This window comes from Cannabis sativa, chromosome 8 (assembly GCF_029168945.1).
Source record: "Cannabis sativa cultivar Pink pepper isolate KNU-18-1 chromosome 8, ASM2916894v1, whole genome shotgun sequence".
Classification (NCBI taxonomy): Eukaryota; Viridiplantae; Streptophyta; class Magnoliopsida; order Rosales; family Cannabaceae; genus Cannabis; species Cannabis sativa.
The window spans coordinates 47,332,081-47,449,734 of record NC_083608.1 but is presented as its reverse complement, the minus strand read 5'-3'; the positions used below and the strand labels follow the sequence as shown (position 1 = coordinate 47,449,734).

At 31.7% G+C, this 117,654-nt stretch overlaps 11 protein-coding genes, 1 long non-coding RNA gene, 1 other non-coding gene and 1 pseudogene across 16 annotated transcripts; 7 read left to right on the top strand and 7 right to left on the bottom strand.

Annotated features, from left to right (window-relative positions):
• Nucleotides 1-4,702: 4,702 nt before the first annotated feature.
• LOC115717602 (uncharacterized) lies at nucleotides 4,703-5,536 on the bottom strand. The gene has a single exon (XM_030646586.2). The coding sequence runs from the start codon at nucleotides 5,534-5,536 to the stop codon at nucleotides 4,703-4,705; it is 834 nt and encodes a 277-aa protein (XP_030502446.2).
• A 9,278-nt stretch (nucleotides 5,537-14,814) lies between these two features.
• Nucleotides 14,815-16,113, top strand: LOC115700335 (ankyrin repeat-containing protein NPR4-like; annotated as a pseudogene).
• A 10,577-nt stretch (nucleotides 16,114-26,690) lies between these two features.
• Nucleotides 26,691-29,050, top strand: LOC115699139 (GDSL esterase/lipase At2g04570). Its single transcript, XM_030626385.2, has 3 exons — nucleotides 26,691-27,253; nucleotides 27,365-27,857; nucleotides 28,707-29,050. Exons 1-3 carry the CDS (start codon nucleotides 26,855-26,857, stop codon nucleotides 28,898-28,900), a joined length of 1,086 nt encoding a protein of 361 aa, XP_030482245.2. The 5' UTR covers nucleotides 26,691-26,854; the 3' UTR covers nucleotides 28,901-29,050.
• Nucleotides 28,934-31,400, bottom strand: LOC115699138 (4-hydroxyphenylpyruvate dioxygenase). The gene is made up of 2 exons (XM_030626384.2): nucleotides 29,691-31,400; nucleotides 28,934-29,420 (listed from the first exon to the last, which is right to left on the bottom strand). The coding sequence occupies exons 1-2, from the start codon at nucleotides 30,833-30,835 to the stop codon at nucleotides 29,249-29,251; spliced, it is 1,317 nt and encodes a 438-aa protein (XP_030482244.2). The 5' UTR covers nucleotides 30,836-31,400; the 3' UTR covers nucleotides 28,934-29,248.
• A 4,029-nt stretch (nucleotides 31,401-35,429) lies between these two features.
• On the top strand, nucleotides 35,430-40,273 carry LOC115699441 (uncharacterized). Its single transcript, XM_030626855.2, has 10 exons — nucleotides 35,430-35,579; nucleotides 35,663-35,767; nucleotides 36,296-36,357; nucleotides 36,446-36,529; nucleotides 36,642-36,673; nucleotides 36,802-36,883; nucleotides 38,041-38,269; nucleotides 38,698-38,925; nucleotides 39,184-39,476; nucleotides 39,753-40,273. Exons 1-10 carry the CDS (start codon nucleotides 35,556-35,558, stop codon nucleotides 40,114-40,116), a joined length of 1,503 nt encoding a protein of 500 aa, XP_030482715.2. The 5' UTR covers nucleotides 35,430-35,555; the 3' UTR covers nucleotides 40,117-40,273.
• A 4,173-nt stretch (nucleotides 40,274-44,446) lies between these two features.
• On the bottom strand, nucleotides 44,447-49,839 carry LOC115698787 (putative NAC domain-containing protein 94). Of its 2 annotated transcripts, none has more exons than XM_030625962.2 (3): nucleotides 49,325-49,839; nucleotides 47,913-48,301; nucleotides 44,447-45,366 (listed from the first exon to the last, which is right to left on the bottom strand). In XM_030625962.2, exons 1-3 carry the CDS (start codon nucleotides 49,533-49,535, stop codon nucleotides 44,776-44,778), a joined length of 1,191 nt encoding a protein of 396 aa, XP_030481822.2. In that variant the 5' UTR covers nucleotides 49,536-49,839; the 3' UTR covers nucleotides 44,447-44,775. The 2 variants fall into 2 exon arrangements, with proteins under 2 accessions (XP_030481822.2, XP_030481821.2); XM_030625961.2 differs by having other exon boundaries at nucleotides 47,913-48,304; nucleotides 49,325-49,834.
• An 18,044-nt stretch (nucleotides 49,840-67,883) lies between these two features.
• Nucleotides 67,884-68,847, bottom strand: LOC133030343 (uncharacterized). The gene is made up of 2 exons (XR_009684192.1): nucleotides 68,412-68,847; nucleotides 67,884-68,158 (listed from the first exon to the last, which is right to left on the bottom strand). It is a non-coding gene; the product is annotated as an uncharacterized LOC133030343 (long non-coding RNA).
• On the bottom strand, nucleotides 68,255-68,351 carry LOC115701726 (small nucleolar RNA R32/R81/Z41). The gene has a single exon (XR_004008713.2). It is a non-coding gene; the product is annotated as a small nucleolar RNA R32/R81/Z41 (small nucleolar RNA).
• Nucleotides 68,848-69,068: 221 nt separating the features above from the next.
• LOC133030655 (uncharacterized) lies at nucleotides 69,069-73,929 on the bottom strand. The gene is made up of 2 exons (XM_061103465.1): nucleotides 72,000-73,929; nucleotides 69,069-71,176 (listed from the first exon to the last, which is right to left on the bottom strand). Exons 1-2 carry the CDS (start codon nucleotides 73,927-73,929, stop codon nucleotides 69,069-69,071), a joined length of 4,038 nt encoding a protein of 1,345 aa, XP_060959448.1.
• A 2,504-nt stretch (nucleotides 73,930-76,433) lies between these two features.
• LOC115701252 (protein JASON) lies at nucleotides 76,434-79,667 on the bottom strand. 3 transcript variants are annotated; one of them, XM_030629002.2, is made up of 8 exons: nucleotides 79,200-79,667; nucleotides 78,962-79,010; nucleotides 78,791-78,870; nucleotides 78,067-78,314; nucleotides 77,626-77,888; nucleotides 77,090-77,403; nucleotides 76,910-76,992; nucleotides 76,434-76,732 (listed from the first exon to the last, which is right to left on the bottom strand). In XM_030629002.2, exons 1-8 carry the CDS (start codon nucleotides 79,395-79,397, stop codon nucleotides 76,621-76,623), a joined length of 1,347 nt encoding a protein of 448 aa, XP_030484862.2. In that variant the 5' UTR covers nucleotides 79,398-79,667; the 3' UTR covers nucleotides 76,434-76,620. The 3 variants fall into 3 exon arrangements, with proteins under 3 accessions (XP_030484862.2, XP_030484860.2, XP_030484861.2); XM_030629000.2 differs by having other exon boundaries at nucleotides 77,090-77,888; nucleotides 79,200-79,661; XM_030629001.2 differs by having other exon boundaries at nucleotides 76,434-76,729; nucleotides 77,090-77,888; nucleotides 79,200-79,661.
• A 12,553-nt stretch (nucleotides 79,668-92,220) lies between these two features.
• LOC115700738 (phytoene synthase 2, chloroplastic) lies at nucleotides 92,221-94,778 on the top strand. The gene is made up of 5 exons (XM_030628371.2): nucleotides 92,221-92,812; nucleotides 93,135-93,185; nucleotides 93,587-93,759; nucleotides 93,844-94,079; nucleotides 94,241-94,778. Exons 1-5 carry the CDS (start codon nucleotides 92,461-92,463, stop codon nucleotides 94,593-94,595), a joined length of 1,167 nt encoding a protein of 388 aa, XP_030484231.1. The 5' UTR covers nucleotides 92,221-92,460; the 3' UTR covers nucleotides 94,596-94,778.
• A 1,050-nt stretch (nucleotides 94,779-95,828) lies between these two features.
• Nucleotides 95,829-98,546, top strand: LOC115700495 (proteasome subunit beta type-3-A). Its single transcript, XM_030628038.2, has 7 exons — nucleotides 95,829-96,013; nucleotides 96,133-96,314; nucleotides 96,431-96,538; nucleotides 96,632-96,721; nucleotides 97,234-97,318; nucleotides 97,692-97,786; nucleotides 98,171-98,546. Exons 1-7 carry the CDS (start codon nucleotides 96,008-96,010, stop codon nucleotides 98,217-98,219), a joined length of 615 nt encoding a protein of 204 aa, XP_030483898.1. The 5' UTR covers nucleotides 95,829-96,007; the 3' UTR covers nucleotides 98,220-98,546.
• A 1,680-nt stretch (nucleotides 98,547-100,226) lies between these two features.
• Nucleotides 100,227-101,737, top strand: LOC115699681 (uncharacterized). Its single transcript, XM_030627203.2, has 3 exons — nucleotides 100,227-100,702; nucleotides 100,815-100,915; nucleotides 101,036-101,737. The coding sequence occupies exons 1-3, from the start codon at nucleotides 100,605-100,607 to the stop codon at nucleotides 101,569-101,571; spliced, it is 735 nt and encodes a 244-aa protein (XP_030483063.2). The 5' UTR covers nucleotides 100,227-100,604; the 3' UTR covers nucleotides 101,572-101,737.
• A 4,734-nt stretch (nucleotides 101,738-106,471) lies between these two features.
• On the top strand, nucleotides 106,472-108,733 carry LOC115699680 (phytoene synthase 2, chloroplastic). The gene is made up of 5 exons (XM_030627202.2): nucleotides 106,472-107,165; nucleotides 107,314-107,364; nucleotides 107,566-107,738; nucleotides 107,840-108,075; nucleotides 108,173-108,733. Exons 1-5 carry the CDS (start codon nucleotides 106,781-106,783, stop codon nucleotides 108,540-108,542), a joined length of 1,215 nt encoding a protein of 404 aa, XP_030483062.2. The 5' UTR covers nucleotides 106,472-106,780; the 3' UTR covers nucleotides 108,543-108,733.
• The last annotated feature ends 8,921 nt before the right edge of the window (nucleotides 108,734-117,654 follow it).

The following is a 117,654-nucleotide window of genomic DNA, read 5'->3' as shown; positions in this document are numbered from 1 at the left end:
GTGGTACGACCCGTAGGAAGTGGATCATCTGCGACCAAGGGCAATATATTTGGTTTAAAAAACAAGTGAATATTAAATTTGTTATAAATTTTATAATTAGAGTCCATATGGATAAAATAAATTTTATATTTATTTAAAATTTATAATAATATAATAAAAATATTAAATTTTGATTAAAGGTTATAAGAATTATATTAAATATATAAATAAAAATATAAGAAATTAATTATATTAATGAATAGTAAAAAAATTAAATAAAAACAATAATATTTATTATAGTATAAAATTTAATCATTGTTATATATATTTTGAACAAAATTTGTCACAACTTTTAACATGTTTCGAATCTAAATCACATTATATATCATGTTAACACTACAAGAAATATCAAACACTATTAATACATCTTAATATGGGCTCTCACATATATTAATTTAATAAATAATATAAAAAAAATCACTAATTAATTATAATATTCTACATCAATGTAGTATTTGACACCTTAAATTATTAAATAGCAATGCTGGTATAGTTATAATTAAGACAAATTTTCAATTAACTTCACACAACAATAAGATCTTTTGCGTTATAATTAAGTGTTTAATTATTTGGTTAAGCAAAAAAAAAATGTTTAATTATTTAAAAAAATATATGGAGACCAACTATTCACAAAAAAAGGAGACATATTTAGTATTATATATTTTAATAAGAATTCTAGGTACTAATGGGTACTCCACCGTTGAACGGCCTAGCTAGCACTTGTTAGTATTGATTTATATATTTATACTGGTGTTGAGATTGTTTTAAGCACGTAACTCTCGTCTAGATTAATTATACATTTTACTTTCATTAATTACGTTTAAATAACACTACAAGAAAAATGAGCATTACTGAGGACAAATTTCGTTGGTAAAAACCCCTGTTTTCGTCAGTATTGCGCATTAATGAGGACATTTCGTTGGTAAAAAATCGTTGGAAATACTTCGTTGGGAAAAACGATTATTAACAACGACTTTTTAAGTCGTTGGGAATAAAAATTAATCCCAACGACAATGTCCTTGGGAATAATATTTGTTTTGTTTTTTTTTTTTTAATTCTGAGTACATCAACAACGACATTGTCGTTATTGATAATAATATCAATAACGACAATGTCGTTATTGAAGATCTTCTACGAAGAAAAAATAAAAAATTATATTAAATTATTTGTAATTAATTATTTATATTTATTATTATATTAAAATTATTAATTTTAATTTTAATTATTTTTTAATTATTTAATTAATTAATATATAAAATTATTGAATTAATTAAGATATAAAATCAACAAAAAGAAAATATTTAAAGTCACTAATATTACAATAAGAGTAAGTCATAAACATTATAGTACTGCCGACCTAAATATAAATTAGTGTTCATAAAATATTAACAAACATATTAGACCGATAGTTCGTAAAATTAAAATAGATATTCTAAAAGAAGTTTGTAGTGGCATCGTCCTCATCACTAGCATCTCGAGGAACATCCGACCCAGGAACATCCGGCATCTGTGGGTAGTATGGCGGCATTTGCGAGCTGGTCATCATGTGAGATGTCTGCTGCCCATGTAGTGTCGGCATCATTTGAGATGTCTGCTGCCCTTGTTGTGTCGGCATCATCTGAGAAGTCTGTTGTCCTAGATGTGTCGGCATCATTTGAGATGTCTGCTCCCATGGTTGTGTCGGCATCGTCTGCGATGTGTTCTGGTATTGCTGCCCTTGTGTCGACATCTGAACATTTTGCGGCATCTGTGACATCCGAGGCTCTGACACATGAGACGTCTGAGGCGACTGAGTCATCATATTCAACAATATTTGCGAATTGTTTGGCGACTGAAACACAAACTGCAAGTATGACTGGTACATTTGACTGTGAAATTGCTCAGGACTTAACATTCCAGGCGAAGGAACAAGAGGTTGTTGTAGCGAGAACGTTGTAGCGATTCTTTGAAACGAAGTAGGAGTCTGATGCGGCTGCTGAAAACCCATTGGGTTAAAACCCATTTGAGAGCGAGACGGTTGAGGACGTATGGGTTGGGTTGGAGCTGCATCATTCATCTCAACATCCATTGGTTCCACACGTTCACGTGACATTTGTTGAGTCAACGTCTGTATTTGTTTCTGTAACTCAACAACTGTTTCCCGTAAGTCCGGTTGATCAGCAGTTGCAGGTTGTGAGCGTCGTCCTGATGATTGGCCTTTCAACTTGCGACCCACTCCTCGTTGATGGCCACGCCTCTCTCCAAGTGTTTTCCGAAGAATCTCAAGTTCTGAAACTTGTGAAGATTCAGGGGCACTATTCCGAGTTGTCAACATTATGAACAACTCTCCAATTACGACCTCTAACTAGATCATCCACAAAGAAAACTTGCTTAGCTTGACTGGCAAGAATGTACGGATCATCTTTGTACCATACACCACTAACATTTATGCTAGTGATATTATTTTCGATAATGATTTTTTTCTTTCTCGGATCTGTGTTGAACCACTTACACCGAAATAATACAACTGAATATGCTCCACTAAAGGACAAATGCAATATTTCTTGAAGTTCCCCAAAATAGTCAAAACCTTCTGTCCCTGCAACGGACACCCCACTATTTTGAGTATTACGGTCTTTATCTCGACTGTTTACAACAAATCGAACTCCATTCACTATACATGCCGGATATGAATAGACAACGAGATCAGAGCCAGCTGCTAAAGCTAGCAATTCGTCACTGTGTTCTAAAGACCCGAGCTTATACAAATCAAAAATCTGAAAAAAACACGCATAACAATTAAGATTTGAGAGAGTTGATAATTTAGATTAAGTAAATAGTACGAAAAGGAATACTTGCACACCTTCTTATGAAACCACGAAGGAAATTCTTTTTTGTGTAAAAGATTATGGTTGGCATTCGGGTCCCTCTGTGCGATTATTTCAAGGTGCTCTCTATTAAAAGAAAAAAAATTATTACAAATTTAGCTAGATAGAATAATATAAATTATTCATTAAGCATTATGTAATAATTTTGATTAACTTACGTCATATAAGGGTCGATCTCGCTAGAATTCTGCAATATGTACCACTCAGCTCTTTTGCGAGTCTTCTCATCGAGAGTTGTTATTGTTTGCTTACCGAGTGGACGACATTGAGATTTATACACTGTTAAATAGCGAGATACACTAGGAGCATCTTCATTGCGCTCAGGACAGTTGAATTTTGTATGCACACCTTTGAAGTACATGGAACAAAATGTCAAAGCCTCATCTATAACGTATCCTTCAGCAATAGATCCTTCCGGCCTTGCTTTGTTCCTAACATAATTTTTCAACTTTTTCATATACCTCTCAAAAGGGTACATCCACCTCATAAAAACTGGCCCGCCCAATATGGCTTCCTCGGGTAAATGGATCACCAAATGTATCATGATATCAAAAAACGCTGGAGGATAAATTCTCTCCATTTTGCACAAAATGTGAATAAGGTCTCCCTGGGCCTTCTCCATGTCTTTTACGTTCAATGTCCTTGAACATAAAATTCTGAAAAAATTGCACAATTCTATAATGGTGCTTGATACTTCCTTCGACAAAAACTTGCCAATACAAACTGGAAGTAACCTTTGCATTATGACATGACAATCATGGGATTTCAATCCAACAATATTGTCATTAGTTACTTTCTTCTTCAAGTTCGAACAAAATCCATCTGGCAATTTAACCTCCTTCAAAAATTTGCAAAACAATTGCTTATCATTAGCAGTTAACACATAAGGGGCATGTGGTTTTAGCAATCTTTTACGAGCATCTTCGAAAATCCATAAGGATTGACGAATTCTCATATTTTTCAAATCTTGTCTTGCATTAGTGGTGTCTTTAGACTTGTCATTATCCAAGAGAGTGCCAAGGATACTATCACAAACATTCTTCTCAACATGCATAACATCGATGTTGTGTTTCAACTCATTTGCACTCCAATACTCAAGTTCATAAAAAATACTTTTTTTCCTCCAGTTATTTTCAGTGTCGCCTCTTTTTCGTTTCCCCGGAGCACGTTCAGATAGAGCATTCACTTGTTCTAATATTTCAGAACAAGTAAATCGTCTTGGCGGAGGTCTCTTCTCAACATTTCCATCAAATTCACGGTCTTTTCTCATACGATGATTGGATGGCAAGAAACGTCTATGACCAACATAAGATGTCTTACCAATCACTCGAATAGAAGTAGTATCCTCGTTGCAAGTAGGACAGGCTTTATATCCCTGTCCACTCCATCCGGACAAGCTACTACGGGCAGGAAAATCATTAATTGTCCAAAGAAGAGCTGCGCGCATGTTGAACATTGAGTTGGTTGTAGCATCTCTTGTTTCAACACCCTGAGTCCACAATGCGTTCAGCTCGTCCACCAATGGCCTTAAAAAGACATCCATGTTACCAGGTGACTTCGGTCTGGGAATAAGGAGACTCAACAGGAAATTGTTATCCTTCATATACATCCAAGGTGGTAAATTGTAATTCACCAACACTACATGCCACATACTATACGAGAGGCTCATGTTGCGAAAAGGATTAAATCCATCAGCAGCTAAGCCTAGGCGAACATTCTGAGGATCTCTTGCAAAATCAGGATGTCTGGAGTCAAAGTCTTTCCACGCGGCAGAATCAACAGGATGACGCATAACACTATTTTCTCTCACACGACTCGGCACGATGCCATACCATCTCTTTGGATGTATGTCTTGAACTGTATAATCTTTTCAATCGAGGAGTCAGCGGAAAGTAGCGCATCACTTTATGCGCTACTTTTTTTCCGCTTGTCTCCTCATTAATCCATCTACTGGTCCCGCACACCGGGCAAAAATCTTTCGAGGCATGCTCATTGTGAAACAAACAACAATTGTTCACGCACACGTGGATTGATTCGTACCCTAATCCTAATTTTCCTAATTTCTTCTTCGCCTCATAGTGTGTTGCAGGAATTTTATTCTCCTTCGGAAATGCAAACTTCAACAACTTCAACAATTCATCAAAGATATAATTTGGTATTTTTCCCAAATTTTTCAAGTGCATCAACTTTGCTATAAAGTTGAGGGAGGATATCCAATCGCAACCAGGATACAACTGTGCCTCAATCTCCTCAAACATGTCATCATAATACTGACCCCTCTGCATTTCATCATCACCAGCTCTTTCGTCGTCATCTATAGGAGGGAAGAAATCTTCAATTACACCAGCCATCTCATCCGCATCGACATTGATGTTAGCCTCGACAGGTTCATCTGGCTCTCCATGGTAAATCCACCTCTCATAGCTGCTCTCGAAACCCTTTGTAAAGATGTGTGCCTCCACAGTATTCAAAGGATGCAATCTAGTATTCTTGCATTTAACACAAGGACAGAAAATTCTTCCGTCACAATCCTTGTGTTTAGACGCAAGTTCCATAAAGACTTGGAGACCTTCCCAGTAAGCTGGATCCTTACGATTTCTCATGGTCACCCAAGTCTTATCGATTGCCATCTACCAAAAAATTTAAGTTGACTACATTATAATCAAATTGACTACTATCACACGAATTTGGTAATTTTGATTGTGTAGTTGAACTAAGGATAATCTTATGTCATTTTATGAAATTTTTTTTAACTTTTATTTTAATCTATACTTACATTAAATATTATAGTATTTATCAAATTATTTGTTAATTTTTTTTATTACAAGGATTTATTAATTATAAAATTTATCACTTATTCAATTATTAATTATTTATATTCAACTAATTAAAGTTATTTAAGATAACTTGGTACTAGTTTTATAAAAAATTATTAACTTATTATAAATTATTAAAATAACAAAATTTTTATTATCTCAACAATTTACCGAAATTCTTTTATTTAAAAATATTTTTAACTAATAAAATATTATATTTTTTTATTAATATAAATATTTATTAAATTTTTTTATTGTAAGAATTTATTCAATATTAAATTCATTACTTTTTCAATTATTAATTATCTATTCTCAACTAATAAAAGTTATTTATTGATTCAAAAAAAAATAAAAGTTATTTATTAAATATTTAATTATTTATTATTATTTTTTAAACAAAATACAAATTTCATTTCTAAACTTTTACTTATTAATGAAATTTTTATTGTGTTAGGTGTTAGTTGTAAAGGAAAAGATAGGAAAGACGTTGAAGGGTATGTGGAAGTTGCCTACTGGAACTGCTGACGAGGTATACAATATTTTTTTACTTTAATTATAAAAAAAAAGCTGATTTTTTTTAATTAATTATACTCTACACATTATTATTACTTGATCAAAAGGCTAATATATGTAAATATATATATTATTGCTTACTTGTATATATATATATATAGCTTTTAATTTTTTTGAACTTTAGAAAAATTCTCATTATATATAATAATCTTATTTTGTTTATTAATTTATATACTTTATGGTTGTGTAAATTCAGATTGACACGGAGTTTGTGGAAATACTTTCTTTCAAGTATGGATGGGGTTTTGCCTTAATTTTATTTTATAACTACTTTTATCTATGTATATTATATATATAGTGCAGTTCTTATATTATATATTTCTAGTCTATAACAAGAAATATGAATTCATTTACGACAGGCAAAGCCATAAGGCATTGTTTGGGAAGTCAGAAATTTTCTTTGTGTGCATACTACGACCCAAATCACAAAAATAGTGATTTTCATGGATTTTCACAATCACAAATCAAACACAACAGCCCACCCACTCTTTTTCTCTATTTTCACCCTTCATTTCTATACGATTCAAACAATGAATCTGAACTTTTTCTAAAAATCTATATTAAAAAGAAATAAAAATCAGATTATATTTTACAGATATATTAAAAAGAAATAAAATTACAATAACTTAAAACAATACATACATTGTCAAAAACACATAAATATATCTCAAATACATATATATTTAAACATATATCTAAAATAAATACAAACACTTAAACAAAAAAATTTATTTAAACATATAAATACTTTCCCAACAACAAATTTATATCAGATTATAAAAACATATAAAACAATATATGCATAATCAAAATGAGGGTATACCTCAAAAATTGCCGCTGTGGTATGCTGATGAAGCTTCAGGCGGAGGAGAGACCGGTGTGGGCTGAGCTGACGCGCGACGCTTCAGGGCGGTGGGACGTAACTTCAGGCGGTGCTGGAAAAATAGCAACAACTCAGATTCATTGTTTGAATCATATAGAAATGAAAAAAAAAAATATAAAACCACTTATATAAAAACTAAAACGAAAAAAAAAAAAAAACAAAAGATGAACAGAGCAGTTAAAAGGTACACAAAATCAAAATATAAAACCACTTATATAAAAATCAAGCTACCCAAAAATTTTAGGAAAAAACAACTACAGACCATCCATATTAAAATGACAACATTTATGTGTTTGTTTTTGAAAAGTATTGAAATAACACCATCTGCTATAAAATAACATATATATTTATATAACTCCTAAAACACATATAGTACTATTAACTAGTAAAGGAAAATGAAGAAAAAGAATAAATGAAATACTATAATTGGTTCCTCTATACAGTCTATTCAACCCACAGAAATTAAATACATTTTCAGTTTTTTAATTTTTTTTTTCAAGATATCTTACTCTTTTATCTGTAATTTGCTGAAATAAAAAAATATTTTTTTTTCCATTAAATATAAAACATCAAACATAATACCAAAAATTGAGATGACAAAACCATCTGAAATGAATCTTAAAGAAGAAAAATAGAGAAAATTAAAAATCCCACAACACACACACCAAAAAAAAATCACAGAAAAAAAAATAAAAAAAATCATAAATCAAACTGTTAATTCATAGTGAAAATTTACCTGGCTTTTAGGTAGATAGAGAAACACAGACCAACAACTCTTTTATCTTCCCTTCAAACTTTCTCCTTAGACTTTCATTCACAGTTTATATAGCTACATCAGCTATATAACCCCAATGAACACAACAGTTATATAACCATAGAAACACAAATATTTTAACAATAATCAACACAATATTTTAAAACTAAGATTAAGGCCGGCGTTACCAAGAGAGAGGGCTGAGAGATGGTTGCTGCAGCTGCTGTGAGACCAACGCCGGCGAGATATGAGAGGAAATGGACTGATATTTGGGGAGAGAGGCGAAATGAGGCGGTGATGAAATGAGGGTTTCTGCTTAATTTTTTTTTTATACAGAAATGTCCCCAACGACATGCCCCAACGACTATGTCGTTGGTGGCAGACTGACACTGCAACGTGTCAGTCTGCCCCCAACGACATAGTCGTTGGGGCATGTCGTTGGGGACAATTTTGGGGGGAAAATTGCCGCCCAAATTAACGGCTCCTTTTCAAAAACCTCCCCCACATTCCCAACGACAATGTCGTTATTGAATATTTTTTCAATAACGACATTGTCGTTATTGAAAATATTTTAATTATTTTTTTTTTAAAAAAAAAAAAAATTGAAAAGCTTTCCCAACGACATTCAAATGTCGTTATTGATACCTTAATTTTTAATGAGGACTTTTAGGCGTTGGTAATAGTGGCGTTGGTATTGACCATAATTCTTGTAGTGTAAAGACATTACGATACAGGTTCATCTTAAAAATAACGTGTATCATTTGTCATATTCTTCTTGCAGATTAGACGCCAATTTAGTGCCAAAGTTTTGCCCGCGCCATATCTTGCTGGCAAAACATCACCAAGGACCCCTAAGTCAATAACAAATTGTTGACGATAAACTTATGACGGCAACTAAATTTTCCAATATAAATATTTTTGCCATCGCATCATCTTAACTCGCGGGGAAAAAATTATTATGCCGACGAATGATTACCGGTATCATTTACCAACGCAAAATGTTGCCGACAAAATTATGCCGGCGAGATACGTTTACTTTTGTTGACGGCAAAACTTACCGACAAAAGTGTTTTTTCTTGTAGTGTCAGTTGAATCTGTCCTTGAGGCCCAACTTGTCCAGGTTGATAACCCTACCTCCCAGGACCAAGCTGCTGAGAGTCGGAATCCATTTACACCTCTGGTACAGAATACTAAAAGATAGTAAGTTTTATATTCAAGTTATTGAAGTGCGATCTTCTATCCCGGAGCTCCCAAAATCAACCTGGGACAGGGCTAGGGCTCCCTACTCTAAGGTTAACTGCTATATGACTTGGGTCTGCTCAACTCTGTGACATCATCTTTCTTATTACGTGTCAAACATTAATGTTTATGTTACTAAGGAAAATTTTTGGATTAACACATACCAAGACAAACTAATTTTTTTTTCATGTTCCACTTTCCTTGTTTGGTTTTGTTACTTTAGGTCTTGAAGATATTTTATTTTTAAAAATTCCTCTTCGGAGATGTTAAATTTAATTATGTTTTTGTGATCTCAAATTTAAAAAATTAAACCACTTTATTATTTCATTCATGTAGCCACTAAACAAGTAATTTGCTCCGTTCAAAAGCAAAATGTTTGGCAAAAAACTTTAATAGCATGTATCCTTTAGTAAACTCTTATATTTACATTTCTTGTTTCTATTTATAAAGTCTCATAAAATCAAATCACAGTTAGCAAAATAGCATTGTCAAAGAAGTTAGGTCAAAAAGATTGATTAATGATCGTTAATGGAAAAGGTCATGAGAATAATCAAAAAAAAAAAAAAAACAAACAAACAAACAAAAAACCAAACTATTATCCCCATATTTCGAGCTTCAATATATGAGATTAGTTTTGACATGTGTATTAACATATAACAACATGATTTGGCTCACATATTAAATGACTTGATATTTAACATATACGCATCCAAACGAAAAGTAATTATATTTTCCGACGGAAAAAATAGTGCCTCAAGAAAATTAATTAAGAACAGATAGAATTATATATAACCTGGGCATGCTATTGACGAGGTGGGAAAATCGAACTTGAAGCAAGATTAAATATCCTCAAATTCAATAGAGCATAAGAGATACAATATTTTAAAAGAACTTATAATAAGATTGAACAAAAATTATCCAAAATCTCATTGCAAGGTTGGAGGAAATTTGTCTTGCAAGTTGAGCCATCTTTCATCTTACAAGTCAAACCATCATTCGTTAAAAACCACAAATAGAGTTATAACTCGAGGAGAAGAAGATATTATTTGAAGTCGCGACTCGAATAAAGCATGTGTTGGATAAGATCAAACATAATTGTAATTTATTTGTAGTTTAAATAGAAAACGGTTAAATGTTTATTTTCCCATCTATATTAAGAGATAAATAAACGTGAAAATTATCGACGTTTTATGAACTATTAGTTGCGGGTATATGGAAGTTTTCTGACTTGTTTGGGTTATGAGTCTCGCTTCCGTTAGTTGGATGATCAAACTATAGGAAGTTTCCTCGTAGCGAGATGGACATCTCGCATTCTTGTTCTTCGAGTCGATTCTACTTTTACACTTAGTTTGCTTATTGTAAGCTAAGGTATGTGTTACTCTTCTCCGGTGTCTCGCTATTCTCCTTTAGCTATTTAGGGTTTCTCATTAATACACTAAGTACTAGTTTGTACATTGACTCCTCGCCTAAAACCTTACAGTCAGCGGGTTACAAATGTACTCTGATACTTACGTAATTAATGAGTTATTCCAAAAAAGATATGACACCGATTCACATTTCTTTTATCTTGATACGTGTCCTCCAGTCGAATTTCGAGGTATAACAGGTTTCTACGTAGAATTTCATAAAAATACTTAAAAAAAGAAGTTTTGAAGTGTAAAAATAAAAAAGCTTATATTTTAAAATAGTTTAAATAGTTATAGACAATTAGGTAGATATTTATGGAAATTTTTATAATAAATTATTTGTCATGGCATGTAATTTTTTTAATTAAAATAATCATTAATAAATATATTTTTTAATTATTAATTTTTATAAACTAATATTTAATATATTTTTTAATTAATTATTGATCATTAATATTTATAAATTAAATTAAAAAAATAAAAAAAATGAGATAATTAAGGAGAGAAGAAATAGTGCTATTTGAAGCTATTTTAAAATATCATGTCATCGCCTTATAATTCTCCCTTATATATTTATATAGATTAATAATTTAATCCATATTTCTTTTGTCGTATACTATGGTGCTGTTTGGTAACACTTTTGTTTTTTTAATTTTTTAATCACAAAATGAAAGTAAAATTTTTATGTTTAAAAAATTTATTTTTGAAAAAAAAATGTGTTCTGTAACCACTTTTATTTTTTAATTTTAAAAACAGAAAATAAAAGTGTATTCTGTAAAGTTCATTTTTATTTTTATTTTTTTATTTTATTTAAGTCGGGTCTAGGTCTGGGGTCGGATTTGGGTTCAAGTCAGAAGTCGAGTTCAGCGCCAGGGCCGTGGGAAGGGGATTTGGGTAAAAAACTGTTTAAAAAAATATTGAAAGTGAATTTTTTTTTTGTTTTTAAAATTTTGATTTCTAATTATAAAATTGAAAAGTAAAAACAGTTTTATAGAACATGTTTTTGAAAAATATTTTCACTTTTTCACTTTGAAAGTAGAAAGCTGATTAAAAAAGTATTACCAAACGGCACCTATGTTAATATATTTATGATTAAACCATACAAATCCATTTATATATGATTACCAAAATTTTATAACCTTATGGTTCGGTAGCAATTATAAGAGATTATTATAATATGTGTTTCATTACCATTTTGTGAAGCTTATACAAAGTCAACTTAACACTATCATATATCATATTATCATTAAAAAAGACAACCAAAAAAGAAATTAAAAAACAAAATATGGTTAAATGAAGAGTACTACTATATATATATAAGGTTGCCAAATTGTCCTGTGAGGTGCAAATTAAGAACATATCAAGTGTTATATAGTACTAATATAGTAATTAGTAATATAAATCATAATAAATGGGAAAGAAGTTAGGATATATGAGGTTAAATAATATTATTAGTAAAAGATCAAAAATATGTAGAGGAGAAATTCGAAAGGGATATGTTCCAATATTGGTGGGAAGAGAAGACGACGTCGTTGAGAAGATGTGGTTACCAACCAACCTCATTTCTCATCCTTCGATTGTGGCTCTTCTTGACAGTTCTGCCCATGAATTTGGCTATACTCATCACCAAGGCTTGCTCAAAATCACACACCATCCTCATCCATTCAAGACCATTCTCAACACTATATCTCCCCAATAACAACTCCTATATATGTTTTCAACTATATATATGGTAATAATTTTGGCTATATATATATATAGATATATGCAGTTGTCTAGTAATGGTGTCCTGAGGCGAGACTACTGTTTTTATGTTTGTGGTCAACGCCAACCCAAGACACATCAAATTAAGATATCCATGTTATTATTAATTACTTTCATAAATCAATATATAATTTGTATTATATATTATGGTGTACTAGATAACTATACATACAGATTTGATCAGTTCGATTGAATAATTTGTTAGACTTTGATTAAATATGGCTATTACTATTGTTTCTGGTCTCAATTAATTTAAGACCAAATATCATGCACATATGGTTTTTGTCTCAATTGTTTGGAATAAGTTTTATATTCTCTGTTTTAAAACTTCAGTTAATAAATTATTTTGAACAATTTATTATATATAGAATCATAGATATATAATATACAACCAATTGATGCATATACAATTATACATACCCCTTCCTCTAATTTGGAAAGGGGTTGGAAAATTTGGTATCTCTATACATTCATTCAAACAATACAACATCTTCTTAGTGAAACTCTAAAACTTGAGGTGGTGAAAGAGCTCAGGCAATATGTTAGTAAAGGGGGCATTTCCATCAAGAATCGTTCGGGCTTTGATCCTTTGCATATTGCCGCCAGTCAAGGTCATAAAGGTATAATATTTTCTACTCTATTTTTCAGTGATTAATTAAGCATCCACACTTTATTAGATGTAAACTTAATACTTTGAATAGAAAAGATATAAAACTTAATACTTAATTACATCAATTATTATAAATAAAACATATGGTACCTCATAGCTCTATGCGTAAATTTACACTCTAACGAGTGGTGTCAAAATTAGGAATGTCAATGGGGCGGGTCGGATCTGATCCGGCTATGATCCGACTTGATCCATATCATATAAGGATCTGTCCCGCCCCGCCCCGCTAGATCAGGTACTCGGATCGGATGATCTGATCCGACCCGCCTTATACGGATCGGATCTGATCCGACCCAATTTTTTTTTTTTTAAAAAAATATATTTTATATTTAAATTTATCATTTTTTTTCTTAAATTTATTTTTTAACTAATAATGCATCATTTTTTTTCTATATATTTTTATTTATTTGTCAAAATTAATAAAAAAAAAAATCTGAAATTTTTATCACATAAAAATGTAATTTTACTATAGAAAAGTTTAAAAATTTACCAAATTTTTTTAAATTTCACTAATATTATCATCAATAATAATGTAATATGATGATTACATGAAATAAATTTTCTCTAAAAAAAATACATGAAATAATTAACTATAAACTTTTTATATATTGTTCTAGTCTTCAATTTACTAAGTACGGCTCCTGAAAAAAAAAATGTCATAGATTATATGTTGACATTCTTCTATTTTATTTTTAATTGAATATACAATATCTGTACATTTTTACTATTGCTATTACATTTTATGTTAATGTAAGTTTTTTTTTTACTAAACAAAATTTTTTTCTTAGGAAACCATTTCACTAAATTATGTAACATGTGTAAATTTTACGTATTTCGATCATTTATTTATTCAGTGTAAATAGTATGTACAGGACCACGAACATACATATAAGTTAAAGAAAAGAAAAAAAAGAACATAAATTGAAAAAATTTAAGCTTATTACTGGTATGATACCTGTTTACAATCTTAATATTATTTACGATAAATAAAATAAATAATAAAAAAACTTTACAATATAAGAAAATTGTTGTTACTAAGAGTTAGTCAATGTTATTTCAAAATCATTAGTATGAAAGTCCAAATAAACAATTGATAACAATTTCTATTTGGGAAAAGAAAGAAAAGAAAAAATAGAAGTACGAATAAAAAGAAGGGCCAACTCTGCCATCATCATTAAATTAGATGTACAATAATGGATTCAAATTTCCTTTTTTAAAAAAATATATTAAAAAGTAAAAATGTTTGTTTTTTTAAAAAAATATATTTAAAACGGATCGGGTCAGATCCGATCCGTAAAAAAATTAAGCGGGGCGGAGCGGAGCTGATCCAAGATCCAATAAGTATCCAAATGCTTCGAATCAGTAATGATCTGTCGGATCGGATCACTGACCCGATCTAAACAAATGGATCTTTTTGCCATGACTAGTCAAAATTAAATGAGTTTATTAATAATGTGTTCTTTCTCTTTTGGCAGAAATTGTTGAGGTAGGTTATGACTTTCCATTAAAATAGTTTTTGATATAAGTATGTGTAATTAATTGATGTTCTTATATATGGCTTAATATTTTTAATTTTAAATTATTAGTCTATGTGGGACAATATTCTCTAATATCCCCTTAAGATGGTGGCTAATTTTACTCACCAATCTTAAATCACCTTATCACAAGTTATGCTATTTGCTAGCTTATTTTTGTTCGGATTTTAAGCGTCTTTGCACCATCTGAATCTCGTGCGGTTGGCTAATCATATGGATAGGTGTGGATTGAAAATCCGTTAGCTGGCTCTGATACCATGTTAGGATTTCATCTCAAAACTAATTGGTGATGAGAGTGTATGCCATGTTGTTATATATTGTTGAGTACTTTTACTTTTTACATTTAATCTATGTAAAATAATATATTCCAATATATCACATTTCTAAATAGTTTCTAAGAATATAAATATTAATTCTGATATTTACATCACCTAATTAATTAATAATGATTATATATAATGGGTTTGCAGATAGTGAGTGAGTTGTTATCCCTGCCAGATACAAACGTAAACGCCTTAACAAGAGAGCACAAAACTGCCTTCGACATAGCCGAAGGCCTTACACTATGCGAAGAAACATCACTAGTAAAGGAAACTCTAGCTCGATATGGCGGCGTAAAAGCCAACGAGCTCAACCAACCGCGAGACGAGCTAAGAAAAACAGTGACACAGATCAAAAAGGACGTACACATCCAGCTAGAACAAACCCGAAAAACCAACAAAAACGCGCCAAAGAGCTTCGCAAACTGCACAGGGCAGGAATCAACAACGCCACTCAGTCACAGTTGTGGTTGTCCTCTTTGCAACAGCGGCTTTTGCCGCTATCTTCACCGTTCCTAGAGGCGACGACGACTCTGGAATGGCGGTGATGGTGAACACCACGTCGTTTAAGATATTCTTCATATTCAATGCAATTGCATTGTTCACGTCATTGGCTGTTGTGTTAGTACAAATCACGGTGGTTAGAGGGGAGACCAAGGCCGAGAGAAGAGTGATTGAAGTGATAAACAAGTTGATGTGGTTGGCCTGCCTTTATTTCTTCGGCGTATATAGTGGTTGGTCGATGCAATAGGTGCGCTGCGATTCTTGGGGGTACTGTGACGATGGTGGGTGTGCTTGGCACCATGACTTATTATGTTGTTAAGTCTAAGCGTTTTCGTAAAGTGAGGAAGAAGGAGAAAAGGGTTGGAGGATCACACCATTGTCATCATCATCACTCGGATTCTGAGACTGAAGTTAATTCTATCTATGCTATTTGATTTATAATTTTTAGTTATAATTGATAACTCACAAGTGATTATTTTTGTTAATTATTTGTGATGATTATTATTCGTATATACATAGAGTTATTATTATATAATAGGTAATTTCATTACTTTCTCTCTTTCTCAAGTTGCTTTTCCTCCTACTTTTGTCCGATTAATAAGATTATTCGAACTCAAAAAAATGAGAAAGTGATGAAATAATATGTGAGTGAAAATGAAATAAGAGCAGCAAAAATGTATGGGCTGGCTTGTCACTACTCAAGTCTCGGTGTGGAAGTGTAACATTTATAAGAGTAATTTGTGGTGATAATAGTTAAGTTGGTTACATTATTGGTTACAATGTATTCCCAATTTTTAGATTGAGTGACGTGATATTAATTTGGGTGACACATGGGGAGGATTTCCTAATCTAAACGAGTAATTCCTTTCATGGTGTACCTTCTAGAGTGATTGATTTCAATTGGTTTGATGAAGTTGGAATATCCGGACAAGATATGTTACACCATACGACTAACATTCATTTTGCAATCAGCAGCTCGCATGAACCGATCAGAGTAAATGAGACTAGAATATCTTTAAGGATATTTTTTCTAAATATTCAAGCATGTAAATCTCGATCATACCCCTAAATTTTGTGAATAGATTTACACGGAGAAAAGAGAAAACCTAACTAGTTTCCGTTTTCATTTCTCTTGATTTATGAACGTAATTAAGTTTCCTAATTTATTTCTATTTATTTTGTCCAATCATTTTGTCTTAAAAATACTATTTTGTATACTAAATTCTTTATAATGCACTTTTTTTATTAAACTGTTTCTGTTTTATTTAGTTGTTTTACTTAAAATAAATTAATAAAATTCTTATGTTAAGTATTAAAATTAATGTTTAGAATGTATTTGTTAATTCTACTACAATAAAATGTGCAATATCAATTTCCATTTATATCACTTCTTATATTTAAATAAAATTATAAAAGCTAATTTATACAAATTAAAATAATCTTTTGGTATATTGGTAAGGACTTATAATACATCTTTTTTTATTACAGGTTCAAATTTCAATAGACTTTGTCTCGATCGCATTATCTCGCGAGTTCTCATCAAGTAAGGTAACCTCTATAGGAGCTACATATTAACACGTCATCCTTTTCATTGGAAACTGAATTCACGTGAATTTTATACGAGACTGTAATCGTATTTTTAAGTAAAAAATCCGTACTATAACAATGACTTATTTGCATCAACTATAAGTTTTTAAAAACTTATACTACAATTTTTCCAAATAAGAATGATATTATTTCCTGAGAGCTTGTCTGATACTATCACTACCAACATTTTCTTATTTTATTATAAATGAAATGATATTTTTTGGGGGGAGATGTTAAATGATACTATGATAGCTGTATATTGTTAAGGAGAATATAAAACAAACTTAAATAAAAAATATTATTTGTTTAGCATTTCTTCTGCTCTAGATGAAATTTGTCTAACTAACAATGTCAAATACAAAATTTATAAAACAATTTTACTTAATAATTTATTCTATCCAAAACTATGATGGTCACACAATGTAAATTTATGATTTTACGATCATAATAACTATTTATGATCACACAATGTAATTTATAGTCGTTTTGCAATCATAATAATTCATAAATACTATTTTAACTAGAACACTTTTCTTTCCTAATTCCGTGGCTGATCACTCATCATCACCACCCTCATTTATTAATTAAGACCATTCCCAGCAATGCTATATCTCCCCTAATACACATATATTTTATCAAACCTCTCCTAGAAATTAAATATTTTATCAACCTTTTCCTAACAATAAAGCATTGTACTGGTATAATATCATATAATATAATATTAGGTATGTGAAGTTGATACATTAAATAGCAATAGCAATAGCAATAGCAATGCTAATTAGTTTGTTTCTTTCTAGTTGTAAGAATTGGCCTAACTACTTCCCATATGTACAATTAATTATTACAACTACTTACGTCAAATTCCCAATTATATTTATATATGTGTCGAAGTCAGACTTGGACTCATAATTAAATACATTACTAAATAAACCATTGATTAGTCCTTGTACATATACTATTAACCATACATGCATGCTTTGATGATTAGGCCTTATTAGTCCAACAATTTCTGTTAGATCGATTTCTAATTAAACACGTTATTGGTACTAACACCACAAATTAATCTTAAGAGAAAGAAAAAACAAAGTACTCAACATATAAATAGAAAACACAGTACAGAATAATTAGAAAAAATGCAAAATTTTATTAATTACATCGTGACAACATTACTGTAATTAAAATTAGATAATAAAAAGAAAAGGTGCAGGCGTGGTTGTAGCACTTTTTAGTAAATACAATTAATTAAAAATAATAAAGGTGTGAGCTAGCAATGTAAATGTATAGTGTAATTAATTTCCTATACATCCTATCTATGTATGAATAACTAACTTCTTCGTTTCTCATATGATAGGGTATATATGGATTTCCTACATCATATATATACTATTCTTAATGCATCTAATTTTCATTACTATTTTGAAGAAGAAGAAGAAAACAGCAGCTTTGCCTAAATTCAAAATTTAACTACTATAAAAAGGTTTTTAGAGACGGTTTTTTCGGCCTTTTAGAGATGGTTTTGGAGAAATTTACAATCGTTGTCGTTCCAAAAATCGCTAAGTTATTATGAAACAGTTAACTGACATCATAAGAACCTGTCTAAGCCCGGATCAGCTCTTATATGGCAGCGATTATTATGAAATAATAGATGTCATATAAAGGCTACACTTGGCACGGAGACCCGCCTGATTGAGTAATGCAAGTGTGTCTTCTCGAAAGGCTAGGTTGATATTGGACTTGGTCCAATTTTTATCGCTTAGGGCCCACTGATGGACTTTAAGTAATTGTCTTATGTTCACGTATTTCTTACTAGAAACACGGATAACAGAAAAACTCAAAATATATATTTATCTATATATATTTGGTGGTTTAAGTTTAGATCTTTTCACTGGAGCACTTAGGATTATTGGGGATAATGTCTCCCTTGAGTAAGTAATTGGTGTTCAAATTTTCAGTTTTTGGACAAGAAGAAATTTAAGAGATTGTTCAAATGAAAAAGGAAAAGAAAAATTGGAAAAAAAAAAGTTTTATTTTTAAATTTTATAAAAATTTTAATTTTATTTTTAAAATCATTTATGTCACGTGTATATTTGTGTATACTTCAGCAATTTATTTTAGCATTTAATTTTTTTTAAAAAAAATAAGCGGAGAAGTAAAGAGCAAAACAGAATAGCAATTTAGAGAGTTTTTCCTAAAAATATTAATTTGTAGAGTTAAGTGTAATAAAATGTATAATTAAAGTAGGTTTGCTGTTAATATTTTTTTTTAAAATTAAGTCAACTAGTAGCTTAAATTTTGTAAATTTCTTTTCATTATTTTATTTTATTTATATATTTATTTTGAAAGACATGAAAATAAGACATTCAATTAAACAAGATATTATGTTGTATTTGAAAGATGGAAGATCTATTAATATGCTCACAATAGTAGGGTAGTTGCCAGATAGACATATTATCCATATCGAATAGACAATAAATTTTGTTTTGTAATTTTTTTAAAAAAATCAATTAATAAAAATAGTAAAACTTATAATCTCAAATTATCACACATGTTATTGTTCAAAAATAAAAAAAAAAATATATCACTCATGTTACACAGTTACAATCCACCATTTTTATAACATTTGAAGCTGTAAACACTCCATGGTATGGGAGAGATTATATTATTCAATACAAATAAATGCCACTAACTTGTCCAATTCATCATCTAAGAACATTTATTGTACCATTAAATTCCAATACAGCCGACTAATAACTAATATTTCGGTTGAAGATATTTCTTCTTTTCTTTTCCCTATTATTGGTTCTCTCCTTACATATAAATTTATGCGTGCACATTTTAGTCAATTCAATACACCAAGCACTAACGGTGTCTACCATTAAAATGTGGTCTATACAAATGTTTTTATTAAATTATATAAAATTAAATATGTACTAATAATAATATGACATGTCAAAAAATATTATTAGTGTTTTTTAACATTTCTCATATTTTATATTTATAATAAAAATAGAAATTGAAACGCTGTTAAAAATGTCCAACACTAGATAAAATAATACGTAAGAATTTTGATTGGAGTGCTATTAAAGTGGTGTGTTACTATCGTTTTACAACACTTTCGATAAATAATTAATATTAATGTAATTAATATGTGTCAAATTTAAATCATGTTATACTTTATCTTAAATTTAGGTAACAATAAATATATATACATATATTTAGTATTTTGCTACATTAATGAATTAACGTGTTTTACAATTTTTTAACTTTTTTATTTAATAATTTTTATATATTTTCAATAAAATTAAGTATTTTTGTCTAAGATAAATTGCAACAAATGCATTAAGGTCATATATAATACTGATTCCTTTGTTTTTAACTAAATTTAGTATAAATCTTACACAGAGGAGTGGTCAATAAGTTTTAATGTTACTTATTAAATAAAAAATTATGAAATTCAATATTGAATTGAATTAATAACATGTCATTATCAATTCCATTAATAATAATATTATTAGAGTATCATAAAGCACAGTAAAAAATGATTCATATAAGAGAATTACTAAAAGTATAATATTATAAAAAGTCTTGTCTTTTGACATGGTTTGAGTGTTTGTCATGGTACGTGTATTTTGTCATGGTATAAGAGTTTTTGTCAGTATTCTGTTTTGGTGAAATTTGAATCAAGTGTTATCATTTTCGATTGGTGGATTTTTTGGTTACAAGGATGAACAACTTAGAAGAACAATATGCAGCCATTAATATGGAAGATGATGAAGAAGAGGGACTGCTATTTGAAGGGGGAAATGAAGAACTGGTTGAGATAGATGATAGATGGTGTTTGGTTGGGCGTTTCCTTACGTACCGATCAATAGACTTTCAAGCAATGCAGAACAAAATGGCACAATTGTGGCAGCCAGGAAGGGGAATGTATGTTAAAGAACTGGACAACAATCTATATCTCTTCCAATTTTATCATGAGGTGGACATTGAAAGAGTGATGGAAGGCAGCCCATGGACTTTTGATCGTATCCCGCTGATTTTTGAGAGACTGAAACAAGGAGAAAATCCTAGAATGGTAGTTCTGAACAAACTCGAAATCTGGGTGCAACTACATCAGTTGTCTACGGGTTTCATGACTGATCGTGTGATTAAGGGACTTGGTAACTACCTTGGTACATTTGTAAAGGCTGATCCGAATAACTTTATAGGAGTCTGGAGAGACTATCTTCGTATCAGAGTAAAAATTAACATCGATTGTCCATTAAAACGAAAGAAGAAGGTGGAAAAGCAGGGTGGTCAGTTCTGTTATGCCCATTTCAAATATGAAGATCTCCCTACCTTTTGTTTCATTTGTGGGATTCTCGGACATACAGAGAGATTTTGCGAGAAACTCTTTGACACCCCAATTGATCAAATTGAGAAGCCCTTTAGCTTGGAGATGAAGGCAGCACCACGGAGAAGGAATTATACAGCAGGAGCAAAATGGCTGCGATCCGGAGTTATGAACAGAGGCGGTGGCAGTACCTCCTCCGGCAACCCATCAACGGTAATTCCCAACAATCATGGTGCAGCGACAGCTCAAGATTGCACACAATCAGCAACCGGTCATCATGGTGAATTAAACACCAAGAATCAAGGAGGTGAATTGAGTCAATCAAGAACTGTGAATACGGAAATAACGATTAGAGGGGATCTCCAATTAATGCAGAATTTGAATAATAAAGAGAGAGCTGGTCCCAGAGGAGTAGTTGATATACAAGGAAATCGTGACAAGGCAAAGCAAGTCAACACTGAGGAGGCACTTATTGTATTAGAAAATAAAAAAAGGAGAATGGGCCTTGACAACATACATGGGCCGCTGGAAGCAAGTAGCAATAATAGTTTTAATGTGGATTTCAATAATACCACTGGAATAACAGAGGTGGTAGATATGGAAATAGGTGCTGAGGTTTTTGGGCTCACAAAAAACTGTTTTGGGGCGGGTTCTGGTTCACAGGCCCGCCGAGAATTATGAATGTCCTAAGTTGGAATTGCCGTGGGCTTGGGAACCAACGGGCTATTCAGTTCCTTAAAGAGATTGTCACTCAAAAGAAACCCAATTTTATCTTCTTATGTGAAACAAAAGGTGATAAAATTAAAATGGAAAGGATTGGCCGAATGCTAGATTTTGAAGGAAAGTTTTTTGTTGAGGCCCAAGGGAATTCAGGGGGCCTTGCTTTACTGTGGAAACATCAAGAGGAAGGGAGTATCCTGGGTTATTCTAATAACCATATCGACTTAATGGTGCACTCAGCAGAGAAAGGCGACTGGAGGTTGACTGGGGTTTATGGGGAACCAGTTCGAAACCGAAGACACCTCACTTGGGACCTGCTTCGATTTTTGGCTAGAGACTCAAACCTACCATGGTGTGTCATCGGCGATTTAAACAATGTAATTCGACAAGAAGACAAGAAGGGAGGCAGAAGGTATCCTCAACAATTAATTTCTGGCTTCCAACAAACCTTGAATGACTGTCATCTTCATGATTTAGACCTCACGGGACACCCTTTTACCTGGGAAAAAGGCAGGGGCACGACTACTTGGGTGGAAGTTCGACTTGACAGAGCTCTAGTGAACAATCGTTTTCTCCAGGTTTTTCCTCTTGTTGTACTCTTTAATTTGGAGATCTCCTCATCTGACCATTGTCCCATTCTGTTAGAACCTGAAATTAAACACGAATTCACTCCTAATCGCAAGTTCAAGTTCGAAAATGCCTGGCTCAAGGAACCGGTTTGTTTTGAGATTATTAAAGATTGTTGGAATCAAAATACTAATAGCAATCTTTCAGGAAAACTCTCTCTATGTGCTGAAAAATTGAGTATTTGGGGTAAGGAGATCACTGGAAACTTTAAACTAAGAATTCGCAGATGTAAAGCGGAGTTAGCAAGTTTGAAGTCAAAGAGAGATGCTATTTCAGTCCAGAAGTACAGTGAAGCTAAAAAAGCACTCTTTAAAGTGCTTGATCAAAGAGAAACTTTCTGGAAACAAAGGTCGAAGCAGCTCTGGTTAAAAGAAGGAGATCAAAATAGTAGCTATTTCCATAAAACTGCGACCACTCGGAAGAAGCAGAACCAGATTATCAGACTCAAAAACAACCAGGGTAATTGGGTTGAATGGGACAACCAACTACCGACTGTAATAGCTAATTATTTCAACAATCTGTTCCAAGCTTCAGGGGACTCTTGTCAAGAAGTTATTGACTGTGTGGATGCGATTATTCCTGAGATGGCCCACTTTGAATTTCGACAACCTGTTACTGAAGAAGAAGTCAAAAAAGCAGTCTTTCAAATGCATCCAGATAAAAGCCCGGGTCCCGACGGTATGACGCCAGCCTTTTATCAAAAGTGTTGGTCTTTTTTAGGCAAAGATGTAGTGAAGACTGTTCAAAAGTTCTTTACTACAGGTGAATTCGAAGCAGGTTGTGGGGATGCTAACATTGTATTAATTCCCAAGACTAGAAAGCCTGAGGATATGACTCAACTGCGACCAATTGCTTTATGTAATGTTTTATACAAAATCATAACAAAAGTAGTGGTCAATCGTATGAAGCCTTTTATGAACAAAATTGTTGCTGAAAACCAAAGTGCTTTTATCCCTGGAAGGCTTATATCTGATAACGTTTTGATTTCTTTTGAGGTGTTACACTATCTAAAAAGAAAGAGAAAAGGCAAAGAAGGTTTCATGGCACTCAAGCTTGACATGAGCAAGGCTTACGACAGAATAGAATGGACTTTTCTTGAGTCTATACTTCGAAAATTGGGCTTTGAGGATTGGTGGACTCGACTACTGCTGAAATGTGTTTCCTCTGCTTGTTATACGATAGTCCACGGGAGTCATGAGGTGGGACCAATTGTGCCTTCCCGGGGCATAAGACAGGGAGACCCGTTGTCCCCTTATTTGTTCATACTGTGTGCTGAGGGGCTATCCGCTTTACTTCGGAAGTATGAAAACAGAGGTCTTTTACATGGTTGCAAAGTGGCTAACGGAGCGCCGAGGATTTCTCACATGCTATTTGCTGATGATAGCTATCTTTACTGTAAAGCTACACGGACTGAGGCAACAAGAATTCAGGAATTGCTGAGCAAGTTTGAATTGGCTTCAGGACAAAAGGTGAATTACTCCAAATCCTCAATCTTTTTCAGCACAAATACAACTTCGATGATTCGGGAGGATATAAGTAATTTGCTTGGTATGACTATAGCGGGAGCCAATAGTTTGTACCTGGGTTTGCCTAGCACCATGTCTCGTAATAAGTCCGCTGTTCTGGGCTATCTAAAAGAAAGAGTTCGAAAACGGATTCAAGGGTGGGAAACTAAATTCTTATCAAGGGCAGGAAAAGAGATACTAATCAAAACAGTTGCTCAATCACTTCCAAGTTATGCAATGAGCGTTTTTTTACTACCACTTGACATCACAAGAGATATGGAGAAGATCATGACTAAGTTTTGGTGGCAATCATCGGACAAATCGAGTAAAGGTATTCATTGGCTATCTTGGGATAGATTATGTAAGCACAAGAAGAAGGGAGGTATGGGCTTTCGGCATTTGCGAGATTTTAACTTGGCACTTCTTGGAAAACAAGGCTGGAGACTAATAGCTCAACCCGACTCACTGGTTGCAAAAGTCTTTAAGGCAAGATACTTCCCAAACAATTCCTATCTCAATTCGGCACTAGGTAATAATCCTAGTTTTGTATGGCGTAGTGTTTGGGAAGCAAAGCAACTAGTTAACAAAGGTGTTCGATGGTGCGTAGGGAATGGCAAAGATATTAGTGTTCTTGAAGAACCATGGTTGCCTAGTACTGAGAATCCTTTTGTCACTTCGTATCACCCAAATCTGGTTCATGCCACCGTGCATAACTTGATGAACATAGATGGAACAGGCTGGGATTTAGAGATATTGAGAGACTTCTTTGATGATAGGGAAGTAAATCTGATCAAAAGCATTCCTTTGCAACCTACAGTAGCTACGGATACACTAATATGGGCTGCTGAAACTTCAGGTAATTACTCGGTAAAAAGTGCCTATAATCTACTCCAACAACAAAATGGTAGCTGGGATAACAATGAAGATGATGTCTCCAAGTTCTGGTCTTCACTGTGGAAACTCAAAATTCCCCCAAAGATCAAAAATGTCATGTGGAGGGCTGCAAAAAATTGTCTTCCCACTCTCTGTCAACTTCAAACAAAGAAAGTAAATGTGTCTTCTCTCTGTCCTATTTGCAACCTTGACGAAGAGACAATTCTTCATGCTCTAGTGACCTGCTCCAAGATTAAAATGGTATGGGACCGGGTAGGAATTGGTACACACAACTGGTCGAATACCAGTACTTTTTTGGACTGGTGCGTTCATGTTTTTTCTGGTGCGGATACAAACAAAAGGGGTCTGATTTCAGGCTTTTGTTGGGCTATATGGCAAGCCCGAAATGATTATGTTTGGCAAAAGAAGGTGATGGGGGTTGAAGGAATTGTTGTGTTAGCTAAAGGTTATCTTGATCAATGGACAAATGCTCAAAATTCTCGTGTTGAGACATCATGGTCTGGACTTCAGACGGGTGATGGGGTTGAGCAATGGTCCGCTCCTGATGAAAATAGTATCAAGATCAATGTTGATGCGGCTCTTTTTGAAGGTGGAAACAGTTATGGAATAGGATTGGTTGCACGTGATCACCATGGTTTCTTACTAGAAGGCCGAACTGATTTTTTTATGGGGGCTACTACACCAGAAATTGCAGAGGCAATTGGAGTCCGGGAAGCCTTGAGTTGGATAAAACAGAAAAATTGGCAAAAGGCGATTGTTGAAACTGATTGTTTGACGGTGGTTCAAGCCATCCGAAGTTCAATCAACATGATATCTTTATTTGGCCAAATCATTACTGAATGTAAACAACTCTATCAAGAGTTAAGAAATGTGTCTGTTATTTTTATTAAGCGATCAGCTAATGTGGTAGCTCATAACTTTGCAAGAGCTTCTATATTATTTCCTGGTTGTCGTTTCGGTATGGAGTCTGTTCCTACCGACTTGTTACCTTGTTTGGTAACTGATTTCGTTGGTTAATAAAATTATTTTCCATTCAAAAAAAAAAAAAAGTATAATATTATTACTGTAATTTAATATTAAATCTCATTTATTTTTATTTAAATAAATATTACATTGTATAATCTAAAACTCGAACTCAGGACCTTCAACACATACGCACCCTCTTAAAGTCACTTGAGCTAACCTCTTTTTTATTAATAACAGAAACTTTTATTGAAAAGCAAACGGCCTAAAAACCAAAGTTCATAGTGGCAACAAAAAGTGCCACTTCCCTTAGAAAAAACAGTTTAAAGCAGTTATTAGTTGCAGCCCAAGCTGCTAAGTTATGGGCACCAGAATTCAAACAACGAGGAATCCAACACAATCGATACTTCGGAAGCTCACGGAGCAGAATGAGGGTAGCATCAAACACTCCCCGAGCCCTCCACTCCGGCAACTTACCATCGATAAGGCTTTTCACCGTCACTTGAGCTAGCCTCAAATAGTTGAACCTCACTTATTTTAATTTAATAAAAATTATAAAAAAAAAAAAAAAAAAAACTACTAACCAATTATAAAAGCATGTACCTTAATACCCAATAACTAGCAATGTTGTTCACATAAATATTAATCACACTACTCTACTATATAGGAGTAGCCATCAATAAAACAAAACAAAAAAAAAAGCATCCCAACTAAAATTCATAAATTTCCCCAATAAGGTCCCTTCACTTTATTCTCATAAATCTTTCTGAACTTCACATTATAAATTTATATCTTTTTAATTCTATTTTCATGTGCCAATAATATTTTCTGTGGGCTAGAAGAAATAATAACAACATGGCATACTGTCACAGCCATAAAAATATAATTCCATATTGGCTTTTGTTACTACTACTATTAGTAGTAACAAGTGTATCCAAACCAATAACTACTCATCAAAAAATCCCAGCAGTAATAGTGTTTGGAGACTCATCAGTGGACTCAGGTAACAACAACTTCATTCCAACAATAGCCAGAAGCAATTTCAAGCCTTATGGCCGCGATTTCCTCGGCGGTTTCCCCACTGGAAGATTCTGCAACGGACGCCTTCCATCGGATTTTATATCCGAGGGGGTAGGCCTCAAGCCAATTGTACCTGCATACTTGGATCCAGCTTATAACATATCAGATTTTGCTTATGGAGTTTGCTTTGCTTCAGCTGGTACAGGCTATGACAATGCCACTTCTGATGTGTTAGTAAGTCTCTAAAAGAAATTATTTTGTGAAAAGTTATGATTAATCAATATAAACCCCACAAATAACTCATACATGAGCGATGTGGGACAGTTAATTAATTGAATTTTGCAGGGTGTAATTCCTCTATGGAAAGAGGTGGAATACTACAAGGAGTACCAGAAGAAACTAAGAGGGTATATTGGTGATGAGAAAGCAGAGGTGATAATAAGTGAGGCTCTGTATTTGGTGAGCATTGGTACAAATGATTTCCTTGAGAATTATTATGCATTGCCCAAAAGACAGAAAGAGTTCAGTAAAGTGAGTGAGTATGAGGATTTTCTTATAGGTCTGGCTTGGAATTTTGTTAAGGAATTGTATTTTCTTGGGGCTAGGAAAATATCACTTGCTGGGGTTCCTCCAATGGGGTGTTTGCCACTACAGAGAGCCACAAATATTTTGGAAGACCATGCTTGTGCAGAGGACAAGAACAGTGTGGCTAGGGAGTTTAATATGAAACTCATTACTTTGGTTGCAAATTTGAACAAGTTTTTTCCTGGACTTCAAATCGTCTACTCAGATGCTTATACAGTCTTTTTAGACATCATAACAAGTCCTTCCAAATATGGTATGTCTTTTTTTATTAACTGCAATTTGCAAATGAATAATTATGCTTTTTCATAGTTCTTTCCTATTTCTCATAAGTTTTATATAAGCATATTGTTCAATTAGATCAGTGCAAGATCTAAAATATATGTGTTAATTTTGGTAAATATATAATAATTAATAAATTTAAAATATCTTTTAAAGTTAATAGTGATATTGTAATTAAAAATATTACTATAGATAACAATATAATCATATCCAATGAAAATGTAAATTGGTATTGAATTGCTAAAATATAGGTCAGCAAAAATTTTGCTCTATGTTAATTTGACACTCAACAATATAGTTTGATACAAAAATGCTTTATATTTATTTTTATAATTTTTTCTTTTTAATTTTATAATTATATTTAATTGTAGAATTAAATAATTAAGTAATAAGACTTTTTATAGTAGCAAAATCCCTAACAAAATATTATTATTTTAAATTTTTAATAAAACATTAAGAACATTAATTAAATATTAAAATTTGTAAGAAATATATCATCAAGATTTTTATTGCCAAATACAGTACAATATTTTACTGGAAGATAGTTTTATCGTGTCCAAATTGATCTTTTAACAAATCTAGAACTCATTTAGTAAATTTAGTAAAACTTTTATCTTTCTTAGCAAAAATTCCTCTGTGACATATTGTACTATCTATGCAGTTTAAAATGAATTCTCAAATTTCTACTGAATTTGATAATTCCTACACTGCAAGTGCAATCCTCTTTTGCCCTGTGTAACTAAATTTAATTAGATATATTTAAGAACATCAAAATTCTTCACAACTTTCTTATATTGTAAGGCATTTTGATTTTGATGAGCAGGGTTTGAGGAGGCAGAAGTTGGATGCTGTGGCACAGGAACATTTGAGATGAGTTTTCTATGCAACAAACACAATCCATTCACATGCCCTGATGCAAATAAATATGTATTTTGGGATGCCTTCCACCCTTCACAAAAAACAGCTCAAATCATCTCACATACTTTACTTAAAACTAGTCTAGCCAAGTTTGTTTGAGATCTGCTGCTACTGCAAAAATTCATTGGTGCCTTTGAAATCAAAATCATTACCATAAGGCATATATTCATGTTCACTTGTTACTAAGTAGATATTTTCACATTATATAGCAATAAAAGATTATACTCCAAAGGAGACTAAAATCTAAAACATTGAGTATCAAAAAAAAGACAAACATATATTTGTTAAGATTAGAATGTACTTGCATCTGCATTACTATAAGTTCAGTTCGTGGGGCATAAGACACAATTTATGATTTTTGTGTTTCATGGGCCAAGAAAGAATGCATCGGACTGGCTTCAGAAACAAACTTTACAGTATGCCTATTATGAGAATGAATTGAATGATTTAGGCCGCGATTTTGGCTTCGAGTGTCTTCTCATACTCCTCAATGGATTTGAAGAGTTCTGAGAAATTACCCTTTCCGAAACCTCCACAACCACCTTTCTGGTACAGCTTCCCCTTATCATCGTTCATCATACACCCTACTCTCTGTATTATCTCAATGAATATGGTCGGTCTGCACATTTCAAACAATAGTTCTGATTCAATGGTATGCATTTACATTATATGTAAATTAAATAAAGACCAATGCATAGTTATGAAAATAGGAAAGTGGGGTCTATAGTATAACTAACATAGAATCAACAAACTAAGAAATAGTCAGTCAAATGATTGTTACCAAACTAAGGCACATTACTAGCTAATGCTACACAACACATTACACATATATAATAATGTTGCATAATTTGAACTAATAAGACTAAGTTTAAGATGATTAAAAAATTACCTATCTCCTAGTGGTTTGGTGAAAATTTGGAGCAGAGTTCCCTGATCATCCCTATCTACCAAAATCCCCAATTCCTCACACTCTTTAATCTGAGTCTCTGTCAACACATCCCCAGCTCGATTCTTGAGATTCTTATAGTAAGTTGGTGGTGGTGAAGGCATGAACTCGAACCCACCCAACCCACTTCGCTTCCTCATCTCCCTAAGCGTATTAAATATGTCATCGCTAGCCAGAGCCAAGTGCTGAACCCCAGGCCCTTCGTTGTGCTCCAGAAATGTCTGAATCTGACTCTTCCTTTTCGTTCCGTACACCGGCTCGTTCATCGGAATAAGTACCGTCTCGTCGTTATTCGCCAGAACAACCGAATTGAGTCCGCTCTCACTCGTCCCAACGTCCTCCGCAGTGAACTCAGCGAACTCATGAAAACCCGTGAATCCCTTCACGTACGAAACCGCTGCCACCAATTCGTGCACGTTTCCCACAGCGTGGTCCAGCCTTCGGATTCCGAAATCTAAGGGCACCGATTCGCCAATCGCGGACTCAAAACCAGGAAGAAAACAGAAATTTGGATGCTGGGTTTTGAAACTGACGTAACGCAAAACGACGTCGCCGTAAAGCCTTACCTCAGCAATGACGGCGCCGTCACCGAGGGTTAACGGAGGAGATGAGGGAATAGCTCCATTAGCAACGCTAGTGGAGAAGGCGAAATCGACGTCGTCTACCTCGACAGCTACAGCACGAACGGCGAGACCATGGGCGGCGGAGAAGGAAAGGAAAGTGGAGCGGTGGAAGGTAGGTATGGAAGCGGAAGAGTTTGAATCTGTGGTTATGGAGGGAGAATAAGGAGCGGTGAAGAGGAATTGAAGGTCACCGGAACGGAGGAGATAAGAGGCATGAGAGAAGTTTCCGGTGGAGAGGTCAGACTTGGCTACAATAGGCATGCCGAGACCCCACGAGAATCGGCGAGCGGTGTTGGTAGCGTCGCCGCACCAGAACTCGACATGGTGGAATCGTTTGACAGTGAAACGGTCGGACTTGGGATTTGTACGGACGAACTTAGAGAAACCCACGAGTTTGTAGTCTTCACCGGTTGTGGTGGTGATGGGCCTTGTGGCACTTTGGCCATTGTCGTTTATGTTTCCCATTGTCGTTTTTCTTATTTATTTATATTAAATGTTTTTTTTAGTGGTAAGAAATGAAGATTGAAAGAGCATATATTATAAGAAGGAGAAGAATGAAGAGATTTGGGTTTTTGTTTAGTGATTAAGAGTTGCCACGTGGTGATAATATCAAATTTGAATGAGAAGGATGAAGATCATCTAGCTATGGTGATGCCACGTCATTGAGATCAAGAACTGCTGACGTGTCAGAGTTTAATGGAACAAGATTGAACAACAACCTAGGAAAGGAGAGAGAGTGTGGTAGTGAATAATTCCGTGAGGAAAGTATTTGGGAGTTCGTGTTCCGTGGCGGAGACAACTATGATAATTGTAAATTGTCAGAGTTGTCATTTTTTTTCCTTTAAAAGGAAATTTACAATGAATATGAAGGAAAATACAAAACACGGCAACCATTAGAGGTAGGAAGCAAAAATTTAAGTTGTTTTCAAAATACTTATTTGTAAAAATTCTCTCTCTTCCTCTAACACCATTTTCAGTGGGTATTTTTGTACAAATAACAAAAATAAAGGCAATTTGTCTCGTGTTACTCGATTACTTTAGCCGTTCATGATTTGACAAGCATGTATTTCGGTTAGATAATGAGCTATCTTGATTCGAAAAAATTCTTGTGCGGCTTGTACATCGTAAATTCATAAGTGATTCTAATCACTAGATCAAAAAATATATATATTTGGATGAATTGATATTTAAAAATAATTTTAGGTAGAATATTAATATTGACTTAATATTGTTATGATAATAATTTTTTATTGTTATTTATGTATTATAAATGGGAAATTCGAATTTTCATGCTTAATAAACTCATAAATTGGTCTCTTAAACTAATACTATGCATAATTTGTAAAATGGAATAACTTTTTCCAAAACTCCAAAAAACCCCTCCCATTTTTCCCAACTGTCCCTCTCTCTTCCTCTTTTTTCCAAAAAATTGACTGACCATCGGGCTGCCCACTAGGCTAGCCATCGGGCTGGCCATCGGGCCTAGCAATCGGGCTGGCCATCGGGCCCTATATCAGGCCTTTGTCTTCAACCCAGATTCAATTTTTTCATCATGATGCATCGGGCTTGCATTGGACCTACATCGGGCTTGCCTAAAAAATGGATTTTCTAACCCAAAAATCACAGATTCACCACCGCCTTCAACCCAGATCCATCGGACTGGGTTTGCCTTTGATCTCCGGTGGTGTTCGGCCGGCGTGCGTGCGTGGTGGATCGCCGATGGCGGTTTGGTCGAGATGGGTATGGATGGGCGTGGGTGGTGCTCGTCATGCGTGGGTGGTTCGACGAGGAGGAGATGATGGTTGAGGCTTGGGGGCGGTTTCCTCCGATGGGGTTTTGGGCGAAGAGGCAAAGAGGCAGAGAGAGTTTGAGGGAAGGACAGAGAAAGGGTTTGAGTTTTTGAGAGGGGTATTTTTAGAATTTTAGAAAAGTGGTCATATATATTTTCAATGTAAAAAGTATTAGTTTAGGGAAAAAAATTATCCCCTAATGCATGCATAGAAATTCAAATTTCCCTTATAAATTTATTAAAAGTAAAAAATATACCATAAAAATGAATAATTACGGTAAAAAAATTTAGAACAACTACAAAATATAAATTATAGTTTTGAACCAAACCAATCTATTTTTGAGTGAATTAGTTTGGTTTGGTTTGATCATTTAATTAGTCTCGTTACGCCGCATGCTTTATTTGGAAAATTTTACTTTTAATGCATAATTTTACACTAAAATAAAAAATACCCATTGATGGGCACTAAAAAAAATTAATAAGGTAACAATCTAATAACCTTTTATGGTAAGTTTCAACAATTATTTTTTTTAAAAAAAAATTATATTTAGTTTTTATAAAATTAGAAATAATAATTACAACCAATAGTTTGAAAAAATTATAAATTATTTTTAAAAATTAATTGAAATTACTACTTTATTATTTTATGAAATTGTGAGTTTATTAATAATTTATTATTGTAAAACTAATCATTTACATGTATATTAATGTATTTTTTTTTATTAAGAGAATAAGAGCTTGATTGTGGAATCCAATTGTCTTAATATTATTCATGCTCTTAAAAATAAAACGCTGCAATACTTCTTAGTTCTTACTTAGGGTATCATTGTTAGAGAAATATTATTATCATCTAATGATTTTTTTGACATTACCATGCATCATTCTCCTAAAATAACTAATAAGGTGTTGTTCATTATTTATATTCTTAGGATTGGAAGATGATAATCTTGTCTAGGGGTCAAGTATAATTTTTTGTGCTGAAATTCTTGCGTTGGCAACTGTCATTATTCAATAATGTTTATGACACTTTTTTTCTTCATTCATTTTTTTTGTTAAAATTTTCTTCATTGATTTTGTTCTTATAAGTTTTGGTAAGCTCAAGTATTTTTAAAAAAATAAAAACATATAAATGATTGTTAATTATTATGAAATTAAAGATTTTAGGTTCAGAAAAAATCTTATACATTTTATATGTATTAAAGCTTAAAGCTTAAAGCTTAAAATTATTTTTTTTATTCTCAGTAATGCAATTTAAAATTTTAGTTTGAAGAAATTTTATAAAAAGATAAATATACACTTCTTTTCTTTTTAATCTTTAATAAAATGATTTTTATTAATTAAAAAAATAGTTTGTTAGTTTTTTTAGTGTGTTTTATTTTTTAAATAATAATTCTATGTATCAATTTTTTATTTCTATTAATAGTTTTATGTATTTTAGAAATATTAAGAATAACAAAATAAGAAATATTATTTTTTTAATATTTAATTAATGACTATAAATATCAACCATTAGATATTTGATCCAATGATCAAGAATAAAATACTCATACATCGGTAATACCCCTTAAGAGCATACCCATATATGTATAAAGCCATTACACTAATTTTTGGAGCTATTATATGTGGAGATAAACATATTTCTACCAGGAAGAGCCTTATCACAAGATAGGAGGAGAAAGTCAAAGTTTTCAAAATTTTAAGTAGTTTTTTGGTGGAAAAGAAATGAGTATGTGATTTTATGTTAAATTTATTGTTTTTTTTGAGTGTATGTTAAATTTATTATTAATGTTAATTTTGTTCAAGTATATTGTTGTTTTGTATCTTAAATATACATTTAGTCGTGTGTATTTGTCAATTTATTAGTTAGAGCACTAGATCAATTTTTTGGGTTTTTTCATTTTTTTGTTTTTTGTGTAAAATTTAATGCATTCAATACTTACTCGATGATTAATATTTTTAGAAATTATGGATGATATTTTGATTAGTGTTTGGTATATGCTTGATATAAATTAGTTATAGTACTTAGGAGTGGGCATTATCCAATCCAATCCAATCCAATCCAATTAAACAGATATTATAACTATAACTAATTTATATCAAGCAGATAACTAATGGTGCTTTTTAATTTGAGTTTGTTCTTCTTCTTAAGTGACGTCGTCGAATTAATGGTGCTTCTTCGTTTGTCGGAGTTTTTTCATCGTTGTCGATTTTATTACATCGCACAAAAGTTTCAATCTCAAAAAGTATGAATTGTGTGGAAGATATATTTTGGAGCGTCATAAGATTCTTTGGTGGTGTATCTTGTCCAATGCCCTTCCTGTCCGGTCTGTGATTAGGAAAAGATTCCTTATCGAAGATACGAACTGCCCTTTTTGTGGGTTGGAGGAGGAATCTTTTGAACATTTGTTTCTGTCTTGTGATGTGGCTTTTCATTAATGGCGATCTTTTCCTTGGGGCATTTATCCTATCTGTAATACCGGTATTTGCTTGTGGGACTGTGTCATGCATATTCATCTGAACCCTCAATCATAGGGGTATCCGTGTTGAGGATGTCTTCCTTTACGCATCCATAGTTGTTGAGCCTATCTGGCAGACTCACAATGATAAGGTACACAACAATTGTCCAGTAGATGTGAAGAAGTGTATTGACTCTATTTGTACTTTCTTTGCAGATATACATGCATCTTTGCTCTCTTGCTCTGCTCCGTGCTTGCTAGGGGTCTGGTCTCCTCCTCCTCAAGACTGAATTAAACTAAATTGTGATGTTAAAGTGGGCTTAGATAGCATGTGCATTGCAGTAGTTGCAAGTAATCACCTCTGCGAGGTGGTTCGAATTCAGACTTCGTGGTTAGACTTTTCTGATGCTTTATGTGGAGAGGCGACAGCCTGCTGTTTGGCTGTGACGGTTGCTCTTGATCTCGCCTCCAAGTTTATTATTGTTGAGAATAACTCGAGGGTAGTTATCAACAATCTTAATGGGAAGGAGTCTCATTGGACACTTGAGAACTATACCTCTTTTTGTACCAAGTCTTCTTCTTTGTTTATTAGTTGTAAGTAGAACTTGTAATTTTGTCGCCCGACTAAGTGGACGTTCTCCCACAAGAAATTTGGTTGTATTTCGATTTTAACTATCTATGTAAATCTATTAGGTAATGACCGAGAGATTTAACTATTTTGTTATTTATCATTATTACCATTTTTAGGCTTTTTTTTTTGTTTGGTTATAACTCAAAAAAGAAAAAAGCCCGTGTAAGGCACGTGCACTAACATAGTCTCTTAAATTCGATAACAAATAATAAAAATAATACCTGCTAGTCCAACCAAAACAAACCTAACAGACATCTTCCTCAACAAACAAACCTTTTCCCAATTCTAATTTCTCCATTCTCATCTGCTATGGCCACCAATGGTGCTTCTCCGGTCAGCTTCCCTTCTCTCTCTCCCTCACTCTCTTTCTATGTATTAATTTCTTACCCTAAATTTTAATCTTGATATGTTAGCAGAGGCCCGGGGATGCCGAGAGTAGCTTGGAGAAGATCAAGCGGCAGCTAGCTTCAGGTTCTGGTCGGAATCTGCTCCAGGGTCCACTTCTTAAGCGCTCCGATACGGTACCAATTCGATCCCCAAACTGCTTATCTTTCTTCTAAAGATTCTTGATTTTCTATTATTTTCGCTGATTTCATTTTATGTTAATTGTAATCGCTCAAAAATTTCTTATGCTAATTGGTACTTGTTCGAAGTTTGAATTATGTGTAGACCTTTTTTCTTTTTTTTTTTTTCTTTTTTTCTTTTTTTTTTTTTGAGAGGCAATAATGTTATGCTAAAACCATGGAATTAGAATGTATGTTAGGACACTATACTAATTATGATTAATTAGTTATATAATTGTTGTTACCAAGTCTACAAAGAACTGGGATAGTGCCAAATTGAATGGTTTAAGTTTTAAGGATGAATTCAAAACATTGTGGTCCTATAGTTTAGAGACAACTTTTGCAGAACATAATTAAGATTCTTTGACAATTTTAAAATGGCGTTAGAACAATTTACCTTTTTTTATGTATGTAGTTCAAAGTTGGCCACATATTCCTACTTGTTCTGGAAATTGGCTGATATGATAGCTTTCATTTTATTTCCAGCTTAGAAAATGGAACGAGCGATGGGTGATCCTAGATCCAACTACAGGGAAAATGGAATACAAGTAAGTAGTGCGTAAATTTTACTGCTTTAAGCTATTATAACAAGGAACTGACAAATTCAATTTAATCTTGCTTATTTTTATGTTTTAGGATCAGGAGAAATGAGCCGACTGTCAAGGGAACTATTATATTTGATGAGAATAGCACGATTACTGTATCTCCTGTTAACTTCCAGTAAGAATTTTGTTTCATGGGTGATTCATTTTAGAAAATGTTTGATATCTATGAGATTCTATAAGATCTACTCCAACTAATGTTAACATGGGTTTTTCTTTTTGGGTTGTAGTGGGCTGCCAAAGTACGATGGCTGCTGTATATGTATCCATATTTATGTACTGAAAATTGTTAGTAATGGTTAAAACATTTTCCTTTTCCACTTAATTTTGAAAGATTTGTATGAATGGTTCAAGTTCTATACTGGTCTTTTTCTTAACTAAATCATATAGATATAGGAACTCCACAAAAGACAGACTACTTCCTCTGTGCTGAGACACCTGGTGCGGCTAGAGCTTGGGTATCAACTTTACAGTGAGTTTTTCTTTGTCTCCTTCTTAAAATTTTGTTCTTCATTCCCTTACTCTATTTTTAGTATGTTCTAAGAGCCAAAGATGTTTATCAAACAAATACAAATGTATGACATTGTAATATTTCTCTTGTTCAACTCCTAAAATCTATTATCATATGTGCTGGATATCATTTTTGAACTTGTGGATGGGGAATTGGGAAGAGGAGGATTTTAAATTCAATCTTGTCATTCTTAAGGCGTTTCTTAAGTTTAGATTCATCAACTCGGAGTAATCTCTTTCTATTGTGAATTGAATTCATTGAATCTCATCTGTACTTTCCCTCTTCTTAATGAAACTTAATTGCACTGTTTGTATTACAATATTAATAACAACAGAAAATTCTTGAACTTTTTTATTTGGACCAGAAAACTATAACATTCATAATGTAGGTACCCAGGAGGGACTCAAACCTCAGATCTTGTGGGAGTAAACCATATGCATAACTGTTTGAGCTACCCCTCTTGGGTGATCCATGAACTCTTTTCTGCTTAACTGTTTGAGCTACCCCTCTTGGGTGATCCATGAACTCTTTTCTGCTTAACTGTTTGAGCTACCCCTCTTGGGTGATCCATGAACTCTTTTCTGCTTAACTGTTTGAGCTACCCCTCTTGGGTGATCCATGAACTCTTTTCTGCTTAACTGTTTGAGCTACCCCTCTTGGGTGATCCATAAACTCTTTTCTGCTGTAGAAATTATTGATGCCAGACCTTTTCTTTAGAAATTTTGGTTTTCTTTAGAAATAATAACTGATGAGTCAAAAGTCAGTTTAGCAGCAGATTCGTTTGTTATTGTTCCAGCCCTCAAATCAACTCCATGAAAAACATTCAATGAGGCCGAATCTAAGGCTTCCATTCAAGAGCAATTTTTTCTTGTTTGGTCTTTTTTTTATTTTTATTTTTTGTTTTCTGGCAGATTTAACCAGTATATGTGCCAGTTATGATAAAGAAAGGTTGATTGGATGAAATATGCGTTACTTAATTAGGGGTCGTGTACGATAGTTGTGAATTGTAATTCAGTTTCATCATTTCTCAATTGATTCCTTCTTCTAGGTTCATCTTCATTGTAGATATTGCTATTAGTTTTTAATTTAACAAGATTTTTCTTCCTTTTGACTATTAGGGCAACACAGTTGGTTCTAAAGGCCCACAAAGAAGCTGTAAATTCATTAAGTGGCAATGGTTCTGCAAAATTAGGAACTGTTGCAACAGTAGTAGCTGCTGCCAATTCGACTGCCGCAGAATGTTCAAAAGAAATTGAAGCAGCAATGCAGATTTCTCTTAGAAATGCTCTTGGTATGATGACAAATAAGATTGGGGATGGGCCAATGGATGATTTTTCAATCATGAAGGTAAGCTCTAGTATTTTTTATTTTTCCTCTTCTTTTTGTTTCAATAATGGCTAGTAGCTTAATAGCAAAAAAAATGGCTAGTAGCTTAATTCAGTGGCGAAATAGTTTAGGTATTCTTCATCTTTTATTTTAATAAATATTGACTCAAGTATAAGGCAATTTTTTATTTGCTGGTTATCATTAAAATCATCAATTCACAATTCACGTTATATTTTTTTCTTGTAACATAAATTAAACTATGCTTATTTTGCATTTGCTTTAGATCATGACACTTAAATGGGCTGATGCCAATTCATGACCAGTTAAGAATTTAGTCACAAAATGTCTTGCCTGATGCTGGTCACTTGGCCGTGCTTGATGTTTGTCTACCTATCTTTATGCTGAACCTGCAACTATGATTAATGTGAACTCATTACTTTTTTTTACAGGAAACACTGCGGGTTAAGGATGAAGAACTTCAAAATTTAGCTCGGGAGCTTCGCTCAAGGGATTCAACAATAAAGGAAATTGCAGATAGATTATCGGAGACTGCTGAAGCTGCAGAGGCTGCAGCATCCGCAGCTCATACAATGGATGAGCAAAGGCGAATTGCTTGTGTAGAATTTGATCGCATAATAAAAGAATTAGAGAAGCAACTAGAGTTAGCCAGATTAAAGGTAGCAATGAATCCCAATATTCTTAGTGGTGTGCTTATTTCTGTTGTCTTATTATTGCATGTACAAATAATGTGAACAAGATAGAAGAGTTGAAGGACGTGTGGTTAGTGTAGTTATGTTGCTCCTATCTCCGCTAAAAATTTCTCCCTCTATTTTCCACACTTCCAGTGGAATAAGATAAAAGATAAGAAAATTGGTGGCTATGGTGTTGATTAATTCTGCTGATATATTTGTTCCGGTTTTACTGCGTTTCTGTAGCTAAGAGAGTCTGAAGACAAAGTTTCGTCCTTGAGTAAAGAAAGAGATGACTTGATTAAGCAAAGAGACTCTGCAAATCAAGAGGCACATATGTGGCGTTCTGAGCTTGCCAAAGCTAGAGATCGCGCAGTAATTTTGGAAGGAGCTGCTGTGAGAGCTGAGGAGAAAGTAAGGGTTGCAGAGGCAAATGCTGAAGCTAGATTAAAAGAGGCAGCAAATAAGGAGAGTGCTGCATTAAAGGAAAAGGAAGACCTTCTTGCATATGTAAATAAGTTACAAGCACAACTTCAAAGGTTTGCCTCTTATCCCTATTAAACAATTATTTACACCATCATCAGTGATTATTTAAGGATCCATTTCTCTATATATGATTTTGTTGTTGTAGTTATGTCATTGGGCAATACCTTTATGGGTTTTACATCTATACTTATTTCATCCTCATTTCATAATCTACTTGATAAACCAATGTTATTATCAAGGACTATCATGAACAACGATTAAGTCCAACTCATTTGATTTCTTTATTAGTCCTTGCAAATTAACCATTTTATCATTCTTTTCCTGAGCAGACAGCACATCGACACCAAGCAAGTTTTTGAAGAGAAAACTGAGTCTTGCTCAGATATTGGCAACACCTTTCCCCTGACAAAACATGTAGATTTGTCCGAGGAAAATGTGGATAAAGCATGCCTCAGTGACTCGAAAGCAATTCCTGTATCGGGGGAGAGCGTAGTCCATATGGCGGGAAATCAGGTTGACCTCCGGCCAGTTGGTGAAAGTGAATGGAGTGATATTCAGGCAACAGAATCAAGGATAGCTGACGTAAGAGAAATCGGTCCCGAGAATGAAACAAGCAGCTTGGATATTCCAGTTGTTAGCCAACCAATCAACAACCATCACGAGCAAGGGGGGAATTCTTTTGATCAACCGTGAAAATAAATTTGTAACTGGATTTACAAAGTATAGAAGCGATGTTAAACAATGTAGGGATTCGTAAACCATATGAAAGTGAGTTATTGAAGATATGTAAACTTGGTTGGTGTAATTTCTTTATTTAATTGCATAAACTAACAGGTTTATTTACCTATAATTTGTGGTCTTTGGTTTCATTTCATCTTCATGGTGAAGAAATTTCAACTCATTCTCGAGAGCTTAACATAAAAGAACCTATCTTGAAGTGGAATGATTCTGTTTGTAAGAACTTTGTAGTAAACTGTTGACCATCTTTGATCTCCCTCAAATTATATATCATATTTTTTATTTTATATATATAATATATATAAATATATTTTTATGACTTATTGTTTTTCCTTTTACACAAGTGTCTTTCATCTCTCAGTTTCAAATTTTATACGATACTTTTTAGTTATTTATTTATTAATATATATGACAATTAAAAGTTATCATAATTATAAAATATAATACTGAATTATTATTCATTGTTTTTCTTCCCATTAAGTTTCTTCTCATATGGTGATAAATTAATTTGGCACCACACATTTACAGGCATATATACAGTGAAATCGGATTTTTATTTGGCAACAAGTTTGAACAACATCATTCTTCATCTTCAGATTCACCAGCTTGCTCTTTGTGTACAATTGGGCATTCTCTTTTCTCATGTCGACACGCAAAATCAGTTTGAAAAAATACTAACATTACCATAGATTTTCGAAAAGCTCAACATATGTATAGTGGTGATTATCTTATTCATCTTTCAACTTTGCATTTCCAAACTGAGTTTGAGATTATTGTTTGCCTCATGTGGGCTATTTAGACGGAGAAAAATAAGGTATTCTATGGAGGAAAGAGAACTACTGCTAAATTTACTCTTACATAACCACGAAAAGCGCCACTTAATTTACTAATTGTCTTATTAAAAAAAAAAGTAGATTTTAATTGTATACTTAACAAGGAATATGACCATGCTCTTACGATAGGTTAATAAAATACACCATTCACAACTTCACAAGTTAAAAAAAATTGAGTTCCACTTAATAAAACTCATTTACTTTATTTTATTTTTGTATGCTATTTGATGAGAGTAGCCGCTAAGGCTACACTCAGCGGCGGAACCAGGAATACAATACAAGGGGATTTTAATAGGAATATATATGACATGTGCATAAAATTTCTATTTTGTGTTACATTTGCTTAGCTTTTGTTATTATGTTAAATTGAGCTTGTGTGTTAAAAAGGTTACCTCTTTTAGATGTAATGAGAAGAGCTCTCTTAATTCCATATACTAATAAGTAGTCTACTTCTTTTATATTAGTATACCTTGCCAATAGAGGATGGCTACATCTCCGAAAGAAAGTGAAAATTGTGACTAAATACAATAGAAAAAGCTAGAATGATATGAAATAAAAAAGACTAAAGTTTGTTCATATATATAAAAAAATTCTTCTGAGGGAATATCTGAATTGTCATTCTAATCTTGGACCATAAGAGCATACTTTGCACACAATGATATGAAGATAATGACTCAATTAAGTAAAATGGGTGTCTTCATTGTAGTAAATTGTGCACTTATTTTCAAGGAAATTTAGTCCATGTCATCCATATTCTATTTTTTTCTAAGTGTTTTGATTCAACTTATTTGATCAGATGTTAACTCTCTTATTCTCACTGATAGGTTTCGAGCATCTCTAAGCTTGCATTCTTTCAATCTCTATTGGTAAGGTCTAGGGTATTTTTGTTCTCAAGTAAGCATATTTTCATTTATTGATTTACTATGATCATATTAACTCATGTCAATAAATTTTATTTTTTTGTGCTGTTTCTTGAGGTGAAAAATAGTTTCTATGGGTTTGTACTACTCATTTATGCAAAGTTTTTTTAAATAACATTTTTTCTTTACATGGTCAACGTTTGTCAAGGTACATATCTTTTAAAAGCCAAGGGACAGTGAATTTGTTTCCACTTCTCTACCAAGAAACTCTAAACCCTGATGAGTTTAAAGTACCTCGTCTCTTCCAAGTTGTATCTGTCTCAATCTATCATGGAGAATGTTCTTCCCATGTTGTCTTCTATAGCTGTCTTGATTCCTCCACCTTCTGAGCCCCCTGTTGCCCTAGAAGTCTCACCTGGAACCTATGAGGAGTGTATTTGTGAGCCTTCTCCATGTCTGGCCAGGTATCATATAAGTTGTTCGTCGTCCCATCAATGTCGGCATCTCCTTCGTCACCTATAGTCAATCAAAAACTACGAATAGTTCAAGGTAAGGCTCCTCATCTCTCTAAAAAGTTTGGTAAGGTTCAATTTCTGTCTCTAAGTCATCGCCAAAACGTGTCAACCGTTCTTCTAAAAGTTTGGTGTCACCTGTGTTTGATGTTGAACCACTCAGTCGACCTAAATCAAACCCAATAGGACCACGTCATCCGTCCTCAAAGGTCTCAGTTCAATCCAAAGGAAAAGAAAAAGTTCAGTCCCATTCTCTTAAAGCAAATGTTCCTAAAAAAATCCTTAATTGATCCCAGCCAACCCTCTTTTAAAAAAGCCAAAACTAAATTCGTGTGTAGAACGTCAGTCTCCTCAGATGATCTAGTTCATAAACCCAATCCTATAAATTTTAAAAAGAAAGCTCTGCCTAAAACCCCTGTGTCCACGGTTGAGCGATCTTCTATTCAATGCTTTGTAGATGCCTTGAAAGTATCTAGTTATCAATGTTGGTTTGGCAGTCGTGACCTATGGTTTGAACAAATAATTGCTTTAGAGGATTTTTCCTGAGTTCCATGCTTTTTTAAAGATTAAGAAATGAGTTCACACTGTCTCTAATTGGTCTGCACTGCATCTTGATTCGTGAATTTTATGCAAACTTAGATAGATTTGTGTTAGATAAAGGGCATTTAGGTTGTGTTAGTACATTTGTCAAGGGTTCTCGTATTCTTTTTGGTCCCTCTACCATTGCACACATATTAAAAGTTAATTCAATAAAAAATCTAACCTACGGGAAGAAATTTAATTCAAATCAAACTGTAATAGGTAGAGTACTAATTGGACTGAATGATTATCTTTGAGAAAAGTAGGAGATTTTGGCCACTCATTTAACCCCATTTTATAGGGTTCTTCATCAGATCGATTGTATTGTACAATTGGTTCCTTAACTCTTATTTGTCCTAAGTACTCTTGACATTGGGAAATTTATCTATGATGTGGGAACTCATGTTACCATTGATCTGCCTCTCTTATATTTGACAAAATTATGGAAGCCTCAGAAAGCACTGGTAGAAGGAACAAGCTTCCTTTTCCAAGTCTCATTCAATAATTGCTTATGGCAGCCCAGTCTCTAGGCCTTCCACTGACCATGCATGATTATCAAGTTCCAAATCTAGTGCTCAACAAAAATTTTTTAACAGCGGTTAACAAAAAGTCTTCCTTGAGTATTCCTTCCTCTTTAAAATCTTCAAAAGGAAAATCATTTAAGTTCAAAGGTTTATTGGATTTTAGTTGACATGTCCAAATGTATTCAGAATTTAAATCATTTGTGGAACAATATAAAAAAAAAAAATCAAAAGCGTAGCTGGCTTTTGAGGCCTCAATGTACAAATTGGTTCAGATCATCAAGTTTGTTGTCCTTGAAAATCATTATTGGAGAACCCCTCACTCCATCCATTGATATATCTTTCCCACTTTTTTATCGAGAGTGTTTTGGTGCATCCTCAAATGGGTCTGGTACTGTCGCACAAATTCAGGGGGACCCCACAAGGTCAACCCTTTTTGCCAACACATCAGAAGTAAATTTTATTTTACAAATGCAATACCAAACTTTTACCAGTACAAAAATGTGCTGGCAAAAGTGTCATTTTTTGTAGTACTAAAATGAGACTTTAGCATCCCTAGCTACATGCATACATACGTATATTACAAAAAAATTTACTTTTAGTCACAACAAAATTTGTGACTAAGAGTAAAAAAAAATGTGAGTAATTATAAAGCATGATTCCTATGTCGTGACCATGGCTAAAAGTATTAGTCCTAAAAATTACAATTTGTTGTGACTAAATGTATTTTTAGTCATAATAATTGTTGTGACTAATAAAACTAAATTAGTGATAACTTGTAACTAAATACTATATTTTAGTCACAAGTAACATTTTATTGTGACTAAAAATTATTTTTAGTGACAAAAAAATTATATTATTACTAAAAAATTGTCACTAAAAGTATTTGTAGCTAGTGATATACAATTAATGGATTATAGATCATGTTGATTAGAGTTGTTAATATGGCCAAAAAAGAGCTATAGCAAAGTTTCTAATAATAAGGTCAAATTTATATACATGCATAAATATATAATTATATATTTTTAGCAAAACAACAAAATATATAATTATATATATGGGTCTACTTTCTAGTTCAGAGCTGAGAAATATATATACATGTACGTTCGTATTTGGGCCTGCTTTATATAAAAAGTGAGAAGTGATAATAGCAATAGAGATTTTCTTAATATATATATACATGATATATAGTTAAGAAAAATCTCCACCATTATTATTTATCACTTTTAACTATTAAGAGGGGAAAAAAACACAAAAATGTACTATATTTTAATTCAAGCGAGCCCTATATATAAATATATTACAAAATTTACCTAATAATATTATAAAGCTGAGATGAATGACCATCAACGGCCAGCTGCACCACTGATCTGAGATCTTCCCAGCTTTCGTTCATAGAAAAATCTTCTTCTTCTGAGTTAGGGTTTTTCGGATAATAAGAATTATTAGCCGAAAATGGAGGTACACCAACAATATTTTTATTATTAATAATATTATTACTATTACGATATTGCCCGACATTATCAAACCAGCTTCCACGAGCAGCTGCAGTAGTACTAGTGGGAGTAGTTTCATCGCCGCCATAAGTGGCGGCGCCAGGGTTGGCTTGTCGATGATATTGGTGGTGGGATAATGGTGTGTCTAGTTCCAAGCTTAAATGATCATGATGAGTTTCTAAGCTGCATGATTTAGAGCTTGAATAATCACTGTTGTTGTTGTAGTTATTATTAATATAATATTCTAAAGGATATAATAATGAAGAAGATGATGATGATGATAATGATTTTTTGGTTGTTGTTGTTGTCGTCTCTTTCGATTTGTTGTTGTTATTATCTGCAGCTGGTACGTACTTTTTGTATGATGGGATTCGTTTGAATATTCGGCATAGTGTCCAAACTTCCTGCAAAACACAAATATTAATTTCACAGTATATATATAATTAAATATATACCAGAGCTATATAATATATATGCATAATATATGTATATAAGTTCCTAATAAATAGATAAGTATTTTACCAAAGTATATATATTTATTGTTACAATAAGAATAACATATATAATCTCAAATTTATAATTTCATTGGTATAAGGTACCGCCCTAGTAGTGACATATATATTAGCTAGTGACTATAATTTTAATCACCACAATAGAAATATTTTGAAAATAAATGACCATGCATTTTTAGTCATATATATGATATTATAAAATCAAATTTAGTCACAAATTAATTGTTACTTGTCTAGCTAATTATTTATTATATTGATGAAATTTGTAAAATGAGACTATAATTAAATAAACACGTTAATTTAGTAGCAATTAACAAATTTTTTTTTTTTGTTTGACATATTAGGGGTATAGAAGGAGACCAGGACTTTGACGTTGTTGGAGATAGAGAGAGAGAGGGAGATAGAGGGTTGGTCGGGTCTGTTAGGGGAGAGAGAGAATGAGAGAATTAGAGGGAGAAATATACTTTTTGAGATTTTTGAAAAAATTAAATGGGAATGGTAGTTTAGATAAGAGTAAGAATTACCATGATAAAATAGTATAGTATAATTAGGGGGTGTTTTTAAGTATAGATTATGAAATTTCTCAATATATAATTAATTATATATTTATGTATGTATATATGACGTCTTATACAGTTTTTTATAATATTTATTAAAGTAAAATAAGTAAGACTAAATATTAAATTATATCAATAATAATATTACACTTCTAACTTCTAAAGTACATGTTTGTGTATATTAATATTAGTATATTTAACATTTCTCATAGAAAAATATAGTTCATGTAACATATATATATATATATATTCTAAGAGTACTCGATATATAATTATTATGGATATGGAAAAATATGTACGTACCAACCCATATATTAGTAAAATATTCGGAGAATAAAAGAAAAATAGACATATGCAACATGCATGTGTGTTAGTATAATATATAATGTCAACAATTCACACGTATATATATGAATAAAGTATTAAATTGAGTAGTTTTTCTGGGATTATTTCAATATATACAATATATATTTATAAATGTGTAGGTCTTATTAATTGAAAAGGCAAAATCTGGACTTTTCTATTCAAAGATCTAAGGCAGCAGAGATTGAATAAATATAAATAATTAATAATATGGGAATTAAGGAGGTGCAATGTTTTGACCATATTATATAGCTTGACACCATTATATATATGTCTATATACAAATATCTATATTATTATATTATACATGCAAATGCAAATGCATGCAGCGTGCGATTTTACTAACAAACAAAAATTTTCAAAGTTATAGCTTATATTTTAAAACTGTAAAACTTATTCTATATTGCATGCGAAGCAGTTTTCCATGCATGCATGACACAACAACCAGATAATAATGGCTTCCAAGGAAGATTTTCATTAATAATTACATTTTGAATTTTTGATATATAATATATAAGAGAAATAGTAAAAGGCACCAGTGGTGACTAGCACCCTCCTACGTGTTAACGCTATTGGTTCAACTAAGTATCGGGTCTCATATTAATATAATAATTTTTAGAGAATATTACTAGTTAATCGCAACGTGACATGTCGAGAAGGTGCTAGACAGTACTGGTGCCTAATAGCAATACTCTATATATAATGGTAATTCTATTTCTTAATTAATATATATATATATATATATGTTTTGTATCAGAAGTTTCTCTACTTAATCCCGAAGTTGTAATACGTACATGCATTAAAACATGTTCGGTAATAAAATTCAGCATGCACACTACAAAAAAATAATCTTTATTTTAATTTAAAAAATCATGAACATAATATATCATCACTAAATTAAAATTAAGGCTAATTAAAATTTTTCTCTCTAAATTTTAACATGTATCAAATTATGTTTTTTGAATTTTTTTTGCGCACTAAAAATCTTCCTTGAACTATAAATATTGTTGAATTTAAGAATTTTTGTTATTAATTTTATTTAATTTTACTAATTCAGTGATTGTCTACGTACTAAATTATGCTATCCAAATTTTAATATCTATTAAATTATGCCCCTCAAACTTTGACATGTATTAAATTATCATACCTCCTGAACTTTAATTTGTGTTAGATTTCTCTTACTAAAATTGAACAAAAGCCCTTAAATTCAAAATTCTTAATAATTCTGGAGTAATTTTTAACGACCTTAAAAGTTCAGGGAGCATGATCATTCGGTATATGTCAAAGTTTGGAGGACAAAAATCTTAATTAACCTAACATCAATAGCTAAAACTAATTTTGTCACTAAAATTATAATTTATTGTGCCTAATTTTATTAAAAATGAATGACAATTTGCATCTATAAATATTACTTTTAAGTAATGTGACTATATATATATAGCTAAAAGTTGCAAGGACTAAAGAACTGTATAAATAAAAAGAAAATGATTATTTTAGGAGAGAATATAGAAAACTTACAGCTTCTAGAGCAGCAGCATTGTTGTTGTTGTTGTTGTTATTATTAGTGGAATAATTATAATAATTTAGAGTAGACGTAGTAGTGTTGGTGGGATTATTTGGAGGGAGACGAAACTCATGCATCATCCAATCAGTTTTAGTCCCTTTGCCAGCACTGCCTCGATAGTAAACCAATGACTTTTTCAGACCAATAATTAAGGACTCATCATTATTATGATTATGATCATCATGATCACCTTCTTTGACTAAGGAGGAATTATATATGGGCTTGTCTATTCCAGTGGCTTTCCAAAATCCAGACCCAGTCACTCTGTTTGGTCTTATACTGTTCCTGTATTTTCTTCCTCTTATGCAAAAGAAGTACCATTCTTTCTCCCCAACCTTGCTAACTTCTTCATTATATCACATTCAGACATGCAAAAAGGAAAAGTCAAATATGATCTTTTATACTCTTTTTATTTCTTTTAGTATATATATAATATAGTTAGGTGTAGCCTCCTACATCTTGATGGCTACCTATGAAATTATATCAAACATGTCCAAAATCATTACCAAATTGGTCAGATGATAATTATAATATGTTTGGGGTCTATGTGGGTGGGACATGCATTAATTGGTTTATGAATATTGGAATTATTGGACAACAACACCAAAAAAAATCTTAATTCCGAGAAAAAAATAAAGATCCTTTTCCCCCAATTTTCACTAATTACAAATTTGAAACGCTAGTAAGCAAGTTAATTAAATTTATTATATAAGTATTTCTGACTTTATAAATAAAAGTACTGTTGGATTAATAACCAAATATATAGTAATATATATTTTATCGATCATATATATGTTTTCTTTACGTTTTTAATTTGTATTGTGCTTGATTTGGCAATATATATTTGGATTATTAAAGGTTTTGTCTTGATTGCACCTCTCATATATGACCTGGTAATAGTGATCTCTCTCTCTATTATATATATCTATATATATATATATATATCTTTATATATATACGTGTTAAAAATTAATCCAACGTACAACTAATAAATCATACTTGTCCCCAGCTATAGGTTTCTATTGATCATCTTTATTTATCTGAGTTGAGAAAAGATAAATATAAATTAATAATTATATAATTTCCCAACATATATATCGATTATCATATATATATATATGACTTTGATATATATATATAGGGATGAGACATGCATATTATATATATATATATATAGAGAGAGAGAGAGAGAGAGAGAGAGAGAGAGAGAGAGAGAGAGAGAGAGAGAGAGAGAGAGAGAGAGAGATGAGGCATATGCATATTATATATAGGGATGAGACATGCGCATATATATAATATTATATATATAATTATACAATATAAGTAATTAAAAAAAAAAAAGAAGAAATTAAAGAAATAATCTTACTTGGAAGATCCCAGGGGTCGTACTTGTAAATATCAATCTGTTTGATGAGTTCAATACGAAGTGGTTTTTTGTCAACTTTTCTTCTTAAATAAAATCCAACAAGTTCTTCATCAGTTGGATGAAACCGAAACCCTGGAAGTGGAACACCATCTTTATCATATTCATCATCATCATCATCATCTTCTTTCAATAACTCCTTCTTTTCTTCCATATTATGTATATCTCTCAATTATATCTATATATAAATCTCTTCTAATATATATGTACCTATTATATACATATAACTATATGAAGCTCTTGCTACCTGTAATTTTTCACATGAGTACTCTCTCTAGCTATGTGTATATATATGTACAATAGTATCTAAGTTAAAATATATTAATATTTTATTGGCTGTATGTTTTTCTTTGGTCAAATTTTAGACTTTTATGATCTTCTCCTATAAATTGGAAAAAGAGCAAGGCCCAAAAGGTCATTAAGCTAGACCAAGAATAATATAAGAGTAACATGTATATATATATTGCCTTTCGAGAATCTTGTAAATTTATATATATAATATGTGTGTGTGCTATAATTACTAATGACGACTTACATAAGACCCTTTTCATACATTAATATTTGTGTTATGTAATTAGCTTTAGAAATTGAAAGGTAAAATATAAGAAGCATGTGACATGGACTTTTTGAAGGATTATTGCTATGGGTACTAGTGGTGTCTAGGGACGGTCTTGGGTATAGGCGAGTTAGACCCGTGCCTAGGGTCCATTTATTTTAAAGGCCCAAATCAAAAAAATTGTCTTTTCAAAAATTATACATATTTTTTTAATAATTTTTAAAAATACTATTTATCTTTATGGTAAGGGCCAAAAAAAAATTTACTTATAGCCTATGTCAACTCAAGACCAGCCCTATAGTGGTGTCTAGCACTTTTTATAAGTGGTGCGATATTGTCTAAAAACTATTAAGTTATATGAGACCCAATACTTAATTACACAAATAGTAACATAATATCGAGGAGAGATGTTAGACACTAGTGGCCCTTAACGATTGGTTAACGGTAATTCTTAAAAATTATTTTCTTAAGTTATAATATGAGACTTGATACTTAATTATGTACACTAATAACAGTATAACATCGACTCATCGAAGAAAATTTTAAGCACCAAAAATACCTTTTAACAATTCTCTTTATGAAACTAGCGGCTTGGGTGAATAAATAAATATTTGAGAAAGAAAATATAGGCCATACGAGTCTACATCATAATATTTGACTATTACACAATAATATATGAGGAGAAAAAAAAAATCAAACAATAAATTTCAGTTATATATTTTGTGAAAATATCGATCGTACGTGTATGTATTGACCAATTAATTTATAATATGTATATAAATAAATATATAAATGACCAAGACACTGCCCTCCTATGTGGACTAGTTATGTAAGAAATTGTCAAGTACCTACAAACACACAATTTCATGATTTCAGCATCCATTAGAATAAAGAAAATAATTATAGAATGAAAAATATATTAATTAATAAGGCAAAGTAGAAATTAATTGGTGAGAGCCAAACAAAAAAAAAAGTCTTTCTTTTCGCTTAATGTATCTGTAATTATCCAAAATGATTTTCATATTTTTATAAAAACAGTCTTGATCAGTCATACAACCCAAAATTCATATTTATCAATCATATAAAAAAAATAGTAGAATTTTTCCATAATAAATATCCATTTTCTAATTTTGATCTTCTAGTTAAATTTTGTTGTCTTGTACATACTTTTTTTTCTTCACCACTAATAAATAATCATTAATATTATTTATAAGTCTATGAAACGAAAACCTGCCTCTGCGCCCACATTAATATTAATATTTATCTTATTAGAAATTTTCGTGTAATTTCCATAAATTACACCCACATTTCATCCATGTGCATATACGTTATATTTATATATATATTAGGAATGCATGTCATGACTAATATAATAAATTAATTAATGTTCACACTGAATTATTAATTGTTCAAGTGGGTTTCTTCATCACTAAATGTCTTTGTTCCTTTAATTCATCATTAATTATATACGTCTTCGTTACTTGAAACAAATGGAACCCCTAATAAAAACGACTGTACATTCCGAATAGATTGCATTAAATTGATGCACATTTATATTAATTAGGTATATGACTTTAAATTCGAGAAAAGAAAACAAAAATTGTAAATATAAGAACGACTTAATTAATAATTAACATGTTTTTGTCTGCATTATTAAATATATATATGTACAATATGTGTACGATTGCAACTACATTAACGGAAGTTTCTTCGAAACGTACACAATAAGGAGAAATTTTAAGCCATTGAGTGTGTTACTTACTAACTAATGAAGAAAAAGAAGTTAAATGAAGATTAACAAAGACTTTCTACCAACAAATTAAGACTATATATAGTTTCCTTTATATATATTGTCATCCAACTTTTTGGGATTATTTACGTTTATCTTAACTCTAACATTAGTATGACATATGTCCGGTTTCTGTATAAATTTATATTTTTGAGTATTTTTTTCAAAATATATCATACTAATGATGATTAACATATTTTATATTCAAGACCATATTCTTACCTTTTTACTTAAAGAAAGAAAAAAAAAAACACTTCCAATGTATAGGAGCTATATATAAGTTGATATACGTGATTAGATTGTTAATTATAATTAGTTAATAATGGAGATCTAAATTAAGCAACATAAATTTAAAGTACATTAGATTTTTTATTTAGAATAGAGAAAACAAGCTAAAGTATACAATTGAATAGGATATTCTCATGTTGATGAGTGGCATACCAATAGTCGATGTCCTATATAGAAATTGAGAAATAGCAATGCTCACAAAGCAACACAAGTAGAAGGTGATAGGTACCATTGGTGTCCAATAACAATGCCCAAAAAAATAAATGTAGAGTTTATAACCAAGTACTCCATGCATATATGGGCTTTTCTCTTAATTACATAAATATTAGATTAACAATGTATTAGCTTCTGTAAGTTGGGTGATTAATTAGGATAATATCTAGACATTTAAGAGATTAGTTGTCCATAAATAAGAGATTAGTGCATACTAATGTCAAGGCATGGCCGGCCAGAGGGTGGGGCAGCCGGGGCCTTGGCCCCAGGCCCCACAATTTTGAAGGCCCCGAAAAAATTAAAATTAATATTATATATATAAAAAATAAAAATATAATATATGTATATATAAATTTTGGTTCAATAATTACATAAAATGGCTTATAGCACAGTTGGTAATAGAGGGGTTTTATGTTGAGGTGTGGGTGTCGAGTTCGATTCCTACCTCCATCACATTTTATTTGTTTTAAAAATTCAAAGGTATGGTTAAAATTTGTAAAAGATATGTATGTTTATTTATTTATTTTTATTTATTTGATAAGAATATAATATTTTAAGATATATTCAATGCATTACCTAAAAATATATATATAATATAATGTTTAGAAATAAATTTATAGTAAACTGTTGGGTTTTTTTTTCTTAAAAAAATATTATTTTAAAAAAAAATATTATGTTATAAATATTTTTAGTAAGGAGCAAAGATTATGTTTAGTAAACAATTTTTTAAAAATTACTCTTGATGCTATTAAACGGATAAAATAATTTATTGTAATTCTAATAAATAAATCAAATATTTTTAAAAAATAACTAACAAGAATATTATAACTTAAATAAAAAATATATTTATTAATTATTATTTATTTTTTAAAATTTATAAAAATTTATTACATATATTAAAAAAAAATTAACATAATTTTTGACATACTATTGATATTTTTTTTTTTACAAAAGTCCTAAAATATATAACACTTCAATAAAGATGTTATTAATTATAATTAAATATTACGTTAAGTTACCTTATATGGTGAGGAAAATTATTTGTTATATGAAGATAAAAAGTTAAATTATATTGTGTCAAAATTTCAATAATAATCTCAAAGTAAAAATAAATAAAATTATATAATGTTTATTTTATTTTTTTGTAAAAAAAGCCCCGTTTCAAATTTCGCCCTAGGCCTCTCAACACCTTGAGACGGGCCTGTGTCAAGGGATTATGAAAATTTGGTTCAAAGCTTGCCAAAATTATATAAAAAAATGATCTATCCAAGTTCTTAATCCTAAATTTAATTATTCGTAAATTGTTGTTGAGTTTTAAACACGTACAACTTTCACTACAAAAAATAGTAACTTTTAGTGACAACTTTTAAATCACAATATAAATTTTTTGTGAATAACTGTGAGTTTTAGTCACAACAAAAGTTACTTAATTGTGACTAAAATATAGTATTTAGCTACAAATTGTCACTGATTTAGTTTTAGTCGCAACAAGTATTATGACTAAAAATATATTTAGTCATAATAAATTATAATTTTTGTGACTAAAACTTTTAGCTACGGATTTTTTAATCACAACATAAGAATGATGATTTAAAAAAATGTCACTAAAAAAGTAGAGAACTAGACAAAATGACATAGTGGAGGTTATTTTTCTCAGCTTGCTGAGTTTAGGGGCAAAGACGAATCTTCATACGAACATCAGAGCTAACCGAAAATCCATTCAAAATGTGAATTTCAAAACTTTGACTTGCGATCCTAGACTAACAACGGAGAATGATGAGCTACCACTTGGGGGTTGAAGTTATCGGCATCCCGTGAATGCAATGGTCAGGCGCATGGGGTCAAATGTTGTCCAGATTGTACTTGTCATAGCTCCATCGATGGATTATGGTGGTTCGTTTCAAGAGAGAGAGAGAGAGAAGATGGGGATCTGACGAGGGAAAGAGAAAAGAAGAAATGTATATAGTAGACGTAGGTCACATTCTCTTTGTATAATACACTTTTTTTACATGAAGAGTTTGATGAACACTTCTACCCGAAAGTTCATAAACAATAAAAGAAAATAATTGGGCTCAAGTTAAACTTGAGTGTATACGATTCAAATTCAAGTTTTAATTAACAATCTCAGACTTCGATGTCACCCAAATTATTTTTCTACATCTGAAATTTAATATATATTGTGCACTCACACACTCACTCTAAAAAGAAAAAATGTGAACCCTAAAATTCCTCTCTCTCTCTCTCTCTCTCTCTCTCTCTCTCTCTCTCTCTCTCTCTCTCTCTCTCTCTCTCCTCTTTGTTGATATCGGTGGCTTAGGTGATTAGGTTCTCAACCTCCCTCTTCCTCACTCGAGACAATGGTGTAAGCCTAGCAAGGAGACCCAAACCTATTGGCAGGCACACCTGAATTTATAGTGAACCCGACCAAACTCATTCGTATAAGCATGGATTCAAACTTGTACCTACATCGGACGATTTTGGTACACACATTTACACGCCTAAATTTAACAAATTCGAACCTGTCTGATACTTGATACTTAGCTGTAACGTCCCCGCTTCAAGCCTCCATTGGGCCCTTACACCCACGGACTAATGGCTCTTATACACGAGTTCATCACTCTGGCTGCTTCATGGACTAATGACTGACCCTACAGACCAACACGAGTGTTTTCAGTGTGCTTTGTCCTCACTCACACACATCCTGGGAAAACTTCCCAGGAGGTCACCCATCCTTGAAATTACTCCAGGCCAAGCACGCTTAACTATGGAGTTCTTTCGAGATGGGCTACCGAAAAACAAGATGCACCTTGTTGATATAGGTAGTACCAATCAATCCATTTAAGCTCTCTTTAACTGTGTAGTCACATACCTACACAGTCTCAGAATCATCCCACTAGACCTTCCCTGTGCGATGTGGGATTGCACAGCTTACCCGGTATTTCCCCTTACGGATCACGGGACTACTGACTGTCACAATCACCCCCCCTTACGGGGTCCGACGTCCTCGTCGACCACACTTCCGGCTGGGTCAAGGCTCTGATACCATTTGTAACGTCCCCGCTTCAAGCCTCCATTGGGCCCTTACACCCACGGACTAATGGCTCTTATACACGAGTTCATCACTCTGGCTGCTTCATGGACTAATGACTGACCCTACAGACCAACACGAGTGTTTTCAGTGTGCTTTGTCCTCACTCACACACATCCTGGGAAAACTTCCCAGGAGGTCACCCATCCTTGAAATTACTCCAGGCCAAGCACGCTTAACTATGGAGTTCTTTCGAGATGGGCTACCGAAAAACAAGATGCACCTTGTTGATATAGGTAGTACCAATCAATCCATTTAAGCTCTCTTTAACTGTGTAGTCACATACCTACACAGTCTCAGAATCATCCCACTAGACCTTCCCCAGGCGATGTGGGATTGCACAGCTTACCCGGTATTTCCCCTTACGGATCACGGGACTACTGACTGTCACATTAGCCCTAATTATAATAAATATCTTATAAATTTTCGAAGTTCTGACACAAATATACATGTTATATGTTATAAGAATAAATTATTTAGAGCTTCACAAAAATTATTATACATATTAACTATAATATAAACTATCATATAAAAAAAAAAAACAAAATTATAATTATTCAAATACCAAAAACATGTATTAATAATCCTATTAGATTTCCGCAGAAGTTCAATAACTATAATGATATATTGTGAGATTGATAATAAAAATTACAAAATATGAATGAAGAAAAAATCAAGAAAAACATAAATATTAATCTGCATATTTTTCTCCATAGTTAGTAATCCAACTATTCTTATTCTTATACAAGAAGACAAAAGATGAAAATTATAATATATCGGTTTCTACAATTAAATTAAGGAAAAAGATCAAAGTCAAATAAATACATGCATCGTGTTTCAATGCTTAGAAAAATAACCAAAAAAGAAATACTAAGACAATTTTTTGTGTTAAAAATTGGTACATGAGAGAGGATGGTTGAACCTTCTTTTAGTGTAAGTTTCAACACATGTACAAAAATAACATGAGTTCCAAAAAATCTATCATCTTTCACTAAAACCAAGTCATGTTATATTTGCTTCTAAAATACTCAATCAAGTCATGCATATACTTGTCCATATATATAAATAGAGTTCTATTATAAATTAATTGGCTCACTAGACTAGTAGACCCTCACTAATTATATATATAAGCTATACCAATGTAATAAATTGTCATTATTTTTTTTTTTTTTTGATAACCTCTAAATTAAACAAATATTTATAATTAGTATTTTTCAAGACTATTGTATATTATATGTGTGAATATACATTATTGCTCTACTAATTTTAATTATACAGAGCATTCAAATGGATGAGTTAAGAAGTTTTAATGGATCATATTGCCAAAAAGAAGAAGAAAACAAATGCATATTAAGTCAAGCAAATATAGAAATTAAAGGAACGGCTGATTTGATTGAAAATAGATTTCACTAAATGAAGAAGTAGTCCAAGTCTTTGATTTGACGAAATAATTAAAAAAAAAAGAAAAGAAAAAAAAACAAATTGATTCCAATTCCAAAGTCACACCTCTAAGAAACTATAATGAAAGAGACAATTACATTTGTAATATTATTTTTAATATACGTACAGATGTCTCTTTTTCAGATAATTAATAACAAACTAATATATAATATATGGTCCCATCCCATGCATGCATATTCAATATATATTATGTACGCAAGATTTTTATAACCCCATTTTTTCTTGCTCTTATCTTAATATGATTAAATATATACCATATATATTTTTGAAATTTAATTTCTTGAATCTATTTTTGTTTTTGTATACTATTAATATATTGAATATGAATAAACATTTTTTTATATATAGTTTTCAAATAAATCCTGGACCGAACACATTGTCTGACCGAATTTCCTTTGCTAATTAGAAATATAAAAATGTATATATTAAAAATAAAAGTAACCAATATGAATCTTCCTTTTTCATTGTCTCCAAGTATCTCTCAAGTTTTAACCAATTATTTTAAATGGACAGTTATGGCTATGGGCATACAGTCACATTTATTAGAAACAATTAATAGTAGTTATAATATTTCTGCTAATTAATTATATAAATAAATAAGAGTTGTAAATATGTGCGCGTCTGTGACAGTCAGTAGTCCCGTGATCCGTAAGGAGAAATACCGGGTAAACTGTGCAATCTCACATCGCCTGGGAAATGTCAAGTGGAATGATTCTAATTAAGACTGTGTAGGTATGGGACTACACAGTTGAAGAGGGCTTAAATGGATTGATTGACTACCTATATCAACGAGGTGCATCTTGTTTTTCGGTAGCCCATCTCAAAAGAACTCCACAGTTGAGCGTGCTTGGCCTGGGGCAATTTCAGGATGGGTGACCTCCTGAGAAGTTTTCCCAGGAAGCGTGTGAGTGAGGACAAAACACGCTGGAAACACTCGTGTTGGTCTGTAGGGTCAGTCCTCAATCCAGGAAGCAGCCAGAGTGACATACTCGTGTATAAAAGCCATTATTCCGTGGGTGTAAGGACCTAATGGAGGCTTGAAGCGGGGACGTTACAGCGTCGACGTGTTGTGTTAGCCTGGTTCATATTTTTTTGGACTTTTTAAAATATCAGTCGTGTCATACTAGATCATTAAAAAAGTATGTGTCATGTCGTATTATGCAACAATTTTATAGGATATGCCCGATACAGCTCACAAACCAAGTAATTAATTTCGTGGCGTGCTCGGATTCTTGTCGTCCTTTATTCGGGTCGGGCTTCTTTTTTTGTTCTATTCATAAGAGTTATTTCTCACTACAAGAATGTACATTTTTGCCGGCAAAAGTATACAATTGTCGGGGCAAGTTAACAAATGCGCCGACAAAAGGAGTCAACAAAATGGATCTAGCTCCCTGATTTGTCGGCACCTTTTCTCGCCGGTAATAGTAAGTTTTGCTGGCAAAGTACTCTAAATTCGTCGGCAAATGTTGGCAATTTAACTGCCAAAAAGTGAGAACTTTTGGCGGTTCGAGTCACCTTTCGCCGGCGAACTTATACATGCGCCGGAAAAAGGTAATAAATATTTTTTTTATTTTTGTCGGCGCGTAAATGCGCCAGCAAAAGTGTTGAAAAAAAGGCGGTCAAATTCCCTCGCAGTTTAAAAACATGCACACAAAAGTAGGTGAAAACTTTTACCGACAGATTTAATTGCGCCGGCAAAAGTATTGACCATTTGACCAATCGACACGTTGCATCAGGGTTTGGCTTTTGCCGGGGCATAAATGCGCTGGTAAAAGCTCTAAAAATTTTTGGCGGTCAACTTCTCCCCCAAATTAAAACGTGGGTGAAAATTTTGGTGAGAACTTTTGCCGTCGCACTTAGATGTGCTGGCAAAAGTTCTCACATTAATGAAACGCTGCGTTTCATGTTTATTTGTTCAGCTTCGACTTTTGTCGGCATGCCTAATTAAGGGCATCGGCAAAAGTTCAGGCTAAATTATCAATACATGAGAATGAACTATTCTATATAATAATTATGGTGAAAAGAGATTAATCAGATTAATCTTTTTTAAGTTTATACGATATATTTAGATTAAAACCAATAAAGATTTTATGTAATTAATTATATAAATTTAAATCATTTATTAAATATTATTTAACTATTTAAATAAATAATATAATTGAATTATGTTATAGGTGTTTATTTCCTATAACCAATTGAGAGAATCTCTTAAACCACTCAAGGAAAACCTTAACTACCTTAAAAGAATATCTCAACCAAAAAAAATATCAATAACTATTTTTTAAATTCAAATTTAAATAAATATTTATCTTTTGAATTAATTAATTAACCCAAATGAGGATAATTCTATCTTATATGCGCTACCTATGTCCATGGTCGGCCCTGAAATTTAATACTGTTAATTCATTTATAATTTAGATTTAATCTAAATTTGTGCACAACTTTTCAGTTTCAGAATTAACACTTAAAATGAATTGTTAGGCTATTTTTAGCCTAAGTTTCGGGTCGATTTTAGAGTTGTTTTCTTTGTTAATGTTATCTTTTAGAATGGTTTTATCTTATTATTTAATATTTTATTTATATACTTAATTAACTTTTTTACAATTTAGGACTTGAATGTTAGGGACCCTCAGGCGTACTCTTTACTCATTTTATCTCAAGGCTAACCCTAATTTTCAAAGTGTGTCAACCGTCAAGTGGCTACAACATGAGAAGCTGACTACAATGAAATGTGACAAGTCAACTCCTGAAGATTGAGAATTAATAGCATAACACACTTGGCTTAATGTAATAATTCTATTAATGAGATATAATATGATAATAGGTTATTTGTTCCATCTAATCCAGTACTTACATGACTGCCTATAAATAAAGTCATCACGTTGCTATACAAGGATCCAAATTTTGGTTCTCAAGCCATCACGATGCAAAAATTCTAAGAACCTCTATATTCTAATATAGTATCTTGTAGACTAAAATTTATTAACACCCCAACTATATATACAACTTTGTCTCAAATATCTCTATAATCATATACATTATTACTTGCCAAAAAACTCAATAACCAACTAACAACTAATTAAATCTATAACTAAATTATTTTGTGGTATTTTAACACGCAAGTATACGCGTCGTTTTAACAAGTAATACTCATGTATGTGAGATCGTTCTCACAAAAACTGTAGCTAAGTACCAATCAATTGTATTCTTGTTTCAATCTGGCAATCAAATAGATAAATTTTGAAACTAAATAAACTAATTAAGCAAAAATAAATAAAACAAATAAATAAGAGGTTTAACAATAGATGTGAAATTAGGGATATGATTTCAATTGTATCTATCTATTATGGTCTAACACGATTCAATTCCTATTACCAAATTCTATGCAATAGCATGTTTACTCAAGTAATTTATAGTCTTCTCAAATATATAAATCTCAATTACATGTAAAGTTTTTACTCTTGTGATAAATTAAACATGTAAAAGGCATTAAATACAAACCCTATAAGTTATCCAAACCATATAGATACTCTCGTCCTATATCGAAATTTATTTTTATTTCACTATAGCATAATTGATACTCATTTCTCAGATTTTGCATCAAAATCATAAACATTTAATTGGTGATCAGACAATTAAAAGTAATTAAGTACGAATGAAATAGAATATATAGAAATTGAGAGAAAATTAAATCACATTAAAACCATAAATCAATGTCAAACAATATCCATCTAACCCCCAATAAATTTTTTAGCTATTCATGTTCATCGTAGCAAATTCACACATATTAATTCAGAGTAGAAAAAGAAAATAGAGAAGAAAAAAATGTTAAAAAACTCGTTGAAAAAGGCTTCACGATTGATTTTGCTCTCCAATTTTCATACTCCTAAATCGCTTGTTAATTAAGAGTTTCTCAGGATTTTTTTTAGCTCTTCAAACCTCCTAAAAATACTAATAATAATGTGTTTATATAGGCTAACAAAGTTACCTAAAAGATACGAAAAAGATTTAAATTTTAAACTTAAAAAAATAAAAATCGCAACTCTACTTAAAAAACTATCTTTTTTTGCTATTTTTTATCTTTTTTTTTTCAGAAATTTCCACGACTGATAGTATTTTGACAATAACTCAACGATTCAAGATGCTCTACAAAGCTTAAAGAGAGATCTAGAACTTTTATATTTCGACTTTTTTCAAAATCTGACCAGATCATAGTCGAATTTAGGTTTCAAGTTTAAACTTTATTTTTTTTGCACAATTTTCTCTATATTATAGATTATTTTTTTTCCGAAATCTGATCAATTTATACATTTCAAAGTGTCAAAACAAACATAATTCTATTTCGAAAAATGATAATTAAAAAAATTTAACTTTAAATTACACAAATAATAACCTAAAAAAATATTAACGATCTACAGCCTATGACAATACATGGCTGATCTCATTCATTCATAATTATATACATACATGATATTGACAACAAATATTAATAGTAACCATAATATCTTTAGATTTTGATTCATAAAAAATAAATAAAATCTTTAGCTTTTGGATTATTCTTTCTAATAATTGCATAGTAAATAAGTCAAAAGTGAGGCGTTGAAATGGTACATTGATCTTGTTTGTTTTTGACCGAGAACATTCATGCATATCATCTTTTTTGAAAGAATTTTCTACCATGCCCAACTTACTTGGAAGACAAAAATGTATTTAAAAATGTAAAATTTTTGACTGAAAAATCGTAGTTGAAAACTTAAAAATCATCTTTATACAACGAATAGTCTACAATATATTTTTTATATATATAAATCAAAAAGATTATTACTCTACAAAAATTGTACATTCTAAGAGCATCTTTCAAAAAGACTTCAAATATATTTCTATACATTTACAAAGGTTTGGAGATATTCTCTATTTTGTGGGCTTACTCTTTGGCTAAAACATAGCCACTCTATGTTTAATATTGTTTTGTATTTTCTGTACAATTACACTTGCATTTTCTCTATTCTTATTCTATAATTTGTCATTTCTTGTATACTATATGAAGTACACAAGACTATTAGTGAGGAGTGTTCGCGGTGCAAGTGGTGCTGTTTTTAACTATTTTTTCAAACTAACCCGCTCATGCAGTTTTTTTAATTTTTCAAACTGTATCCACACCGCGAAACTAAAAAACCATAGAAACTGCACTGCAAAAAATGGTGCGGTGCCCATGTGGTTTTTGCGAGTTAGATCCTATCACCAATAATTGAACTATCACAAATATAACAAAACTTGAACAACACATGTTAAAAATATCATAAGGCTTGAAAATAAATATGAAAAAAAAAATAAGTTTCAATAATACAATAATTAGTGAGCTTTGGATTAGATATTCATATATTGGACCTAAATAAATATAAAAATTGTTGTTTTTATAATGTGCAGTGCGGTGCAGTTTGAACCTCATATTAACAATTCAAAATCGCACCGCGCGGTTTAAGAAAAATTCAAACCGCGACCGCACCGCACCGCAAAGAATTTCAATTCTGTTGATGCTGGCTCTGTCTATCCACCTGAGCAGCTTTGTCAATTCTGTTGATTGAGCTCCCCATTTCAGCCAAACCTTGACTTGTTGTGGACAAGCCTAAGAGAAAGAACAAGTGCTCTGTTGTGTCTTCCTGCTGAGAGCAAAAAAGGCAAGCAGAATCCTCAATAATGTGAAATTTGTGTAGTTTCTAGTCCTCAACCTATTTTGAACTGAGAATCATAATATGAAGCTATGCTTGGGAGTATTGAATCTTCCCCATATACTTCATTGCACCATGTTACTTTGTTTTGAGTGGGGCATAACATTTTATAGCCAAGAGAGATATGATACTACATGTTCATTGTAAATTGTATCAGTCAAGAGCTTGAAGAGCTTGATTAGATTCTTGGCTGCCACTATTTGTTTCCAATACTAACTTCCTTGAATTTGAGCTTTGTACTCCTACCACTCTTCATCTTTGAGGTAGATATTATGAATCCACCTTACTCCTAAATTGTCTTCCTTGTTTCATTCAGCATTAATTTTCTTGAAGCCTGCTCCTCCCTCTGTCTTTGTTTGGCAAACTGTGTCCCAGCCAACTAACTGTGACAGTCAGTAGTCCCGTGATCCGTAAGGGGAAATACCGGGTAAACTGTGCAATCCCACACCGCCTGGGGAAGGTCAAGTGGGATGATTCTGAGACTGTGTAGGTATGGGACTACACAGTTGAAGAGGGCTTAAATGGATTGATTGGTACTACCTATGTCAACAAGGTGCATCTTGTTTTTCGGTAGCCCATCTCGAAAGAACTCCACAGTTAAGCGTGCTTGGCTTGGAGCAATTTCAGGATGGGTGACCTCCTGGGAAGTTTTCCCAGGATGTGTGTGAGTGAGGACAAAGCACACTGAAAACACTCGTGTTGGTCTGTAGGGTCAGTCATTAGTCCATGAAGCAGCCAGAGTGATGAACTCGTGTATAAGAGCCATTAGTCCGTGGGTGTAAGGGCCCAATGGAGGCTTGAAGCGGGGACGTTACAAATGGTATCAGAGCCTTGACCCAGCCGGAAGTGTGGTCGACGAGGACGTCGGACCCCGTAAGGGGGGTGATTGTGACAGTCAGTAGTCCCGTGATCCGTAAGGGGAAATACCGGGTAAACTGTGCAATCCCACACCGCCTGGGGAAGGTCAAGTGGGATGATTCTGAGACTGTGTAGGTATGGGACTACACAGTTGAAGAGGGCTTAAATGGATTGATTGGTACTACCTATGTCAACAAGGTGCATCTTGTTTTTCGGTAGCCCATCTCGAAAGAACTCCACAGTTAAGCGTGCTTGGCTTGGAGCAATTTCAGGATGGGTGACCTCCTGGGAAGTTTTCCCAGGATGTGTGTGAGTGAGGACAAAGCACACTGAAAACACTCGTGTTGGTCTGTAGGGTCAGTCATTAGTCCATGAAGCAGCCAGAGTGATGAACTCGTGTATAAGAGCCATTAGTCCGTGGGTGTAAGGGCCCAATGGAGGCTTGAAGCGGGGACGTTACACTAACCCAACTCCTTACATAATGTATTGACCTTTTCATAGATAGGCCATACAAATTTGGTACAATAAGAGTGAATTGCAACAAGGACTGAATTGATTAGAACAGCCTTACTAGCAAAGGATAAATGCTAAAAGGTAATGTGTCTAACATAACTTTTAGTAGTAAAAGGCAATCAAAATAAGTATATTGTAGATGATACAAAATATGGTGGTAGAGGTGGTGATGACAGCTTTATAACATTGTTCATAAAAGAAAATCTACTTTGTGTAATAATTACTATAAAATCTTAAGAGTACCATTTAATATAAAATAGGGCCTTTTTCATCTTAGTGTACTAATATTATGGACACTATTGATTGTCATATTAACTATTTTAAAGCTTTTCTGAAAAAAGATCTATAATAATAATTTCAATAATTTTTATAGTTCACACAATAAAGTCATAGTTTATATTATCTCACTCATTTCTTAAAATAAATAAATAAATAATAAATAACAACATAAAAAGATAACAAATATTAAGTATAGCTTGCTGCTGTACTAGAGGTTTTAGGTTGTAAAGATGTAATTGTTTGTTTTGTGAAAATAAAATTGCTTGCTTACTTACTAAAAAAAATAACAAATATTAAAACTTCTTACTGTGTTGACTTTAAATTTCTACTCTCAGAAAATACTAATTAAAATAAATATATATTGTTTATATAATTAATGGGATAATTAAAATCATTAGTCTCAACTTCTTAACAAACAATTAAATAAAACTAATGTATATGAACACGTAGACCAAAACCAATATTCCTTGATCCCAAAAGAGACTAGAGAAAAACTGCTGAGTTATTATATATAAATATATATTTATATATATATATATATATATATTATGTATGTAGGGACATGAAGATTTTCTCTAATTTTATTTGCATTAAAAAAAGGTTAATATATAATATATATTATGCTTAACAAATACGTGTACATTTTAGTTTATAGTTTTTTCAACATTTCTAGATAATAAAATTTGACAATATTTCTTATAATACAAATTTTTCATATACATATATTATATATTAGATTAATATTACATGTGATTCAATTATATTTTTAATTTTTATTTTTGTTATATATAATTTTAATTGTATAACTAATTTTTTATATTATTCAATAATAATATTATTTTCTTATTAAAAAATATTTAATTTAAGTACTATTTTTAAAAAATATATATTAAAAATTTATTGTTAATTATAATTTTAGTTTAATTATAATAATTTTAATTTTATTATACTTTTTATTTTTTAGAAATATTATACAATTTTTCTAATTTTTATTGGGTAAATACCATTTTGGACCCTGTGTTTTGCAAAAGTTACAGATTGGACCCTGTATTTTGTTAAATGACAAAATGGACCCTGTATTTTCTAAAATAGTAAAAATAAGACCCTGAGCTTAATTTTTGACAACTTTTTTTTTAATACAACCAACTTGAAGACAATGCTTAATAAGAACAGATACAAAAAATGTAAACAGTTTTGTCATAGCACTTTTAGATCGGATTATAATTAAACTTTATTTTGACAAAAAATCAATTCAGGGTCCTATTTGTACTATTTTAAAAAATACAAGGTCCATTTTGTCATTTTACAAAACACAGGGTCCAATTGGTAACTTTTGTAAAACAGGGGGTCCAAAATGGTATTTACCCATTTTTATTTAAAAATAATATTAGAAATATATTTTTAAATTGCAATGTTACAAAAAAAAATTATATTATATAGCCACATTTAATATAAGATAAAAGATAAGAGAATTATATGTAGTGACTTTAAATTTAAATTGTAATATTTTTTAAGAAAAAAATAATTTTTGTCATATAGTCACGTTTAATATAACATATGTTAATCCGAAAAAAAAATTCTGGTGACGTGGACATCAATGTTTGATATGTGGCAAGAAATATCGGAGTTAAGTAGTTCCGAGTCATAGTAGTTGACCTAGAAGGGGTCCCTAGCCCTGCGCCCAGATTGACTCCAAGAACTCCAAAATGGGTGTTTAAATTTCGCTAAGGTGTTTCTAACTCATCATCTTTCAGTATTTTGTACCATAAATATATGGAACATCCAAGTCCACGCCTTAGAAGCTAAAAGTACATAACACAGCACCTCGAAAGTCAACCCAAGCGCCTAGGGTTTCACCCAGCGCCCAGGTTGACAACCCAACTAGGGTTTCAGTTTTCAAAAACATCTTAGTGCAAATGGGACAAATTTTGTACTAGGACAAACTTTGTTTTCAAAATTGTACAAATAGGATCTTGAACTAATTTTTTGTCAAAATTAAACTTAATAATAATCTGATCTAGAGATGTTATGACAAAACTGATTATATTTTCTGTATCTGTTCGTATTAGAAATTGTCGTTGATTATATTAAAAAAAAATTGTTAAAAATTGAACTCAAAGTCTTATTTTTATCATTTTAGAAAATATAGAATCCATTTTGTCATTTAACAAAATAAATGATCCAATTAGTAACTTTTACAAAACACATGATCCAAAATAGTATTTATCTAAAACTATATAAAATATTTATAAGGAGATAAAAAGATTAACACCCAATTTTTTTAGATAATAATACACAAATAAGTTTATCATAAATTATATGTAAAAATATAATTATTTAAAAATTAAAATTAGAGTGCCATGTAGTGTAATCAGATTGGCTAACTTGGTGAATCCCTGCCAAATGTCACCCGTTGATTGGTTGAGAAAATAAAAGTTGAACTATTGAGTGGAGGGTCGGCCCTAGACAAGCTAGGCCCGCGCCTAGAGCGCACTCATTTTAGGGACCCAAATAAAAAAAATATCTTTTAAAAACTAAACTTATTTTTTTAATAATTTTTAAAAATACTATTTATTTTTAGGGAAATTACCTCATATATTATTTTTTTACCTTTTTTTCAAATTTATGATTTGGATTTCTAAAATGGTTGCAGCGCTAGTTGCAATAGGGTTTTCATACGATTTTTTGTTACAATTTAGGTTACACTAGTTACAATAAGGATTTCTATATAGAATTCTGTAAAAATACAAAAAAAAAATGTTTAGAAGTGTAAAAATAAAGATATAAAAAACCCGTACTTTTATAGTAGCAAAAAAATATTTTTTTGCCTATAGCCCATTTTAACTCAGGGTCAGCCCTAATTAAGTGCACACATGGTGTGTGTTGAAGAGAGGAACAAGAAAATATTAAATTTTTAAGGAAAAAAATTAAATTAAATTGAAAAATACTTATATCTATTAACTAAAATACTCTTATATTATATTATATTTTAAAATGTAGGGATATAATTTTATCCCATGATGTACTAATGTATTCTCTGGTACATTAAATGAGTGTCTACTTTTTAACCCTAATTACCCCTAAATTAATCTCCGCCGTCAGATCAAATAACTCTTTCATCTGACGGCTGCCGTACATCACGGATTACAATCCGTGAAAGTACAATAACGGGACAAAATCATATCCCTTAAAATGTAAGACTACCCTATATATACTTTTACCTTCCAAAAATAAATATTAAAACTAAAGTGAATAAAACGTTATTTTTTATTAAAAAAAAAAAAAAATGGGTAGCAGGGTGGAGGAAGCCCACTCTCAGGTTGGGCAAGTGGCGGAGACACAAGGACCAAGTTAGGCCATGGAAGGCGACTGACTGGCAAGTGGGGGACAAGACCTGTCTGCGTGGGGCTCGTCTGATGCCAAGGCTGCCCGCCAATAAGGAGCGACCACGTGGCGTGGCTATCAAGTGGAGCAGTGGAACTGGGCTGATTATCTTTCCGTCCATAATTTTATTATATTTCATTTGTTTGCCTTTTTTTTTTCACCATTGTTATTTTTTACTTCATACCAAAAATAAAAATAATTAAATTCAAATATACCACATTAATATACCATTGTTAAAATATACCACATTAATTTTAAACAAACATTTATTTAAAATTTAATTAATTTATAATTCTTTTAATGTATTTTTTATTATATTTTAATTTCATTTATAGTAAATAAAATTAAATTTAAACAAAATATTTTTAATATACAAATATATTACATTATTTTCAAATTAATCAAAACAAACTATCCCTATTAATGTGAGCTCTAAAACATACTATAAAAATTTGGGTGTGTTCCAAACAATATTCAGTGTGGTGCCTTGAGACATTGTAATTGCTTTGTTGTTTTCTTAAAATAGTCCTCATATTTTAAAAATACTAAGAAATCGGCCCACCCAAATAAGATTTTAGATTTTGGCCCCTTCTAATCAAAACCTTTCTCCGTCCGTCCCCTGAATCCGATTTTAATATTATACTAATATTGAAAGCTTTATATTTTCATTTCTGGCAAAGCAAAGAAAACGAAAAACGAAAGCAGTAGATTTAACCAGTGAATCAGAAAGAACGTAGCGAGTATATTTATGATCACATCAAAAACAATAAGTAATCATCACTCTATATGAATCTCTTTCATCATTTTCACACCAAATTCTATACATACGAAACCAGAAAAGAAAAAAAAAAGAAATTAGAGCATAGAAGAACCTTCAGAAAGATAGGGAGAGCATCACGAGGTCCCAAAGGGAAAGAGATGAAGAGTAAATCTGAGAAAGAAAGAAGATGAGGATACGAGCAGCAAGATTTATATATATAATGATGTTTTTTCAGATTGAAAACTATAAATGAAATAAAGAGGGACATCATGATCCCCTCTCAGATGATTTTCTTGTCCACATGAATCATATATATATATAAATACATACAGTTGCTGCTTCTAGTATCTCTCCCTTTCTCTCCTGACCTAAACGCCTCCATTCTTTCCCTTCAATTTCCTCCCTCCCACTAACCCTAAAGCTTCTTCCTCTTATATTTATATAACCCCTGTACTTAGGGTTTCTTATTGTTTTCTTATGTTCAAAAAATAAATAAAAATTTGTATTTTTACGTGTCCTGTGTGAAATAATTACCATTTCAATTCAATTTTTTTTTTATAAAATATACATAAAATTTTAAAACAAAAATTACAGAAATAGAATAAATTTTTATTTTTAGTTTTTCACCTCAAATTTTTAACTTTATTACTTTTATACTGTGGTAAAAAAAAATTTAAAAATGCTATATTTTTTTTAAAAAAAATACTGTCTAAATTTTATTCTATTTTTTTTTTTTTGAGATAAAATGCTATTATATTAAAACAAAGGGTTAAAATACAATAGGCATAATTGGCGGAGGAACTTCCTCCAACCATGAACATTTAGTTCCCGCCGAAAGAGCATATCTAGCCAGCAAGTGAGCGGCATTATTAGCAGATCGATAAATATGAGAGACCTGAGCTCCAGGGAAGTTGGAAACTAAAAGGGAAATGTCATTAATCAAACTATGGAAATCAGAAACTAGCTCCTGCGAAGATAATAAACCTTTAACCACTGCCAAAGAATCCGTCTCAATGAAATGCACTGGTAGTTGAAGGTCTTTGATCCACTGTAGACTATGCATAAGAGCTAAAGCTTCCATAATGTCGGGTTTAAAACAGCCTTTGAAGGGGCAAGACATTGCAGCAATAATGTCACCAGAGCTATTTCTGAGAACAGCACCAAACCCAGACATTTGATTCCTTGCGTTGATAGCAGCGTCTGTGTTCAGTTTCAGGCGACCCGAAGGAGGATTGATCCAAGCAACTGCCGAATTCCCTGCTGTAGAAAGAGCAGCAGAAATTGTTGATGCCGTAGGTGCTGATGGTTGTGTAGCAGCGTGATAATCATCCAAATACGAGAGTGCAAAATAAAGAAGAACATCATATGGTTTTGGTTTCGTGCCATGTTTCTCTTTATTCCTTTCTGTCCAAATGCTCCATAAAATAGTAGCAAATTGTTCAAGCTGCAAAGAAGACCAGCAAGGTGAAATATGAAGAAAAAATTCCATCAATTTCATTCCTGGAGGAAGCAGATCAGCAATATTAAAAGCTGAATTTTGCCAAACTTTTTTGGCCCTTTTGCAGAAAAAAAGAGCATGAGTGATGGTTTCTTTCGTTCTGTCACACAAAGAGCAGCGATCGTCATCCGAAATGTGTCGATAGTGAAGGATATCCGCAACTGGGAGACAATCATGAATAGCACGCCATAAGAAAATTCTAATCTTTGATGGTACTCTCATTTTCCAAAACTTTTGCCACCATTGTTGAGCTTGAATACTGCTGCCATTCGGTTGTTGTTCTTCCAAATCTGTAGCAAGTTTGTACCCCGATTTAACCGTATAGAACCCATGAGAATCATGATGCCATATGAGTTGATCTTGCTGAGAAGTAAGTGTTAATGGCAAGCTGATTATTTTGGTGACATCCGATTCAAGAAAGAGCAATGAAAGCTTGTCATGGTCCCATTGTCGATCAGTATTTATAAGATCAGCAACCTTCATATTGATATTTGTCCCATTAAAAACCAACGGCTTAAATGAAGTGATTCCAGGCAGCCAAGGACTTGATGCACAACAAATGTTTTCACCATTACCGACCTTCCAGCGAAGCCCTTTTTGAAGAAGTTCTTTACCCCAAATAATTCCCCTCCAAGTTAAAGATGGGTAAGAACCCAAAGTAGCATCAAGAAAGGAATTATGCTTAAAATATCGAGGTTTGAGTATACGGGATAGAAGTGAATTGGGATTTGAGAAAATTAACCAAGCTTGCTTTGCCAATAAAGCTTGATTAAAATGAACAAAACTCTTAAAACCCATACCTCCTTGAACCTTTGATTGTGTTAAAGCTTTCCATGTTTTCCAATTTATACCCGAAGAGGAGGAGTTAGAGCCCCACCAAAATTTGTTGCACATGGTTTCAATCTGACCAATGAGAGATTTGGATAGTTTAAAATAGCTCATAGCGTAAGTTGGGATGGATTGTGCCACCGCTTTGAGCAAAACTTCTTTGCCGCCAATGGAGAAGAGCTTCTCTTGCCAAGCTGATAATAAATTCCAAAGCTTATCCTTAATGTCTCCAAAAAGTATTTTTTTATCTCTTCCTGAATAAGAAGGTAAGCCTAGATAACGCTCATGACAAGGTTTGATTTCCATTTGAAGAACCTGTTGTATATGTTGCTGAATAGCGGGAAGAGTATTCGGAGAAAAAGAGAGAACCGACTTATCAATATTGAGACTTTGCCCTGAAGCTCTGCAATAATAAGCAAGTGATCGCTTGATAGCCATGGCGGATTTGTGATTAGCACGGCAGAGAACAAGGCTATCATCAGCGAAGAATAAATGAGATACACTCGGAGCACCTCTTGCAATACTAAGACCATGTAAATTACCACCTTGCTCTTCAAATTGAAAAAGTCTCGAGAGTAGGGGTGTTCATCCGATCCAATCCGCACTTTTTTGGTCAAACAACATCCAATCCGCACTAAGTGCGGATTTCATATTTTGGATCCAATCCGATCCGCATAAGAGTTTAAATCCAATCCAATCCAATCCGCAATAGTGCGGATTGGATCGGTTATTTTTTTAATAATAAATTATTTAATATTTCATAGAAAAAAAATTAAAAAGAGACTATTGTTTCTTAATCTCTAATAATAATCTATTTCCATCTCTATTTATATACAAATTAAACCAATATACATATATATCAATATATATATACACTTATCTTTAGATTTATACTAAAATATATATGTATCTAATTACTAAAATAAATAAGCTAGTATATATATTTAAACTTTATGTGTATGTGTCTATGTGAATAAGAATTATTTTTCTTGTGTTTTTATTACAAAATAAATAAAATACACCAACTCAATATATTACTAAAAAATATTAAGAAATTAGAAGTTTGTGTCTTTTTTTTAATTAATATATATTACATATTATAATTTTTTTAAAATATATATATAATTAAGTGCGGATTGGATTGGATCGGTTACTTTTTGAGGTCAAACAACATCCAATCCGCACAAGTGCGGATTTTAGATTTTTCAATCCAATCCAATCCGCACAAGTGCGGATATCCGCATTTTGTGGATTGGATTGGATTGGATCGTGCGGATTGGATTGGATCGGATACTTTGTGAACACCCCTACTCGAGAGTCCTTCCGCGCATATGATGAATAAGAAGGGGGACAAAGGATCTCCTTGTCGTATACCTCGGGTTGGAATTAGGTGGCCACGTGCAGAACCATTGACCGAAAAGGAATATGAGACCGTGCTGATACATCGGTAAATGAGATCTGCAATTGCTGGAGCAAACCCCATTGTAATCATCATGCTATGAACAAAATGCCATTCTACTCTATCAAAGGCTTTGCTCATATCAAGCTTAATGGCTGCATATCCTTCCTTGCCTCTCTTTAAGTGTTTTAAGGAGTGGAGGAGTTCAAAAGCAACCAAAACGTTATCCGTAATGAGCCTTGATTGGAGGAAAGCACTTTGAGATTCGGATATAACCATTGACAGATAAGGTTTTATTCGAATCACAATTGCTTTAGAGACTAATTTGTATAGCACATTACAAAGGCTGATGGGACGTAGCTGGGACATTGAGTTCGGCTTCTTAACTTTAGGGATCAGAGTGATTAGAGTTTGGTTGAAACAAGAAGGATCCGCACCATTATTCAGCACTTGAAGGACAGTTTGAGACACCAAGTCACCCACAATATGCCAATAATTAATGTAGAACATGACCGACATTCCGTCAAGCCCAGGGCTGCTATCATCACTCATAGAAGATAGAGCATTAAAAACATCCTCACGAGTATATGGCACCAGTAGCAAACTGTTAATCTCATCTGATATGGTGCACGGCACTTTGTTTAACACATACTGTACTGCTTCAGCATCGAAACCAGCAGTAGAGAAAATGTTTTGAAAATAATTCTCAACAATCGAACCAATTCCCTGCTGTGTGGTATGTAAAACACCTTGGTCATCGAGAAGTTCTTTGATTCTGTTGGTGTTATTCCTAGTATTAGCTTTTTGGTGAAAGAATTTGGTGTTGGAATCACCCGATTTTAGCCATGAAGTTCTTGATCGTTGTTGCCAATATTCTTCTTCTTGGGAAAGTAATTCGTCAAGGATGTGTTCACTTGATTTGAGTTCTTCAAAATGAGATCTACTAGTGTCATATGAGTTGTGAAGGGCAGCAACTTTGTCTTGAGAGATCTTGATCTTTTTTGGTAAGTCTCCAAATTTAGCTCTATGCCAAGATTGTAAGTTGGTGGCACAATCTGCAAGATTTTGCAGCAACTGTGAAGTCGGGTTAGCCAAAGAAGAATGCCAGTTATTTGCAATAATGGTAGAACAATCATCTTCATGGAGCCATAGCCTTTCAAATCTAAATCTAGATTTGAATTTCTGTGCAGGAATGGACGAAAGAGGCTGAGCATTAACCATTGTGGCCCTGTGATCGGACTGAAAAAAATCAAGATGGGAAATAATTGGAACCTTAAAGACCTGAATCCAAGGAGAGTTAATGAATCCATAATCCAATCGTTCCTTCACATTGGAACCACAAGTATTGTTGTTGTGCCAAGTAAATCTCTCACCCTCAAATATCAATTCTTGTAATCCACTTGCATCAATGGTATTTCGGAAATCATCAATTTGAGAATCATTTTTTATGGGGCCTCCTAATTTATCTGTGTGGGAAATAATCTCATTAAAGTCTCCCATGACAAGCCAAGGCAGTAAAGGGGCCGAGTCTTTGAGCTTCTTTAAAAGTTCCCAAGTGAATTTTCTTTGTGCAACAACAGGAGATCCGTAAAAACCAGAGAAGTGACAAGTAGGCCCATCAAGAAGAGCTATATAACAATCAACAAAGTGCCTTCCATAATTTATAATAGTTACATTTACATTAGAATTCCAAAGAAAAAGCAAACCACCACTAAGACCTATTCTAGGAACCTCTATACCATTAGGAAATTTAAATGCATTGCGAAATTTAGAAATAGAACCTACACTAAGCTTAGTTTCCATAATAAAAATTACATCAGGTTTTTTTTGAGATATGAGCAAACGCAATTGACGGAATGCTCTCGGATTGCTCAAGCCCCGAGCATTCCAAGAGATGATATTCATGACGATTGGCGAGGCTGAACATCAGCCTTCGCCAAGAGAGCACCATTACCATCGGCCTGCAGTGAAACATCAGTATGTTCATAAGAAGCTTCAGGATATTGATGTGTTGAAAGGTTGGTGGAATCTTCTAAAGGAGCCATTCTAGTTCGACATCTCTTCAGCACAGTACGCACATTACCACTAGAGGAGACATGCTGCCTTTTAGAAAAAATAGATGACATTCTATTTTCATTGTTGGTGAAAATTGGTGAAGTAGTAGTAGCAGTCGAAATGGTAGCAGCTGAAAAGTCCAAAGGAATGGACGTAACCGAACTGGAGTTTGTTGAAACTGGAACAGAATCTTGAGAATAGGGTCGACTGATATTGTTAGGAGGAATGTGGACATATGCTGGAGGAGTTGCAACTGAAAGCATAATTGATGTTGTTGCAGAGACAGAAGCCGAGCTATTGATGTTGCCTTGATGAGAATTTTTAACTGTTGAAACCGTGGTTGAAGGAGAAAGAGATGCAGTGGTAGTGGAACAAATGATCGGCTTATCATCACAATGCTTGTCCAAATTAACAGTCGAAGAAATACCAGCCTTGGAACTACTTCCTGCCAAAGAAGTCTGAAAGTAAGTAGATTGTGTTGATGCAGAGTGGCTATTGTTGTCCTGGATCAGCTTTTTCCCTTTCTCTCGCGAAGTAACCAGTTGTGGAAGAGCAGGGAAAGGTTGAGGATGATTAATAATAGGGGAAATAGTATTACGAGCCAGTCGAGTGATAAATGGCCAGGGCCCTGCTTTAGAAAAATCCTGTCTATAACGATCATAGTTGGACTTTGGAAGAGGAGATCCTTCAAGCCATGGACCATAAGGAAGATCAGGTTCCTTGCCTTCATCCAATTTTTCTAGGAAAGAAGGGCACTTATCAAAAACATGGCCTATAATACCACATTCATAGCAGAAATCGGGGAGTCGTTCGTAACGATAATCAAGCCAAAGTTCATCAGACATCCAAGGGAAAGTGACTGTTTGGCCACGGAGAATGGGCTGAGAAACATCAATACCAACTCGGATACGGAGGAACGGACCCCAACCTTCATTGAGCGAATCCTCATGAACATCGATGTAAGTACCAAGTAGGTTCCCAATAACCTTAGCCAGAGATTCGGACTTACTCAAAAAGGGCAATCGGAACACTTGAACCCAAAAGGGAGATATAGTAAAAGAACTCAAAGGAGCATTTGACAGAACAGTTGGAGTGCATAGGATCATATGTTGATTGTGGAAGTGCCAAGGTTCCTTGGACAAAACTCTCATTAAATCACCTTCACAGCCAAAGGTGATCATAAAAGAATTCTCTTCATAGGTGGAGACAGTGACTTCAAATCTCCCTTTCCATTGAGTAGTAAGGAAGTTGGTAAATTGTTTTGGGTTAAAGCCTCTATGAGAGAAAATACGACAGATAATGCGATGAGAGACAGGTCGAGTGGGTGGCCTAGGAAGGTTGGACAAATTGACAACTTCTCTTTCCCGATTAGAGAGGGCTCGTGAAATATCAGGATGAAAAGAATCCATATTTGCAGTGGAAGGAAGCACTCAGAATCGATGCGGTAAGAAGAAACCTTGAAGAAGAGGAGGTTATAATTTAAAAAAGAGATGAGCGGGAGTGGTTGAGACTCATGGGAGGAGGTTATATTATAAAAACTGGGCAGAAAATTGAAGAGGAACAGTTAAAAAGAAAAAAACGGAAACAACTGCCACAGAGCAAATTTTAAGGGCAGACAATGCTCTTCATATTTTTCGTCTAAATTTTATTCTATGAACTATATTAAGTTTTCACAATATTTTTTAAAAAAAATCTAAGTAACAGTATTTTTTGTAAAAATTAACTTAAATTTTAGTATTTTTGTAAAAAAAAAATTTGTTATTTTTATTTATTTGTAATTATTGTTTGATTTTTTATTGTTTTTAGTGTTTTTTTTTTTTTACTTTTTCTTGAGCAAAATATATTTTTATAATTTTAAATTTATATAAACTTACTTTTATAATTAAAAATTAAAGACCATAAAATTATAAATAAGATATTTTTGAAAATTTCTTCTTATTTAATATAAGTTTTTTTCTTAACTATTTTTTAATACAATTATTTTTATTTAAAAACTGCAACATATTATTTAAAGTTTCACAATGTAAATTATTTTAAGTTCTCCATCATAGAACTTCTAAATAAAAATTTTCTAAGCTAATGAGAATATTTTGTTGAAAAGATTTATAAATTTAAGTAGAAAGAAAAATTATATAAAAAAACACTCAATCCAACCAAATTTTTCAAAGTTATTCTCTGTACTTTTATTTTTCCAACATTTTTTTTCCTAACCAAAATTCAACTTTTAAGCATAGCTTTAATTTGAAAAAAATATGAGAAAATAATGGCTAAGGTGAAAGAAATGTTCTACTTTTTAACGGGCTTGTCTTAGAATGTGGTCCATCACATAACCATGAAAAACCAAACAAAAGCAATGAGCCAATTAACCAAAACCTTAGATGTGAGAAGAGCTTTCATTGTTTATGTACACACAGAAAATTGATTTCCCAATCAAATCTCAATGGCTTGATTCAATCCATGAGATTTTGATCATTTATGAAGTTCAACTACATCAATAAGACAGCAGATGTAACAACAAACTCGAAATACAATGCAAACTCATCAGAACGAAACGAGAGATTTCGGATGGGGTGAAGGTTGTAACTGAGAAAGGGCTGTATCACTTTCATCATTCTCATCAAAATTTATAGGCTTTCCTTGAATTGGCTGCTGCCTGCATATCAATCAAAAAAGATAATTAAATCTGTACAAACATACTAAATAATGATATAGAAAATAACTAACGTAATTAGAAATGGCCTATTGATGATGATTCAACAAATATGTATCTTCCAAATATCATAGGCATGGTAATTTTTAAATATAAAGTGATGAGCATCCAAATTCATACCTCTGGGAGATGATACTTTCTTCAGACAATGCCTTTTCTAACCTCTCTTCAAATGGTGTTGCATGCCAACTGACCTTCTGATCCTGAAATCATAGCAATTGGTAGTTTTGTTGTTGATAATTATTACTATCAAGATTAGATGAAAGTGAGAAACAATGAAAATGGAAAAGTATGATATACCTCCTTGTACTTATTGGTTGAATTTGGAATTCCATTCCCATCCCACCATTTGGGTGAGATACGAGCAGGATCATCCTCATTCCAATGAGCAGCAACCATCCCAATAATAGGTCTGTCCATAGGGGTTCTAGCTCCTCGAGGACGGGCAGGACCAACAAAGTTGTTATTATTGCTGTCCTGAGTCGATGGAATTGGCTTCAACCAGGTTGACAGACTAGCTTCTGGGTTTAGCTCCTCCGACAAAGTTTCTTTGATTGACTCTTTGGACTTAGGCGACGCATTTTCAGGCTGATCAAGAGATTTTCTTAACTCACCTGAAATTTGGTCAAAGTTAGGATCCTCTTCCTTCAGTGCATTCCACTGGGAGACATTTTCAACTGGGTTCAAAACTGGATACACATATTGCGACCTAACTCGAATCTTCCCATTTGGAAAAGTATCCATGTTTGAAGGAAAAACAGTTCCAGGCGTTTGCATCTCATCAGAAATCTTTAGGGGGGTTGGATAGGGTGAGCGCTTTGATATGCTCTGATTACCTGGTGATTCAGCTCTCTTAAAATTCTGGCGACCATTTTCAGATGACGAACCCCCAGAAGAAGATAAATCTGAATCACATTCAAAACGCACAGATTTGTTCCTGCGTTGAACATTTGTGGCTGAAAGTTGAGGTGTTTCTAAAGTTGTAACATGTTCAGTCTGATAAGCATGGCTAGTAGCTGCTGTGTAACTACCACCTGCGCCACTGCCTTCAGTAGAGCCTACTGAGACTATTCCCGAGTTCTGAACATTTGATACACAACTAAGGAAAAGACAAGAGAAAAATACAAAGATCAAATATCATATCTTTTCTTCTAAATGCTGCTAACTGTGACAAAGAGAAAATAAATTAGAAAACCCCGACTATGGAACAACATTAAAAACCAGTTGACAAGAATGTCACAAAATCAGAATTTTCAGCACAATTTTTAAATTTCTACCTGCTAGGTGTACACTCCAAAGAACCTGAGGTATGAGCCCTCTCTTCAGAGAGTTTAACTGGAGTAGAGGGTTGGTCAATTTGATTTTCCAACTGAAGTTTCTCAATGGATGTATTGGGAAGCCATGAATGGAATTTCGAAGTCTCTGAATCTCCATCCTGAAGAGGTGAGCTGTTCCACTTGGAAGAAGCTTTGCGAATTTCAATAGGAGTCTGTGCTAAGGTACCACACGCTTTAAGAAACTTGGCCTGAAAAAAAGAGCCCATCAAAACAAGTGATGACCTTTAAAGAAGAATGTCAAACTCCAATCTAGATAGCCAAAAGATCACCCAAAAAGACTAGCTTTAGACTGCAAAGCTCTTTTAAAATTCAATTTAAAAGAGAAAGAGAAAATCATAAAAGCATGTCCACTTTCAGCCAGTGCAACAGAAAATAGGTACACTGACAGCCAAAGTAACCTTTTACTAGCTCTTTATAATCACTATTATGCTTAGTTAAATCTACTAAAATACTAGACTTTCAGCATGATAAAAGACTAACTTTACTTTCACTTTCATAAAGCAACAAAAACAAATTAAGACCCAACATAATCTTTAATCACACGACTGTAAACAAATTGTGTCAACAATCTGAACCAACTATGATACTTTGAAGTCTATAATTGTGCATTCAAATTGAATCAACATCTAGGAGAAGAGGTGAAATGTTCAAATCATAAGCATACCTCGTCCTTAAGAGCCTTATCAATTTCTGGAGTACCAGCACTACTACCGCCCCTATTCTTACAAGGAGAATCTTGTTTATCTTCAAATTAAACACACACAACGGTCAGCCATGGTTAACATTGGATTTTACAATATAAAATTAAAGCTCATTTAAGTGTAGAAGGACATACCTTCGGACATAAACAGAGACGAAAGTCGATTTTGAGAAACTACAACCTCCTGATCATCACACATGAAAAAACACAAAATAAAATTAGAAACATCGTTAAATTCATCACAATTATCATCTCCGCAACAAAATTCGCAAATCAAACTTTTTTCTTTTTCCTCGAAAGAATCAGCTTCTTGTACATAACTAAATTTTCTCAGCAACCAAACAAAAACGAAATCACACACACATACACACACCGTTAGTTTGGGATGAGAAGATTCAGAAACAAGATGAGGCTGTGACCTCTGACGATGATGATTGTGGCTTTGGCGATCGTCCCTGACCCTAAAGCAAGCGATGAAACAACCCATGGCTCCGGCAATCGACCTGTCTAGGTATCCCAAAACTGATCTGCAAACAAGCCTTAGGTCACGATTCAACAGCGAGCATATCATGGGAAAAAAAAATTAACGGATTAGGGAAAATGAAACCCTAATTATTTCTTTTCTTTTCTGAAAAAGGGTTTTAATTGGTGAATTTTTTGGGGGGTTTTTGAGGGGACTCTCTACTGGGACACACAGAGAAGGAGTCGTTGAGTGGTATTATTCGAAATTTGAACTACTAAAACGAGGGAAGCGAGCTGTACGTCTATGGCGAAATGTTGTTCCTAAACTTCGCGGTGTATGTTAAGAGATGTAATCGTGCAATGGGGTTATGCCACGTAGGCTATTGATGGTGCTTTTAGTAATTTGGTTTAAAAGGAAGGGGTTTTAGAAGGAAAATGGGTTTAATTGATTGGACAGTGTAACGTCTCATATGACTATTTGAATTCTCTCGGGTAATAAATCTTAGGAATATAAAAGTAAGATAAAGAAAAAAAAAAAGAGGAAATCTCGTTGAATTGTAATTATTGAAATGGAATAATGGAGTAATAATAATTAATTAATTTGGAGATAATTTTTTGACCTTAAATTTGGACATGAAATAAATGATTATTTTTATGGCAGTTAAAAATTTTACATTTTTAGATTTAAGAACTTTTATATAATTTTATTCAATTTTATTAATTCGATGATTATTTATGTACTAAATTTGATATCTATGTATTGTCTTCTGAACTTTAACATGTTAAATTTTTTTACTGACAAAAATCTTTAAATTCAACCATCTCAATAATTTATGAGATATTTTTAAGGGTCTTAAAAATTCAAAAAATATAATTTAGTATGTTAGAATTAAGGGGTCAAAATATTCTAATTATAGTCTTTTTTTTAAATTAAAAAAAATATATCTAAAAAAATTATAGCAAATCTCACTGCCAATCTTCTCATTTAAAATTATTACAGTTTTTTTTTTATATCTTTTTTAACAATGATAATAAAATTAAGGTTTTGTTCAAAAAAGTCTTGCTACTAGCAGCAAAGGTAGAAAAACTCTTCAACCAACCCCACATCAATCTAATAAAAACATGAAGTTTCCTTTATCATTGGAAATTTTTTCATCTTTTTTTTTTTTTTTTTGACATTTTTATTGTTATACATTTAATTTTACTATATGTTATATATTTAAATGTAGAACAAAGCTTTGGAAAAAGTCTTTTTTTTTTTTTTTTGATTTAAGCGTTTATATATTACATTGCATAACCTGAGACTCGAACAGAGAACCTCCAACACACACGCACCCTCTTACGGCCACTTGAGCTAGCCTCAAGTAAACTTTGGAAAAAGTTAATTGTTTATTTTTATTTACAAGTGATAAGCATCGCCGAGTATAGCAATGGCATCATAGTTAGGTTGACAAAAAAAAAAGAATCTAATCAAATTAAGTTTAGTGTCTACTCTAAAAGAATGACCATTTGTTGATTTTCTTTTGATGGATGAACAAATTTTATAGAAATTAAAAACAAAAAGTATGTGATGAAGAGGTGGACTAAAGCAGATAACAATATAATCAAGATAAATGTTGATGAGACTATTTTTGAAGTTGAGAATTCTCACTTGGCGAATTTGGTGGTTTGGCAATCTAATCGCATCATAATCAAAGCTTTTGTTGTTTATTACTTGGGGTGTGTTCAGCTGTTGTTATTGTTCAGCTTGTTGTTATTGTTGAAATTGTTGTAAAGTCATCTCCAAATGCCTTCTACATTTAAGTATGTTTTGTAACATTTTTTTAATCAGTTTATATTTTTTAAATTAGAAAAGTGAAAATATTTTTCCAAAATCATGTTTTATAAAACTATTTTTATTTTTTAATTTTTTAATTGAGAATTAAAATTTTGAAGAAAGACAATTTTTTTTCTTAATCAATATTTTGGACTCTAACCCTTCTTAGACCTCTGAACTCGGACCCCGACCCAGACCCCGACCCAAGACCTAAACCCTGACCCGAAATTGGAACCAAACCCCGGGTCGGACCTAGACATCGGACCCCGACCCCGACCTAGACCCCCAAACTCGAACCTGACCCCTACTCTAGACCAGGCCCTGATCTCAGCCACGAACTCAGACCACAGACTAGACCTGGACACCGGACCCAAACCCCCGAACCTGAACCCGATTCCAGTCTCGGACCAGGCCCCGGTCCCGGCCTCGAACTCGAACCCCAGACTCAGCTTAAATCGTAGTTGGTTAGGTACCCAATATCTTATTTATTATTTAGTAGAAAAATTGTACCATTAAATATTACAATAATTTTCCTTATAAAAATATTAGCATAATTTTAACAAAAATTTGGAAGAGTTCCCAAAAAAAAAAAAAAGGTTAACATAAAAAAAAAAAAATTCACATAATCTAACTTTTTTTTTTTTTTTGAAGGAACTAAAAAAATAGATTATGTTATAATATATTAATCAAACAAATAGCCTAGAAGAATCATGTTATTCCTTATTAAATATTATTAGTCAATAGAAAAGCTTTGACCGTCCTTGTCAAACTCCCTTATTTCTATTAAGTGATGATTATTATTTTACGGTGTGGTTGTGGTGTGGTAAAATGTCGTCCTTATCTAAGACATGAAAAGAAAGACTCACCAAAAAAAAAAAACTCATACTATATATTATGTTTTATTTCCCCTTTAACACAAACTTATCTTATCAACAATTTTCTAATTGATATTTTGTAGGGAATAATAATTCAATTTCCAATTTATTGATGAATTGATAAGGTGGTGTTTAATTAGAAGTAATGAAATAAAATGGAATAAAAAAGAAAATTTTTATTTTATTCATTTGTTTGGTTGTTTTTTAAAGTATTGGAATGTCATTCCAATAGAATAATTTTTTTATTATTTTGGTGGAATGACTATTCCAGTTTAAAATAATAATAAAAAAAATCATTCTAAAATGCGAGAAAAAAATTAATTATTTTTATTCAATTTTTACATATTTTAAATTTTATTTTATTCCATTTCTATTTCCATTTTCATTCTCATTTACATTTTTATGTTTTCATTCTTCTCAAAAGTCTCAACCAAATGTCACCTTAGTGAAACTTGTTTTCATTGGAATTAATTTCTATTGAATTTTTATAGGAAGTTTTATTAGCATCCCACAAAATAATAAGTATACTTTAATATTAAAAGAAATCAAACTTAAATAATTTTTAAAAATCACTTTCAATTTTTTTCTCATATTATTTTGTGTTAATTTCAATACTTTTTAATTTTATTTTCATAATCTTTTTTATATCATGTATAATTTTTATTTTTTATTTTTCTAATAAAATTTGACAAATTTTTATTTTAATTTTTTTGTTATAAATTTGAAATACAATTTATTTTTGTTTGATAAGTTTATACTTAAGCTTATGAATTGGAAGAAATTTTTTTTTTTTTAAAAAAAAAAAAAACTAATATAAGTAAAAATATCTATTTTATGTAAAATAAAAATTATTAAAATATTGTACACTTATAAACTTTTGAGATATAAATAAAACTTCTCAATTTTATATACTTTTTTGAAGAATCGGTTATGTCGAATATTTTAGCCCAAAAAAAATGTTACGTTGAATATTGGGGTTGGTGGTTTAAATTTTAAAATCATATTTTTGTAATTTTTTTTTTTTTTTGTTGTTTTTGTATATTTGTAAAATAATCTCAAGAAAATACTTATATTTGGGACCTATTTGGATTTTTCTCAGAACTCTTCTGTAACATTCTGTCAGCCCAATTATATGTAAATTGGGTTATGTGGGCCTAAGATGGTCATTTGAGTTACCTAAAATCTGAGGTTTTGACTTGGATTGGATGGGACTAATTTGAGACAATTTCTTCTTTCAGTAGTTTTCAAGTTGTCTTTTTTAGTATCAAAATTTTTTCTGTTGAACACTGTTGTTGGAGATAATTTAATTTATTATTTCGACAAAATTTTAAATTATGTTACTTAGTATTCACTCTTTATAACTAATCAATATAACATATATTTTTATCTGAATCAAATCTCAAACATTAAACAATAATGTTTCATTCAAAATCCAATAATTTTTTTAAGTTAAAATCAATGATGTAATGAATAGATTAGTATGTTTAAATTAATAGGTAAACCAAATTTATTTGAGCTAAAATAAAATATGTGTCATCTTATTAATCAACCACAAGCATCATAAACAAAACAAGAAATTTATTTTCTTAAAAATATATGTATATAAAAAGTAAAAAATTGAATCAGATCGATCAGTATTTTAGGTCCATAAAGAATTATACATAAAATTGTATTTTTAAAATTAAAAACATGTATATAATATAATATTATTTTAAAAAATAAGACCTAGTTGGAGACAAGTTGGAGTCTCTAAAGAAATTCCCACATGAGACTTAGAAGACAAGACAATAACAAATAACCATTTTGTTATTAAAATTAATGTTAAAATTTAGGAAGAAAGTGCATGAGATTTAATCTTATAATTAATTGATAATGAGAGAAGTAGTCTATATATTTTATTTATGGTATAAAGTTTCTCTACATTAGTAGGCATATAAAAAAGATCCATTTAGTTGGAGCGGGTCGCAGTTCCGATTCGACGAATCACTTCTGATCCAAAACATTTGGATACTTATTGGATCTTGAAACAGATCTGTCCTGCCCAGCCTATTTTTTTTTTTTTTCTGATTGGATCTGATCCGATCTGATTTTAATATATTAAATAAAACTTAATTTAAGATTCGGAACTCGGACCCAAACCTCCTGGGAACTGGGACCCAATCTCGGACTGGACTCGCCCGGGATCCAAACTCGGACCCGAGATTGAACCTGGACCCGGACACGAATTCAAACCCAAATTCTGGGACTCGTACGCGAACTCGAACTCGAGACCCGAACCCAAGCCCGGGACTCAAAGTCAAGACTCGAGATCCAAACTCGGGACTTGAGACTCGGACTGAAGACTTGAGACTCGGACCCAAACCCGAGACCCAAGATTTGAGGCCTTAAATCAACACCGGACCCAGACACAGGACTCAAGACCTAGGACATGAACCTGGACACAAGACCCAAACCCAAATTCGGACTCGGACCCAAATTGGATCGAGATTCAGACCCAGCCCGTAAGTGGTGTTGGGGTCAAGTTTATTGAAAATATATTATAAGTTTACACAATCTATTAATACAAGTCAATACAAAACATAGTATTGTATTGAATAATACTAATACAAAATTAAAATGGATATAAGATTATAAGTTTAGATATAAAATTAAAATTCTTAAAAAAAAAAAGTTCAGTCAGATTAGATCCGATCCTTATAAGTCGAGTCGGATCTGATCTGATTCGAGTATCTGATTTAGCGAGGCAGGGCAGGGCGATTCCTTACATGATCTGGATCAGGTCGGATCATAGCCAGATAAAATCTGACCCAATTCATTTACACTCATACACATTAGTAATGTGAGACTATTTCTAAGACACCCTTCTCACGTCGGGCTTTGAAAGTGTGTATGAACGACCTTTAAGGGACCACGATAGTGCCATCCCAACAATAGAACTAACATACATTGGCCGAAAGGTCCCAAGAAAAGGTCAAAGGCTGAGACAGCAAATTTTTTTAATTGATCCGATACCATGTTAAAATTTAAAATAAAAATGCATCGAGTTCTATCTCAAAATTAGTTGACAATAAAAGAAATAGTCCATACATATTATTTTTTTTTTTTTTGAAAATCATACATGTTATTTATAATATAATTTTTTCGCACATTTGTGATACGAGACTATTTCTAATAATTAATAATGACAAAAAATGAGGCACCATGTAAAAAAGAAAAACCATCATTTTTGTTAGTTCATGTAATATTCACATATGTTTAAAGTATTATTTTTAACAACCACATCAAAAATAAAAACTATCCATACCATATTTCATTAATTCATATTTTTTTAGAATCCTTGCTAAAAAGTAAGACAAATTTTAATTACTATATAAGATTTTAACATAAAAAATACTCCAATTTAACAAAATTTATACTTATAAAGTTGTAATCTAATATTATTTTTTTTTCTTACAAATATTAACGTATTTTTTTTTCTTTTTAAAAAATCACTAATCTTAAAAAAACTATCATGTTAATATTTAAATAATTTGGTACACTTTTGTGTGCACATATAATTATGGGTCTCACATTTATTTTGTACAAATTATAAATTATCCTAATATAAAATGTTACTAATTATGCCAATAAACACGTGATGATATACTATATATTACTTTTCCCCTAATTAAGATCAATATAGAAAACTATAGGCACGTTATAACCATGTGAAGATCATGAAAACAAATGCATGAAGAACTTAAAATAATTAATTGTAGAATGGGTATCGATCATAACAAAATAACATGGACAAACTAATCATTAAATAATAATATTGTTATATATGATTAGATTTACGAGCATGCTATTAGGCACCAATGGTGTTTAGCATCTGTAGACATGTCGTTTTGCGATTGACTAGCGATAAGCTCTAAAAATTATTACATTAAACTATATGGAACACGATATTTAATTAGATCAATATCGATATTAACACATAAGAGAGTGTTAAACACTATACTTTCAACATTTCTCTTAGATTTATATATAAGATTAGCATTACTACAATTAAATATCATTAATAGTATTTATAAGTAGTTAATTAAAAGTACTTAGAGATATCAAAGTTGGACAAATAGTCTATGCATTTGCTACGAGTTGAAATGAAGTAACCTATTAGTATTACCTATTATACTTTTTTAGAGCATCTCGAATGCATATGTACATAAATGGTGAAAAGTTAAAATATAATTTATTTAATAAAAAATTCTAATGGTGTGCCAAAAAGTGACGTTAATTTGGCACATAGTAAATTTTGTGCCAAATTTGGCACAACATTTGCTATGATATAAAATTTACACCATAATAAATGCACTATTTTTTCATTTACATTTATGTCATTTGTATTATTTTATTAGTATATTTAACTATGACATTAAATTATGAAACATTTATATTATTTTTTTATTGTCTTACATATTAAAATAATAATAAAATTAATTATAAAGTTATTAGATTTTTTTTTTAATAAAACATTAATTAGATATTAAATTTTACATCAAAATTTTGCAATTGTGCATTGGAGCACAAAGCTAAAATTTGATGTAAATTTACCACAAAATTACTTTTTGTGCCAAATATAGCACAATTTTTACATCTCTCATTGGAGATGGTCTTAGTATATAATTGTAAAAACTTAAAGCATAATACGTTGTGACATAAATATTTAAGTTTAATTTTTAGTTACAAAAAAATATTTTAGTTTAAGTTTTAACGATAATAATACTTAAAGTTATACTTTTTAAAACTTTAGTAAGTACATGACCATTAAATGTCAAGTCAATAGCCACGTGGCAGTCTACCTAATAAGTTCTGGTCATTAAATTTTTATTTTATTTAAGAAAATTAAATCTACCAATAAAAAATAACATGTGGATAATGACTAATATTTAACGGCCAAATATCTACGAAAGTTCTAGAAATATAAGTTATATATTATTACCATCAAAAACTAAATTTGGATATTTATTTGCAATTATTGATAGTTAAACTTAGGTATTTACGCCAAAAATTACTCTAACTTTTAACAAATAAATTTTAAAAAATTATTGAAAATGTATAAAATATAGGGGTGCTCTTACAATGTACTCATATCTGTTTCGATTTTAGTTCAATTTTCTTTATAGTTGTGTACGTTATAGTTATTTAAGACATCTTGCAAAATTTTAAAAAATTCAAAATAACTTACAATATAGAAAGTATTGTTCAAATAGTCTATTTCACACGCGTATAAAATAAAAGAGTGAGACGTGAACCCTATTTTTGGCGTGTTTAATTTTTTTCGAATTTCTCAAAATTTTGTAGGATGTTTTAAATAACATCTATAACACCATATGACCTAAAAAAATAGAGTAATTTTTTTTAAATATCGAATCAGATAAGTGTGCATTGGATACTCATGCACTCCTTTTAAAAAGTACATTGTAGAAATTTCCTAAATATAATATTTAAGAAAAATAAATTGTGACAGTCAGTAGTCTCGTGATCCGTAAGGGGAAATACCGAGTAAGTTGTGCAATCTCACATCGCCTGGGGAAGATCAAGTGGAATGATTCTGAGACTGTGTAGGTATGGGACTACACAGTTGAAGATGGCTTAAATGGATTGATTGGTACTACCTATATTAATAAGGTGCATCTTGTTTTTCGGTAGCTCATCATGAAAGAACTCCACAATTAAGCGTGCTTGACCTGGGGCAATTTCAGGATGGGTGACCTCTTGGAAAGTTTTCCCAGGAAGCGTGCGAGTGAGGACAAAACATGCTGGAAACACTCGTGTTGGTCTGTAGGGTCAGTTGTCAGTCCATGAAGCAGCTAGAGTGACGTACTCATCTATAAGAGTCATTCATTCTGTGGGTGTAAGGACCCAATAGAGGCTTTAAGCGGGGACGTTACAAATGGTATCAGAGCCTTGACCCAGCCGGAAGTGTGGTCGACGAGGACGCCGGACCCCGTAAGGGGGTGATTGTGACAGTCAGTAGTCTCGTGATCCGTAAGGGGAAATACCGAGTAAGCTGTGCAATCTCACATCGCTTGGGGAAGGTCAAGTGAAATGATTCTGAGACTGTGTAGGTATGGGACTACACAGTTGAAGATGGCTTAAATGGATTGATTGGTACTACTTATATTAACAAGGTGCATCTTGTTTTTCGATAGCCCATCACGAAAGAACTCCACAGTTAAGCGTGCTTGACTGATGGGTGACCTCCTGGGAAGTTTTCTCAGGAAGCGTGCGAGTGAGGACAAAACACGTTGGAAACATTCGTGTTGCTCTGTAGGGTCAGTAATCAGTCCATGAAACAGCTAGAGTGACGTACTCATGTATAAGAGTCATTCATTCTGTGGGTGTAAGGACCCAATAGAGGTTTGAAGTGGGGACGTTACATAAATTGAGTTTTTTCGAAAAAAAAAAATTACACCAAAATGAGAGCCTTAACGATCCTATTTGCCCCACCGTTTATAAGCTTATGAATTAGTTTATATAAATATGAATATTATTATTGAATATTAGTGGTATCTAATATATTTTAGATGTTTCGTCGCGCAATTGATTAGTAATACTTTTTAAAGTTATTGCATTAAATTATATAAGAATATATTTCTATACAGGAGAGTGCTTGATAAGAGTAATCCCTTCTAACATTTCACTTCTATATACATATGAAGGGTTCAAAATATGAGGTTATGTATAGGAACACAACAACTCAAGTGGTTGGTCGATGGGTCATATGTGGAAGCATATGGAAGGATCTTTGTTTGATATATACCAAGGTTTTTGGCTGTGGGCTACTACTAATAACTATCAACTAAACGACACTAAACAAATTACATTAAATATATCTATATATATATTAATGTTTTTGTTTTGTTTTGTGGTTTTGCATACTACTTAAATTTTAAGCCATATGAACGAATTTGACATGACACTGAAGATCTGACAGATATTCAGTGCCTTTTTCTTATAAAGTAAATTAAGTTTTTGAGCTGGAAATGTCAGAATGGGAGCCACTTAAAATTAAAATTAAGAGTTTACGTGGTCAGTTTAGTTGAATTATAGTATATTTTTACTAAAAGTATTTAACCTTCCCGCTTCAAGCCTCTATTGGGTCCTTACACCCACGGAATGAATGGCTCTTATACACGAGTACGCCACTCTGGCTGCTTCCTGGATTGATGACTGACCCTACAGACCAACACAAGTGTTTTCAGCATGCTTTGTCCTCACTCACACGCTTCCTGGGAAAACTTCCCAGGAGGTCACCCATCCTAAAATTGTCCCAGGTCAAGCACGCTTAACTGTGAAGTTCTTTCGAGATGGGCTACCGAAAAACAAGATGCACCTTGTTGATATAGGTAGTACCAATCAATTCATTTAAGCTCTCTTCAACTGTGTAGTCCCATACCTACACAGTCTCAGAATCATCCAACTTGACCTTCCCCAGGCGGTGTGGGATTGCACAGCTTACCCGGTGTTTCCCCTTGCGGATCACGGGACTACTGACTGTCACAAAGTATTTCCAATAGAGATATAAATAAGTGGTAAAAAATTAAAATATAGCTCATTTAACAAAAAGTTTACTTCAATAATATGCCAAAAAATGATGTAAATTTCGCACATAGCACATTTTGTGCCAAATTTGGCACAACATTTGCTATGATGTAAAATTTACACCACAATAAATGCACTACTTTTTCATTTACATTTATGTCATTTCTATTATTTTATTAGTATATTTAACTATTACATTAAATTATGAAATATTTATATTATTTTTTTATTGTCTTACATGTTAAAATAATAATAAAATTGATTATAAATTATTAGATTTTATTTTTTTAATAAAATATTAATTAGATATAAAATTTTACATTAAAATTTTGCAATTGTGCATTGCAGCACAGAGTTAAAATTTAGTGTAAATTTATCACAAGACTACTTTTTGTGCTAAATATAGCACAATTTTTACATCTTCCATTAGAGATGATCTAACTCAATATAAATATTGGGTTGCAAATATTTAATTGTAACCCGTCCAATTAAAAATTAGAAAAATTTCAACCCATCCTATAATTTTGCCGATTTGGTCGGGTTAATCCGTCTAAACCGTTCTACTTTTTTTTTTTTTTATATATAATTATTATTATTAGTTTTTAGTATTCAAATAATAGATTTAAAAAATAAAAATATATTATTTATATTTTAATTTAAAAATAATAAAATAATAATATGGTGTAAATTTTAAATTTTAATTTTAATATCCAAATATAATAAAAATGATTAATTATAAAGTCTAAATTTCAAGTTAAACAATATAAAGTCCAAACTTTAAATACAAAATTTAACTAATAAATATAATTTATGTAAACCAGTTTAATTTGATTTATTCGGTTTAATTTAGCTGTTCAGAATTATTAGTAAACCATCTCATATATTCATTGTGCGGTTTGAATTTTTATTGTATTATTTCAGGTTGTAATTTTTGTCGATTTATTTAGTTTGGTTTGGAGGGTTTATTTGGATTGGATAGTTTGTAAATTTTTTGAACACCCCTTATGTGATCATTTGCCCTTCTTCAACTTCTTATAAATTAATTTTTGTATGTATATATTTTTAAATATTTTAGTTTTCACCCCCATAAAATTAATAATTTCTAATTTATACCTCTATATATTTTTATTTTTATTCCCATAAAATTTAAAATTTTAATTTTTATCGCTACTAAGTTCATAGTTTTTTTTAGGGTAACACCATTTTGGATTATGTGTTTTGTAAAAGTTACCGATTAGACACTGTGTTTTGTTAAATGATAAAATGAACCTTGTATTTTTCAAAATGGTAAAAATAAAACTCAGAACTTAATTTTTTACAATTTTTTTTAATATAACCAACTTGAAGACAATTCCTAATACGAATAATTACAAAAAATGTAAACAGTTTTGTCATAACACTTTTAAATCAGATTATAATTAAATTTTATTTAGACAAAAAATCAATTCAGGGTTCTATTTGTACTATTTCAAAAAATATATGGTCTATTTTATCATTTAACAAAATAGATAGTCAAATTGATAACTTTTGCAAAACAAAGATCTAAAATAATATATTTTTTTATATATATTTACATATTTTTTTTGTTTCTATTAAAATTATATTTAACAAATTTTTTTTTTTTGCCCCCACTAAAAAATGCCGCTGGCTCCACCACAGACTATAAAAGCTTCCTATATTATATTAATGGACTTTCAAAATTCTTAACTAAAATAAAAAAATAAAAAAGAATTAAACAACTAAAGTCTAAGTTCACACTTCACACTTCACACTTCACAACACAAACACAACATGCACCAAATAATTTTATATTATTTTTATAAATTTTCTAAAAAATTGAATACCATATAAAAGTTTTGGTCTTGGGTGTTTCTATACTCCCTTGCTTGTTGTGGCTGTAATTCTTAATTGAATCTCACCACTATACTCTATTCTATCTTCCTCCCTATCTTCCTTATGCCTCTTACTCTCATTTTCCTCCACTCAATAATTTCCTTCATACTCTTCATTATTATTATTTTTATTTGACTAATTTTAAAATACACTCTAAACTTAATCCTTAGTCATTTTAAACTTTTGATAATTCCCCTTAAAACAAATAATTTTAAGACTAATTCTAAACTTCACTCTTTATATTATAAGCTAATAAGTTATGATTCTATTTGGCTTAACATCTATAAGCTCTTTTATAACTTTTAGTCTTTTAAAATTAAAAAACTCCTTTATAATGATTGGATACAAAAATAAAAAGATTTTTTTTTCTTTTTTTTTAAAAAAAGAAAATTTAAATGGTTTTTTATAGAAGAAATTATGATTTGTAGCCTCTCCCTAAATTTTTTTTAGATATTTTAAAAATAAAAATAATTTATATAATTCTTAAATTACTCGTAAATATTTTTTAATAATATTTAAACACTTTAAAAAATACTTTTTATTAAAAAAAATATATAAATTAATAATTATTCAAACAATAAAAATAAACATAAATAAAAGTAAAAACTTAATCAAAGGCCCATGCATATCTTTGAGAGATTGAGTCTCCAAGTCAGATTTAAATTTGTCAATAATTTTTTTGAGTCAATTTTTTAATACTTATAATAAACAGCTTAAATAATAATTCCAATACAACTTAATAAGTCTTAAATTAAGTTATCTCGAATAATAAAAATAATAATAATAATGAAATTATGAGTCTTGTCCACATATTTTGGTGAGTCAGACTCAGCTGTTATCCTTTTCTTTATAAAGCTCACTAAATTTGCAATAAACCAAAAAAAAAAATTGAGAGAGAAAAAAAAAGTGTCCACTCGTTTTTGCCAAATCAAAGGACACTTTTTCTTTTTCTTTTTCATTCTGAAGTGAGAAACTGAACACATTTTCTGTGTTTTTCAAAAATGGCTGCTGTTCTTTGGGTACAGGTTTGTCTTAAAGAGAATGGTAACTCTCTGGTTAGCTTTGCAGCCAAAAATGGTGGACCAAAGAGGTCCAAAATGTGTTCTAAGCTGAGTTTCTCAAGTGGGTCTTTGGCTTTATCGGGTACTATCGCAAACCCAGCAAGATCTTCGGAGGAGAAAGTTTATGAAGTGGTGTTGAAGCAAGCGGCTTTGGTTAAAGAACGTAAAAAGCCCAAAGAGAAATCTTTGGACTTGATTAAAATTGATGGAACAACCAATTGGGATCTCTTGAATGAAGCTTATGAACGATGTGGTGAAGTCTGTGCTGAGTATGCCAAGACTTTTTATCTGGGTACTTTTTTCATTTCATTACATTTCTTTCTTCTTGTGTTTTTGATTGGTTGTGATTTGTTTTCATATTATTATCTCTTTGTTTATGTTTATGATAAAAAGGGGTTTTGTTTTCTAGTTTAAGGTCGGAAAGTAGTATATCATTAATGGTTAACTTTATGTATTTGTTTATTCATTCCAATGCTTTTAAAAAATGAATTAAATAGAAAAGTACCACCTTTAGTTTAATTTAATCCTTCTTTAGTTGAGAATATTTTGAATATGGTGAGAGAAATGTAATTAGCAAAATACTAATTGAGATTTATTTGATTCTTGATTCTCAGGCACTTTACTCATGACACCAGAACGGAGGAAAGCTGTTTGGGCAATTTATGGTTCGTATGATTTGTTCATTCCTTACATTTTGCTTGCTCTTGACTTTTGTCTATTAATTTTGCTGTGTAAATTTTCTATATAAATGTATGATTAATATCACCCTTGCATTTCTGGATGACACTAACACAATCACTAACCATGCTTTTTTATGAAGCTAAGTACTTTTATCATATGAAGAGAAAAGCAATGCACCGTTATTGAGTTTGATATTTGGCCATGTTCCTTACACAATTTAGGCTTGATTCAGATCTAGAACCCCATTTTATTTATTTATTTTTCTACTTAACAAAATGAATGAATGATCCAAACATGATGTGCCATCTCAATTGGCTTGCTGCTGTTGAGTCTTTACTCTCTTCTATTTGAGGTAATTGTATAATGTATTCTCTTTTCTCTGCAGTGTGGTGCAGAAGGACTGATGAGCTCGTTGACGGGCCAAATGCTTCGCACATCACACCAAAGGCTCTTGACAGATGGGAAAAAAGATTGACTGATCTGTACGAAGGTCGCCCGTTTGATATGTATGATGCTGCTCTTTCTCATACAGTATCGAAGTTTCCTGTCGATATACAGGTATAGAAAGATGCATCATTTGCTTGCATTTTAGCTAGTGAAAATGTGTCTTTTACTTAACAAATTTGATCTTTGTTTGTACAGCCCTTTAGGGACATGATAGAAGGAATGAGGTTAGACTTGATAAAATCAAGATACATGAATTTCGATGAACTATACCTTTACTGCTACTATGTTGCTGGGACTGTTGGACTTATGAGTGTTCCTGTAATGGGAATAGCACCCGAATCAAAGGCTTCAACTGAGAGCGTTTACAATGCTGCATTGGCTCTTGGGATAGCTAATCAGCTCACTAACATACTCAGAGATGTTGGAGAAGAGTAAGATTCTTGTTACACCTTTTCACTCTTTACTTGACCCTACTGAATCCTCTTTGTTCTTGTTTTAGCATCACATTGAAGTTTGAGTCTAATCACATTGTTTCTTTCCATTACATAGTTGCTATTTCTGACTTGAGTGACAATGTTGGTGATGGTGACAGTGCTAGGAGAGGTAGAGTGTATCTTCCACAAGATGAACTTGCACGTGCTGGTCTTTCAGACGAGGACATCTTTCGTGGGAAAGTAACTGACAAGTGGCGGAGTTTCATGAAAGGACAGATAAAGCGAGCAAGAATGTTCTTCGACGAGGCAGAGAAGGGTGTGGCTGATCTCAGCTCAGCGAGTAGATGGCCAGTGTGGGCATCTTTGTTGCTATATAGACAGATATTGGATGCCATTGAAGCCAATGACTATGATAACTTCACAAAGCGTGCTTATGTAGGAAAAGCAAAGAAATTCTTATCACTTCCGGCAGCCTATGGAAGAGCACTTGTTGGCCCTTCAAATATGGCTTAGTTCCTTACAATTAGAGACAAATTTGTGTATCTTTAGATTTTTGCGCCAAAGTCTCAAAATTGTATATTTTTTAACCTTATAATATTTGATTAAATGTTCATATAGGCTCTCAAAGATGAAATGTGTAAATCTTTAGGTCAATTTTGTCCAATGATAAATAAGTCACTTTTGAATTTTTGTTGCACATACTTCTCTGTTTTTGTTTTCTGAGTATCACTTACAGATTGGATCATCTTGTCCAAACTATTTCATACTCAAGCACACATATCTTTTAGAAAAGAAAATAAGAAAGAGGTCAAACTTAGTCCAATACAAGAATAAATTTGCATAAAATATGAACTAAAGTGAACAAATAGAAACTACAATTCAAATAATTGAAATTTGAAAGATTGATTGGAGCGTAATGCAAATGTTTTAGTATGGGTCGGGGTTTAAGAGGTCAGCATCAGGGTTCGAGTCAGGGATGAGATTCGAGTTTGGGATTCGGATCCGAATTCTAAGTTTGATTACCAGTTTGGATCAAGGTTGGGAACTTAATTATCTAAGGTAAAACAAAGAAACACGTTTTAATTTTGAAAATTACAAAAAATGTTTTGTTCTCATTTCCAAAAATGAAGTACAGAAAAGAATGTTAAAAGACTCTAAAGCTTTGATGATATTGTCTATTTTTGACTAATGTTTTTAAAACAACTAATTAAAGTATATATTTTGAGTGCATATAACATTATAAATATATAAATATATAAATTTTTAAATTTTTTTAGTAATTTTTATCAATAACTTTATAAATAATACAAAATAATTAAAAACAAAACTTAATTAAAACTTTGCTATAAAATTAAAAATATATTTATATAGAATGAAGAAACTCATAATTCCCCCCTTCCCCTCCCTAAAATTGAAAAGGAGTAAGTTGAAAAATACTACTTTTATTAATCAATCAATCAAATATACTTCTAATTTTATATTTAATTGAAACATACCTCTTTTTATATGTATTGTACCCAAAGTACCCTGACATAAGAGAGTTACATAAAGAGTATCTTGAAGTGACAGGGGTAAAATTGGTACAATGTTTAAAAAAAAAGTAAAAATGATAAGTTTTAAAAAAGAGGATAAAAATAAATGATGACAATATAAAAAAAGTGTAGAGTATAATTTCCTCAATTATTTTGAAAATCTCCGATCATAGTTAGCACTAATGAGAACCCAGCCCAATAAACTAAACGGCCCAAGCCCATTATTAGCTAAGAGCAAAGAAGAAGGAAAATAGAGAAGAAACTAAAGAAAAGAGTCTCAAAAAGCTTGGATTGAGCCCCAAGCCACCGATTTACTCTGAAAAAGCGATCGACACTGCAAACACCACCTCACTCTGACCAATTTCAAATACAACCAAACCCTAATTTTCTCTCATGTCGGTAAGTTCCGCTATGCATTTCTCTCATTCTGTGATTTTAGGGCTAAAATTTGATTTGTATGTGTATACGATGTGTATATGTATTTATCTATCTCTGATTATAATTTCGTGGAAGAACAGATCTTCGAGTACAATGGAAGTGCCCTGGTTGCCATGGTGGGCAAGAACTGCTTCGCCATCGCCAGCGATCGGAGACTCGGAGTTCAGCTCCAAACAATCGCCACTGATTTCGAGAAGATTTACAAAGTCCACGAAAGGCTTTACCTCGGTCTTTCCGGCCTTGCTACCGATGCCCAGACTCTGTAAGAACTCCCCGCCCTGTTCTCTTGTTTCAATCTTTTGATGTACATATGTATATTTTCTTTTTTCTATAAAGGGTTTTAGTGCTATTACTGAGTTTTTCTTTTAATGGGGGAAGGTATCAGAGGCTAGTGTTTAGGCACAAACTGTATCGACTTCGTGAGGAGAAGGATATGAAGCCTGAGACTTTTGCCAGCCTCGTCTCAGCTATTCTTTACGAGAAAAGGTTTGATTTTTATTATTTTTGAAGAATCTCACACAGGTGAAAATGAGTGAAGAATTAAGGATTTTATTTATTTGTTTCCTCTCTCTAATTTAGGTTTGGGCCATATTTCTGTCAACCTGTTATTGCTGGATTGAGCGACGATGATAAGCCTTTCATCTGCACTATGGATTCAATTGGAGCTAAGTAAGTTAATCTTGCTACAAAACCAGCTAAACAAAAGCTAATCTTGTTCTTGTTGCTGTTATTTTGAAGTTATGCTCGGTAGAGGAAAACTCTATGGTGTTCTTTGGCATGCTTAAGTGATTTCAAATGTCATAAATTGGGATTTCACTTATACTGTTTATCATGTTTATCTCACATTAGTACCCATTGGGGAAGGTAGGTATCTTTCTCTTTTTGATTTGTTCAAAATAACTCTGGTTGAGAGGACCTTTAAGCTTGCTGAAGGGATTCCATTTTTTTGTCCAAGTCTCCATTAGTGAATTGTGGAGTCATTTTGGTTCATGTCCTTTTTGATCTTGCTCTTTCTACAGAGGACCTTTTATCTTTTTATTTTTAAGTAAATCTTGAATCTCGCGGAATGGGTATATTGGTCAGTTTGGGCACTTTGTATGTTTGTATGAAGTTCCCACTCGTGGGCTTCTTTGAAAACAAAGTGTAATACTGATGTTACTTATGTGCTCAATTTTATGCAGGGAACTGGCAAAAGATTTTGTGGTTGCTGGTACTGCATCTGAGTCTCTTTATGGTGCTTGCGAGGCAATGTTCAAGCCTGACTTGGTGTGTTTTCTTTCTTAGCATTCCTTTTTGTCTGGAACATTTGATTTTGCAGTGGATTTGTTTTTAGATTGCTTCATAGATATTAGAAATGCCAACTTTTGAGTCGAATTTTGGTTACTCACTGTTTGTTAAGAGCTACCTTCACTATGCTTAAGTTTTTATGAGGGTTTCCGTTATATTTGTGTCGTACTTTCAGTAAGGCAAGTGTGTAGCTTAGCATGTATTTTTTCCCCTTGTATTGCAAACTTATTGGTTATGAAAATAATCATATTTTTTGTAGCTTCTATTAGGTGCTTGTAAACTAGAAATGAATCATTTTCATTATCGTATAGAAGGAGAAAATTAACAATATTTATATTTTATTTTCACTCAGGAACCAGAGGAGCTATTTGAGGTTGTCTCACAAGCACTGTTATCCTCAGTTGACCGAGATTGTTTGAGTGGATGGGGAGGCCACGTCTATGTTGTGTAAGCCCATCTAAACTACATTCTTCATTACTAGTTACTACAAAGCAGCATGTTTCTCAAAATTCTGTAACATAAAACTTGGTGCTTTTCTACTGCTGCCTGCTGTAATTTGCTTTTTTGCTTCTTGATTGATGAGAATAGATCCATGATAGATAATATATCTTCAGAAAGTAGATATCTGAAGGTTGTTGAGCACATTTTTGGGTTCATCTTTCTTGCTTGGATTAGTTCATTCTTTCGTCTGTCTCATCTACCATCATCCAGTTCGGTTCAGATTTAGTTGTGACATTATTATCATGTATAACTTAAACCTGAAATGATAGCTATTGGTGTATTAACTTTTCTAACACATAATTATTTTTTTTTATTGGTAACTTTTCACAGAACACCGACAGAAGTGACCGAGAGGATCTTGAAGGGAAGAATGGATTGAGGTTTGCTACATGGCCGAAGCGAATATGTTAAACAGAGCCTTCCAAATTTCTTTTAGGTGGTCAGTTTCCCAATGTCCTTGTAGCTTGCCAATTGGAATGTGGGAAACTATAATGCCTTTTAGATGAGCAAGGGGAGAGGGGGGTCTATTTTCTTGTCAACGACTTGTTTTAATGTGATCTGATAATGATTTAAGCACTGTATTTTCAATTGATATAGTTGTGTTTCTCATTAGTAAGATTTGTTCGGAGGCAGAACTTGTTCTTATTTGCATGTTTCTTCCCGGACATTGCATTCTAATTTACCATTAAATTTCGTTTCGAACGCATATACATTTAGGAATTTCATTTTTCTTTGTGTTCAGTCTATTTTCAATAGCATTTTTTTTTTAAAAAAAATCTCTCTTATTTGAATTTGCAACATTTCTCGTATGCTAAGCTATTATTTTTAGCTACGTTGCCAAATTATGCTCTGCAAGAATATCTTCAAAAATGAAACGAATTTTGCTATAATAGTTTATTGGCTAAATATCATTTTGTAATTCGTATTTTATAATAGTTACTAATTAAGTCTTTTGTTTTGTTAAATGACAAAATGAACTTTATATTTTTCAAAATAGTAAAAATAGGATTCTGATTTCAATTTTTAACAATTTTATTTTTTAATATAACCAGCATTCAGACAATTTTTAATGCGATGGAGAAAATGTAATCAATTTTGTCATAACATCTCTAGATTAGATTATTATTAAGTTTTATTTTAACAAAAAATTAGTTTAGGTTCCTAATTATACAATTTTAGAAAAGATATGGTTCATTTTGTTATTTAACAAAATAGATGGTTCAATTGATAATTTTTGTAAAACACAGGATCTAAAATGACATTTACTCTAGTTTATTATGTTTTGTGGCATGGTTATGAATGTTTTAGTTTTGTCTGTGTGATATGGTTTTGTTTTGTTGTTAGTTTTTTTTGTTCTTCGATCAAATCGTTGTTAGTGATTAGGAATAACAAGTTGTTTGCGACTGGAGGGAGTTGTTAATAGTATAGCTACGTACTTTGCACAATAGTTGGGTGCTCAAGCTACAAGGTTGAATGAACTTATTGTAACAGTTCCTACTGTTGTGACTTCTAAGCGATAGATGAAACTTAATATTGGATGTTCTTAAGGTTAACTGTGATGCTGAATTTTTTTTCTTCATCTGATTGTATTTTTTATGTTTTTTATGTTTCGATTGGACTTCATGCTATTATTTTAGTTGATTGAATTGCATGATTTTTTCAAAAAAATAAAATAAATAAATGAAAGAAACTTAGGGGTTATTTAGCTTCATAACTTAGAAACTGTTTTTAATTTTTAAAAACAGAAAAAAATAACTTTTAAAAACTAATAGGGGCGGCTTGGTCAAATTTTTTAAAAATACACTTGAGTTTTAAAAAATTAAAAAATGGAAAACATCAAAATGTAATTTTTAATTTTTAAAAATATTTTTTTTTCTAACATATTACATTTTATATTTTTGCTCACATAACTAGACCATGAAACTCGGACTCTAGACCTAGACTCGGACCCTAGACTCGCATTGGAATTTGACTCGGATCCTGGACACCGGACTTAGACCCTGAACCCCGAATCTCAACCCAGACCCTAGCTTGACTCGAACCAGGACGCGAACCTCGAACCCCGACCTAGGGCCTAGCTCAGGTCTGGGTTTTGAGCCTGGGGTCCAGGGTTCGAGTCGGGTCTAGGTTTGGGTTCGTATTTCAGGGTTCAGGGTTCGGATCCAGATTTGGGTTAAGGTTTAAGTTCGAGTCTAGGTCTAGGTTCAAATCGGGGATCCGCAGGTCTGGATTCATGGTCCAGTTCAGGAATGGATGGATTCATGTCATGGTATGGCGAGAATATTATTTTTTTTTTCAGTAAAAAAAATCTAAAAATAATATAATGGTATCAAATGCTACCAGATGAGATAGCTCTCCATTTTGTTTTAATGTGTGTATTTTCTCAAAACCTATTTCCATATTTGGTTGAGGCAATTGAACTGGGCCAAACGATGGCAATATTGGGCCTTAGAATGGGAAATGAGATGGCAATGCCCACTGCCCAGTTATGGTTGATCCATTAAATTTTGGGGGAAATAATCTTTTTAATTTTAAGGGCAGTTTGATTTGGTTGCTTACTTCCATCGAGAGTCAGTTATTTTCAGATAAACAAAGGAAAAACATAAAAAATGAAGTACAAAGAGAGATGTTCTCTTCTGTCTATCTTATTTTCCAGGTCAACAATTCCAAACAAACAACCCTATTTATTATTCACACCATATAAACTTGTAACATATGTCTCTTTTTCTTCTTCATTTTCAGTTACTAACGTGATCAGGATCAAATGGGAAATGTGATTGAATCATTCTTTTCTGGGTTTGGAAAAGTTTTTGGCAGCCTTTTTGCTTCCCCATTAGATTTCCTATCCGGAAAATCTTGCAGGTTATTAAATAAACACATAATAATCTTTATTACAACTTTTTGTACATATTTAATATGAACTTCATTGTTGATACTATTAATTAATCTGTAATATATTTTGTTATTACATCAGTTCAGTATGTGGCAAAACATGGGATTTCATTTGTTACATCGAGAATTTCTGTGTGGCCAATTTGCTAAGATTGGTCTTAGTATTTCTTCTGCTCTACATTGGTGAGTCAGAATATTACTAATTAATTAGAGAAATTTGTTAAATTACTAACATTATAACTACATTAAATTTACTAATTAATTATAATTGGGTTTGGTGATCATGGTGTTTGGATAATGCAGTTCTGTTATTCATGTACTTAACATACAAATTGGGCATATGCGAGTGTGTTTGCCGAAGCCTATGCAGAATGACATGGTCATGTATTACATTTTGTGCTTGTTCTTGTGAGTACTTATGCACTTTCTTATGGGTCAAACTCAAAAGAGTCAAAAGAAGACGAAGAAGACGAAGACGGCAAATTGACCTCGAAGTGTTTGATAAAAGTACTAGCAGTAGTACTGATGAAGATGAAGGTATTGGAAATTTGTGTGATTATGGTTCTAATGATCACTATAAGAGTAGGAAGAGGATGTTATCTCGTTCAAGGAGGGATTACAAAGGTGCCCAATTGAGGAAATCCTTGAGGCCTAGGAGCCATCGTAGGATTATAGTTAGAAACAGAGATTTGGGTTTTCATAATAATGATCATGGTCGTCATCATCAACATCATCATCACCATCTTGATGATTCAGGGAATACATCTATCAGGGTTATTAGGACCTCAAAATTTGTTCGGAAAGGAACAATGGGAGGAGGTGTTCATCGGAGAAGGTAGTGTTCCATACTAATAAATGGTTAATTTATCCCATCTATCAAAATTTGTTTCAAAATGGTACCATTTTACAATTTTTTGACAAATTATACCATTTAAGCTTCTATAAATTATGTTTATATTGAAAGAAGGTAAGAGCATGTTATTTTGTAAGAGAAATGATATTGGGCTTTTAAAGGACCAAACACAAAAAATAATATTGATATATTTTAATATTGGGTCTTACACATTTTAATTTAATAAATAATATAAGAAACTGCTAATTAATTATAAGGTGTCACATCAGTGTGATATTGGTGTTCTTAAGGTGCTAAATAATAATGTTCTATTTTTAATAAGAAATGCTTAAGTGCACCCATGGTATCTGATACCATTATGAGGTATAACATCGTTATTGATACAATTTAATATTAGATTTTAATAATTTTACTTTAATAAATTATAGAAAATCTTTAATTATTTATAGAGCGTCACCTCATAATATTATTAGGCACCCTGGTTGGTGCCTCATAGCATAGCTCATTTTTAATACCCAATTTTTTTGTAGGTTTGACTTGAGCACTCTATCAATTCTCTAATCCATCATTTAAAATGTATTTGTTAAAACTTAACTTTTTAAGTCAATAGATCATTCTTGGTCAAGGTCATCCATTGCTTCTTTGTAAGTCAATGGATCGTCTTTATCTATGTCAGAAACAAGAATATAAATTTATGTTCATATTTTTATTTTCAGGAACCATAGTAACTGCTATCTGAATCATTCAACTAATAGTGTTGAAATTGTTGGTTCAAAAATCTCATTTTTGAATTCCCCGATAACTAATTGATTGTGTGATTTATGACTTTTCATATTGTCATGTTCAAAAAAAAAATAAAATAAATAACAATAAAAAATAACCAGAAAAAAATTTCAAGATAAATATAAAAAAATTGATTTCATGTGTTTAGTGAAAATATATTTTGTAAATAAAATTATTCGAAATATAATTTTTTTTTTTACGTATTTTTATAATTTTTTTACAGTTTTAATTTATTATGAAAAAAATTCTATAAAGATAATTGAAAGATAATTGTTAAAGGATGTAACGTCCCCGCTTCAAGCCTCCATTGGACCCTTACACCCACAGACTAATGGCTCTTATACACGAGTTCGTCACTCTGGCTGCTTTCTGGATTGATGACTGACCCTACAGATCAACACAAGTGTTTTCAGCGTGCTTTGTCCTCACTCACACGCATCCTGGGAAAACTTCCCAGGAGGTCACCCATCCTTGAAATTACTCCAGGCCAAGCACGCTTAACTGTGGAGTTCTTTCGTGATGAGCTACCGAAAAACAAGATGCACCTTGTTGATATAGGTAGTACCAATCAATCCATTTAAGCCATCTTCCACTGTGTAGTCCCATACCTACACAGTCTTAGAATCATCGCACTTGACCTTCCCCAGGCGGTGTGAGATTGCACAGCTTACTCGGTATTTCCCTTTACGGATCATGGGACTACTGACTGTCACAAAGGAGCATCAGTAGGAGACCCCAGTATGAGAATCCTGTAAAATTGTAAATGAAATACAAGGTGACCAAAACACGTACAAAAACTAAAAGGACCAATCACACAATCCGCAACCAATAAAACCCACCAATTCAAGTTAATAATATTTGAATATATACAAGCGTAGGCAGGCACTAGAAACAAAATTTGGTTAATTTAAAGATTGTCGTATATATATATATATATATATATATGAAATGAGTAGAGGCATGAGCAATTTGGTTAAATTTGTAAGAATATTGTCGTGACCTGACTCGTGGTGTGTGCAATAGAGATGGAGTGTGGTGTCTCCTGTGGCTAGCTCATTCCTGGGTGTGCAGTATCAAACAAATTAAATGTTGGGCTGTGTCTGTACATGTGCAATATATAACACTGCAAATAATAATAATAATATTAATAATTTAAAATAATAGTAATTGCCAAATGACAAGTACCTAAGTGTTTCAGTGGACAATACTCTGAGTCTAATTCTATTTTATATATATATTTGATCATCTACTTATTGAGTTGAGCACAAACTTACGTGGCCTAACGCATTTCACTATATATATTATAAAGGACGAAAATGAAAGTTGAATTAATAATAGAAGGGAAGAGAGTAGAGAGTTCTTGGAAGTGTGAGGAATTACGTGGCTTACGTTTGCATGCATAATGAATGGTATCGCTACGTACAGCACACATCTCACAAAGTCTTCACACTTGAAAGTGGGTCCCACTTTCCTCCACTTTATCAATGCCCCACGTCTCTTGCTTCACCCCCACTCACCTCTCTCCCTTCATGGGTGCCATTCCACCTAGGATAATTAATTAAAAACCTTTTTTATATTTTGTTTAAGAGGATTGCTATTAGGCACCAGGACGGTCCTAACTTTTAGTGGGCCATAGAAAAAAAAATTATTTTGGGACCCTATTTAAAAAAAATATGATATTTTTAAAAATCAGTAAAAAAAAATTGTATAATTTTAAAAGGAAAATATTTTTTTTTGGGCCACTGGCATAAGCGGGCCAGGCCTGTTAGGCACCAGTAGTACTTAACACTTTCTTTACATGTCGCATTGCGATTAACTAGCGATACTCCTTAAAAGTTATTATATTAAATTATATGAGATCTATTGGACCAATAACGATATTAATACATAGAAGGATGCTAAGTACCACTGTTGCCTTTTAGTATTTCTCGTATTGTTATTAGATACCAGTATTTTTTTAAACGTAAAACTTAATTACACTAATAACAATATAATACTACACACCAATACTGCTTTTTAACAATTTTCCATTTTGAATTGTCATTATTTGGTAGTCAAATATATCAATGTTAATACTTTATGTTGTATCATAATTCTATTGGTGGTTAACACTGTTCCTTTCCCCCTACCTAGTAAAAAGCACAATGTCATCATCATCGTCATGATCAACGTGATTATAGGATATTAGACTTAGATTTCATCATTTGATTAAGTGGGAATTTTTTAAGTTTGGATTTCAAAAGTAATGTCCGTGTTCTGTTAATTTAGTTGGCTCTTATTACTACCCTTTATTTATAAAATCACCATTCACTTTCTTTACACTTTTCTATATTTATTTTTATTATCATGTTTTGTTTCATTTTATTATTTAATAGTATTATTATTTTAATTTTTTAATTATATTAAACTAGTAAAAATAATATTTTTATAAAATATTTTCTTTTTTTTAAAAAAAAAATTACCCCAAAAACACCACCAAACAGGAAGACGCTCAGAAAGGATGAGGAAGGGAACTTCATTAAAGAAAGGCTGCCAAAATAATGTCCTAATTAAATACAAGAAAAATACTCAAGCTACTAGATTGTACAAAAAGTAACTTGAAAAATAAATTTAGCAAGAGAATCAACTACTAGATTAATTAACAGATCTTGAGCAAAAAATAAAACTCACAATATTAAACTTATCACATAAAGCACTAATAAGAATTAATCCCAAAATAGTATCTAAAATTATGGACAAATTGAGTTTGTGGATCAATCCTTGACAATTTAACTTGAACTTAATGTTGTGGATGCCAAATAATTAAGGACAGACATGAGATATGGCATGATGATGAAGTGCAAGAGCCTCAGCTCATTCAGGAGGGAGCTGCCCATGCACTTTCCAAGCAGCAAAAGCATCATCTTTATATTCTTTACCGTCTGAAATGAATCTCTCACAACCATGCTAAGACCACACGTATTAATGGTCCCATCTAAATTTGTAAGAATGATATTTTTATGGAGTATTAAATTTAAATAAATTGTAATATTTAATGTTTTTTATATTTTTGAGATTATATTAAAAATAAGGTACGTAATCATATATTTAATTAAAAATTAATTTAATCCAATTAGTTTTTAAATTGAATTATATTTTGAGCCGGATAATAATTTTTTAAATTCAATTACTAATTAGATTGTATCGAATTAGAATAAAAATGTTAGATTAGATCATATATCTAACATACTATACTGTATGAGTGTATACTAATATAATATACATATTGTATTTCTAATAATGCTTTATACTATACTAAATTTAGATTTGATCAATATAATTAAAATTTCTTTAGATATATAAATTTTAAATTAAATGTAATTATTATTTTATTTTTGCAAAGAATAAAATTTAATTATTTAATTACTTATATAAATGATAACATTTGATCAAATCAATCAAACTTAATAAGTTCATGATTATTTCAAATAAGTATCATTATAAAACACAAAATATCAAAAAAAAAAAAAAAAGTATATTAATATAATAAAACAAAATTGGTTTTTTACTAACTTGGTTTTTATAAAATACAAAAGAAGTTTATATTCCATTCTTTCTATCAAACTATTTTTAACAACGGATTGAAAACATAGTCCAATGATAATATCCAACTCTATTGATATCTACTAAACCTAATTTTCTAGAAATCATCTATATTCTTGTTATGATTTTAAAGTTAGGCTTTGAAGCATTGACTTATATTATGCTTGATCTTTTCGATTAAAATATAATTATTAAATACATTAAGGATGTAACACGGTCCATATTAATTAAATGAGAGAAGACTTGAGATTAACTTAAATACTTTTGAATTTTGATCAATAATTTCACATGTTTTTCATTAATTTTATTTTATTTATAAAAATAACTTTACCGAAGTAAAGTTGAGCCATACAAATTTCTATTTTTCTTTTAGAAAGGCATATCCATATCTTTCCAAGTGTCATCTTTAGAGAAGTGGACTATATTCCATAGACCTATCTTTCTATCTTTCACAATATAGAGAGATATTGTTGTGATAAGTATATCCGTAATCTTTGGAAAATCCCTTTTTTACTTTATAATAAATGCTATAATAATACAAAAAAATAAACAAGATTAAATGAATCTATTATATATAAAATAATTCTTTTACCTACCAAATAAATAAAATTAAGAAGAAAATAGAAGTAGAAAGAAGAAGAAGAAAAAAAAAAGAAAGCACTTTTCATTATACAAATAATATTATTGGTTGAGTCATTTGCCAACTCAAGAAGAAGAAGAAGAAGCAGAAACAAGCCAAAGCTATTGTAGTACAAAATTTGAGGCACCCCAAAAACAAAAGAGAGAGAAAGAAGAAAGAAAGTCAGTAAAAGAGTCTGTTTTGTTTTGAAATGTCTAGTGTTGTTCTTTGGGTACATGTTAGTCCTAAAGAGAGTATAAGCTCTGTGTTGAGCTTTGTTGGGAGCAAAAATGGTGGAACAAAGAGGTCAAAAATGTGGTGTAATAATAATAATAATAAGTTGAGTTTGTCAAGTGGGGTTTGGGCTTACTCGGGCACAGTTGCGAATCCAGCAAGGTCTTCAGAAGAGAAGGTGTATGAAGTTGTGCTTAAACAAGCTGCTCTGGTTCGAGAGCAGAGGAAACCCAAAGAGAAAAATTTGAACTTGAATCCACCCACCATTCAAACTGATGGAACCACCAATTGGGGTCTCTTGAATGAAGCTTATGATCGTTGTGGTGAAGTCTGTGCTGAATATGCCAAGACTTTTTATCTGGGTATCTTTTTTTTTTTTTTGTCATTTAAAGCTTTCTGGTTCTTAATCAAAAACAAAGAATATCATGTTTTTGTATGTTTTAGATTCAATTGATGTAAACCATTTGGGAAACCAATCTAAATTGATTAGTTTCTTTGTTTGATTCTCAGGCACAATGCTTATGACACCAGAAAGAAGGAAAGCTATTTGGGCCATTTATGGTTCGTATGATTATTACCACTAAGCTTATGATGCATGAAGGTCATTTTGGATGACCCCTTAATTGATTTCATCTCTTGTTATTCATTTGTTTGTTTCCTTAATTAGTAAGTGAGCAAAATAAGCAAGTAGCTTAGCTAGCTATATAGGTTGGTTTGGTGGATTGTTTATTAAAGTGTTTTTCTTTTTTTGTATTGACACAGTGTGGTGTAGAAGGACTGATGAGCTTGTGGATGGGCCAAACGCTTCACACATCACACCAAAGGCTCTTGACAGATGGGAAAATAGACTAAGTGATCTCTTTGAAGGTCGGCCTTTTGATATGTATGATGCTGCTCTGTCTCATACAGTCTCAAAATACCCTGTTGATATTCAGGTATAGTAATCTTATTGCTCAATTTAGTAGCCATGCCATGCCATGCCATGACAGAGCCCATATAATGTTATTAAGAGCTTTGCTGCTGTTAATTTGGACAGCCCTTTAAGGACATGATAGAAGGAATGAGATTAGACTTGAGAAAATCAAGATACAACAACTTTGATGAACTATACCTTTATTGTTACTATGTTGCTGGAACTGTTGGGCTTATGAGTGTTCCAGTTATGGGAATAGCACCAGAATCAAAGGCTTCAACTGAGAGTGTTTACAATGCTGCATTGGCTCTTGGCATAGCTAATCAACTCACTAACATACTTAGAGATGTTGGAGAAGAGTAAGATCTCAACTTCTTTTCTACTTCTTCTCTTTTAACTACTTGACTTAAAAATTGATCTTATACTGATGATTATGATGATGATTTGTTATTGCAGTGCTAGAAGAGGAAGAGTGTATCTCCCACAAGACGAATTAGCGCGAGCAGGGTTATCAGATGAAGACATTTTTCGGGGTAAAGTAACCGATAAATGGAGGAATTTCATGAAGGGGCAAATAAAGAGAGCAAGAATGTTCTTTGATGAGGCTGAGAAGGGTGTTTGTGAGCTAAGCTCAGCTAGTAGATGGCCTGTGTGGGCATCATTGTTGCTATATCGACAGATATTGGATGCAATTGAAGCCAATGATTATGATAACTTTACTAAACGTGCTTATGTAGGAAAAGCAAAGAAACTTCTATCTTTACCTTTGGCTTATACCAAAGCAGTACTCATTGGCCCTTCCTCCTCTTCAACAACATTCTCCTAGTTCAATTTGGTGTCTTGATCATGTTTTCATTCAAGTCTCCAAAATTTGTAAATTTCTTCTTATAATACTGCAGAAAAAAAAAGTTGAAAATGTACTCTAGGCTCATATAGTATAGATTCCATCAATGAATACTTGCTCTCTTTCTTTTTCTCTCATTTTATAAAACACATACACACAAAATTGAGGGTCAATTTGTATTATTGAGTGATGTTATTATTAGTTGACTAAAGCTAAATATACATTTCTAGGTTAATATAAATTATATTCTAGATTTAAGTATATGGTAAGAGCATATTGGATGACCTACTACTTTCTAATGGAATATAATAAAAATATTTTTAATTAATAGATAAAATAAATATTTCTCAACATATTTAAAAAAAGTTAGGGATAAATTGAAAAATACTTTTTTTTTTTTATCCATTAATCAAAAATACTCTCATATTGTTTTTTTATTAAAATATATCCAATTTTTTGAGTAGATTTCCTAATATACTTTCACTATTTACTTACGTCTAGCATATAATTTGCATAACCTAAGGGGTCTAATGGAAACATCATCCATAAAAGTGGGTATATCTAAAAAAATATGAAAAATAGAGGTAAAATTAAAACAAGTAAAGTAAAGTAGGTATAAATGTAATTTCCTAAAAAAGTTAACACTTGAGCTGGGCCAGGTGGTTGTAAGCTACTCAAGGCTTGGCTCTTGACCAAAAGCAGCTGGGCCAGGCCTATGGATTGGGCTTGTTGTGGAATAAGACTCTTTTATGGCATTTTTCAAAACTACTTTATTATTCGAGGACATTTTCAATTTCAACATACGATTTGTTTTCTTTTTTTTTTTTTAGAAAAAAATCAACTTACGAGGTTTCATTGTTGTGGTTATAAAATTAGGCTAATTAATGATATCAAGCTATATAATGTATATAGCGCTGGCTAAGCTTTTAAAAGTTGCTTTGGGCTTCTATATAAACATTTTAGGGGTAAGTTGAAAAATGCCTCTTTTATTAATCAATTAACCAAATTTGCCTCTAATTTTATATTTATTTGAAACATACCTCTTTTTATGTGTATTGTACCCAAAATACCCAGACATAAGAGAGTCACATGGAGAGTATCTTGAAATTACAAGGGCAAAATTAGTACAATGTTTAAAAAAAGAGGCAAAAATGATAGACTTTAAAAAAGAGGGTAAAAATGAAAGAGGACAACATAAAAAGGGTATAGAGTATAATTTCTTTTATATACTTGTTTGGGGTGAGCACGAATAGCCACTTGACCGCTTAACCCGTAAAATCTGCACTACATTCTGTGTCATTATTAATTTTAGAGATTATTTCACAAATACAAAAAAACAAATAAAATTACAAAAATATGATTTCACATCATTTTAAATATTTTTATAATTTTTTTATTTACAGAAAATACACTTTTATATTGTACTCTTATTAATTTTTTGTTAACTGTACGTTAATTTTTAATGTTGTTTTGATGTTATTTTCATGTTATTTTTATGTAATTTTTTTGTTATTTTCGTGTTGTTTTTATAAAAAACTGTTTAAACGTAAAAATGTCAATTTTTTTTTAACAAATAATAATTTATGTAATTATCTCTCAATTTTATACATAGTCTTAATTGCAAAACTCTCAAAATCTACATTACACTACACTGAACCATGCAGTGTAATGTGGTTAATTTTATTTGTGGTGCATTTATGATTAGTTTCTTTTATCACCGTCAGGTTCGACCCTGAGTAATAATGGGTTCAATAAATTTATTAAGTGTGTATTTTAAGTAAAATATCAGTATTATTAGGTCTACTTTTACAAAAAATTTAAAAAATACTATTTGTTTCAATGTAAAAAAAATATACTATATAAAAATATGGGTCTTGGGTTTAAGTGGATCCTAAACACGTGTCTAGTCTGCCTTAACTCACAGCTGAGCCTGACTATCGTCATACGAAGCCAATCAAGTGCAACCCAAGGGGGCGTTGGCTCCTCCTAATTTTTTATTTTATAATATTATTATATATAATTTTATATAATTGTACTAATTAATATTTTGAAAAAAAAATTACATTTTGGCCTTTGTTAATTTATTTTTGAAAAATTTACATCATTTACTAACTTTTCCAATAATCTTACAATTATACTGTGACACGCTCAAAATAACATTTTTACTGTTTTTTTTTTTTTTTTAATTTGGCAGTATCCTGCCTTGATTCAAAGATATGGACATTAGTATAGGGTTTTATATATTATGTGGCTTATAGGTGTCTTTATGAGGTTTAACCTCTTCATTTTTTAAAATAATGGTGCTTTAAAAAGGGATGATTTGACAACTTTATTATTACTTAAATTTGAAATTGAAGACAACTCACCCATCACCCACGTGATTCCCATTCCCAAGTTTATAAATGTATTTTGTTTCTCTCTCTATCTCTTTTTGTGGGTTGATGTTTATAGAAAAATTCTTGAGATTGGTGTCAAGATAAAGACCATCAACCAAGAACTTTACATAAAACTCTTCTCTCCATTCTTCACTATTTCAAAAACTTACAAAGCTCATTCCTTTCATTCATTTGTTCAGTTCTTCTTCTTCATCTTCTTTTCTTTTCTTTTCTTTTTATTTTTTTTTTAATTTTTTTAAGTTCTTAGTTATGTTTTTTTTTTTGAAAATATAAGAGTTAGTGTGGTTTTCTTTTATTCTAACTTTCTAGAACTTTCTTGCAAATATAGTGCATTTAGTATTGAGGATGTGCACAACATAGTTAATTTTTGATCATTTTTTTCTTTTATTGTTTTATTTGTTTTAGTATTGTTTTATTGTTGTTTTTCATGATTTATTTATTTGATGCCGATTTCACTGCCCTTGCTCCATCTCGCTGGAATTAATAGGTATTTTCTGGGTGTTCTCGTGTTGTTGTAATGGTTCTGTATGTGAGTGTGGAAGATGGAGGCTATAAATACATTTCTTCTTCGTTTTCGTTGGCTATTTTTGTGGTTTTTTTCTTTTGGTTCTCCTATAAATATATTTGACGAGCTCACTCACAAGAGAGTTTTGAGGTGTGTGTTTCTTTTATATTTTTCTAAGTAGTTATATTTGCTTCATTTGTTTTTGTGTTGTTTCAGTGTTGTTTTAGTTGTTTTTTTTATTATAATTTTCTAGGAATAGACTTGCAAATATAGTTGATTTTGCATCTGGTGTTGAGGTTGTGCAGCAGATTGTTTGTTTTTTTTAATCATTTTTTTCTTTTGTTTTGTTTGATTGTTTTAGTGTTGTTTTACCGTTGTTTTGCCATGACTATTTATTGACGTCGATTTTACTGCTTTTGTTCAATCTTGTCGGAATTAATGGTTATTTTCCGGTTGTCTTGGTGTTGTTGTGGTGGTTATGTCTGTGATTGTCAAAGATGGAGGCCTCATACTTTTGTTTTGGTATTGACAGTATAAAAGAAAAAAAAAAAAGGGAGGACAGTATAAATGTTAATTCTGTCGTGTGGCAGTAAAATTGAAAAGTATTACCCCAAATCCAGTATTTTTGTAAAATGCCCTTATTTTTTGATATTTTGCCCCGTCTCCTATATAATTGATGGAGTTACTTTCTACCCTGCAATGCGATGTATAATTAAGTGAAATATATTTAAAAAAATTACAATATCTATATTGTACCATATATATACTATACAAAATAATTATTTTTAGTGATAATCTCTTAGTCACATCATAAATTTTTTGTGACTAAATGTGATCTTTACACAACAAAAAGTTATTTATGACTAAAACATAATATTTAGATACAAATTGTCACTAAATTAGTTTTAGTCACAACTGTAACTAAAAACACATTTATTTACAACAAATTGTAATTTTTGTAACTAATAATACTTTTACCCATGAACCTTTTAATCACAATATAAGAAAAATGATTTATAATTAGTCACAATTTGTTAATACATTTGAAATTTAAGTTTTAAAAAAGCTCTACTCAATTCAACTTTTTTTTGTTTTGGTTCATTCATTTTTAATTTATTAGTTCGTTTGCTCTATCATTTGATAGTATCTATCTATCTTTTATTTTTTTTTTAAATATTAATTTTAAAAAAAATTAGAATTTAACTTAGTATGCTTAAATATAAAATATAGTGTTTCAATATACTACCTAATTGAAAATAGTATATTTATATTTTTGATATCCTTTCCTTCCAAAAATACCGTTGATCACCCCGACCCAGAACCCCTGCCGTCGAACACACAGACCCAAATTCCCAACCGTAAGCCCCCACTGTTGCCTTCTCTCACAGCTTCTCTCATTTTTTGCATTTTTTTCTTCTGATTTTCTAGTTTTTTTGCAATATTTATTGATATTTAGCGTTGTATTTACAATGATAAACCAAATCTGAGATTATGAATAAAGTTTAGCGATGATTAGCAATATTTGGCGATGTTTTGCGTATTTAGATGTTTCACAATTTATTTGTGATATATGAGACTAAAAAATGCACATCACATTGCTAAACATCGCTAATCATCGTGAAAACTTGAGTGTGATTTAACGACATTTAACGATATTGTGAATTAGAGACATTTTGTGATAATTGCGACATTGTCAAAAATTAAAAAAAAAAAAAGCACAAAAAACGAACAGGTTGAGAACTCTAGCAATGAGTAGGGATTTTGGGGTGATTAGTCTCATGAATTTTTGGGTTTTGGGTGGAAATAACAAGACTTAAAGTGAAAGATTGTTAGGCTATTTTTAGCCTAAGTTTCGGGTCACATTTTATAGTTGTTTTTCTTCTTTATTATTATATTTGGAATAGAATTACGCTTGTTTTCTTTGATTTCAGGTTTCTACACTTGGGATGTATAAATTGGACAAATTTCGGAAAACAGTGATCTATAAAATAGAGAAAATTTTGAAAGAGAATAAAGCTGAAACTTCAAGCCTGAATTAGACTATGTTCTGATCATATTTTGGAAAAAATCAAAACATAAAAGTTTTAGATCTCTTTTTTATCTTTCCAACGCATCTTGAATCAGCTCATTTGGAGTTCGGATGAGAAAGTTATGCTCATTTTACTAAAACAGATCGAAGCAGAAAATTCCATCTCGCCGCGGCGAGATTTCATGGCCGCGGCTAGAAAGTCTGGGCAGAAACGTGGTTTTTTGATGCACTTTTGGCCGCGGCGAGCGTCCGTACGGTCAGGGGTATTTTTGTCCGACGAACACTAAAAATTAAATATAAATAGAAAACTGCGATTGGAAGTCAGGGGGAGCGATTTGAAACCCTAAAACACAGCAGAGAGCGGCAGGAAGAGCAGAGGAAATCAAAGTGAAGACCCAGAATTCATCCACCAACAGTTTCTTTCTCTATTCCTCTTTAATTTTTTTATGTTGAATATAGTCATAGGAATGGTTATGGATTTATTTCTGAACTAAATTTCCTATTTAGGGAGGATGATGATTGTTGTTTAATGTTTTGCCTAGTTAATGTTTAATTGCCATTCCTCCATTCTTGTTTGTGAAATTATCTTAATTTGTGTTTAATTTCATGTTTAAGATTGATCACCTTGTGCATGTTCTATGATCTCAATTCAAAATCTGAAAAGTGAGAATTGAGAATGCTAAAATTGGATAATCGATGTTCTATATGAAACGAGAGTATTCACATGACTTATGTGACAAGTAGATTATTACCTAATGCTGATTTCATGTTAGTTTAATTAAGGAATTAATTAGATAACATGTGATTTAGAACCTAGAAGATCTGAAAAGAGCTAGGTTACTTTATAATCTGTCATTCACTTCAAGAATAGGATAGCAATTAGGCATTAACGATTTGGGTAAACAACAACAGGAGTCTCCTCCCTATTATCTCATCTTGCTCAACTTTTAATTGTGTTATTTAAATTTTCTGAATTACTTTCATTCTTTTTAAATCATAAATACTTTTGATTTGCCAAATAGAATTATAAGTATAGTTTAGTAGTAATTAATTCAATTCCCTGTGGTTCGACCTCACTTGCGTGAGTATACTACTTGATTGTGTGCACTTGCGTAGTGTTTATAATTGTCGTAACAAAGAATGAGAGAGTTAGAGAGAGGGATTTTTTTGAAATGCAAGGGTATTTTTGGAAGAAAAATATATTAAAATTATAAGTATCTTATTTCTAATCGAATGGTATATTAAACCAATTTTCTTCTTATCTTTTACTTTATCAAAAAATTTATATATGTTTTACTTTGCACCAAAATCTCCGAAAAGCTAAAAATAAAAGCAGAAGCTAATAAAAAATCGTAGACATATAGATTATATAAATTAGGGTAAATATTATTTTGGACCCTGTATTTTGTAAAAGTTATAAATTAGACCTTCTATTTTGTTAAATGAAAAAATAGATTCTGTATATATTCCAAAATGGTACAAATAAGACCATGAATTGATTTTTTGTTAAAATAAAACTTAATGATAATCCGACCTAGAAGTGTTATGATAAAACTAGTTATTTTTTCTACATATTTTTGTATTAAAAAATTGTCTTCAAGTTAGTTATATTTTAAAAAATTATTTAGAATTAAACTTAGGATCCTATTTGTATTATTTTAAAAAATACAAAATAGATAGTCAAATTTATAATTTTTACAAAATACAAGATTTAAAATAATATTTAACTTATAAAATATAAATAAATATATAAATATTTTGTAGAGTAGGGCTTAATGAAAAGGCGTAGGCATAGATTATTGGATTCACACTTTGTGTGGGAGAGTTACAATAATATAATTAACATTTTTATATCGTTGTTATATTAATTATTAACATGATATATTCACGTAAGTAGTGACTTTTTGAATTATGAAACATGGTCGAATTAATAAGGTTAGGCTTATTAGGTAATCTTCAACGTAAAGTTGGGCAAGTGGTTGGAAATAATAAACAAACGATTTAATTTGTGGATAAAACTGTGTATGTGTGTGTGCTATACATACATACATACATACATATATTTATATGAATATATATATATCCAAGCATGTTCTGTCTAGACTTATTATATAACATCATGACAAAGGTGACAATATTGTTGACCTTTTCAGAAAATAACAATTAATATTCGGCTGTATATAATTATTATTAATATATATCTACATAGAATTATTAGTTTGTATCTGTAGATCATTGTACGTAGGACCAAACCAAGTGACAATAAATATGCAATGAACAAGAGTTAGCCAGCTTTTCAGAAATTCCATTTGACTATGATTATATAGTGACAAAGTATTTGGTTACATATATTTATTCTATATAAATTCTAGTTATTTATTAACAGAATTTTTAATTTAATAATATTTTTAAATTTTTTATGTTAATAGAATATTCTAATTACACACTGAATAGAATATTTTTTTTTATTAATTTTATAATATTATTATATATATATATTTAAAAATAAAAATAATATAGATATTTTAAATAAAGAATTTAATTTAATTTTATATATTTAATCATAAATTAAATCTATATATAAAATATATATGTATTTCAATTTTAATTTACAACAAACCTTTTGTTTTAAATATAATTAATGATATTGTTCAAAAAAAATAAATTAATGATATATATATGTTTATAATAATTTATACACTTTAGGTGGCGTTTGGTTACTAAGTGAAAATGGAATGGGAATGGGAATGGGAATAGGAATAAGAATGGAATGGAATGGAATTTTTATTCTTTTGTTTGGTAAAGCCTATGGAATCAACAACGGAATAAGAATTATCATGTTTGGTATTGTATGGAATGGAATAGAACTTTTATTATTTTGACTAAATTACCCTTTACTCTTCAAAAATTATATTTATTTTATTAAATTACCATTATTTTATGAATTGAACAAATAAATAATATTCTTAGCAAAAAAATATATTTATCATGTGAGGGAAATGTGCACATTCTCAAACTTAATTATTAAAAAATAAAATAATAAAATTACATATAAATATTAAATAATTAGTAATATGATGGTAACATCCAAAAAAAGTGAGAAGTGGAGGAGGATTGATAGGGTAAAATAGACTTTTGTTAGTATGGAATTAGCTTTCAAGTGATTTTATAGTGGAAAAGTAAATCCTTAGTTTAGGTGAATTGTAATTCCTTTGGAATGGGCTTTCAAGTTCTAATAAAGAAACCAAACACTTGATTGAGCTTTCTTAAGGAATAGCAAGTCCATTCCAATACTCATTCATGTGAACCAAACACCACCTTTATTATATCTACACTCTTCAAAGTATAAATTATAATAGTGTATCTATCACCATTATTATTTTTTAAAAATATATGGTACGCATCTTGTTTTTCGGTAGCCCATCACAAAAGAACTCCACAGTTAAGCGTGCTTGATCTAGAGTAATTTCAAGATGGGTGACCTCCTGGGAAGTTTTTTTAGGAAGCGTGTGAGGATAAAGTATGCTGGAAACACTCGTGTTGGTCTGTAGGGTCAGTCGTCAGTCCATGAAGCAGTCATAGTGACGTACTCGTGTATAAGAGCTATTATTCCGTGAGTGTAAAGACCCAATAAAAGCTTGAAGCGGGGACGTTACAATTAAACTTTTAGGCTTTATGTGTTTTAATTATGAAATTAAATTTAGATTTTTTTTATTATATTGATTATTGGCTAAAATTAATTGTGGCAATCTCATTACCAATATTAATTAGTAATAACTAATAAGTCATTAAATAATATTGATAAATTGATGATTCCACCCGCTTTATATGTATAGAAAATAGTATTGCTAACATCTTTTAAACATGTTGTATTGTGATTAGTTAACGATACTTTTTTAAAAAATATTACATTAAGTTAAATGAAACTCGTTAATTAATTATATCAATAGTAATATTAACATATAAGAAATTACTAAGCACCATTAATATCTTTTAATATTTACTTATAGAAAACTCTAATATTATATATTCTCTCTATAGATTATTGATTATTTATTTTAAAGAATAAATAAATAATTATTAAGAGTAGTTTTTTTTTTATTATTTTTTTTTTGGGAAATTATCCCATATACTATTTTTTTTAATTTTTTTCTTTTAAATTTA

Excerpts from the sequence above, each read along its gene's own strand:
- LOC115699680 (XM_030627202.2), top strand. The coding sequence starts at position 106,781 with ATGTCTAGTGTTGTTCTTTGGGTACATGTTAGTCCTAAAGAGAGTATA. Across the intron at positions 107,365-107,565 it reads AGCTATTTGGGCCATTTATG|TGTGGTGTAGAAGGACTGAT; the intron begins GTTCGTATGATT and ends GTATTGACACAG. Across the intron at positions 108,076-108,172 it reads CTTAGAGATGTTGGAGAAGA|TGCTAGAAGAGGAAGAGTGT; the intron begins GTAAGATCTCAA and ends TTGTTATTGCAG.
- LOC115700738 (XM_030628371.2), top strand. The coding sequence starts at position 92,461 with ATGGCTGCTGTTCTTTGGGTACAGGTTTGTCTTAAAGAGAATGGTAAC. Across the intron at positions 92,813-93,134 it reads TGCCAAGACTTTTTATCTGG|GCACTTTACTCATGACACCA; the intron begins GTACTTTTTTCA and ends CTTGATTCTCAG. Across the intron at positions 93,760-93,843 it reads AGTTTCCTGTCGATATACAG|CCCTTTAGGGACATGATAGA; the intron begins GTATAGAAAGAT and ends TTGTTTGTACAG.
- LOC115699441 (XM_030626855.2), top strand. The coding sequence starts at position 35,556 with ATGGCCACCAATGGTGCTTCTCCG. Across the intron at positions 35,768-36,295 it reads TTCTTAAGCGCTCCGATACG|CTTAGAAAATGGAACGAGCG; the intron begins GTACCAATTCGA and ends TTTTATTTCCAG. Across the intron at positions 36,884-38,040 it reads GCTTGGGTATCAACTTTACA|GGCAACACAGTTGGTTCTAA; the intron begins GTGAGTTTTTCT and ends TTTGACTATTAG.
- LOC115700495 (XM_030628038.2), top strand. Across the intron at positions 96,539-96,631 it reads GCTATTCTTTACGAGAAAAG|GTTTGGGCCATATTTCTGTC; the intron begins GTTTGATTTTTA and ends TCTCTAATTTAG. Across the intron at positions 97,319-97,691 it reads CAATGTTCAAGCCTGACTTG|GAACCAGAGGAGCTATTTGA; the intron begins GTGTGTTTTCTT and ends ATTTTCACTCAG.
- LOC115698787 (XM_030625961.2), bottom strand. The coding sequence starts at position 49,535 with ATGGAAGAAAAGAAGGAGTTATTGAAAGAAGATGATGATGATGATGAT. Across the intron at positions 48,305-49,324 it reads CGACCCCTGGGATCTTCCAA|AAGTTAGCAAGGTTGGGGAG; the intron begins GTAAGATTATTT and ends GATATAATGAAG. Across the intron at positions 45,367-47,912 it reads ATGCTGCTGCTCTAGAAGCT|GAAGTTTGGACACTATGCCG; the intron begins GTAAGTTTTCTA and ends TGTGTTTTGCAG.
- LOC115699681 (XM_030627203.2), top strand. The coding sequence starts at position 100,605 with ATGGGAAATGTGATTGAATCATTCTTTTCTGGGTTTGGAAAAGTTTTT. Across the intron at positions 100,703-100,814 it reads CTATCCGGAAAATCTTGCAG|TTCAGTATGTGGCAAAACAT; the intron begins GTTATTAAATAA and ends TTATTACATCAG. Across the intron at positions 100,916-101,035 it reads ATTTCTTCTGCTCTACATTG|TTCTGTTATTCATGTACTTA; the intron begins GTGAGTCAGAAT and ends TGGATAATGCAG.
- LOC133030655 (XM_061103465.1), bottom strand. The coding sequence starts at position 73,929 with ATGAATATCATCTCTTGGAATGCTCGGGGCTTGAGCAATCCGAGAGCA. Across the intron at positions 71,177-71,999 it reads CCACCTAATTCCAACCCGAG|AGCAAGGTGGTAATTTACAT; the intron begins GTATACGACAAG and ends TTCAATTTGAAG.
- LOC115699138 (XM_030626384.2), bottom strand. The coding sequence starts at position 30,835 with ATGGGAAACATAAACGACAATGGCCAAAGTGCCACAAGGCCCATCACC. Across the intron at positions 29,421-29,690 it reads ACCAAACCACTAGGAGATAG|ACCGACCATATTCATTGAGA; the intron begins GTAATTTTTTAA and ends TGAAATGTGCAG.
- LOC115699139 (XM_030626385.2), top strand. The coding sequence starts at position 26,855 with ATGGCATACTGTCACAGCCATAAAAATATAATTCCATATTGGCTTTTG. Across the intron at positions 27,254-27,364 it reads ATGCCACTTCTGATGTGTTA|GGTGTAATTCCTCTATGGAA; the intron begins GTAAGTCTCTAA and ends TGAATTTTGCAG. Across the intron at positions 27,858-28,706 it reads AACAAGTCCTTCCAAATATG|GGTTTGAGGAGGCAGAAGTT; the intron begins GTATGTCTTTTT and ends TTTGATGAGCAG.
- LOC115717602 (XM_030646586.2), bottom strand. The coding sequence starts at position 5,536 with ATGGCAATCGATAAGACTTGGGTGACCATGAGAAATCGTAAGGATCCA.
- LOC115701252 (XM_030629000.2), bottom strand. The coding sequence starts at position 79,397 with ATGATATGCTCGCTGTTGAATCGTGACCTAAGGCTTGTTTGCAGATCA. Across the intron at positions 77,889-78,066 it reads TTGGAGTGTACACCTAGCAG|TTGTGTATCAAATGTTCAGA; the intron begins GTAGAAATTTAA and ends TCTTTTCCTTAG. Across the intron at positions 76,993-77,089 it reads CAACCAATAAGTACAAGGAG|GATCAGAAGGTCAGTTGGCA; the intron begins GTATATCATACT and ends CTATGATTTCAG.